Genomic DNA, 144,179 nt, shown 5'->3' on the forward strand with positions numbered 1-144,179 from the left:
AAAAGAATGTAAACAACCCTCTAAGGTTTAGTAAAGCAACTCCACCACTTCAGGAACTGTACTTTCACAAGACTCATGCAGGTGCCTGATACAGCCCTGCTACTCACCACATGCCTATGCAGTATAATCTCTTTACTTCCACAACAGATGTTGATCATTTCAAATTTCCAAAGAGTCAAAAAAAGAAGCAAGGAAGAAGAGGAAGTAACAGAGCCCGATAGGGCAGAGACAATTCGTTCTGGCTTCTTTCAAAAGGAAAATGTCATCAATTGTAAGTTCTTGCTGAAAATCGATATACCCCGAATCAATCCTGAAGTCCCTTCCAAGGATAAAGGCACTGCCCACCAGTTACTGCCCCCTTTGAATTGAGATCCTGAATACAATTTCTGATTGGAACCTTAGCCTCCCTTGTTCAATCTGGTAACTGCAACTTGAGGACATAGGTGATTTATAGCCTGTAGAGGAACCAGGTGTGCATGGGAGGAATGATCGTCAGCTTCTCTAACTATGGGAGTGCTAGCAGAACACCCTGTTTTAGCTGCCAGAGATAGCCTGTCAAGCGATGACCTTATCCTTTAAAATGGATTGTGGGGTTAATAATCCTTTTATAAGTCTACAATTCTACTTTAAAAAAATATTCATGCATGCCGCTATTGTATCAATAGTCTCATTTTGTTGCCGAACATCACCGTATCTTTGCACTGAAAGGAGCTTTGATAGAATATATGGCTAAATGAAATCAAAGCATCTCAGTGCTGGGTCCTCTGGAGGTTTCCAGATTAAAGTAGTGGCTTAAGATCATTATAATTCAACGCACTTTCCTGCTTCAATGCAAATGATATGTTAATACTACAGCTGAGACTACAAGCAAGTGTAAACAAATTCATGCTCTCAGGCATCAGTTTTCTAGGCACTGCTTTTAAATTAATCTATGGGAGTTAAATCTGCAAATCCTTGCAAGTGGGTAAGTATATGCCAGTACATAACGTATATGATATTTAATCAGCAAGACAAGAGATTGTAAGATCCTCAGGATTGTGTCTTTTAGATGTCTGTATAACACCATCCATCCTTGTGGGACTCCATACGTTATTAACAATGGTCCAGATATTCAAATATGCACTGTGCAATTGCATATGTAAAAATACATGTACATAACTTGGGTTTGCAGCTGTTGCTGTCGTACCTGCAGTCCGTCCGGATGTACAAACTACCGTGACTGCAGGTACAACTGCAGCTGTTGAACATCCAAATTATGTGATGTATTAAGAAAATACCTTTCTCTCTGTAGCCCGATGAATTTCTTGGGAGATGCACCAAGAGTGTCATCCTTCTTTAGGAAGCATTGAGCTTCTTAATTATTCCTTTTCTTTCGCTTAAGGAAGGCCCAATCCAGTTCCCATTGGGTCAGGCTATCAGTACTCTATTCCCCTAGATTTTGGCAGATGCTCTAGGGCAGAGATCGGCAACCTTTGGCATGCGGCTCGCCGGGGTAAGCCCCCTGGCAGGCCGGGCCGGTTTCTTTACCTGCCGCATCCGGAGGTTCGGCCAATTACAGTTCCCACTGGCCAGTGGGGGTACGGGCTCCAGGCCAATGGGGACTGCGGGAAGCGGCGCGGGGCGAGGGATGTGCTGGCCGCTCTTCCCGCAGCCCCCATTGGCCTGGAGCGGCGAACCACAGCCAGTGGGAGCTGCGATCGGCCGAACCTGCAGACGCTTTTTATGAGGCATAAATCAGTTCAGTTTTTGTTTGAGAATGCCAGACTACCTGTATCTGAGGCACAGGAACTCCCCTGCTGGAGATTGTGTGTGCAGTTCATTTGAATTAACAGAAAAAAAATCTGTAGCAACTGTGGCCCATTAGAGAACAGTGAATTTAATCAGTCATTTTAAACTCCCAGATAGCTGCTTCCAAATGGCACTCTGTTATACACAAAGAAGGGGGGGGGGGGGAACACCACAACACAAGCAGAGTTTTGTTAATCCTATTTGAATTTCAGCTGTTAGCTGGAGAAAAATATAAAAGGTAATTTTGAAGGAGAAGACCGAATACGTTTTTTATAGTGACAGTGTCTGGGGAACAGATCTTCAGCAAACATTCCCAGCAGTGAGCCACATACACACATGCTAGTTAGCTTTACCTACAGCGTTTTTATCCATGCTTCAAATCCTGGCAACCAGGTGCCATTAATTGAATTTTCAAATTCATTTCCTACCTGACACATCTGAAAGGCATTACATTAAAAAAAATATTCTTCAGGTTGATATAGCGGCTATGGTGTTTTCAAATGATGGACGGGATACAGTCTAGGTTTTTTGTAATAAGTGAGATAGAATAAATGAGACCACAATTGATAATTGCAAAGCTCCCATTGACTTCAGAGAAAACAGGATTTTTCAGCAAAACTGAAATTCGTCAAACAATAAAAACAGCTAGATAAAGATTATTTGTTTGAGTGACTAATCTGGAAAAGAGCCACAGGTGATAATCTCCTCAGAAGGTTTAAAATGCACTTATTTGAGCCAATCCCTGTCCTTTGTGTATCTATCCAGGTTCCTATATTGTAACTCATCACCATGGTATCCGAGCGCCTTCTGCCATAAAGGTGCAATTCCAATTAGTTTGGTAGGGTTGCAGACATGTAACCGAGAGCAGATCGCAAGCCACTGTGCTAGAAAATAATGCTCCAATTAGTTGTTCACTCTCTCTTGTCTAACAATGTATAAAGTCACATTGCGAGGGATTATTTTCAGGAATTTGCTGTCCGCAGTTGTCACTTTATCCTCTTCTTTTATTCTCCCCACTAGAATATTGACATCATGACTTGGCAGCCTCTCATCTGCATCATGCATTGGCACTTAAGCCATTGATGATACTCAGTAAAAATCAAGCACTGCTTATGTGCATTATCCATCACAAAATTGAATTTCTGTGCATCTGTTGTGCTGACCCAAAGTGAGGGAGGGGCACACGCTGTAATTTTCCTATGCATGGCTGTTTAAAATGGAGTATCCATCAGCTCAAACTTCTTGTGGCATGTTCTGCGAGCATAGAGGCCATTGTGAGTTAACAAGTTGCTATGTTGTCGTGAGCTGCAGACAGATTTTTTTTCCCCACTTGGTGCATGCAGTATAAACAAACGCAACTAGATTTCTTTACAGCTGACAAGATGGCTGAGGATCAGAAAGATTGAGGCAACTTTGAAGATAATTCCCATCCTTAGAAAGTCCCTTTATTTTGACAATCAACAAAAATCGGACGTTCCTGATTAAGAATGCCACACTCAACAGTTCAATTCTTTTTCCATTTGGTCCCTCCTATTCCATTAGCGTCATTATAATTATTGGTTAGGTTTAAGAACCTTCTTCCAAACAATACTCAGTACTTGTACTTCTACCTTGCAGACCCATAAACCAAAAAATGAGAAAGACGGGGCAGGAGAGGGGACTAATGTCTCTAGCAATACCTTAAACAACTACTACTCTACAAATTAATCTGAGGAGATAAATGAATGTTATGGATAGAGGTAAACACCACTCCCTTTCTTAACTTGCTCAAACATAAGCCAAGATTTTTCAGAAGAAACTAGTGATTTTGGATGCTTCAAATTTTGGGATGCATAACTTGAGATGCCTTAAAACGTCCCGATTTTCAAAGAGCTCAGCACCTTCTTAAAAAAAAAAAAAAAAAACAGACCCCTTGAATGGCCCTCAACTTAAGCACTCCAAAAGTGAAGGACACAAAATCCTAGTCATTTTTCAAAATCTAGAACACAAGGCATGGAATTTTGTATCTCCTGTTGTCATGTGATGCAATTAAAAAAGAGGCATTAATGCTAGACTCTTCTGGCATTTTTAGCCATGTACAAATCAGTACTCTAGATCTGTCAAAACACAAGAGTCATTGGGATATTTCCAGCCTCATGGGAATGGAGTACATGGTCCTCAAAGCAGGCAGAAAAATGTTTAAGGAGTTATGGCCCAATTCAGTGACCATTGAAGTCAGAGAGTCTCTTTTCATCTCCCTCAGTGTGGTCTCTACAAAGCATCAAAAAGAGAGCTGGTTTGATACCAGAGAAAATCTAAGGGAATAAGTTCTTCTAAAATGTTACCATTACTCGTTAGTTGAATATTGCAGGAGCAGAACCATAGACACTTGAGGGAACAGGTTTGAAATCTCATCTATGGTTTACCGATTTCTAGTAATGGTTCAACATACATTCAGTACCTTGATTTGTTGAGGCAAGGATCCATTTCCCACCAAAAAAGTTTCTCAGACAAAGTTATCTCACAAACCCCTTGATCTGATGGCATGCACATGAAGAACACAGTATGGACTCAGATCCCAAATGAACTCCATAAAATAATGACAGGTTTCAGAGTAGCAGCCGTGTTAGTCTGTATCTGCAAAAAGAACAGGAGTACTTGTGGCACCTTAGAGACTAACAAATTTATTAGAGCATAAACTTTCGTGGGCTACAACCCACTTCTTCGGATGCATATGCTCTAATAAATTTGTTAGTCTCTAAGGTGCCACAAGTACTCCTGTTCTTTTTTCCATAAAATAAAACACACAACTGTACACAGCTTAATTGGTGGGGTCAGTTTCTCTGGCATAAATAATGTGGTCATTATTAATTTTTTAAAAATATTTTATGAAAGTAGTGCCTAGAAACACCAAGGTTGTGTCCCCATTGTGCTCAGTGCTGTACAAATGGATAGCAATAGGCAGTCTCAGTCTGAAAGAGCTTACAATAGAAATAGACAAGAAAAGGGAGGTCTACAGTCACATTGCAGAACCAAAAATAGAACCCTGGTGTGCCAACTCCCCATCCAGTGCCCTTTCCACTAGGCCACGCTACCTACCTTGTTATTCTGCTTCAGCATGTCTGAAGTCGACAGTTTCAATAATGAAATTGAGCTGCCCAATACATTTGTTACATAAAGCCAAATTTGGGACTAAAAGGAGGGACGTGTCATCTCAAGCAACCCTTTACATATAAATTTATCAGCGTCCATATAATTATTGATAATTATTCACCATATGTGAAAGAACGCATAGAATCAAATGAAGTAAAAATCTTAAATGAACCAAACTGTACCATAGAATCTGTATGGATAGTAATTCTATGCTCGAATAATAAGAATATAACAGTATGGCTATATTACCAACCACCTGACCAGGATGGTGATAGTGACTGTGAAATGCTCAGGGAGATTAGAGAGGCTATTAAAATTAAAAACTCAGTAATAATGGGGGACCTCAACTATCCCCATATTGACTGGGTACATGTCACCTCATGACGGGATGCAAAGATAAAGTTAATTGACACCTTACATGCCTTCTTCTTGGAGCAGCTGGTCCTGGAACCCACAAGAGGAGAGGCAATTCCTGATTTAGTCCTAACTGGAGCACAGAATCAGGTCCAAGAGGTGAATATAGCTGGACCACTTGGTAATAGAGACCATAATATAATTAAATTTAACATCCCTGTGGCGGGAAAAAATACCACAGCGGCCCAACACAGAAGCATTTAATTTCAGAAAGGGGAACTACACAAAAATGAGGTTAGTGAAACAGAAATTAAAAGGTACAGCACCAAAAGTAAAATCCCTGCAAGCTGCGTGGAAACTTTTTAAAGACACCATAACAGAGGCTCCACTTAAATGTATACCCCAAATTAAAAAGCACAGTAAGAGAACCGAAAAAGAGCCACTCTGGCTAAACAACAAAGTAAGAGAAGCAGTGAGAGGCAAAAAGGCATCCTTTAAAAAGTGGAAGTTAAATCCTAGTGAGGAAAATAGAAAGGAGCATAAACTCTGGCAAATGAAGTGTAAAAATACAATTAGGAAGACCAAAAAAGAATTTGAAGAACAGCTAGACTCAAGACTCAAAAAGTAATAGCACAAAAAAATTTAAGTACATCAGAAGCAGGAAGCCTGCTAAACAACTGGTGGGGCCACTGGACAATCGAGATGCTGAAGGAGCAGTCAAGGACAATAAGGCCATTGCGGAGAAACTAAATGAATTCTTTGCATCTGTCTTCATGGTTGAGGATGTGAGGAAGATTCCCAAACCTGAGCCATTCTTTTTAGGCAACAAATCTGAGGAACTGTCCCAGATTGAGGTGTCAGAGGAAGTTTTGGAACAAATTGATAAACTAAACAGCAATAAGTCACCAGGACCAGATGGTATTCACCCAAGAGTTCTGAAGGAATTCAAATGTGAAATTGCAGGACGACTAACTGTAGTCTGTAACCTATCATTTAAATCAGCTTCTGTATGCGATGACTGGAGGATAGCTAATGTGACACCAATTTTTAAAAAGGGATCCAGAGGTTATCCCGGCAATTACAGGCCGGTAAAGCCTGACTTCAGTACTGGGCAAACTGGTTGAAACTATAGTAAAGAACAAAATTGTCAGACACGTAGATGAACATAATTTGTGGGGGAAGAGTCAACATGGTTTTTGTAAAGGGAAATCATGCCTCACCAATCTACTAGAATTCTTTGAGGGGTCAACAAGCATGTGGACAAGGGGTATCCAGTGGATATAGTGTATTTAGATTTTCAGAAAGCCTTTGACAAGGTCCCTCACCGAAAGCTCTTAAGCAAAGTAAGCTGTCATGGGATAAGAGGGAAGGTCCTCTCATGGAGGATAGGAAAACAAAAGATAGGAAACAAAGGGGGTTAGGAATAAATGGTCAGTTTTCAGAATGGAGGGAGGTAAATAGTGGTGTCCCCCCAGGGGTCTGTACTTGGCCCAGTCCTATTCAACATATTCATATATAATCTGGAAAAAAAGGGTAAACAATGAGGTGGCAAAATTTGCAGATGATACAAAACTGCGCAAGATAGTTAAGTCCCAGGCAGACTGCAAAGAGCTACAAAAGGATCTCTCAAAACTGGGTGACTGAGCAACAAAATGGCAGATGAAAGTCAGTGTTGATAAATGCAAAATAATGCACATTGGAAAACAATCACAACTATATATTATACACACACACACACACACACACACACACACACACACATTAAAAAAAAAAGATGGAGTCTAAATTAGCTGTTACCACTCAAGAAAGAGATCTTGGAGTCATTGTGGATAGTTCTCTGAAAACATCCACTCAATGTGCAGCGTCAGTCAAAAAAGCTAACAGAATGTTGGGCATCATTAAGAAAGGGAGAGATAATAAGATAGAAAATTGCCTCTAAATAAATCCATGGTACGCCCATATCTTGAATACTGTGTGCAGATGTGGTTGCTCCATCTCAAAAGAGATCTATTGGAATTGGAAAAGGTTCAGAAAAGGGTAAGAAAAATGATTCGTTGTATGGAATGGCTGCCATCTGAGGAGAGATTAGTAAGACTGGGACTTTTCAGCTTGGAAAAAAAGATGACTAAGAGGGGATATGATAGAACAAAATCATGACTGGTGTGGAGAAAGAAATAAAGCAGTGTTATTTACTCCTTCTCATAACACAAGAACTAGGGTCGCCAAATGAAATTAATAGGCAGCAGGTTTAAAACAACCAAAAGTTAATGTTTAAAATTAAATATACACAAGTTAAGAGGGAAGGTACTGTACCTCTGGGGTCAGGCTTGAGTTACGAGGGATTACAGGTATCAGTTACAAGGATCACAAGGTACATACATATCACAACCAGCATGGACCCAGATTGGGGTGCGGGAGTTTTTAAAGCGTCAGTGGATAAGTGGGCTCAGGTACGCCACCCATGGAATGTATTAAGAGTCCAAGTCAGTATCGGTGTAGCGAATAAGTCCATGGGTGGGGTGCATCCCTCGGTTTGTCAGGGAAGGAAGTGGGTTATTTCCCTGGTCGGTGGTCTCGATTACTCAACCTGCACCCTTGCTCTGTTCAAATCCTGCTCCAGACCCACTTTTTAAAATGAGAGATTCGGATCCTTGAACACAGAAGCTGCCTGTGGCAAACTCTGCTGCTGACCGGCGCTCCCCAGCTGCACATGGCTCTGAGGAGCACACTGTAAATCCAAATAACCTTTTACTCTGCTCCGAGAGGTGACCCTTATCCACCAGTGTCAGTGTAAAAAAAAAAAATCAACAGGATGCGGAGTTACAAGCAAGATTATAGTGAAGAAGCTGCGTCTCCAAAAGGCACAAAGGGCAGCTCAATGGAAAGCCCTTGGATTTCCTGAAAAGAGATTAAGGCAGTGGTTCTCAAACTTTTGTACTGGTGACCCCTTTCACATAGCAAGTCCCTGAGTGCAACCCCCCTGATAAATTAAAAACACTTTAAAATATATTGAACACTATTATAAATGCTGGAGGCAAAGCAGGGTTTGGGGTAGAGGCTGACAGCTCGCGACCCCCCATGTAATAACCTCGTGACCCCCTGAGGGGTCCCAACCCCCAGTTCGAGAACCCTTGGATTAAGGACCATGGATTTTTAAATTGGTTCAAAAAAGTGAACTAACAAAGGGCCCATATTGTGCAAATCCCTACTCGCATGAATAGTCCACGAAAGCTTATGCCCAAGTAAATGTGTTAGTCTCTAAGGTGCCACAAGGACTCCTCGTTGCTTTTGCTGATACAGACTAACACGGCTACCACTCTGAATCCAACAGCACTGTGAGGGCGAGTCACATGGGAAAGGACTACTCACGTCCAGCACTGGAAAGACACATTCTTCAATTCAATAATTTCATGAAAAACGGCAAAATCAATTGACTAGTGAATCTGATTAATGGTATTTTCCCAGCTCTGTTCCCAAAAACAAAGGCTTCTCGGGTGAGGCCCACACCATCAACATTGATTGTAAATTCTCCCTCATTTAAAATCCAAAAGCCGTTTAGGGTCAGATTTTCAAAGATGCCTTGGGGAATTGGACACCCAGCGCCCTCAGGTAGTTCTGAAAATCTCAGCCTTCATCTCAATCAGAGGGGCAGACATCAGCACTGGCATTCTTTAGATTCAGCTGTAATTGCCTTCTGATTCAATGAATGTATCCAAACACTTCACAGATCCAAGGGGGAAACCAACCAGTAGCGGAACGGCCGTGAGCTGAAGACAACACAGCAGAAGGCCACAATCATTTTCCATCTGCAGCAGTGAAGGCCGGTGCTACTTTACTTTTACATGTTCGGAGTTAGGCATCACATGGCTGGAACTCGGCTTATGAGCTGTAATGGCAGTCACGTGGCCAACGCTTCACGCAGGGCTTTGGAGCTGTAATGGTTTGACTGAAGTGCTACAAAGTGGGAATGTTTGGTTTGAGAAAGAAATTTATAAACAATCTGAGTGATTGTCAAAATGACATCTCAGTGCTCCGTATTTATTCTCCATCTACCTCCTTCCTTGCTGAGTTCGCCTGGTTTACAATTTCACAGAAAAACTGTGTCTTGCTGCCCACAGCACAGCCAGCGCCGTTTAATGCAGTAGCCGGAAATTAAGCTGTATCCTTTCAGCTTTGTGCAGCATCACCACCAGCAGCAATCAGGATTAGCTGGTAATTGGTTGGTGTGAAGTAGGAGACAGGCTAGAATACAGCTTTTACACGTCAGCAACTAGCCTGCCTCTTTGGGACCAACAATCATACAAATGTTTTTCAACGGACTAAGCAGACACTATTTGGAATGCAGCAGGGCTGAAGTCCGTAGTAAAGCTCCCATTGATTTCAATCAGACCAGGATTTGATGCGCCAGGAACAGATCAGTGAGATGCCGTGATGGTGCTATTTTACTCATCAGTCAATATCACCCCGCTCTTTGTTTATGGGGGAATCCTAACCCTTTGCTGAGAACAGTAAGAGGAGGGGATTTACAAGACCCCTAGGATATTTAAAAGTTAGATTTCACATAAAGGTCGTAGTTTTCTCTGGGTGCCATTCATAGAGAAAAGGCAAGCTAAACAGTCTGTCAAAATTACTCATAATACTGATCACATGGAAGAATAATATATTTTCTATATAGCGGTGAGATGTCTCATTAAACTCTATTGCCCATATTGTATTGCATATAAAGTATCGGGGGGGAGGGGCAAGGGAAGAGAGTTTTGGACTTCCAGAACCACGTTAGTTTTCATGAAATGTCATTAACCTCTCAAGCCTGTTAAGGAAATTGCATATTTTCTGGGACTATGGGCTTTGGTCATTTTACACACACACACACACACACACACACACACACACACACACACACACACGTCAAGACAAATGCTCAGTTTATTGATGGCAGATAGTTTGTCCCTTTAAATGGAGTTGCTACCCGAATAATTTTTACATATAGAAGACATATGTGCCAGAGGAAGCCTTTTTAAAATGACCACATGACATGAAGGATCTCCATAATTACATGATAAAATGTACATGATAAAATGAGACTAAACGTGTGATTTCCACTGAGAATCCTTAAAACAGAAATAAAGAATCAGGAGTGACTCCATTTAAGTCAATGGAATGAGATCAGCGTAAACCAGAGCAACAGAAATGACAATCAGAATTAATGGACAAGCCAGCCACGTTATTAAAAAAGCATCGGTGTCCAGTTTTTGCACTCAGGTTCACTAGTCACGCGTTCGGAAACCTTGGCCCGCAGGCCTGGCATAACACACCTCTTCCCTCTGTACCACAGAAAGAGAATTGCTGATTGGTGAAAGTCAGCTTGGCCACCTCACCCTAACGGGTGAACAAAGCAACAGCATCTAAAGGGGAGGACACCTTGGATGAAATCAGCAAAAGAATGAAGAGGTCAGTATTAGAGTCCATCCCTGGCCATGTGCTCCTAAGAAGCACAAGACCTCGGCAGTTGGGCTAAAATAGGGAACGGAGCTAGCAATAGGGGTTTGCTACCCTGGATAACTAGCAAATGGACAGGCTCACCACATCGCCCACAAGAACCAGGAATGTCCCAGTTTCCAGGGTCTGTCCCAAGGTCTGTCGATGTTACATAAGCCTGGTGTTTTGTCACCGTTTTTGCCCTTACTGCTTCAGGCGCTGGCTAGCTGCAGGGTAGATTGAGACTCAGGCTGTGTCTCCGTGCAATGGAGCGAGAATCCTCCCTTACAGACTACCCAGACCGTAGGTGCAGGTGCACAGGGGTAGGCAGGGCTACTTGTCGGTTTACTTCCTCCTCCGAGCAGGTGGACAGCAGGAAGGGCGGTAATAGCATGGAGACTTGGCTCCCCACTCACTGGCCAGGGTAGATGATGCAGCACAAGGCTGAGAGCCATAATAATTTGCAGCTGGTATAAGCTAGTGGTAAATTACCAACTCCCCACCCCCGCCCATTCTTGAAAGACTCAGAGGGTGTCTCAAGTTAGATTGCCCCTTGAGATGGATCCATAACATTCCCTTGCCTAAAGTCACATAGAGAATACACAAATCGAGCAGTAATGTCTATGACTTGCAAAGCTTTTCATGTCACCACTGACATACACAACACGAAACAGGAAAGAGAACTAGACACACTTCTATTACGAACCGTTCCTTCCCCTTCACTGGGCTCAACCTTGTCCGATTTGGCTGGTCTGAAACGTCCCAATCTTCTTGCTCTTTATTAGCCTTTCCCCCGGTCTCATCCTATATGGTAGTACCACAGATAAAAAAGGGTCAAGCCGGAGAGTGGTGAAGGTTAATCACTGTTGACCCCTGGCCTTAACGTTGTACGTGCTTCACCTCTACTCAGGTTTGATCATTACCTGGGAGATGACAAAAATCAGACATTTCAGCCTGAAAAACGTTGAGTGTCGCCAATGAGAGGTCTGAAGTAGGACACTGTCAGACAAAGGGAAAAATGTGTTTAGCACCACAGTGTCTCACTGACGTCCAGGTCACATCTGATTTTCTCTGTCCACTTAGCCAGGGCTTCCCAGCTAGTCTAGTGCCTTATTCCTCCAGGAGGGACAGCAGGCACTGATTGTGGCTGATTGACAGCAGCCCTGAGCCTTAGTCAGTTGATAATAGCGCTGACTACAGCAAGGCTTACACTCTAACAGCTCAGCCATACTCCTTAGCAACTGGAGCAGTGGCTCTCCACCTTATCAGACTCCTGAAAGGGGCAAGGTAGTCTGGATTGTCTCACGCACCCCCAAGTTTCACCTCACTTAACAACTACTTGCTTACAAAATCAGACAAATACAAAAGTGTCACAGCCTCACTAGTACTGAAAAATGGCTTATGGTCTCATTTCTAGCATGTAATTATAAAATAAATCAGTTGGAATATAAAAATTGTACTTGCATTTCAGTGTATAATATAGATTATAAACAAGTCATTGTATGAAATTTTAGTTTGTACTGACTTTGCTAGTACTTTTTTTTTATGTAGACTGTTGTAAAACTAAACAACTCATCTAGATATTTTGATGTATGCCCTGGAAGACCTTTGCTTACCCCCAGGGGCACCCATACCCCTGGTTGAGAACCACTGAACTAAGGGACTTAATTCCTGAATTTTGCATTCTCTTCTACGGGGCACACTGTGCGACATAAGGCATCCCTAAACACCAATCACATTCACTGATCAACAGAAGTGTTAAACATCATTGTCAGGAGGGAAACAAGGGAGCGAACATGCTGCTAACCCCTGTACCTTGGTTGGGTTATGGCTGTTTTCCTTTAGCTTTCATGCTTGGCATATTTGCAGTGCTTTATGTTGATAAAAATCCAAATATTTTGCATAATTACATGGTTATTAACACTCCCAGTGCCTCTGGCATCAGTTCTAATTTAATAAAGTGAATTTGTTTTTATTCCTAATAATTCCTCAGCATGTTGTACCAAGGCAAATGGCTATGCCATGGTATCCTGGCTGTTCCGATATGTGAACATTAGCAATTCTAATTGTGAAACTCCTTAAAGTGTTACTCTACTGGGAAAAAAAACCCACGTTTTCTCTCTCGCTCTCTCTCTTTTTTTTTTTTTTTAATAATTAGGCAAATGCCCATGTTCTAAATCTCCAGACACAGCCCAGCTGTTCACTTACAAGTTTACAGTGGGAAAAAAATAACACACTCAAGTTATCCAGAAAGTGTCGTGATAACACTTGAAATGAAGTGTTTGAAACAAGCATTTCATTTAGAATTAATAAGATGGCAATTGTTGAATAAATGTACTCAATTTATTGTTAAAACATGCTGTGGCTGTTGTTTTACTACTTCTGTTTGTATCGGATACTCCATGACAGGTTTTTCTGAATGCAGAATCCTTGGGGAAAATCCAATTTCTCCCTCACACCAAGGGTAATTTGGGAATAGTGACTGAAAGCATGCAACCAGAGTGTTCTGCTTAGGATGTTTCTAAATTAGGAGGAAGGTTCATGGACTGGGCACTGTTTGATCTCAATAAAGCTGCCACCTTTTCCTCCTTCACGTGCCTCCTCAAAACACACCTCTGGTGTAATGCTTACAGAAAATTGCCATAATGGCTAGACAGGTAGTGAGAGTTGTGATCAGGGCTCCCTGGTTGGTTAAACAGTGCACACAACCTTTATTTTTGTTACCTTCTCCCCTGCTTCCCGCCCCATTTGTTTGCCTCCTCTATTGAGTAGGAAAGGTTCAATTTATCAAGTGGGACTCCTTGCCTGAGGAGGTTGTGAAGGCTAGGACTAGAACAGGGTTTAAAAGAGAACTGGATAAATTGGTCTGACCCAGTACGGCCATTCTTATGTTACCTAGTCGCCATTTTGGATTGGTAAAAGGACAACCTGTCCTCCATCTTGGCACTCCTTCTCCTTCAGCTCTTTGGCGCTCTTTTTCAAGTTTGGCGCCAAAAGCCAGGAAAAGGCGGGAAAGGTGGTATCTTGTGGCAGTAGAATCTGCCTAGCAACAGAGAACACATATAAGAGAGTGTCACCCTCGGAGGGGCGCTCTGTGTCTCAGGATGCTGTGGAAGCAGGTCATCCCATTATTAAGTATTTGTTCTTCATTTTGGATATTTTCAGACTGTAACCAAGTCACCCCTTAATCTTTTCTTCGGTAAGGAGCTTAATCTATTTATCTTGAGTCTCTCGCTCTAAGGCATGTTTTCTAATCCTTCTCATGGCTCTTCTCTGAACCCTCCCCAATTTATCAACATGCTTCCTGATTTGTGGGAACCAGAACTGAATACAGGATTCCAGCAGCGGCTGCACCAGGGCCAACTAAAGAGGCAAAATAACCTCTAATCCTACTCGAGATCCCCCTGTTTATGCATCCCAGGATCACATAAGGCAGCTGTTTTGGCCACAGCGTCACATTTGGAGCTCACATTCAGCATAACGGCTCTTGTGTTTCTCCTGTCTTCTGAGCTGGAGAATCCACATCTGCTACGCAGAGTTACGTTCTCCCGAACCAGATATTTTAAATGAAATCCCAGCCTTCTGGCAGCTAATCTGAATCATATTTGCTACCTCATGGTGCTAGATACACTTGCACCTTCACTAATACAGTTAAAATTCCCCATCATCATGATGTTGGTCAGTGCTCATTGAAAAAGGGCATTTCTTTTGAATGCCACTGTTACGAGTGTACATTGCTTAGAGATCCTTGAATAAAAGCACCGGTGACGTAAGAGTAAATGTACAGCATGTGGAAAGTACTACCAGAATTACATTAAAGTGTTCTGGGCCTGCCTTCTTCATGGAGATTTTTAAAGTAAAAGCAGGGGGAAGAGTCTGGTTTTGATCCATTTGATCCAAATGCAGATCCAACGTTGAGGTCCATAATAACTTCTAGAAATATACAGTGAGGCTCAGGGTGTCACCAGTTTGTACGTCACAAAATAAAGTTATGTTGCTTATTGAAAAGCTGCTAAACGTTACAAAATACAACTGTCTGAATGTAAACCCCTCTCAGGCCAATGGTGGGATTTGAAGCATGGAACCTACTGAGCTAAAGGCATGAGCTTGTACGGCTTGGGCTAAATCAGGGTTTCCGAGGACCCAAAATTGAGTCACTAGAATATTTCAAAGGGTCGCGTGGCAGCTCCTGTCCCATGGGGCTGGCTGGGGTCGCCTCCCTGCTCCAGACACTGCAACCTCTGGGGGTCCCAGCACCACTCAGGTGTGGCCCAGCCGTCATGACAGCGGGAGCCCGGCAAGGCCACATTTGAGCGAGTGGCACTGTAACCCCATGAGCCAAGTCACACAAATTTGGTCCAGTCAGTGGGGCGGGGCCAAACCTGAGCAGCACTGCAACCCTGGAGGTTGCAATGCCTGGAGCGGCGAGCCAAATACAGCCAGCCCCACACCACAAGAGCTGCAGGAGCCACTACTGTGGGGTGGTTGCCGGGCAGGACTCCTTCCCCAGGGGACAGGATCTGACTGAAACCACCCTAGGGTCTCCACCTCAGACTATTTCCTGGGTCGTGCCAGGCCATAAACAAATCGCTCCTGAGCCCAAAAAGGTTGAGAACCACTGGGCTAACCGACCAAGCCCATCAGCTGGAAGCAGCAGTAGACTCAAACAGCTTCGGTGGGTTGCATAGCATGCCAGGAACGCAATAAAAGACCTAATATTTCATTCTTTGCATGACACAGCCACCCACTGGCTTTGATGGGAGAGTTTCTGGAACACAGGATTGGGTCCAAAATATAGGGGCCCTGTCCTGTAATATGCGGAGCACTCGCAACTCCCGTTTTGAAGGCACTCAGCACCTTGCGGAGTGGGCCTGTGGTGATGGCAAAGGGCATATTCAGGCCCCATTAAAGTCAGTGGGAGTTTTGCCATTGACTTCAAGGCGGCCAGGATCTTTCACCCTAATACGGTATTTGATGGAAACACCTGTTCCTTACAAAGTGGAGTGAGGCCAGCAAACCAGTTTGTTGAGCAACCTCAAGAGGGTGGAAGCATTTACTCATTACCAACTCAGGCTCCACTTGAACCAGCTGCTGAGAGTCTCTGTAGCCCATTGTCAATCCCGCCAAGCTGTCTGGTACCTCAACATTTGTGAGCAGGTAAACTGTTTTTACATGGTGCTAGTGGGGGGATGTGCTCAAGGAAAGAAGACATAAGAGTCATAAGTGTCCAACACATGTACATTTGCCCTGGTTAGATGTCCCCCTACGTACGGCATGTCCTTTGTTGTCTCTTGGTATGACACCTCCAATTTGGAAGCAATCATAGAGGAGTATGTTGGCATCCTTACAATATTATGACAATCAGTGACTGTAAAAATGCGCAGGCACTGATAAAATTCCCTGGAGTCAGAAAGGCATGGAAGAAAATAGCCATCTAGTCTGAGTGAATTGCAACTGCAGCAGACCTTGGATAGATGGTATCTGCAAAACATGTGTTAATTTTCTGCTGTAAAACATAAGGAAGTAAAGCAAAGTCCTGATAAATGGCCATTCGGAGAAGGAGAACATATAGCTGCTTAAGCAGTATTTGTTGGTGCTTAAATGAAATTCATTCAAGACCCCCTTATGGTTGCCCAGGGAGAAGAGCAAAGACCCACTCATCAGAATTTATCCTTGATGGGAGAGTTGGTCCCATTCTTAATGAGGTTTCATTGTATTATGCAGCTAAACCAATTCTAAATAAATAACACCAGCAGACAAGAGTCCTTAGGAAGCCTGGATGAGCATTAGTCTCCAGAGCCGAGTGCAGCCTGAGCACACGGAGATTTACTCTGGGTTGCTGCACAACGGACAAAACTAGCAATTAAACAACAGTGCTGGCAAGTTCCAGGAGGTGCAGAGATTCAGTTCAGTGGCTTTTCTGAACATGGAGAGGGTTCGCCTATCCTTCCCTCCATCTCATTGCCTCACCCAACCCATCCTCTCACTCCCACCTCCCCCCACGCCTCTTCCCCTCACATTTCCCCAGTAGGATTCCCAGGCTTCCTCCGGGCTGCCCTGCTCTGGATGAAGATATTTGCCGGGTCTAGCAAGTTCTCCAACTGCTGCTGCACTGAGGTGCCCTGGTCAGAGATGCACAATAAACTGAGAAATGCTCCTAGCCAGGGAGGCCACAGAGCTCACATTGCCAGGATTGTGGAAGTCTGTGAGGAGCCCCAAAAGTTAGGGGAAACTCAGGGGCAGGGTGTTCTGGTGGAGGTGGTGCACCAGGGGAATCATAGTGGTCACCGAAGAAGGCACGTTGTGAAGAGTACGAGAGAGGAAGGACAGGCTGCCCTGGTGGAGATTCAGACAGCGCAGGGGCCCCTTGCTGAGAGGATACCCAGACAGGGCAGTGTCAGGGAGCAAGTTCACAGCTGCCTCACCTGGGAAGCTAATTGAGGACCCCATGAGGGAGGAAGACAAGAGTAGCTAGAATGGATAGTCTATTCCATGGAGGACTGGGAAGAAAAGCCTCTCCTGGGTGTTCAGAAGGGGTCCTTCTTTGGGGGAAACCATCCTTCTGGTTGATCTGGGCCCCACTTACTAGCCCTGGAGGTGAAGAGCCATTTGGATGCTGAAATGATGGAGTGGGAAGCTGGGAACTCCCTAGAGAAAGAAGAGGGGCCTGCCTGAGGATAGGACCATCATTTCTAAAGGAGCCTTCTAAACGGCACTCACAAACTGTGTCTCTGCCAGCGAACTGTGTGCACAGACAGGACACCACCATCGAGATGGATCACCAATACCAAACCCTCCACCTTCTGAAGGAACTTCGGATTCATATCTCACCCAGCTCCAGGCCGGATGACTCAGGCATCATGGGCCAAACCAGACCAGCAAATCCAAGCAACTCCAAAATCCATGGCTCAGGTACATCTCTCTTAACCGCATCCCAACCCCTGCTCACAAACTCTGATGACCCCTGTTGTTGCAATTCTTTACCTGCTCCAGCAGCAGCTTGAAGCTCTGTCGCAAGCAATTCTAAAATCCAGGGGAAAGAGGCCTAGAAAACAGGTTTTGGCAGATGGGAGTTTACTGCACAGAGCGGATTGACCCCCATGAAGATCTTATTGCCTAAAGAGTATGCTGAAAACATCGTGCTAGCAAAGGCAGCTTTATTCATATCCCAGGCAAGTGCTCTCAGGTCATTCCTTTCTGAAGGGAAGGTATAATTCAGACCAACCTAGCCCTGCAGTGAGATTTCGAATAGAACTTGAAGTCAGCAATACTTGATGTTATCAGTCAAAAGGAGGGTTTTTTGTTTTGTTTTGTTTATACATAACCATAAAGAGAAATGGGTTTTTCAGGGCTGTACTGGCAAAAAGAGAAATGAGCTCAGCATCTCCACTTGGGAAATGCAGCCACCCCATTCTCTGGGCTGGTGGTGGTGGGGTGTGTGTGGCGCCAGCACAGGACCGCAGAGGATGGCACAGATGCCTTCATACCACCTTTACATTCCTGTGCCTCTGAGGCCACACTGAAACTGGTTGGTGCAACTTAGAGCAGCCCTGAGGCTGCCCCAACAGTCCATTCCAGCAATGGGGAATTGTCAGCTCACACTAGCATCCTGGCCACACTGCCTTTTTTCAGCCCTTGCACCTGATATCCGGGTCCGAGGGGAGTGTTGTGTAGAGCCATTACACCAGCTCCTCACCACTGGTGATCCTCCCGACACTAGAGGAATACCTGGGGAACTGGTTAAAACATTTTTACAGTCCCTTTGTAGAGCAACAGGAAAGGGCAAAGATTTTTTCCTTGTATATTTTTTAAGCAAATCTGACAACGGTCACTGAGAAGTCCGTGTATGGAGCACGGGGGGTGGTGACATTAAGTCATTCAGGATGAAGTAGTCCAATGCCCTGTGTTTAAAAAGCATTTATTTTTTACCTACAGTGATGCTGGATACTTACTGTTTCCATGGATACTGTTGGTCATGGCAGCTTTACAGCTTACTTCTCTCCTTCTATACAATATGGGTAGGTTTCCACCACCCAAGGCGGTGTTGTCTAGTGGATGGAGCACTAGATTAGCATTCAGGAGATCTGGGATCTTTGCCACTGACTTGCTATGTGACCTTAGGCAAGTCACTTCTCTCTATGCCTCAGTTTCCCCATCATGAAACGAGGATAATATCTGATCTTTTGTAAAGTGCTTTGAGAGCTACTCGTGAAAAATGCTATACAAGATACAGGCACTATTATGTTTATTACTCATACCTGCAGCCCAATGATATGGGTAGCTCCTATCAAAGCCAATGAGAGCTTCTTGTATCCTGCTACTGGATAACTGAGTTACCGTGGTTTTGTTCCTAGGTTTTATGGTAAGTGATGCACATGACTTTGATGTTATGCTTTCTAATGTGATGTCCTGCCCAGCTGTTTGTTCTGAGTATTTATATACTTGCAATTCATGTGTGGGTATGATAAATAAGCGTTTTATATACATTAATAATTGTTTCATATCCAGCTCTTTTATAGTCAAAAAATTAACAAAAATTGGAAGATTTGCCATCTTATGATGGTAAGAACAATCCATCTGCTTTCCATCACTTGCGCTTCAATCTAAACTAAAACTTCCATCAGCTCAGTCCATGTACTGTATGCAACCACAGTAAGCTGCAGGGGGATTGTTAATGGAAAACTGGCCTTGCACACGTGTTACAGGAATACAGTGCTCTGCACACTGAGTAGGAGGCAGGTCCATTGTATTGACAGCCATCTGTTCTATCAGATAGTTATACCGATACTACTGCGGAGAGTCTTATTTGCCTCCAGTGATATTCTCCAAATAAAAACCAGGAAGCCAGCTCCTGGATATATAGGCTACTCTAGATCCTTCGCTATACATCTTTTATTGTTTATATTGCAGTAGTGCCTACAGTGCAAGGCGCTGTACAGGCATGCCAGAAAGAGACAGCCCATACCCATAGAAGCTCACGCTGGGTGAGGTAGTGGCCTCAAGGTGCAGGGCAAACTGGGCACAAGGCTGCAGGAAGAAAGTCAGAGAGCCAGGGCAGGACTATGAGAAGGTTAAAGAATTCTGGAAGATCCTGCCTTCTGCAATAGGCCACTCACGGTCTCAGAGCTGCACCAACTCCCAGAGTGGGTTATTCAGCCGTGCAATAGCAGGCCAGGAGCGGTGATCTCTCCTCTCCTACTGCACCACGTAACACACATTTTCCCCTGCTTAGCCATCCAAAGATAGCATGCATTCCTTCGGCTACCAATTGGGTTTTTCCGGGACCTTTGCTGAAATAAAGGAAAAACTTCAACTAGATACAGTTACATTTTTAACAATTTGTGTGAACGTCGTCCAACTTGGGTGCCTAAAGTTAGGCCGGGGCAATCTGGCCTTAGCCATTGCAAGGAGCTCATCCAGTGTACAAGTGATCTTCTGGCAGGCACAGGGGCTCTTATGCCATGCACCTTCCAGCTTCAAACCACCTTTGCAAACACCTCTGTCTTGTGGTCTGTACAACTCAGGTACCCGCCAAGATCTGGCCCCAGATACGGAAGTATGTGCCAATGAGCAGTGTCACAGATGCTAGAGCAGTGTCACACGTCAAATGCACGCACAGCATATTTGTACAGATAATCCGGGATTCACGTTCTTTTCCAGACGAGGCTCACAATCTCGGCCTCTGAGACTTTGATTCCCCTCCACATCTACCCCACATCCATTACTTGCCAGTAAGCCACTCACCGCTTGTTCAAAATCCCTTTTGTGCCCTTCTGTTTAGTTAAATTTGGTCAGACTTTTCTGCTGCCCTTTGGACCAGGACAAACCACTCGTGAGATCAGTCTTGGTGTGGTTTAGAGAAAAGGAACTGCAGTGCCATCTCCAGACCAAAAACAATAACGCACATTACCCCCTTCATCTGCCTTTATATCTGCATGTTGTACCTTGTGTGGATGTCTAGACCTGGCATGCATTCGGGCACAGCTTGCATGAGAAGAGACGGTCCCCTGCAGAGAAGCCCCTGCTTCAGTTTCCCCTCACCCAGGGTATAAATTAATCCTATAAAGGTCTTCTTGGACTTAAGTGTGCCCTCTTCAGAGGGTCTCATTTATTTAACAGAAAAGGACATTATAAAGCAACCTCAGGCTGAATTCCCTGCCTGGAACTCAGACCGCTGCTGGGCATTTAGCCAGATGCCACCCTTCCCATGACTGCACATCGTTCTCTGCTGAGCCAGTCCCTAGTAACCCCCAGGAAGTTTGACCCAGTTTGGTCTCCTGGGCCGCTCTGGTCCCTTGCCTGGGAGGATTCTCTCTCTGGACCCTTCTCTGTGAGCCCCTGCTCTCCAGGAGACACCCCTGGGAGCGGCTTCCTAACCAGCTCCCCTGTGGAGTCTCTCTCCTCCAGAGTTTCCTCTGCTCTACTGCTTCCTGACTGAGCCCTCATAAGCCTGTATTAGGCCCAGGTGCTCCTTACTTAATTAACTGCTGCCCAGCTACTTAGGCCATTAACAGGCTGGTTCATCCTCAGAGCCTGTCATAGGTAAGCTGGTTGCCTGATCCCTTCAGGGGCCTGCTACCCTGGGTCACCTGGGGAGTCAGCTATTTCAACTCAGCTGATACACATGCTGGTCTTCTGCCCACAACCTGGCTGCACATAAGCACCATATCTACTGTCACCCAAGTCATAGGAAAATTCCTGTCCTTTGAAATATATTGGTTCATTTTCTACAGCACCCACTAGGATATTTAGTGGCTTTGTGTGAGCTAAACACGGACAAGTGATAAGATGGCAGTGACGACATGCTAGCTTCCAGGGTTCACTCGAGCCCCTTTTAGGGCCTGGGCCTGCCAAGTCCTGGGCTCCCTCTTGCCTGCGAGCTCAAGGAGTCAAGAGCACAAAGAACCGTATCGGATCCAAGCTCCTGCTTCCTTGTTTCTATATAAAGCCCCCTTGCCTTGTATTCACTGCCCAAAACAGGCAGGACACAAGTTCCATCTGAATCCTGCCAGCGCTGATTTGGTGGTTATTTATTTTGAGATATTGCAGCCAATAAAAGCCCCCAGCCACAGCTCCGGCCGGGTACCTTGGATATCCTGTTTCAGACGTACAGTTTTACGGGTCAACAGCCTCCTGGATCACTCCCCGACTCACCACTGCTCAGCAATAAACAACGGCATAAAGGGTTACACCCCCTCCGCCCTCTCCCCTCCCCAATCGCCAGAGAGAAGAGATGGGGTTTGCAGCCTGCCCTGAAGTTTCACCAGATTTAACTGATTTCAGCCTGGGCAGGAAATGAACCTGGTTTTGGCTGGGGGTTCAGCTAGACAGCAGCATGAGATGCTCCATTCCCCCTCCCACAAGGTCTCTGAGCTCCATGCTCTTCCCTGTCCATCTGGAGAGAGACTAAGCTCAAAACACCCAACTCTGATCCTGCCACTACAGCCACATCTTCTCTTGCCTCAAACGCATGGCACAGTCTCTGTAGCATAAGCTCAGAGGAACAATCAAGGGTTAAATTTAGATTTCATAAAGGCATTTACTGCTGTATGTTAAATACCAATTTACTAATGTAGCCATTATTCATTGCAATTTAACAGCTATACAATAGATATATAAATTACATTGTTAAAACATAGCTCAGGATTAACTATCAACTGGCATTTAATGTACAATAACAGCCTTAATAAATCTAAAGCAATGGATAACCGCACAATACATAATGGGCCTGATACAAAGCCCATTGCAGTCAATGGAAAGACTCTCGTTGACTTCAATGGGCTTTGGATGAGGCCTAAGATGGCCATGTGCTACATAAACATACAAATACTATCCAGATGTCTTTGTTCCAGTTTTTCAATGGTGCAGAGCATTTCTAAACTACAGTAGAACCTCACAGTTATGAACTGACTGGTCAAACACACACTTCATTTGGAACCGGAAGTATGCGATCAGGCAGCAGCAGAGACAAAGAAAAGCAAATACAGTACAGTACTGTGTTAAACGTAAACTGCTAAAGAATAAAGGGAAAGCTTTAAAAAGATTTGACAAGGTAAGGAAACTGTTTCTGTGCTTGTTTCATTTAAATTAAGATGGTTAAAAGCAACATTTTTCTTCTGCATAGCAAAGTGTGAACGCTGTATTAAGTCAATGTTCAGTTGTAAACTTTTGAAAGAACAACCATAATGTTTTGTTCAGAGTTATGACCATTTCAGAGTTACGAACAACCTCCATTCCCGAGGGGTTTGTAACTCTGATGTTCTACTGTACCATGTGCTCCAACTATCTCCATGTTTTGGAGCAATGCTTCTGTGGGCAGGGCCGGCTCCAGGCACCAGCCTGGCAAGCAGGTGCTTGGGGCGGCCACTCCGGAGAGGGGCGGCACGTCCAGCTATTCAGTGGCAATTCAGCGGATGGTCCCTCACTCCGGCTCGGAGCAAAGGACCTCCCGCCGAAGTGCTGCCGCAGATCGCGATCGCGGCTTTTTTTGGGGGGGGGCTGCTTGGGGTGGCCAAAACCCTGGAGCCGGCCCTGTCTGTGGGCACTCTTCAGCTAGATCTGGGTAGTGTCACAGAACCCATCTATACCACTCCATGCATATTCCATAAGAAAATGACTCCTGGAATTCCCCTCCTGGTCCTAACATCTGAACTTGGAACCTGTTCTCGGCCAGGCCTCTATTAACATTTATGTTCATGTAGGCCCTGTTTACGCTATAGATACAAATGCACAGTTGTTATAACTGGGTCCTTTGCAACATAGCTATTTCTGAATCAGTGCGTCTTTGGGAAATTTGGACAGCGACTCCATGGTGCCTCAGCAAAGCACAGAGCGTATGGAGGATGTGCATGTAGCAACACTAGAAGCATGTGGGACAATGCCCTTTGGGAGACCACAGTGGACAGAGAGCTGGGAAGAAGGAACACGGACCAAGTCTCACAGGCTTGGTTAGGAGGATACCATCTACTGCACAGAAACAGCATGCTGATCTAATGTAAGAAACCATTAGAGCTAGGGGAAAAGTTTGAGATGGAACATTTTTCCCATCAGAAAATGTTTCATACGAATTGACACTTCCCCACTGGAATGTGTCCATTTTGACAATTTAAAAACAAACACACCCTGCCCCCCAAAAGACACAACACAAAGCATTTGAAAGCATCAATAGTTTGAAAGCATCCATTTTTTTTTTAGTTTGAAACAGCTTGGTTTCAACATTTTATTTTACAGTCTAAAAAATAAAAACGTGTAAAAAGTCAAAATTGAAATGAAACATTGCAATTGATCCAAAACATTTGTTTAAAGTTGAAATTTCACGTTAAATGCTAAAATTATTTGGTTTCATTCCAATATTCTGAAATTTTTGAATTCCCCACTAAACAAATTCTGATTCCCGCACAGCTCTAGCCACCTATGCTATCTGCAGGGAGAAAGCCCTGTTAACAGCCAGAGTGGTAGCAAAGACCACCATGTATGATTCTTCTAAATGTGCTTTGTGGACACACACAGCACATTCATGATCAACCACACCAGTAACTTGTTACAAATTCAGCTGAAGGTTTAGAGCTCGAACCTCAGCTAATATAAGTTATCATAGATCTATTGACTTGGATGGGCCAATCATGGAATTTACACCAACTGAAAGTCTTGGTGGTTGCATACATGGGTCCTGAGATGACCCTTCCGGTCATTATTCATGCACACCTCTCCCCCAATCTTTCAGGTATGTCCACTTTCTTACAGACACCCAAAAGCAATCCACAAAACAAAGGCGACCACTTAAAAAAAAAAAAAAAAAAAAAAACGAAAATAAAAAAAAAAAAAAAAAAAAAAGAGGGGATTCTCCTTTACAAAACAGCTGCAGTACTTCACTTTAAATGTGGAACTTGCAGAGAAGGATGGAAAACACCCACCTAGATTCCTGCCAAAAAAATTAACACGAATGTCCTGATTGTGTGGAAAATCCATAAAAAGTAATAGTATCTTTGCGGCGTTGAATTTCAAAGCTTCAGAAATTCAGAGATGGATGTGTGGGTGTCTTAACACAAGAATGTGGAGCTGTGGTTTCTCTTCTGACTCTGGCTAGGTCTACACTACCCGCCTGAATCGGCGGGTAGAAACCGACCTCTCGGGGATCGATTTATCGCGTCCCGTTGGGACGCGACAATCGATCCCCGAATCGACGCTCTTACTCCACCAGCGAAGGTAGGAGTAAGCGCCATCGACAGGAAGCCGCAGAGGTCGATTTTGCCACCGTCCCTACAGCGGGGTAAGTCGGCTGCGATACGTCGAATTCAGCTACGCTATTCGCGTAGCTGAATTTGCGTATCTTAAATCGACTCCCCCCGTAGTGAAAACGTAGCCTTAATGTGGTTAAATAGTATCACTGACTTATCTTTGATAGAAGGGGCTTGATACTAGAACAGCAGAGAGGCTAGAACTGTTGTGATTCATAAATTCATGGATATTTTCATATGGTCTTTTCTTGAACCTCCCCGCAGAATGAAGGGCGCACTAGGAACCATGTGTAAACATAATCTCCCTTCTCGTGTAACCAATAATATTGACATAAAGCAAAAGTAAAGGGCAGGAGGATTCAGTTTTTCCTCAACAAATAAGCATGTTTATGAATGCCAAGCACATGGCTGACTACTGGAAAGAAATGATAGGATAAGACAGATATATATGAGAGAGAGATTGGTGTGAGCCCAACAATACAGCAGTCTGCCAGTCTTACACACATTGAATAGCACCTTACTGCACGAGCAGGGACTACACACAGAGTAAGTTACACCAGAGTAAGAATGGCAGAATCCAGCCTCAGTTCTGAAAAAGTTGAGAGGAACAGAAAAGCCCTCCCAGCAGAAATTAGATATATATGCCTCAGCTCCGTCGGGTTTAATTATCTTGAAGGTATTAAGAAGAGAGAAACATTGGGATGGGGTCCGACAGCTTCCCACTGGAGTCTGTGGTTAGTTTATCCCTTGTTCGCTTCTTACCGAGTGTAAATTGCTGCAAGAACAATAATGTTCTCACACGTGCTGGACCCCTGACTCTCTGCACCAGGCTCCAACTGCCACACTTCAGCAGTTTGAAATTGATTAAAGCATTGAACTCTGGCTGCTTTCTGAACTAATTGAAGCGGGTTCCTGGGCCCAAAAGAGCTTGTGCATGATTCAAGAAGATAGGTGGGCTTCAAAGTAAACAAATTCAGGAATAAATAAGTGACCTCCAGCAAATGTACTCAGTCAGCAGGGGAGAGGGTCACCACAGGGCGCAGTGTCCTTTAGACATGGATATTAAAAAGGAATGTATAATGTCTTTCCCTCAAGGCTCTCTCACTGCTTATGTTTACAATTTTCTTCCCAGCAAGGTACGATGCAGAAAGATGAGATTTTCCATTTGCTGACTCCAGCAACTAACAAAACCTTAATAAGCATTGACAAAGCTAGGACCCCCCTTCCCCTGCAAATGTGTTTCTTAAAACCTAAAATATATTCTTTAATTAGTGCTAATCTAGTTAATTCCCTGGAACAGAGATGTGAATTTGCTACAAATCTTGTAAATGCTGCAGAAGAATTTAATGCTACTGCCACTTGCATGTAAATCATAATTCTCAATTGTGTGATTACGATGTGGATGTAATCTGAGAAGCTACAGCAGCTCTTTGGTGAAACAGCCGAGCATGTACCATAGTTGTAAGAGAGAAGGTTGAAAACTGGTTGGCGTGTAAGTGGGATGGACACTCAGCTTCCAGAAGGTACAAACTATTCCCTCTCAATTTATAGAGATAAAAAAGAAGGGTTTTGTCCATACATTTCAGAGCAGAAACCCAAAGCCTTCCCAAGAACACTGATCAAAAACCAAAACGAGGACACAAAAGCATGAGCAGATGTCTGCTCAGCAGCAGCTTATGTGAGAAAACTGACTAGTTATTTACCCACTTTTTTATTCTAAGCCAAATGTCAACAGCTCATGTGGAGACAGTTTGGCTCTAAATCATAAGAGGGGACGGATGTAGCAACGGCCATCCGAAAATATGGTGAAGAGATTATCATAGGTGGTCCTATTCTGCCTAATAAAGTCTTCACCCGACAATGGCTATGGAACGTCACAATGTGACCATTTTATTGTTAGGGTGACCAGATGTCCCATTTTTAAGCCCTCATGCAGGTGTCCCAACTTTTTCTTAAAAATGAACAAATTGTCCCATATTTTCTCTGTCTCCTCCCCATCAGTACAGGTGGGTCCTGCTGCTGGCCAGATCCCTGCTCGCCAGCCACCCGCTCACCAACAGTGTGTGTGTGGGGGGGGGTCCAGTGGCCGATGATGGGGGTGGGTGTGCAAGGGGGGAGGGATAGCTCAGTGGTTTGAGCATTGGCCTGCTAAACCCAGGGTTATGAGTTCAATCCTTGAGGGGGCCACTTAGGGCACTGGGGTAAAAATCTGTCTGCGGATTGGTCCTGCTTTGAGCAGGGGGTTGGACTAGATGACCTCCTGAGGTCCCTTCCAACCCTGATATTCTATGATTCTATGGTGGCAGGGCGAAGATGCAGTGCATGGGGCTGTCCGCTCCCCATGCTGGTCACTCAGCGCAGCCCTCGCTGCATGCCAGCTCTTGGCCAGCCAGGCCCCCCCGTCCCATTTCTGGATGGCGCGCGCTGTGGTTGGTGAGTGCAGGCAGGCAGCAGCCAGTTAGTTATATGTCAACTCTGCTGCCCACCCATCAGCCCTTTACACGCTCCCCCTCTCACTAGCCACTCCCTGTCCCCCCACCACTGCTCCTCCATATCCCCGCCAGTGGGACATGGTGCGCTCCCAGTGCTGTGCGGACAACCAGCCCCTGGTCAGAGCACTCAGCTCACCAACAGCCTGGGCCGCAGGCTCCTTCCTTCCCCCACTGCCTCTGGCTGGGCTGGTGCCCCAGGAAAGCCCAAGACCCTCTAGCCTGGGGCGCTGGCCAGGAGGAGCCAAGCCCCTGAAGAAGGGACACATATTCCCGTTGCAAACAAACTGCTTCTTTCTGGGTCTCGGGGTTTTTTTGGATTCCATGGTACTCTACAATTTTTTTATTCCAACTGTTACCTGGAAAAGTTTCCTGGAGACAATGAGCTATGTACATGTACTGCACTGCTGCTACAGCACCTCATTACTGTGATCAAGTCTTTTTTAGAATGCCTCTCTTGGGTGGAACGGAAGGGTGCACATCACAGCTTGCACGGCCCATGGTGGTGCCTGTTTATTACAGTAGCACCAAACTGGAAACCCCACGTGCTAGGCCCTATACACGCACACGTAGCAGGAGAGTCCCTGCTGCAAAGAGCTTACAGATTAAATAGACAAGGCAGATGAAAGGCGGGAGGGGAAACAGAGCCACAGAGAAGTGAAGTAACTTGCCCAAGGTCACAGAACAGGTCAGTGGCAGAATAAGGAGTCTGAATTAAAAGGTGGGTTTTTGTTGTTGTTGTTTTTTTTTTGGAGTGGTGACAATCTTTAGTTACTCATCCAATTTCCTTGTGCTCTTTGAGTTCAAAAATGTAGCCATCCTTTCAAATTAAATCATAACCTTCTAGAACCAGTGACTGAATTATCATGGAATACCTGCGTAAAGAGATCAAAACTGATTGGAATAAATTGGCAGTTGTATTATTTTTAATACAAATTATTTGGTTCATGAGGTTTTGAGCAAATTAACCCATGACAGAATTAAATGGAAGGCTCTTAGTGGTAAATGTCTTGTGAAATCCCAATGTACATAAAAACACAAGGAAGCATTTATCCATGGTTTACTCAAGGTAAACAATGCCGTGTGTGTCTGGTTAGAAAAATATTTTACCATAAGTTCTGTAAATGTTTTTCTCCTCAAAGATACGGAGAAAAGACGGAGTTCATTTTATTGGCATTATCATCTCTACCCACAAAACCACTCTGCTGTGATGAGAACACTCTTGCACCGCAGAAAATTGAGGAAGTGGTAATGAACAAAATGAAGCAACTGCCTCTGATGTTTGAAATATTGGAAAATAGTGGCACCTAATGGTCAAATGAATACTATATTTCCAAGGAACGCCTCTATCTTTCTACGTATTCTTATTAATTTAACACATTGTATTGTAGCTCTGATCAGGGTTAAGGTCCTACTGTGCTAGGCCCTGTACAAACACATACAAGCCACAGCCCTTACCTCGAAGACCCCTAACTTTTCTTTCCCTTGATAAAGATGGTGGCAATGGTTTTCTAACCATCTCATGCATCTCATTCCTGAGAAAAATAAGAATGTATACTGTGTAAATACTGTCTACATGTATTCATAGCATGGGGTTTGCTAATCCTGCCACTAGATATTTTGTTATGTGTGGTTATATGTAGCCTAGTAGTGACATTTCACATAGAACATGGATTCCGTCTTCACACCTCCGACTTCTCTTTGGAGAGCCCCTTTGTGGTGTGACATGGCATTGTAGCAACCCAACCCCACTCTCCTCCTGGGGACTTCAGCGGTCTGGTACTGTGGTGAGGGGGACCTCTGGCCAGATCGCACGATAGTTCGACTCCTTTCGGGGTATCAACATCCCAAACAAAGAACATCCAACAAGATAATGGCAGATACCAGTGTCTTTTGCTCCTCCTCCCCCCCAGTTTCACTCTTCTTCCAGGACAGTGGCTCACAGGGATTCTGCTTAGAGTCCCTCAGCAAAATCCAACCACCTGACAAAAATACAAGTTAAGCAACTTCCACCCATCCCAGGCTAGAACTCTGAGTCCATCTTAAGTTCTCCTCAGTGCTCCGCCCTTCTGCCAAACGCCAACCCACAGGAATACCCACTACAGGAGCTAACTCCCTCCTGTACTTCTCCCATGGTTCCCCCTCCACCAGGTTCCTGTCAGGCCTGCTCCACAGAGGGGGAACTCAAGATCCCCTCTTTCCTAGGTCTCCTTCTCTAAACTGAACTCCTTTTTAACTCCTCCTTGAGCCTGACACCCCCTCCCATTGGAACAAGGTGGGGCTAAAAGTGCTCTCAAACTGTACTTACCCCCTTCTCAGCCAGTGTAGAGTTTGCATATCCCATCAAACCACTTTAGAGTGACAAAAACAAAACAAAAACCCAGGCGAGCATGTAAGTGCCAACGGTGTGAAATGTGTTGCTGGTCTCATTCTGATTTTCTAGTGGTCAAGTGTCAATAGCACCAAAAGGTCCCTAGAGAAAGCTTTCTTGCATTTGTGTGTATAACTGTATGCACACTTTGCATGTGCACCTACAGATGGGCATGTGATTTGTGTGCGTGCACCTCATGTGATAGATACCTGTTGAGTCAGATGCGCTTGCACACGGATCGTTAGTCAATGACTATACATGGGCTTGTGTAACTGAGAACCCCAAATTGCCATTCTTGATCAGACAGTAATCCAGCAACCTCGCTCGGACAGAAGCCAGTACAAGAAACCCTGCAGTAGGCAGTTTTGGGATAATTTTCCTAGGGGCAGGTTGTCTTCCTAACCTCCACTAGTTAGAGGTAGTTTAAGTCCTGAAGCATGAGATCTGGTCCCTTCATATAGGAAAACCACTACAGAAAACCCAATTATATTGCACCATACAACTGTAGTCAAAAGCTAAATGCATCTCCAGAACACTCATTGTAATGCTTATTGCATAATGTAAACTCAGAATAAACTGTTTTTGTTTGCTTTGCATGCCTTAGGCTGAACAATTAAGCTATTCCACAAAAAAACCACCTCTTATTAACATACCCTCAGTATTTAGGGGGAGAGTCTTACTAATGATTATTTTGTCTCGCTCTGTCTCACAAACACACAGGTATGTCTATACTGCAGTGTAAGCCCAGGGTTAATAAAACTTGAGTTAGCAGACCCAGGGTCTGCTCACCTAGGGCTTGAGCATCTACACTCATTTGTAACCGCAGGTTAGGAATTGTTGAACCTTGGGTCCTAACCTGGAGCTTCAGTGCTTGCATTGCATTGTGCGGGCCCAAGTCCAAACCACTCATATCCCAGACTTCCTAGCAGCCTCCCAAAATGTGGTTGCTCTAGGCCTTTGTTCATGGTGCAGTGTGGGAAAACATGACTGTCCAGAGGACAAAGAAAGTTAGTCCATAAGATTGTGGGATACTTTCAACAGACTCCCAGAGCATGAGTCTAGTCGTGCTGTGTCTACATTGCAAAGCAAAAGGATTGAACCCTGAGTGCCAGCTTGACTCAGGCTCAGATCCTCCATCCCTGTTGGATCTGGGTTAGTGCAATTTGTGTGTGGACAGCAGCTTGGGTTAGGCTTGAGCCTGACTTTGAACCCTGGGTTTACATTTCAGCGTAGACATATCCAGACATCTAAATACAGTTAGTTAGTTACCCTTCAGCAGCCCTCCACAAAGGGGGGGGAGGGGGGAAACAGTTCCATAAGGGGCGGAAACATTGATATTTATTGTATAGGTGTTTCCTATCAGAAAGACTTGCAGATGTAAATTCTAACCTTCTGGAAAAAGGGTATAAACAATGTTACTGTAGTGCCCAGAAAAAGTGAATGACTAACTCAAGGGCAGAGCATCTCATTTCCACCGAAAGCTCTTGTTGGTTTTTTTGGGTTTTTTTAAACAACAACAACAACAAAAACCACCCACACACCACACAGCAAGCGGCATTTTTGGCCTTGCTTAGAGGTTGCTTAAAATCATGGGATCCTCTGAGCCACACCAGCAAAACCCAGTCTCCTAAAAGTTAAGGGCTAGGTTGCACTACCTTTACTCATTCACATAAAGCCCTGTTGAGTAAGAGCTCGCTCACATGAATGAGAGTTCGTACAAATGAGTTCCAAATATCTGTCATTTCAGAGAAGCAGATTTACTTAGGTTTTAAGCTCTTGGGCGTAAAGGACCATCTTTTTTGTTACACCTGTGCATACCTGTGTTACACCTGGTACAACAAGGTCCTGATTGTGGCCCTTTGGTCCTAGTGCAATATAAACATCCAAGCTTGCTGGGAGCTGTGAGAGTGGGGAAGTGAAAGAGACCTGGGAGTGGGTTAAAAAATTCAGATATCATTTTGGGTGCAAACCTAATGATCTGCTGTAATTTCCACGAAAGTCCTTCCTGGTAGGGTATTCACAATGTCGCTCTGTTCTCATCCCCAGGACTGTTTAGCGCTACGTCTCAAAAAAACTCTTTAATCAGTTACTTTGGTCCCATTTTCCAGCACAATTATTTCATGAATGATGAACCGCATTTGTAAAGCTGTATATGAAAGGAACCCATTTGCACAGAGTAGGGCTGCCAAGTTGTGGGAGAGTTAAGGTTCTTTTCCTCTACTCCTCAACTCTTCAGAGTCCACGGTCAGACAAGCTTCCCATATAAATTGAAGTGATATGCTCTTCTAAAACTTTAATCAAGTGTATTTCTATGGAATCTCAATTTGATCATAAAAAATGAATGTTTAAAGTAGTTTAATGTTCACCTGCCTTTCTGTGAAGGAGATGGATGAAATAGTTTTGATTAATTTTTCCATTAGTTGCCTGTTAATTTGAATCATGAAGACAGGTGAGAAGGAAACTTACTTAATGTACCCATCCTGAGAAGATGAAGGCTGGATTCTAGTTCCCTTGCTGGTCCCCCTCCCTTCCTCCAGCAAATCTATTTTCTGTTATCAGAAAGTGGGCCAACAATGTAAAAACTTGCTTGTTACTGCTCCCTCAACTACGGATACTCATGAAATGCAACTGGGCATAAACCATCAACATCCTTCTTCCAGAAAACCTGCCTTACAGAGACAGACAGAGACACTAAAGCAGCAAAATCTGTTTAGTTTAACCTTCTCTTGGCTAAGAGGTGGCTCAAGTATCCACAAGGGCAAAAGACTTCTATTAGTTGAGGGCTCTTTAAAATTTAGCAGGGAAAAACAAAAAACAAAGATGACCCAATGGCTGGAAGATGAAGCTAAACAAATTCAGACTAGAGATAAGGTGTGATTTTTTTTTTTAAATAAAGAGGACAATTAACCATTGAAGCAACTTTCTTAGGAAAGGAGTTTCTCTTCATCACTTGAAATCTTTAAATCAAAGAGATGCTCAAGCAGAGCCAGAAGTTATGAGTTTCATTCAAGAGTCGCTGGTTGAAATTCTATGGCCTGTGGTACGCAGTAGGTCAGATTAGACCATCAGAACAGTCCCTTCTGGTTTTACCACTAACTGTATCACACTGACAATTTGTGTCTCCAATACAGCTGCTTTATTCCAAGTGGTATGGTTTTCACACCACATCATCTGGAAATGACATTTAAAATTTGCTATGGACAACCGTCATCAGAAATTCAGGAAACCTATAAATTCCTTGCACTTAAGTTCAGAGGTGCCGGAGTATTCTGGATCCATTTAGTCCAGTATCAGATTCAGATATGCTGCTGGTAATGATGAACTGGGAGGTGTATTGTGATTCTACTTGAACATATTTGCATAGAAAGTGTCACATGGGAAAATTAGTAGTTGGAAAGCTTTATTTTTAAGCAGTCATAAAAGCAATAATTACTAATTACAAGGCAAGGTAGGGAACCACAGTGAAAGCATCACAGCGGAAATGATTGGAAGTCCAGAGTAAGAACAGAGATACCGCAGATGAAAACTGAAATGCAAGAAATTAGTGTGTTAACTTCCAGGACCTTAGAACAGGTGCACAAAACACCCACAGGATATAAGCATGCCATCTGAAATGGTGCTGTCTTTACACCTAGAGTGGAGGCGGCAGAATTCTGAATGGCAAAGTCAGAGGATACTGTTTCAGGACATCATGACCTCATTTCCAGCCCAAATAAGGATAATAAAGACCTGACCAGTATGGTTGATGAGCTGGAAAACAAAAGAATTAAAAACTGGAGGGTTCTTGGTGCTCCTAAAAAGGATAAAGAGGATTATCTGCGAGGCTTTTGTGCTCACTCATTACCAGACTTACAAAGCCCATCAAGGGGTCTAGGGAAAAGACTTATTTACAGCTGCCAGAAGACTCTTTGCTGAACCAAACCAAGATGTCCTTCCACTATTTCACTCTTTTCTGTCCTGTGGCAGGATTCAGGAAGCTGCTGGAGTGGTTGCATTATTAGGATCCTGGGTTTTGATAGAAATATTCTCACAAACTAAACCCGATCCCGCAGTAGTGAAGGCTGGTTTGCCACAGTGTAGAAGGTGCTGTGTAACAGCTCCTTTATTTTTATTGTTAGGTGTACAGAGAAAGGGAGAGGAGCAGTGTGGGAGGAAGAAGGGGTCATTTGGCCCCATCTATGGTTTAAGGAGAGCCAATCAAGAGATGTGGCTACTGTTGCCCAGCGAATCCAGCCATGGAAGGTTTTGATTTAGCGAGCAGGCTTGGTAGATGTCTGAAAGTAGAATGAGAAATGCCAGTGTAGGACAGTCGTTCTGCAGTTTCCTTGCATGTCTAGTCCAGGAAGATGAAATATGAGGAAAGGCATCCTGAAAGGAGATGCACCTGAGACCAGGGAGACAGGCTGGCCAAATGGGTCAGTGCTACTTTGACTTCAAAAGAGCATGTACCCCAGCTGTTCTCTGATGGGAAACCATGCAAAAATAATCCACGTGCTAACGCAACACCATTTTCATGGACCTGAAGTAAGCATTGGCCAGGAAAGATTTTTTCACACTCCGATATGAAAGACACCCCATGTGGAAGGTTCCATAGTCAATAGGAAATCATCCCCAATTAAGGCTAGAAAAAGGAGGAGTGTACCATTATTTATTGGCATTAAAATAATGCCTAAAGACCCCAACCAAGATAAATATGCCCAATGGCCTGTGATGGAACACTAGGTAGGGTGGAATCTGAGTTACTACAGAGAATTTTTTACTGGGTGTCTGGCTGGTGAGTCTTGCTCACATGCTCAGGGTTTAGCTGATTGCCATATTTGGGGTCGGGAAGGAATTTTCCTCCAGGGAAGATTAGCAGAGGCCCTGGGGGGTTTTCACCTTCCTCTGCAGCATGGGGCACGGGTCACTTGCTGGAGGATTCTCTGCACCCTGAAGTCTTTAAACAACAAGTTGAGGACTTCAATAGCTCAGACATAAGTCAGGGGTTTGTTACAGGAGTGGGTGGGTGAGATTCTATGGCCTGCGTTGTGCAGGAGGTCAGACTAGAAGTTCATAATGGTCCCATCTGACCTTAAAGTCTCTGAGTCTATGAAGGCCCTATTGTGCAAGGCACTGTACCAGGTAAGAGATAATCACTGCCCTGAAGAGCTTACAATCAAATGGAGAGCAGTTCATAATGTAGGCCAAGTACTGTACACCTGGAAGTGACTCAGTGTGGTGCCTCCTCTTGAAAATTCCTTAGATGTCACTCAAGTTTGGCTGAGGGTCAGGAAAGGTAGCATAATAAAAGAGGAGCAAAGAGCATTTGTCCTCAACTTTCCCAGATCCAGCCACCTGGGACGGCACTTTTTACCCTGCAAATGTATTTCTTGTGAATGGGAATCCAGAGGAGATAATGGCGTTTGCATTTGATGAGAACAAGACCGAGGGAAAGAGACCTTCTAAAAACGTTACAATGTATGACTGGCACATGAAACCTTAAATCAGAGTGAATAAATGAAGACTCGGCACACCACTTCTGAAAGGTTGCCCGACCCCTGGAGTAATGTATTGTGTTATCAGAAAAGCACAGGTGACCCAACATTGCAGTATAAAATGGAAATGAACAATATGATAATGGGAATTTATAATTTGCATTGGTGAGGACAAAGGCATGTTTCATACACAGGAGTAGTCTCTTCCCCCCCCCCCCCCCCACAAAAAAGGCTACCGTACTCCATAAGAAGTATAAATCTTTAATCAGCTCACCAGAGCTAGCCCTGTCATTCCTGGTATAGATTCACTAGCACAGCCTGCTTCTTGTTTTATGAACTATTTCACTCGTTAAGAGATTTACATCCTATTTCCATGATACAGACTTATTGAAAGAGCAGATCTTATCGGATCAATACAATATTTCTAATCTAGTTCCACATTGATAGTCCCTAGAGTGAAGCAGAAGAGACAGTTACAAATATTTTAATTAGATCTGTCAAGCAATTAAAAAAATTAATCACGATTAATTGCATTGTTAAACAATAGAATATCATTTATTTAAATACTTTTGTATGTTTTCTACATTTTCAAATATATTGATTTCAATTTACAACACAAAATACAAAGTGTACAATGCTCACTTTATATTTTTGATGACAAGTATTTGAAATAGTATTTTTCAGTTCACCTAATACAAGTACTGTAGTGCAATTTCTATCATGAAAGTTTAACTTACAAATGTAGAATTATGTACAAAAATCTGCATTAAAAATAAACCAATGTACAATTTTAGAGCCTGCAAGTCCACTCAGTCCTACTTCTTGTTCAGCCAATCGCTCAGACAAGCAAGTTTCTTTACATTTGCAGGAGATAATGCTGCCTGCTTCTTGTTTACAGTCTCAATTTCAGGTGACAAGAGGCATTCTCATGGGACTATTGGAGCCAGTGTCACAAGATATTTACATGCCAAATTCGCTAAAGATTCATATGTCCCTTCATGCTTCAACCACCATTCCAGGGGACAGGCGTCCATGCTGATGACAGATTCTGCTCGATAACAATCTAAAGCAGTGTGGACCCACGCATGCTCATGTTCATTATCTGAGTCAGATGCCACCAGCAGAAGGTTAATTTTCTTTTTTGGTGGGTTGGGTTCTGTAGTTTCCACATCAGAGTGTTGATCTTTTAAGACATCTGAAAGCATGCTCCACACCTCATCCCTCTCAGATTTTGGAAGGCACTTCAGATTCTTAAACCTTGGGTCTAGTGCTGTAGCTATCTATAGAAATCTCACATTGGTACCTTCTTTGCGTTTTGTCCAAACTGCTGTGAAAGTGTTCTTAAAATGAACAAGATGTGCTGGATCATCATCTGAGACTGCTATAACATGAAACATATCGCAGAATTCAGGTAAAACAGAGCAGGGGACATACAATTATCCCCCCAAGGAGTTCAGTCACAAATTTAATTAACGCATTATTTTTTTTAAATGAGCGTCATCAGCATGGAAGCATGTCCTCTGGAATGGTGGCCAAAGCATGAAGGGGCATACGAATGTTTAGAATATCTGGCACATAAATACCTTGCAATGCTGGCTACAAAAGTGTCATGCAAATGCCTGTTCTCACTTTCTGTTGACATTGTATATAAAAAGAGGGCAGCATTATCTCCTGTAAATGCAAACAAACTTGTTTCTTTTAGCAACTGGCTGAACAAGAAGTAGGACTGAGTGGATTTGTAGGCTCTGAAGTTTTACATTGTTTTGTTTGAGTGAAGTTATGTAACAAAAAAATTCTACATTTGTAAGTTGCACTTTCACAACAAAGATTGCACTACAGTACTTGTATGAGATGAACTGAAAAATACTATTTTTTATCATTTTTACAGTGCAAATATTTGTAATAAAAATATACACTTTTGTAATTGAAATCACAGAATACAAGATATATGAAAATGTAGATAAATATCCAAAATATTTAATAGACTACCAACTGGTATTCTATTGTTTAACAGTGTGATTAAAATCCCGATTAATTTGAGTTAATCGCATGAGTTAACTGCAATTAATCGACAGCCCTAATTTTAATCACTCTGATCAATTTTCAAAAGGAGATCCAATACCACCCAATGTGATCCCAAACTTTCCTTGTGGGGGTGAAAAGAATAGGACCACAGTAATAACTGTCTCTTTATGCACAAAGTCTGTGAAGAAAGGGTGGATTCACACCATACTTTACTATCACAGAGGCTATGATTAATGAGAATTAACAGCTAATTATACAACACTTGGATGTTACCGTTTATAAGAGAAATTAACAGATGTACTGAGTAAGTTTCATAAATATTTGTCCAATAACCATTCGAGGAATGTTGCTACTTACGGAATATATTATTCCGTATGTATAATTATGTATAATTACATACAAATTTTATGTCTGTCTATCGCGGGATGTGAAAGCACTTATAAACCTAAATAGATATCAACTATATAATGAGATCACTAAATCCATCCCCAAAAATGCAGACACCTTTGAGGAGAAGGGCAGCAGCTGTTTAACAGCACTGAGCAACATTGCATAACCGTTAATTCTGTTGTAACCACATAGAGAATTAAAGTAGCAGAAAGTACCTCCTGAAGGTAGAACGTGGTGAGGACTGGAATTAACACCTCTCCTCTCCTCTCCTCATATGAAGAGTGCCAGAGCATCCTTAATGACCACAGGTGGTCAGAACTCCACTTTTACAGGTGACCCCGAAAGATATTACTATCAACACAACACTACTGAAAAGAGGACTGAGAAAGTTATGTGTGAGGTTCTCTGGTCTGTGTTATGCAGGAGGTCAGATGAGATGGATCATAATGGTCCTTTCTGGCCTTAAAAGTCTATGGAGTTATACAAGAGTCTACTGTAGTGTTGACTTTCTAGAATGAATAGCAAATACAGGGCAAAAGAGCATTTAAGTATGCTAGTGCATATTTGGGAAAGATGAAAAATTAGTAATACGTTTAAAGAGCTGCCTCTAATTTCACAGACAACAGGAGAAAAATTATTTTGAGTTGTGTTTGGTAGAGAAGTCCTAGTATGTCCTCTAAAAGTCACTTGTATTCCACCACTCCACCAACCTTTGTATTTTATAAGCTGCTCCATTTATTAACAGGTAACCAGAATCCAACAAACACAACGTAACAATCCTAAATTTCATGATTTGAATCTACATGTAGCCCCTGAGCATGCAAAAGGCAGCATTGATTGCAATGGGAGTTAGGCACCTAAGTACAGTTGAGGATCTGGACCTTTAAACTGTTCCCTTCCAGGTTAACTGACTGCAGGGAGCTTTGAAGTAAGAGTTTCCACATGGGGGAAAAGCAGCAAATCAGTTGGTGCAATCAGCAATAGTGGTCCCAGCCCATTTGGTTGACGGGGAAGGTAGTCCCATCCCTGTGGGCTTTTTGTCAGGCAGCGAGACCAACTTTTGCTTAATATTGGTGTTTGGGTGAATGTGGCTTTCTTCAGGCTAAATTAACTTGGTGGCCAGGGTGGACCTACCACCCTTCTCTCTGTTCTGTTGTAAGCAAGACGATAAAGGAGAGTTTATGTTCAAATGTAGATACCAATGAACAATTTCTCATCTATTATGAGCAGAAGAAAGCTGATCTTCTCTGGGGTATGTAAAGGTGAACTGAAATGCGTTAAAAAAAAATATGGATTAAAAAATCCGACAGAATTCAAGCGTAGCTTGACTATGAGGTGTTTTAAATGAGAGAGTTGAAAGTTAATCTCTCCTAATCTATCAAGATCTGGCCTCGAAGAGCAGTGCCAATAATGAGGTACACCTCTACCCTGATATAACGCTGTCCTCGGGAGCCAAAAGAAAAAAATCTTACTGCGTTATAGGTGAAACCACGTTATATCGAACTTGCTTTGATCTGCCGGAGTGCGCAGCTTCCCCCCCCCCCCCCGGGAGCACTGCTTTACCGCGTTATACCCAAATTCATGTTATCTTGGGTCGTGTTATAACGGGGTAGAGGTGTAGTAGATTGTACACATCCAAGGCTAACGTTTAAGGGTGACCACTGTATTTACAGTTTTTAAATTCTGCTCATGTATTCTGCTAGTGATTGAGGGGAGAAGTGTCAGATAGCTGGTTTTTATTTTACATTTCTTAAAAAGCATTTTATTTCACCTTCATCGGTCTTAAATGGCCCTTCAGAGTGTACCCATGTGATGGAAGTAAAAATTAAACAGCGATCAACGATAGCTGCAGAATCACTTAGCCAGATGAGTTAGTGGGTCACAGAGAGAGAAGAAAGTTAACCAAATAAACCAGCAGTAGGTGCAGCCCCCAAAATTTGCCAAATGAAGCTACCCCTTGGGATGACAATCCCATCTGAAAATAACCAAAAGGAAACCGAGTGGATTGAGTCTTGCATCCTGATCCTTGCTTTTTCATTTATCTTATCTCAGGCAGAAGCTATTTATGCAATGGCTTGGTTCTACTGGAAGTGTTGAAGGCAAAGATTAGTGAGAGGAGGTGGAGGAATAGGGAACAGGTTGCCTGAGATGGATCACTCTGCAAAGCTGTATATGAAAAGTACTGTTCATATCAATAAAGGCTGGGTTTTTCAAAGGGACCAAAAGGAGTTAGGTGCTTAAGTCTAATTGAAAGTCAATGGGAGTTGGGTGCGTCGCTTCCAGTTATACTTTTGAAAAAATCTCCCCCATTAATATTTTCCTCTTTCCCCCCCTTAAAAAAAAAACCACATGGCAATTACCGTCTCTCAGTTGGCCTGGAATCAGCGAAACGTGCAAGTCTGAAGGCTGGAAGTGAGGAGTTTGTGGTTTTAAAGGCTTGTTTTGTAGTCTCAACTACTTCCCTTCCAGAAGAAGGAAAACGACTAGGACATCACCTCGAGAGGGAACAAGCCTCTGTCCAACGTTCCTCAACGCCAAATGGCAACTGCCTCAGGAATAAATGCCCCTCCCCCAGGCAGGCTGACTCCCCTGCATTTAAAGGTGAAAACTAACCCTTTCCATTACAAAGCTTCATCCGCCAAGCACTCCTCTTTAAACCAGGCGTTACATATCGAGCTGCAAAAGGAGACAGAACAAGTAGGATAAACTCCTCTCTACCCATCATATACAGCTCAGGCCATGGAAGGGTGCAGCAGATAGTTTATTTATTTCACTCCTCTGCTTGGCTTTCACCGAGGGCGTGCTTTCCCTTAAAAACCCCCAAACATTCTCCCATGTGCTTCATTCATTCCTGACCGGGTCAGCGTTAGCCTGCCAACACAGTGTGTGGCATTTTATATAAAACTTTACTGTTCCGACTTTCCAACTGGTTAACAGCCCTTACCAGCAAATAAAAGCCTCTGGTGGCAGGTGAGTAAAGCGATTGAGAAAGCCATTAATAAAAAACACCCTGAAAAGGAGGAAGCCACCCGTCATTTAAAATGAGTCTGATCCTCTGTACCCCCAAACAAACTCCCTGAGTAAAGATGGAGAGCTAACCGGTTTATTATCCTCTCTTTGGTTGTATGTCATTATTACAGCATTGTTTTCACACATACCAATTCCATCTTCACTCAGACCTGCCATAAAACAATGTGTGGGGGTGTCTTTTTAAAGAGGACTAGATACAGCTGCCCTCGGATTGGAGACTTGTAAGGTGGCTGAAGATTGCTCTGCCAATTTCAAGTATGTGGCCACGGAATTGGTCTACGATAGTAGGACGGAGCTTTTCTGGGCTGTGAAGCACAACGGGGCAGGGCTTTCATCAATGAGAGGGAGTGGACACAGCCACACCTCCCATGGGTTAGGGATGATGTTGAATAAGGCCACTGTGGCCAGCGACAGAAATATTAAGTGTTAAACTATTGCATGAATGATAGTATTTCTCCAAATTCATGTGTTAAGGTTCAGCGACTTTGGTCCATTGGTAAGGATTGAAGTGACCCTACCTCCAAAGGCTATGGGGCTATAGTCTCACTTGGTGTAAATCAGCATCCCTCCACTGACCAGAACGGGGTGATGCTATTTCACACCAGCTAGGGAGGTGCCCGTTGATTTAGGGACACCACCAGTTTAATTTAAACACCTGCCCCCTCCCTCCATCCCTGTTAATACGGGGCAGCTAGCCCTGTAACGGACAGTAAGGCTCACTCTACACCACTCTGGCAGCCCACAGGGGCTTTAACGTGGGTGGAAATGGCTCTCTAAGTCCCAGAGGAGGGGACCTCCCCCCCCACAGCCAGTGCAGAATTGGCTCCAGGGTTCTCCACTGGCTGTGCTCCCAGTCCCAAGCTTACGGGCAAGCTGAGGACTCATCCACGTGTGCCCAGCGTGTACTACATTACAGCTTTTCTCTGTATCCCGGGGCCCATGGAAACAGAGCATAAATTAGAGCAACCTCAGCGCTGTTCTAACTTGGGTCTAGGCACAGACCCAGAATACAGAGAGCTCAAAAGTGGCTTTGCCTGTTCATTGCCCCATGTGCAAAGATGGGATAGCTGAGAACCAGGCCCACTGGCTGTCCCTAGGAAACCACCACAGACATTCTCTTACGAGCATTACCTTTCTTTTCAGCATGTCTGTTGGCTGCCGTAAATGGAGCAGTCAGTATTTCTTGCCAGCACCATTTTTGGTAGGTTTATCCCAACATGCATTTCACCAAGTCCCATGGAGACTTTCAGGCTGACAAGGAAGAACCAACCCCATTGGGTGAACAGCAGTAGCCAGCGGGGGTTTGTTTGGCAGTTTCCCCCCGACCTGGAGAGCTCTTCATGTTAGCTGTAGTTATTAGGTCTGCATTTAGTATTCATTGCAATCTTCGTGAATCCCTGCACTGTTCATGGGGCTCTCGCATCTTTTTCTATCAGTATCCTATCGCTGTAATTTATTATTAGTTAAGAATTAATAGACACTTGGAAGTATGTTACTTTTTCCTCTTATCTTCTGGCGCTCAAAGGCATTTCCTGCAGGAGATCAGACATTAAATCTGTCATGTAAACACATTATTTTGTCATGTAATGCATTATGATCATACGCTACCAGGAAAATGAACAGCTCTTAACAGCTTGTGTTTGATGTGTACTGTCACCAAAACCCAGGAAGAATTTATAAGGTGTTGCAGTTTAATGTGTACCTGTTTAATAGGGTTCTGTGTATAATTCAAAATATGGTTCTTACAAGAGGTATGAGATACAATGAATTTCAATGTGAATTATAAAGCTTAATCTAAAACTTCATGTTTTCTCGCGCTGCTGATAATAAGATACAGGGAGTTGTTTATATGCAAATAAATCATGACTCTCTCATTTTTGTCTCGGAACGTTCCTCTCTTCATCAAGATTTGTGAAAGTATAGACGTCACACTGAAAAGTGCCACACATCATTACTGCATGAAAGTTCAGTTGTACTGGGGAAATTGATGAAAAACTGGAGTGGGGAAGTTAATTGGAGAATGCTGCCCCTATGGAATAATATTCAGCCAGTCAAGCTTGGCAAAGTGCAGAAGAAAGGAGTTAATTAAGGGCTTGGAGAAGTTGTGGTGAGTGGGTTTTGTGGGGGGGGAATCTCCATGCATTGTATTCACATGTGCTTCCTACAGGATTTATCATACAGCAAGTGATAGATTTTTTTTCATAACAGGGCTTCCTCGGCTGAGTCCAAGAACATCAAATGGTATCTGGGCATCTAACTCCTATTGAAGTCAATGGGAATTAGGAACCCAAATACCTTTGAAGGTCTGGGCCTGAGAGCCAATATGAAATACTAATATGGTCATCATTAGCACCTGAGAGACGCAAAGAAGTAGTGTTTTCTTCCTTTAATATTATATAGACACATCCACAGGAGACATCCAAAGGTGAGCCAGGGATTTTTGCCCTTCATGAGTCTGGAGTCACTGTCACAACCACCATCTTTGCAAGGTCTTATTCGCTAGTCCTTATCCACTTGCAACCCTCACTTGGTAGAAGGTAGAGCAAGATCAAATTTTCTGTTTGCCTTCTCCAGCTAATGGGCCACATGGTTTTATTGACTTAATGAATTCACAGATTTGACACCACTCATAGCTGAAAGTATAACCCGCACAGACTCTGAAAGTGGTCTACTCCTCCCCAGGTTCTACATTCATCACTATGTCCCTCCTTGGGCATCTCTCTCGTGAGAACTGCTCAACAAACCTTATAAACCAGTTCCATTGATATCACTGGCACCGGAGAGTCCAGTCTCCAAAGCGATGGAAGCGTCAATTCCAAGGATCAGAAGTTGCTGCGGTAGGCGCTGTTGTGAGTCACTATAGAACTAATGGCCCAGCACGGTGTAAGATGGGCAGTGGGAACTGGTTGGTTGGCGGTGCTCTCTCTCTCCAACAAATTCCTGACGACATTAAGCTCCCATATCCTTTTTTGTAACAGGATTGAACTGAAGTAATGGCCCAGTCTCTCCTAGCATGCAGTAGCCGTGTGCCCTGCACAAGACCACAAGTAGGGAGTGTTCTCTTCCACCCATGGAGAGAGGGGCAGCTGGAGCTATAAGTTGCCTGGGAAAATAGAAATGAAAACATTGTATCCTGCCAAGGTATATTCCCTTGGCACCTACAAACAAAGAGACTGGGACAACACATGTGATCACTCGCAATTAGTAAGGGAGGAAAACGCCTAAATATAAGAGCAAGAGCCTCTGATAAATACATGCTGTTAAGAGCTGCTTTAAAGATTTGCACACGAGGAACAATTTGCAGTGCACAGAACAAAATGTTTTATTGGTCCTACAAAACCCAGGAACAATGCTGCATGTGTTTGAGCACTATTTCAAGATACACAAATCTCCCTATACATCACTCCTGTGACAAGGGCCAGGCTTCAACACTCGATCAGCACCAATTTGCACCCCCCTCCCCAATGAACACATCTCTGGCCTTCACATTCTCCATTGCCAGAGAGATGGAGAAGTTTAGCAGTACCCCGCTCAATAAATCTCAAGCACTGGAGAGACTCCTCATAATCCTCCCCCACTTTGGGCTTTAAATTAGATACTGGCTGACCTGGAGAAAGGAGAGGAGACATGAAGTAGTGGTCAGGGCTGGATTCCTGGGTTCTCCTGCCGGTTTTACCATTTGTTATTCAGTGATAAACAAGTTGCACAAAGTCAGAGAAGCTAGGATTCTGAGAGATCTGTAAAATACTGAAAGTGCTTTACAATAAGTTTCAGAGTAGCAGCCGTGTTAGTCTGTATCCGCAAAAAGAACAGGAGTACTTGTGGCACCTTAGAGACTAACAAATTTATTAGAGCATAAGTTTTCGTGGGCTACAACCCGCTTATGCTCTAATAAATTTGTTAGTCTCTAAGGTGCCACAAGTACTCCTGTTCTTTTTGCTTTACAATAATTCATTAGTCTCTCAACACTCTTGAGAAACTTTAATGGACGATTGTTAAGCACTTTAAGATACTCAGATGAAAGATACTACCAAGAATACTTGGGAATTCTTCAGCACCTTGGAATAAAGTGTGAATGACCTTAACATGAACATTTGGAGGCCAAGAGAGTGATGCGGATTTACATCAGCTGGGCATCTGGCCCCTGATTGGCAGACTAACCTTTTACCAAAGATAAAGAAACAGTTTAAAAAGGCACAGTGCTATATGATGTACAGTGCAGTCTTACACATATTATTAAAGAGGTTTTATTTTTAAATAGGGTTGCCAGTTTTGGTTGGATGTGTTCCTGGAGGTTTCATCAAATGGCATTCATCTTTAATGAAAGATTAACCTTTAATTCCTGGAGACTCCAGGTCAATCCTTGAAGGTTGGCAACCCTATTTTTAAAGCTAGGATGCCATAACTGATGGAGGACATCTAGTCCAACAGCTAAACCAGGGAGTCCGAGCCCCAAAGAGAACTGCAGAATTACCAACAATGTCCGTGTTAGCGGGATCAGATCTGAGGAGGTAGCTGGAGCACATTGTGTTTCTAACAATGGTTTTAGAAGCTTTATCAGTGGGAACAAGAACCCCAGCAATCAGGGGGGCTGGAACAATTTGTATAGTGGGGGTGCTGAAAGCCATTGAACTCAACTGCAAGCCCGGTATATGATGGAAACCACTTCAAGCCAGGAGGTGCGGCAGCACCCCCAGTTCCAACAAGGGTGTTTTATTTTCAAACCAGTTGATAAATGAAAGGCCTCATACTATTAGCCCTGATTCATATGTAACCCCCCTTTGACCTTTTGGGTTTGAAGAATGGGGTCCTAAAACCCTCTTCCAAGCCCTTGGGTTAGAATTCAGCCCAGCTTGAGGCAATTCTAAGATTTATAACGAAGTTGTTCACATTTAACTGCTCCCCACATTTCAAATGAATTGTGCTTATGTATTCTCAGAACATGGATCACCACGAATCTCTTTGGTATTCAGGAGGTTGGGATTTGTGCATTTCCCTAATTACCTCCTCAGCTTCTACATTAGATAGATAATGGACCAAGGACAAACACTGAGTGGCTGCTGCTTGTATTCCACTCCCAGCTCAGCTGAGAGAGAGATTCCCCATTTCCTGGGACTGGATTTAACAGGGCGAGGGGGCACTAGCTTAGCTTTCGTCTCTGGGCCGATGAGTTCAATGTCAAAAGGGCAAATGGTTGAGAACCTGCCAGTGAGAGTTTTGTACATTTAAGAAGTGGATCCAGTGACCAAGTCCTCAACTGGTGTAAACTGGTACAGTAGTGGAGCTCTGTCAATTCATGTACATTGACAATCTGGCCCAGCAGTCTTTACCCTTCAGATTCTAACAGTTTTAGAAGCAGGTTAAAAACAAACAAACAAACAAAAACCACGAGGCGTAGGCGATTCACAAGTGCTCCTTTAGCACTCGAGCGCTAAGCAAGGTGGATTGCCAGGTCCACCATGCAATAATGTCAGGCACATGGGTTTTGTTTCACTAAATGAAACCTTGACATGATGCAAGGCTAGGTCAGCCTGAACTCCATGAATAATTCAATGGCAGATTAAAAAAAAAAAAAAAAAGGATTTTGTGTACATGAAATCATCTCTATGTATTTAGGAATGAATCTGAACAGATTTAAAATTAAACAGCTTAATTCACTGCCAGGCGAGTGATCCAAAAGTCCAATAAATAATTCATCCTGGCAACAGACGCCGTTACTCAGCCAGGTCTATGACGCAGATCATGTCAGGGGGGGCTTGTTTTGTCTAAGAAAGACAACTTAATTCAGTGCAAAGTGAATAATCCAAAATCCCATAAATGATTCATCACTGGATTAAAAGCTATAGATTTCTCCATAGAAATTCTCTGCCTTGCATTAAATATGCATGTGTGTGTGTGATGGGTATTATCTACTGTACAGCTTGGCTAAGATTGATACCAGCTCCAGAGTTCTTGGGAGTAATTTTGAAGCCATTAATCCTGATTTGATGTATATCAAGGTATGAAAAGGGGTTACCTTCAGGGAGCTGTGCTCCAGTGTTAGCAGCAAATGAGGGGGAAGGGGGACGTGAAGAGAAACACTAGGCTAATTTCAAAGCATACCACGAAAGTTACTCAGTGAAAGAGAGAGAGCTTGATTCTCCTTGCCTTCCAACTCTACACTGGTGTAACGCCGTTGATTTCAATGGAATTACTTCTGGTTTGCACCAACATGTGCAAGAGGAGAATCAGGCCCCCTGAGTTTTAATTTCATAGAACTGACGATACATGATTTTTAACTGGTTCTGCTGTATAGTGCTCTGACTGTGCAGGGTGCTTCAAGTGGCTGGAAGATATGGTTATGTACCTGCCACAAGGGCCTGTTCCAAAGTGGTGCTGAGGTGCTCAGAATTCAAAATCCAGCAGCCTGCTTGTTAAGTAGCATATCTTGCCATGAGTACATTAAAGCGGTGCTCCATGATCTCTTCTGGCTGCCGCTTGCTTTCTAAGCTGACTTTAAGGTGTGGTGGGTTGTTGTTTTTTGGGGGTGGGGGGAGGAGGAGGAGGAAGGGGTGCAGAGAGAAGGGGTTGTTACTGATCATGACCTAACACAGGGGTGGGCAAAGTTTTTGGCCCGAGGGCCACATTGGGGTGGCAAAACTGGATGGAGGGCTGGGTAGGGAAGGCTGTGCCTCCCCAAACAGCCTGGTCCCCCACCACCTATCCGCCCCCTCCTACTTCCCAGCCTCTGACTGCCCCCTCAGAATTCCTCACCCATCCAACCCCCCAACTCCTTGTCCCCTGCCCCTAACCGCCCCCTGGGACCCTGCTCCCTGTCCCCTGACTGCCCCGACCCCATCCACACCCCCGCCCCATGACAGGCCCCCTGGGACCCCACGCCTATCCAATCCCCCATCCCCTGACTGCCTCCCCAGAACCTCCACCCCATTCAACTGCCCCCCAGGACTCCCCACCCTTATACAACCCCCCCCGGCCCACTTTCCACACTGATCGTAGCATGCAGAGCAGCATGTCTGGCAGCCGCGCCGGCCTGCCACTCTGCTCGGCAGGATCATGCAGCTCCACTGCCCAGAGCGCTGCCCGCACGGCGAGCTGAGGCTGTGGGGGGGGTAGGGGGGGCGGACAGCAGGGGAGGGGATGGGGGCTAGCCTCCGCGGCTGGGAGCTCAGGGGCCAGGCAGGACGATCCCACGGGCCGGATGTGGCCCGCGGGCTGTAGTTTGCCCCACCTCTGACCTAACAGGTCCTGAACTAGAGTTGGCCTGACAATGGGAATATTCCCTTTTGGAAATAAAATTAAAAATACCACAGTAAAACCAGTAAGAAAGAAGAAAGAAACCCAAAGGCTTCCCCCCGCCCTTTTGACTGTTTTCCAACTGGAGAGAAAGAGAGACGCTCTTCCTGGGACTAATCTTCCCGAGAGACGTCATCTCTCTGTGGGCCACGCTGATGTAGCTATAATCAGCAAGGACCCTTCAGTTGGAGTGAGAACACTCCTGCCAAGGCACTCCCTGTCCCGCTGGGAGAGGAAACTCCCTCTTGAAGCTCCTCTTCAGTTGAGCACCCTCCTTGGGTTTCTTCTCTGGAGGTCCAGCCCGTTGTCAGGGCTCACCACTGGAGCGTGCTCCACCAGGTAGCTTCTCTGTATCTCTCTGGGCTCTGCAGTACTTAGAGAGACTGCAGCCTTCTTCCCTCTTTCCCTGCAGCACCTTCTATCCTGGGCTTCCTCCCTTTATGGGAGCCACCCAGGTCCTCCCTCAGTTGGGATTCATTTTTGACTTGGGCAAGACTCACCCTCCAGGTGTGTTAACTGGCTGTCAGCTCCCATTAATCTTTTCACCTCCTGTGTGGGGAGTAGACACTCTGTCACAATAAGATGCTGAATCAATCAGACTCTTTTTAATTGGTCCGGGGCAGCCCGAGCCAAGGATAGTGCTGCTCTTCAACGAGGTTAGAAATCAGGAGAAATACAATGAGTAATAAATCATGCAATGCATCGCTCATACCACGGACATAGGCAGGAGCTCCAGGAAGAAGTTGCATCACTGAGATGTGCAGGTGCAGGAACCTATTTCGTTGTAGTATTAGTAGAACTAAGACAGCCATAGGAGCAGGCCCCTGAACCAAAGTCAGTTGAAAGATTCCCAATTAATTCAACGGGCTTTGAATCAGGCTGTGCTTTCTACGACCCATTGAAGGCACCTCATCGACCCTAAGCAGCGTCACACTCTAACTTGGGCAAGTCTGCATGTCTTGTGCTCCGTCACAGTGAATTCCTAATGCACAGTAGCAGCCTCATCCACCCGTGTCATCCTTGCTGCTCCGCCGTGAAGTTTATATGGCTCATTTGTGCCACCTGCTGTCACTTGTGAAAACATCCTCCAACGACTCATTTCAACGAGGGTTGAAATATTCCACTTTCTTGCATGCATTTGTTGGTTCCTTCCCCACCGCCTGGGATGGTGTTTATTTTTACTCCTAATTCCCTATGCCCTCACCCTCAGCAACATTCTTGTGTTATTTCTTAACCTGCAATTATAGACCACGCTTTGAAACTAAGATTTATTTAAGCATCTAGAAGAGAACATTAAAGTCAGGAACCAAGTACAGGGAAGTAATGAAATACACCACTAAGATGGAAAGGGACCATAAGTCTATGACGAGAGGTCTCTTATTAATCTTAAAATAATCTTTTCATTTGTTCCTCTGGTTTCTTCTTGGGGGATTCTTAGTCCTATCTTAAAAATGCAGACAAGCCAGGCAGTGGTTCTTTCCTGTTTTCCGATTACCCAGTCCTATTCCTAAATATACCTCCGTTTTTAATTCCTTTTCTATACCTCCTCCATACTAATTGGAGTAGTTCAGACATTATCTTCTCACTTCAGACTTCCTTTAGCCAACTTAAAAATTGGTCATTTTGATACAGCCAATCATTCAAGTGCTAAATCCATGTAAGATTACTATGGTAAATCCTGGATTAATTAACCACATCACTTCATGGAGCAGCGCCATCCTCCCTTTAGACGTCCCAGATATAAATACTATTTTGTCCAGACATTGAATCTAAACAAATCAAAACCCACTTAGGTCCAGCTGCAGCTTCCCAGCGTAATGCCATCATTATTGCAATAAATTCAGCAATGCAGAGTGGTTGGGGAGCATTAAAGCTGGAGGACATTTTGCTAATTTAAAAAGGTGGTGATGCGGAAAGTCTTGTGGGCTCCGTGGTAGACACATGCCAACGTTGCAGCAAACCGCTTGGCTTGCTGGCAAGCGGAGATGAAGGAGTCTCTTAAAGCTCCTAGGCTTCTACCTTTCCTTCCACTAGGCTCACCCAGGCGTAGGCAGAAAACACAATGAGGGTTGTGCATAATGATGCCTGGAGAGGTGCAGAGACCAAACCACAGTGGCGGTCATCACAGCAGGACTGTTCTTTGTTAAAGCCGGAAGTGGGTGTGTCGGTTGGTTGACTTTTGGGAAGCTGAAAGAGGAGGAAGGGGCGTAGAATGCCTAAGCATCATTGCCACTCCCACTGGCCCTGCAGCAGCAGCAGCGTTGAGTGGTCAAATATTTTTGATAGACCAAGTATCAAAGGGGTAGCCGTGTTAGTCTGGATCTCTAAAAGCAGCAAAGAGTCCTGTGGCACCTTATAGACTAACAAACGTATAGGAGCATGAGCTTTCGTGGGTGAATACATCCGACGAAGTGGGTATTTACCCACGAAAGCTCATGCTCTTATACGTTTGTTAGTCTATAAGGTGCCACTGCTGCTTTGATAGACCGGTTTATTCTAAAGTGAAGCCTCCTGCAGGAGTGGGTTGTTTTTGATGAAAAGAAGCCTAAAATGTTTTCTCTCAACAGGGTTATGTTCCATTTTGTTCTAATATTTAATAGAATAGTTGTTCCAATCTGGAACACGCAGCCCATGTGGTGGTGGTCTGTATATATTTTCATATTAAAAACAAGGCATTGCAAGTGTTTGAGTTCCCATGGAACAGAAATTCCAGTTCCTGAACAGCTCTTCTGCCGAGGATCAACTGGCTGCCCCTCTTCACTGTCTGCCTAGTCAAGGGTGGGAGTTGGGAAGAAGCACTGATCACCAGAGACCCAGCGTTTGAGGAGAGAAAGCTGCCAAGTCTCCTTCACTGCAAGAGTTTTCCCACTGCTGTTAAAGTAGGAAAATGCACCTGGCTGCTCCTTTGAATCTGACAGCTCATCTGCATGTTTTTGGCCCCCAGTTCCTGTGACAGTCCATGGAACAGTTATAGAAGGAAGGTGTTTGGCCAGGCTGGCACATGCATGCCCATGGGAGAAGCAGGGAGCCCCATTTTTGCCAGGCACCAGCAGAAGTAGCAAGTGGGCAGAGACCCTCGAGAATTGGGTGGGGAAAGGCTGAGAGACACCTTAGAAGGAGCAGGAGATTGAAAGGGAGTGACACTATGGACTAGTGGGATCTCTCCAGCAGAATATCACAGGAAGACCCTTATTCAATGAAAAGACATCAGTTTACAGTGTTTCTGGCCTCCTCAGAAATCTGCCTTTTCTAAGTTAACTCCTTAATGGCAATCTCAAATATTGGACAGAGTAAATAGTGTTTCCTACTGCATCACATAGGATTTTAAAGCACCACCTTAAGTTAATTCTGCCAGCAATGCCTTGTATTACCTTCATGCCTAATCCTCCTTCCCTTGATCTGGATTCTTCTCCTAGGCTTTCTAAAAAAAGTTTCCAGATGCTTATGGCTCATTTTTTAAACACTCTTTCCTTTCTGAAAGCTGCTGCTTTGATCTGATTTCCCCCCCCCCCCTATTCTGCTCTGGGATTGAATTCCTCAGGTTTCTGTTTTCTTTAGAGAAAGGCATAACTTCCCTAGTCATCTCTCAAAAGACTCCCTTTAACTTTTCATTAAATGCACAGACAGCTGGTATCAGCTCCTCATGAATTAGTTCAGCACATTTCCATTTAAAACATGTCCCACCTGACTTCATTAAAATTCCAGCCAGGTTCCTTTCTGTCTTGTCATTTCCTTTGTGCCTTCAAATCTGAGTAAATAATGGGGGGGGGTGGGAGGGAGAATTGTTAGAAACCCAAGTTATTTATAGCGTCTCAGTTGCATTTTTGGGATTTGCTTCCACATGGGCAGATTAGATCAAACTGACTTCATTGGCTAAGTCCCTCAATTCTAGTGCTGTGCCCCAAAATGTTATAAATACAACCATCCTCACAGAGAGAGTGCCAGATCCTCAGCTGGCATCACTGGGCTCACGCCACAGAAGACAGTGCTCCACTGACATGAGAGATTCGGATTTAAACCAGCTGAGGACCTGATCAAACCCTTAATGGGTAGACCCTGGTTGAAATGAAACATTGACTGACTTCATCATCAGAGGCGCCTGGATTTTTGTTGTTTAAGGAATTGCTTCAAAACCAGGAGCCCCTCCTTATTCTTTAAACATACGAGAGCGCGTCTTAGGGCTGGTCTACACTTACCCCCCAAATCGAAGTAAGGTACGCAAATTCAGCTACGTGAATAACGTAGCTGAATTCGACATACCTTACTTCGACCTTACCGCGGTTCAGACGCGGTCCACACGCGGCAGGCAGGCTCCCCGTCGACTTCGCGGTACTCCTCTCGCTGAGCTGGAGTACCGCAGTCGACGGGGATCACTTCCTGGTTCGATTTATCGCGTCCAGACCAGACGCGATAAATCGAACTCGTAACTTCGATCCGCAGCCGTCGAACTAACCGGTAAGTGTAGACTAGCCCTTACTCACACCACTTTCTGAAGCCAGGCATATCATCTGCAAACTCCCCATGAACAGCTCAGCCACAATACCCCAGCTATTCTAGTCCAGGGCACAGAAATGGTTTCCATGAGGACGGACTCCGAATTGAGGCTTTTGATCCCGGAGTCAGGACCTAAATAGCTTTGAGACTCATTCCCCACTCTGTTACTACAGTTCTACTTCACTGTCCTGCCCCTGAAGGTGGAACAGCGGAGTAATAAAAATGGCATAAACAACTGTGGGGGGAAAATCAGGCCCTGTCAATTCAAGTAAGCCATTTCTTCCACTCAAATGTCATTTCTAGAAAGTCACTTTCCATTAAAACAGCTGCCACCTGAAGCTTAAAACAAAACGACCCCCCCCCCCACACACACACATTTAACTTTTCACACAACCAAGAACTTCTCACTGTACCAGCCTCAATTCATGATCCTTTCCTTTGAGGCCCAAATGTTTCATTGCCTAATCTATTGTCCTGCACCCGAACTTCCACAGAACCATGCTACTTACATCAATCTACTGCAGGCCTGCTTTCGCTTCCAAACTGAGAGTATAAAATGGATCCCAATTTATCAGCCACCCAGCCAAGTTGATTATGAGAGCAGTACAAACTTAGCTGAAGACAAATGCTAGTTGAAAGACAGACAGGCAAAAGCACCATGTGAACAGAGGTTCTCTCCCTGCTGATTAGTGTCGAAAAATGACGCATTTCATTCTACAGCAACGTATCAGCCAGGTGGCCCTGGAGCTATACAGGGGCTACACTTGCAATAAGTTGACTGGAAGAGAGGTTTAACAGTGCACTGCTTCCATTATAGTCCAGGGAGAGACCGCAGTTTTAGGGATTTACACAAAGGAGAATTTAACCTTATCCCAATACTGACCATGTCATGATACCTTGCAGTGTTGTCCTATTCCTATAATGTAATACCACAGTGAGCTGATAAGACAAGTGTTTGTTTCATTCTGTAGCACTGTAGGTGTCTAGTACTTGTGTTAGGCACGTAATGGCAAACAGTCACCCCCTGGCTTTTCAGACACAGGAGACTGAGTCTGGAAATTAGCCCCCCAGCCTCAATCCTTCAGTAGTGAACAACTTCAGAGAGCAGATCTGAGTTTGAGAGGCATTGAAAGGGCCCAATCGGCATGGCCTATCCCCTGGGAACACCTACAGAAGGCAACAGGGGGATATGCACGGGGGACTTGCAAACGAAGTCTTGCTAGTTGTTTCACCCTGTAGAAGGGTTGACTCACCATGGGTGCGCCCCCTCATGGCAGGGCACGGTGTAGCAGCCCTTTCTGCCCTCATTCCCGCTGCCAACAGTCACTCTGGTGGTCTCTCTTCTTGCCGCTCAGCCCTCCAGCCAGGTCGGGTTTTAATCCGACTCTTTCCAGGGTAACGGAGCATTCAACTAGTAATCCTGTGTCAGGTCTGTGGCCCCTGACTCTGGGCCCAGTGGTCCTTACACCTTTCTCTCCAGGCTCTGAGTTGTCCTTATCCCCTTACATCAGGGGCTCAATATTGCCTTCCCCCAGTGGCTGGTGGGGAAACCCAGGCCCACTCTCTCTGCTGGGTTCTAGACCAGGGACTCTAGGACAAGCAGCCATGGTCTGCTCGGTCAGACACCTTGCCCCTTCCTCCCTGGGCGCCTTCCTACCATTAGTCTTTCCCGAGGCTTTCCCCCCAGCCCCTTCCTGGGCTCTGTGTAACAAGCAACACCTCCTAGGGTCTCTCTCCAGAGGGCCAGTTCCTGCTCCTTCAATCGGGGTCAGCCACAGGAACGGCTCCAATCCTGTGTCTTCTGGATAACTCCACTTATCCAGTGCCCAGAGAGTCACTGCAGAGCTTTTCCCGCTCTTCCCGCAGCCCCAAACTCCAGTCCAAATGCCCCTGAAGCTTTCCCCTCACTGCCTCTGGCTTCCCCCTGGCTCAGAGCTCTCCAGCTCTGGCTTCTCTCTCTGCCTTTAGTCCAGGAGAGGAAACACCCAGCTAGTTGTCTCCTCCCTGCCTTCTTTCACTGCCCCGTGCTGCTTTCTTTATGGAGAGCCAGCTGGGTTCGATCCCCCCTTAAGCCTGGCCCACCCTCCAGGTGCAGCCAGGTTGCATAACGGGCCTCTCAGGCCCAGATTAACCCTTCCATTGCCTCTGTGGGCTACGCACTCATTAAAATGAACCAATAAACAGGGCTTCACTTAGTGACTATTCACTGCCCAACCTTCCCAGAATCAGGGCTGAACGTGTCATTTCTAAAGGGCCCAGGGGCTCCCATCAGTACTTTGGAGGCGATGCTCTGCTCCCCTTACACCACTTGGGCTGTGCAATGGGGAATGGAAACCACCCCCAAGCCCTTGCTTGGGTCCCGCAGTGGGTGTGGTGGGGGTGGGGAATGTTGAACCCCAGTGGGTGTAACTCAGTGGTTCCCAAACTATTCAGGGTCATGCCCCCCTTACCCCTCTCTGTGCCCCTCCTCCCCGGAACCGGGGCCAGGAGCGGGGCGGAGGCTTGGGGGAGGAACATGGATGGGGTAAGGGGGCTGCAGCTGGGGGTGGGGCTGGGAGTAGGGACGGAGCTGGAGCCATAGCCAGGGGCCAAGGCTGAGGGCAGGGCCGGCTCCAGGCACCAGCCGAGGAAGCACATGCCTGGGGTGGCACAGGGGAAGGGGCAGCATTCTGGTTATGCTTGGGGCGGCAAAAATGGTAGAGTCGGCCCTGGCTGGGGGTGGGACCAGCGGCACGTGTGGAGCAGTGGCCAGGACACGGTCATCAGGGGCTGAGGCTGGGGACGGGCCTGGGGGCTGAGCCACAGCCAGGATGTGGTCAGGGGTGGGGCTGGGGGCGGGGCCACAGCCAGGACATGGTCGGGGCAGGGCTGGGGGCGGGGGACACAGTCAGAGGTTGGGGGCGGGGCCAGGCATAGTGCTGGGAGCCAGGGCAGCAGCTGGAGGTGGGGTTGGTGCAGAACTGGCCTCCCTCCTGACCTGCTGTGGGGGCTGGTCCAGGCCCTGTTGTGCCCCCCCAAACGTTCCTCACTGCCCCCCTCAGGGGGTGCGCCCCACAGTTTGGAGACCTCTGGTGTAACTGAGTCACACACTTCAGTTTTAAAGTCTCACGGTGCAGCCCAGGGAACCCAGTTTCAATTTGTAATCAAATACAAATTGTTATTAACCCAGGCACATTTAAGGCCATGATGTCCAGCCCAAGGAACACAAGTAGCCCCGATCCACAATTTGGTCACACCTGATTTAGACCATCAGCAACCTCATCTCTTAATTTTTCTTTGATTCTGCAAAAGGAATAAGAGTTAATGTTTTGGGTTTTTGACATTGTAAAACTATTAATCATCAAGGTTAGTTCTTCTCTTTATTATTGCTCACGCCACAGCATGTATTCAGGCAGTCAGGTTAGGAGAATATAGGGAACGGTAAACTCTATTCCAGCAGTAATACAGCACCCCCTGACTTCAAGTGGTTTCCATCACATACAGGGTTTACAGTTTGGTTCAATGGCTCTCAGCACCCCACTATACAAATTGTTCCAGCGCCCCTGCTGTTATTAGTAAATAAGGCTCAGATCCTAAGCATATGTGTAGTCCAGTTACTTCAGCAAGATTACTCATGTGCTTTGAAGTTACTCATAAGCAAGCAGTTCCAGGGTTGGGGTTTAAGAGACTAAGAATTCTGAGATGCAAGCGATGGGTAAAATATCTTCTAATAGAGGCCACTTTATCCAGCAGTTTTAAAGATGTCTCAAGAGGAAAAGGCCCAGATCCTCAGGGGATCCCCTGGAAGTTAGGTGCCTAAAAACCTTTGAGTAAAATCTGCTTCTAGGTTTTAAAGTCCCCGCAGTTCAGGTGTTTGGATCTGGGTTTTGGTTTGTACCCATCATTATTTCCAGGGTTAGCAAGGAATTAATCCTTATTTTCCAGCCTAGCATGAAAGAGCCTCTTTTAGATGCTGGATTCCACAGGATCGTGACATGTTCCCTGTGATACTGAATGGCCGTCAGGTATCTGCTGCAGTGTCAAAAGGGTATTCTCTTCTTCTACTCCATTGGGAATTTGTTCTCCAGATAAGTCTGAGCTGTAACAAGAAGTGCAGATTATTATTGGGGTAGCAAACAAATACGTGGGCCCATCATGGTGGGCCAAATCCTGAGATCCTAACTTAATCTTTGCCTGGGCAAATTCCTATTGAAGTTTGGGGAAAAGAAAACCATTGGGCCAGATCTTCAGCTAATGCAAATTGGCATCTCTGCATTGTCGTTAATGGAGTAATGCCGATTTACACCTGCTGGACCATTTCCATTTAAAAAAAAAATTAATGACGATATCCTATCTCCTAGAACTGGAAGGGACCTTGAAAGGTCATCGAGTCCAGCCCCCTGCCTTCACTAGCAGGACCAAGTACTGATTTTACCCCCAATCCTTAAGTGGCCCCCTCAAGGACTGAACTCACAACACTGGGTTTAGCAGGCCAATGCTCAAACCACTGAGCTATCCCTCCCCCCACATTAAAGTACAGGTTAAGAGACGCTTCAAGTCTCAGGCTTGTAGGTGTAAACTGATCTCCATAGGAGATCGGAAAAGAATTTCCCCTTCTCCCATGTTCAGCACAGTAGAATTGGTTATGTGCACGATAAGGTGGATGGCTGGGGGCCGTCTTCCACTGAAAATTCAGCTACTGACTACTGGTAAACATCTGCACTTGATGTGCCAGTGGTCAAATTGTTTACAGACCATCCTCTATTCTGACTAAGCAACAAAACATTTCAGAGTATGGTGAAATGATCAGAAATCTCAACTCCTAAAATGCATAGAAAGGAATAAATTATTTGCGTCAGTGGGATCCAAAGAGGATGCTAAACTGTACAGTAGCTGTGAGATAAACCCCTGTTACAAAGAAAGAATTAGAGTTACCTTACTCCTCTACTGAGACCTTCATCACGCATAGTATCCTCTTTTGCCTCTTTGGCATGAACACCTCTTCACTGTGGACTGAACATGAAACTCTTATGTTGTCATGTGTCAGCAGAAGAAACTGTTTTCCTGGTTGGGCACAATAATGGGCCAGATTCTGCCTTCACTTGCTCTGGTGTAAATCATAACTCACCCCATTGAAGTAGATGGAGTTATACTAGTGTAAAAGTTGTGCAAGACAGAGGAGAACCAGGCCAGTTGTGCACACCAGATTCCCTTCTCTCTTGTTTACCCCAGTATAATACCAAAGGGATTATTCCTGATTTACACCCATGTAGCAGGTCAGTCAGGTCCTTATGTGCCATTTCCTCAAGGTGTTTGATCAAATCCTGAAGTGGGTTATTTAGTTCACTGAACTGAAGTCACTACATGACATCACGCACCACCATTAGCAGTTCTTCAGTGTTCTGGTTGTCAATTTGTTACTCCATTATGTGCAATTTATAAGCAGCAATGCTGGATTGTCTGGAGTAAAGTGGTCTGGAGGTCAGTGTTCTAATACAACATGTGCAATCTGTCCTGCTCCCATTGCAATCAATGGCAAATCCCATATTGCCTTCAGTAGGATCAAGCTTGGACCCTTTCTTGGGAAATGACAACACAGATTACCTTTTTATCATATGCAGTTGATACTTCCTCGAGCGTTTATCTAGAAACAAAGCAGTGCTAATTAGAATCTGACGAGGAAAAACAAAGCCATAATTCTTATGAAATTCTAATGCACTCGGACACAAAGACAATGTTGTAAATGTTGCAAAATTTGTAGCAGCTGAGCAGGGACCAGTGCCCTGACCTAAGGGTGTGTCTACACAGCAAATAAAGACCCATGGCGGCAAGTCTCAGAGCTGCGTCAACTGACTCAGGGTCGCCGGGCTTGCACTGTAGGGCTAAAAATAGCAGTATAGACATTCAGGCTTGGGCTGGACCCGCACTCTGAAATCCGGAGGGGATGAGGGTCTTGGAGCCTGGATCCAGCCCCAGCCTGAACATCTACACTGCTATTTTTAGTCCTACAGCGTGAGCCTCATGAGCCTAAGTCAGTTTACCCCAAGCTCTGAGACTCGGTGCTGCTGGTTTTTTTGCTGTGTAGACGTACCCGCAGTTATACCGGCCTGGGTCAGGAGTAACTCCAGTAAACTCAATGTATTTTCACAAGTGCTAAACCTGTGTCAGTCAGATCAGAATCAAGCCATGTGTGATGAACGGGCTTTGGCTCCTTAGAGGTTGCTTCCTACCCATCACGGCCAGCAGTGAATTCCTCCTAAACTCTTCCAGTCCTGCCTGTCAGGAAAGCAAACCTCCACCAAACGAACAGGGTGACATGATCTCCAGGGGAATAAAGTACACTGAAGTGTTTAAAAGTGAACTCACATGGATACGTGTGTAAGCAGTAATGTTCTGGAGTGAAATAGGTTCACTGCACTTGTACAGAAAAACGTCACCAGTGCTGGTTTTACTGGTTGCCAATTCATCAGGATTCTCCTCACTCGAGGAATCAAGGGAACACCGTGATAAGGTTAATTCCCCTAGCCACTTGCACGAGAGATCATCCTTTTGATAAGCAATAAGTGCTGTGAGCCTCATTCTCTTTTCACGTTGCTTTTCCATTACACAGGTGTTACTCCATTAACACCACTGGGAGAAACAGGCTCTGTATAGCCACCAAACGCTGCTTCAATTGAGTCACGCCAGATTTAAACCACTGTAACGGAGAGCACAATTTGCCCATTGTACATATCTATATATCGAACTGCTTCCAAGAACAAATTCTGTAGTTTTGTAGTGCTGTTACTTATGTATTAAGCTTAAGTTTTTAAGCATCCGTTTCCCTGTGTCTGGATTTGCAATTCAACATCAGCCTTCCGTTGTGCAGCTCCAAAATACCTTCAACCTGATTCTCCTCTTTAATGTCAGTGGTGTTACATCCATGTAAAACTAGCATGAGGTTAGAATCAAGTTCCTTCTCCATAGTGGGTTGGTTATGACCAGACCCCACTTTTGGCCCAGTCTTCACTAAATAAGAACAAACTGTTTTCACATATTTGCAGGCAGCAAGAATCAAAAGCACTCAGGCAATGAACAGCAAGATATAATGTATAGTTCACATCTGCCTTGTGTCAGCAATTCAATATTTCAATTCAATATTTGGAGGACAGAAAGATGCAAAAGAGATCCACATCAGACCAGCAGCCAATGCAGAGCATTAAGATGGACACCTACCCTCAAATACTTACATGTCAATAACACTACCAGCAAGAATGTGAAGAGAAGAATGACCGTCACTACCACACTGATGATTACTGTTGGAATTTCATTCTGTAGGTGCTAATGGGGGGGGGGGGGGAAGTAAAGCAGAAAAGACTTTTAAACTATGATTTTTCTCTGGTAAGTTTAATTGAGGTCTGGTTGGTCTAACCGATAAGTACTCTGAAATGTCTGCAATCAGCAGGAGTTTGTAACGTAAATTTCAGGATGGATTTTCTGAGCCTTCCTCATGAATACGGACGAAAAATCAGGAATACTACATGCAACTTTGTGGTATGTTTTGAAAGGTAGTTGGAGTGTGTATTGTGGTAATTCCAAGCTTATTTTTGTTTTCCATAAGTTGGAGATTTGGCAAAACCACAGGTTGCTTTTGCAAAATCTCCTTGGGTGGGTTTTGGTTAAGCAGACCCCAAACCCAAACTAGGCCTCAGTTTATCTGAACCCACAGGGCCAGATCCTGACCCCCATTATGAAATGGTTGTCTCTCCCAACCAACAATATGCTGTGTTGCTGTAGCCATGTCGGTACCAGGATATTAGCTAGACAAGGTGGGTGAGGTAATATCTTTTATGGAACCAACTTCTGTTGGTGAGAGACACAAGCTTTCGAGCTACATAGAGCACTTCTTCAAGTCTGGGAAAGGTATAGATCTGTGTAGCTCGAAAGCTTGTCTCTCTCATCAACAGAAGTTGGTCCCATCAAAGATATTACCTCAACCAACTATAGATTTTTAGACTTCACTAGCCAAGAAGGGAAAAAGTCTGATTCACAGGTTGTAGCACAAAGCCATCAGTGAACACCACTGGCTGAACCTCAAAGATGGGTTACCTGGTGTTTGTCCCTTTCAAACACTGCCCTGTTCCCATGGCAACAGACAGCATGGTTTGAATCTGAGGAATTTTATCTGCAAAGTACATGAATATTTTATACAGTGAGAAAAACTTAATTCTGGAATGGAGGGGAGGCAGCAAAGAATCATGGTGTCCAGCACATCTGGAACCAGGGCCGGCTCCAGCTTTTTTGCCGCCCCAAGCAGCGGCAAAAAAAAAAAATAAATAAAGCCGCGATCGGCAATTCGGTGGCCAGTCCTTCCCTCCGAGAGGGACTGAGGGAGCCGCCGCCGAATTGCCACCAAATACCCGGACGTGCCGCCCCTTTCCATTGGCTGCCCCAAGCTTCCTGTGCTGGTACCTGGAGCCGGCCCTGTCTGGAACAGTTCTGGGGTGCGAGACCGGGGAGGCATAGGAACTTTTCCTTGCCACTCACACAGCCATTGGCATCTGATCTTATAAAAATCTGTATGTTGCAGTTGGTCAGACTCAACATGACACACACTCTAGCCCTCTCCCCTTTCAAGTCAGGTCAGCTGGTACAGGTCATCCACACACAACTGATCTGCAAGGACAAACTAGCCGAAAGGCGGCTGTATGGAACAGTAGAGGACAAACGGTAGGTGACCTGAAAAATGGCACAACACATCAGCCAATGTTTCTTGCACCTTCCTTTGAACCATTTGGTTCTGGTCACTGTCAAAGACAGCATACTGGACGAGACGGACCATAGGTCTGAGCCAGTCTGGGAATTCCTGTGTTCCCACGTAACAATTTTAAACCACCTACCATGCTACTTTGCAGGCAGTGTGAACTTAACATAAAACACTATTTAAAAGACTGACAGGGCAGGCAGGCTGTTAGCTAATCAGACATTTCTGAGCAGGGCTGGGCTAATAGCAGATTTTTGAGTTCTGTGGTTGAACTGAAAAATAACAATCAAAGCGATACTTTTGTTCAACTCAAAATACATTTTGGAAGGTTTTGTTTTGTTTTCCAGGGTTTTAAAACTTTCAGTTTTTTACATTCTGGCACAATATGTCTTTCTGAAACTAAAGGCAAAATGTTTTTGACATTTCCAAAAAATAGATTTTAAACTTTTTTTTCAGCTCAAACGCTTCATCGAATGTGACCTAAATTCACAAATGGTTTCAGTCAAACCAAATTTGCATTTTCTGGTGGAAAAACTGTTTGCATGAAAATTTTTGCCCAGCTCTGCTTCTCAGACTTAGAATAGTTTTTACCTGTGCTGGATTATCTACACTTTCCTCTGACTGGAGTTTTGAATCTTTTGAAGTCTCTGACAACAGAAAAAGCAGAGAATAAAATGAGTATGGGCCAAAGTCTGATACCCTTGTCGAACAGAACCTAACTATATGAAGTCAAATTTGTGAAGGTCCTACTCATTGTGAGTAAGCGTGTCAGAATCTGGCCCCAAATAAAAAAGAAGCTTTAAATTGTAGGATGACTCTCATTCATAGCTTAGGAATGGCAGATATTCATCAGGAAATGTGTCAATATTCATCAGGAAAGGGTGAAGTCACAAGAACTAACAGTGAAGAACAGCAGAAAGAAACTTACCTTCCTGTGACGAAATTTTCACTCCGGTGAGCATGCCAGTAAATCAGATGTGGTGAATAAGGCCTAAGGCCATTCAGTTTAATTTCTGTTAGAATTATGTGTTACCACGGTAACTTGAAGATGCTGATACGATTTAAAATATCACAGGAAAAATCTGTAGTGTCAGGTGTTTTCCCACAAATGCCCCTGCAATTATATTGCAGCTTGATCCGTCTATCTGAGGTGTCTATATGGTTTTCATTACTGGGGTATCGGAGCATCTCACAATCTTTAATGCATTTATGCTTACAAAAGCCCTGTGAGATAGGGATGAGGTATTATCCCCATCTGTAAAACTGAGGCACGGGCAGACTAAGTGACTTGCCCAAGATCCCACAGAAGTTTTTGGAGTATGGAATTGAACCCTGAATTTCTGAGTCATAAGTTAGTATCCTAAGCACTGGGCGGGCTTTCCTCCCTTGCTCTTAAGCAACATATAACCAAACAACGTTAAGCAATGTTAAGAGGGCCTAACATGAAAGTGCAAACTGCTGTAAAATGTAAAAAGCGAACAATGTTAAGAACCATTAAGAAAGGGATAGATAATAAGAGAGAAAATATCATAATGCCTCTATATAAATCCATGGTACCCCCACACCTTGAATACTGTGTGCAGTTCTGGTCACCTCATCTCAAAAAAGACATACTAGAAATGGAAAAGGTACAGAAAAGGGCAATAAAAATGATTAAGGGCATGGAATAGCTTTCATATGAGCAGAGATTAAATAAAGTCTGGGACTGTTCAGCTTAAAAAAGAGACAAATGAGGGGGAATATGACAGAGGTCTATAAATCATGACTGGTGTGGAGAAAGTGAATAAGGAAGTGTTATTTACCCTGCACATAACACAAGAACCAGGGGTCACCCCATGAAGTTAATAGGCAGCAGGTTTAAAAGAAAACAAAAGGAAGTACTTCTTTACACAACACACAATCAGCCTGTGAAACGCATTGCCAGAGGACGTTGTGAAGGCCAAACCTATAACTGGGTGGAAAAAATTAGATAAGTTCCACCAATGGCTATTAGCCAACATGGTCAGGGATGCAACCTTATGCTCTGGGTGTCCCTAAACCTCTGACTGCCAGAAGCCGGGACTGGACAACAGGGGATGGATCACTTGATAATTACCCTGTTCTATTTATTCCCCCGGAAGCATCTGGCACTGGCCACTGTCAGAAAACAGGATTCTGGGTTAGATGGACCATTCGTCTGACCCAATATGGCTGTTCTTATGTATTTTCTTTAACTTGTAAAATAAGGAAACTGTGGTCCCAACACAGTGAAATTCTGATGCATCACAAAGTGCAATGCTCTGCAAAGCTTTGTTTGCTCATTTCTTATTTAAACCATGTTCACAGTGAACTTTAAATCACGCCCTGGTGATATTGTGCTAGCAATGGACTGGCCTTTGTTTATAATGGACCCAGTTCTGCAAGGTGCTGACGTCTTAGAGTTGAGAGCAGTAAGCTCCTCACAGGAGGCACTTAAATGCCTCACAGGATCGAGACCCTTGTGATTAAAGAGCAGCCCACTGAACTCAATGAGTTACTGGGTTGGGCATGTTAATATTCAAACAGACTGCTGCCGTGACATTACAGATCATGCTCGGAAGGCAAATGTGTGATATAAAAAGTAACCACATGATCTATACTGGCAAAAACATGCTGATGCCTGAATGAGTCACATGCACATTCACCCGTACATAGAAAAAGACTTCCTAAGACCACATGTGTGGTAAGTGTTTGAGCGTGGGACTTCACTAAATGGTAACTTAACCGACTACCATTCTAGACTCAAGCCAATCAATGTGGTGAACAAGATATCATCAGTATTTCAATTTATAATGAAGATTTAGATGGATGTGAGGGAAAGTTTGTTATTTAGAGTTTAATTACTGTGCTGAATATAATTAAATTTGTTATATTAAAAAATGAAGCTGTGTTTTTATGTATATTAAATCCCCCATTGTGGACAACAGTTTTCCGTGTACTTCTGATATAATATTCTGTCCTCTTTGCTCCCCCTGAAGCTGTTTCCCTTTTTATTTATCTTGAATGAAACAAAAATAAAATTTTTAAAAAGACATGTGAGTGGAGCAGTGGAAAGGTAGCTAATAAAAAGGGACCCGATTCTGACTTGACTTACAACTCCACTGCTTCCGGACTGGGCCCCTCCTAATACAGAAGGTTTTATCCGTTGGGGCCTGCGTCTAGCATTCTTCTGATCCAACTTCAGGCTACTGCGTTCCACCACCTTGGAGTTCATTAATTCCAGAAGCACATTCCTCCAGGTGCGGCTTTTGCAGGGATATACAACAATGAATGAAATGATGTGTGATGCTTGTCATTAAAATAGTAGGGAGCAGTTTGCCAAACTGGCCTCCTAAATTACACATGCAAATGTAGAGTTCGCCTGCTTACGCGGGAATTTAGGTGCTCGGTTAGATGGGGATATTGGACTTGTGCATGCAGGTCAGCTGGCGAGGTTTGAGCATTTAGCCCACAGAATTTGAAATGTTTGTTTAGACAGAGAGGTCAATTTCAATCCTCGCTTTCACTCCAAGATTTCACTAGCAATGTACTAACCTTAACTTATACCACGCTTAAAGGGCAGTTTGCTTTTAACCAATGTATTGCGTTGAACACATCTGTTCACAAAGGACCTAATGCAATGGCATGATAAATGGAATTAAAGCCAGCGGCAAAAATTGGCCTCTCTTTTTGTATTCGATATCATTCAGCTGCTCTTCTGTGTTTTGTCACTTACCTCTACTTCACTCCGTTCTTGGGAGAAGTAAGTCATAATTCCTTTGAATGGGTGTGTGAGAGTGTGACTCATTTAAACAGTGGTGTGTTGTTTGCTGGTTCAGGCTCTGTGGTTGCTCTTGATACCACACTGTTCCATTTAGAGTTCCAGCTAGAACATCAGCAGGGCAGCCCTTTTGTAAAATAATGTACTCAACACAATAACACATTCACTGCATTTCCTCCTGGGTTGGGTCAGGTCCATCTGTGCTGGATTCCCATCCCGATCAAAAAGCAATATTCATCTGATTTCTGGCATAAATTCCTCCTTAGCTATACTAAAGAGGCTGCTCTAACAAAACATGCCTTCAGCAAAGGACCAATTATCCAAGGACCTGCTAAAGTAAATGAGAACCATCAGGAGACATAGTACTCCAGTAGGCAGAATACTGCAGGTCTCAATCGAGCAGTCCCGCTACGTGATAAATACCAGTAGTGGTCATGAGAATGGCTTGGATCATTGTATTTAATGTCAATAATGTTCTCCCTACCCATAGAGCAATCTTTTTTTAGGGATATAAGAAATGGATGCACTTTTATTCAATCCTTGTGACTAGCAGGTGGAAAAAATGTGGTCACTGAAACAAAACGGATGTTTAAAAAAAATACAAAATGTGCCACCAAAACCTAGAATTAAATTCAAATATTCCATTCTCATAACACCAACAAGACAATTCAAAGAGCGGGCATTATGGGTGTTCACTAAAACAGAGAGATCCAAATTAGCTATCAGGTTGAGTCTCTAAATATTGGACAGGCACTAATTAAGCCTCCATAGTTAAGTTAGGAATAGCCTCATGGTATGAAATAAGAGATTACTGTACTGGCCGAGCGAAGAGGGGAGTGGGGGCACACGGAGCCCCTGGCATGGGAGGGAGGATGGGGATTATGGTATGTGGGGAGGGGGAAATGGAGGGTACATATAGCCCTTGGCATGAGGGGCAGGGGGTACAGAGAGTCCCTGAAATAGGGTTGGGAGTGTGGCACACAGGTAACTTGTGGAGGTGGGCATGGGGGGGTGCAAGGGGCCCCTGGTGTGTGGGCAATGCACAGCCTACAGAAGCAACAATCCCACTTCTCCTTTCTACAGGATGTAGCAACACACTCAGGGACAAACAATGCTTCGCTGGAGTCGTGGGGGGGAGGGGCTTGCCACCGACTTCAGTGCAATCAGGCCTTTGCCCTAAATGAATGGCTTGTGAATTTAAAACTGCAACAATAACATAGACAAAATAAATGTGCTTCTGAACTGCTCAGCAACCACCTGCAGAACCATGCTGTGCTCCACAGATTAGGCTGTGGAGTGCAGAGATGAACTATTTAACCAGAAGATGGGTCAGGCCATGCATATATATTGGATTTCCTGCCCCAACCACAGGCTGTCCTTATGAGGAATAAAGCAGTGTACTTTTCCTAAGGGCAGTAGAAAGATTTGAATTCCATGGGTCATATTCGGCTCTCAGTCAGATAACTTTCAGTGGAGTTACCCCGCATGTACACCTGAGAGGAGGGGCCTCTCCTTATGTCCCTGTTCTCTATTGTTTGTGAGGGATAATATAAAAAAATGGAACTTCTCAGCTTTCTTCCTAAACTGCCTGTCCATCCCACTTAATTACTCTCCACTGACAACTCCACTGTCCTCCGCAAACCCATAGACACCTACAAGGCTACAGCAAATATAAAAATTAATTATACTCTCCAGACCTTCACTGAGTCCCTCTTTCACCGAGTCTCCCGCAGATGTCAAGGGAAATGTAGCGTCAGAAATAGCATTCACTTCACTCGCCTCAGGGACTGTCCGGACCGTAACTGGGGGAACTGTCCCTGGAATTAAAATAAACAGAAACTTCTAACAGAGTCCCAGGACTCCTGGGGTTCACCCCAGATTTCAGAGTTTTCACAATACAGTAGGCCTGTCCTGTTATTTTGCTGAAATAAGCTGTGCTACATTTAATCAGTATGCATGAGTAGCATACTGAAGTCAGAGCCACTGTAACAAAGAGGACCAAATACTGTCAGGTCACTTTCCACAATGTATTATTTCCAGCCACTGATTCCCCCTAGAGCAGACCACACCCAGATCAAATCTAGCCACCTTACAGGATAATTTGGCTCATTCCCTGGAAGGCACTAGCATGTAAACATGGTGACATTCTCTCTACCTGTAGCAAATGGATTGTCTGTGGATGTGTGAACATGATCAGGCCTCACAGTAGATGTTTGGACAGCGGCAGCTGCAGTCACTGAAACAAAGCAGAAGAAGACAACAAGCTAAAATCAGTTCCTCGAGTAAACACTGCTTGGGAATGCAGAAGCTCAGAAGAGGAAGGACGGCAACACGTGATTTCATCAGTCCTGTTACTGTCTTTCTCAGACATGGAATGCAGAAGGAAACAGACAGAGGGTAGGTCTACACTGCATGAAAAGATCCACAGCATTGCATCTCAGAGCCAAGGTCAACTGACTTGGGCTCGCAGGACTCAGGCTGAGGGGCTAAAAATAGCCGTGTAGACTGACCTGGGCTCTGAAACTTGGCGCCACAGGTTTTTATTGCAGTGCAGACATACACTGAGTGATCTGATTATGGAGTTTAAGCTGCAATGTTTTACTATGTTTTTCTACTCCAGCAATGTCCTTTGCAGACCATTTAGAACACGGGTTACCACTTACAGAGTAAGCATTTTCACATGTTCTTTGCACTGGATCAAATAAATCACTTTAGGCTACAGCATGTGAGAAGATATCATTCAGTGGTTCCTCCAAGTAACCTAATAAATGTTTCATCGGTCAGCTTAAAAATGATGTTTTTTACTCCAGTAACGTCCCTGCAGAGCAATGCCCAGCTGATGGAGCATAAGGAAGGAACGTGGAAGGTACAGGATGTAGGCCTGGGCCCAAAGTGCGAACTGTAGAGCTGAATATGGAGCCAGCCCTGGATTTCAGTCTAGCCACAAAATTCAGATCAGAGTTAGATTCAAACACCTCATCCCCTCACCCTGCTACCTCTGAACCTTGAGGGTCCTGCTAGCAAAGGCTGTGCAGAATGCACCTATGGTGCTTTGCCTCCACTTCGGATGCTGAAAGAATGAGGGGCTAAAAGCTCAGTGTAATGTTAGTAACTGTGTGGGCTGACTTTGTGGGTAAGCTGCTCCCACACAGCTCTACCCATCGCTACTCAGTCCTGATTTGCAACACCTCCTGCTGCTCGAGTTCTTAGCCTTTCCCAAACAAAGCCTGCCAATGGGGGCTAACGGGCTAGGAGACTTGAATGAATATCCACAAGGGCCAGCAAACTCCTGTTCACTTGGGTCTTAACCAGGGAGGGAGCTACAAGGCCGGAACAAATGTTGCCCTCAAAAAGTGAGACAGCGTTTTTAGAAAGCCCATGTTCTCCTCACACATCAGCTGTGTCTGAAAAAACAGGAAAGCAAAATGTGCCTACAAGAAGTGAATGAACCAAGAGAATTTCTCAGATCCGTTGTTCTTGGGGCCCTTGGGAGACAGTATGGCGCTAGCAATGGCTTTCCCAAGGTCAGATTTCCTCTTTTTTAAGCCCTTATTTGCTGACATTTCCACAAGTGGGCTATTGACATTGGGGGAAAAAAACACAGGTCACTTTTCTAAGTGTCACTCTTCTAATTTGACCTTTCTGGCAGCTTGTGAATTTTAACTGTTCTGTGAAAAAAAAAATCCAGTGTTTGAATTTCTTTCATCGTTTGTTTCAAATCAGTTTAACTGCGAAACTGTGGTGTTGTAGGACTGAAATCGCAGCCTCTATATTAGGATATGCAGTAGAGGGAAGAGTTGATGGTGCCTCATGAGAAAGTAATGAGCTCATATGCAAATAAACGTAGCAGTGAGAGCGTTGAAGTATGATTGGCCAGGGTGAAGGAAGCATCCTGCGTGGTCAAAGTTAACATGGCCTCGTTTGTTCAATTATGAGACAAAGGATCTATTTTGCATCCCAATTATTTCTACCGTGAAGGAGGACTGGAGGTGACATTATTCGAGGGTTGTTGTAATTCCCTGCTGCTTTCTGTAATCACAAGGAGTTAAATAATTTAGAGAGGAGGGGACTGGTGTTGCCTACATACTGTGTGCCACTGAATGTTCTGTGCTAGATCCAGTGTCAATGGGTGTTTTTCTTTGACTTCAATGGGCTCTGGGTAAGATGCTTCATGAGCCTGCATAACCCGCTGGTGAGCGTGTGGTACAGGTTGCCCCTGGGGCCGATCCACGCAAGCTGTGGCAGCTCCCACTTACAGAGGCTTGGCTCTTTAACTCAGGCTGTAGCAGCTCATGCCTTTAGTTCTGGAAGTCGCTGGTTCAGCCCCTGGTGTGCTGGCCAAGAGGGCGGCTGCCACATTTGAACTGATGTCAGATCAAATCTCAGAAAGCAGTACCTTGGACCAGGACAGGACTCAGGAACAAACAAGGCCCGTTCCAGTTAGTGAAGTGGGGAACTGTTACGGCCTGACAGAGATCGACATGCATTAGAGACTCTACGGTAGTGAACTACTGGCCTCCAATTTCCATTGGGATACTAGAAACTGTGTGTAATGGTGCGTCGTCACCTCAAGAGTGCCCCTTGTGTCAGGATGCGGTGTTGCAGAGGTTTGCATCTCCAGCACCCCCTGCAGGCCTTCTGTCTTTGTGTGTCACTCAGCCCGCTGGCTGAGAAGCAGCTAGTTCAAACCCTTCCAGACTAACAAAATGTGCAAGTGTAGTCCAAAGTCCCAGAGAATCAACCTATCCTCTGGGCCACCTGTTCAACCCTTCCCATGGGTTTCCCCACCTTCCCTGGCTCAGGTATCAAGCACTGTCCCACCCAGCCCAAGTTTTCACAGGAACCAGCCAGCCTTCAGGTTCTCCCTCCATACTGAACTCCCTCAGCCTATCTATAAGGCCCAGGTGTCTGTTGAGTTCATCAGCTGATCGTCCTTTAGCCCCACGCTCTCTGGCTGACAAGTACCGATCTAATTACTGCCTCAGTGGCATGAATGTGCCTAACTGGCCTTTAACCCTTTCTCACCCATGATGTGGATTCACTCATCATACTGTGATTTCCTTATCAGCTGTAGCATTTTGATCTGAGTCAGCATCCACAGGGACACGTGATACAGATTGTTTCCCGATGATTAAATAACTATAAATGAATCTTTGATACACATTCAAGAACAGCCAACACTTCTGGTTATGACGACTTGTCAGAGCTCTGAACCCAGTGATCAAATGTCTTCTGCACCTGTATTATTATCACACATACCTGTACTGAGAACACCTTCTGTAATGAAAGCAGGATCGACATTTTCAGTCCTCTCGGAGATCAGAACTGTAGTTGGTGATTCTGTAGTCATGGAGACAAAATAAGATGCTTAAAAAGACCATTTTTTTTAAAACATGGTGTTCCAAATTGCTGGTGCAATTTTGAGCTGCTAGCTAAATGTGGGTGAAAATTTGTAGACACCATTTATGTCTGTAGTTCAGGTGCCTAACTATGTTAACTTACTTCACTGGCAATTCTGGTGCATAGTCATCTAAATGCATTCAGCTGTGGGCATAATGAATTGTGCCTGCCTTTAACTGTGGGTACAAAGTTATGGGTGCAGTATTGGAGGCCATTTGTGAAAATCTGTCCCAAAATGTTCATGTTACAATGAGTATCAAACAAGATAAAAACTGGAAAGAGTTGCAAGCAGCATTGTGTGCAGAGATCAGTCTGGGGAAATGAAGTCACTGACACAGATAAAATTGGAGATAAACAAGACCAACTTAAGCATTAAGAAAATGAATGAAAGAGCAAGTATTTTATCAGTGCTGCCAACTAATTAATAATAAGGCCCTGATGCAGGAATGCCCTGAAGAATGTGCTTCATTTTAAGTATGTTTGTGAGTCCCATTGACTTCATCAAGCATAGCAGGTGCTTAAGCAACCTTCCTCAACAGGGGTGTTTTCCTGAATTGGGGCCCAAGTTAGTACAAAGACTAGAGTGGATCTGTTGTCCCACCATCACTCACTACCAGCCTCAGAGGCCCTCTAAACAAGAGGATCTAGTCTCCGGAAAGTCTCTAAGTGGCATGGGTGTTCACACTGCAAAGGTGCTTGAGGAAAACAAGAAAGAGCAGAAGGGAAGGGAAGTGGAACTGGACTTTGTCTTGTGGAGCAGGGAAGACAGCACAGAGAGAGATGTATGAATGCAACAGGGATAAGTGTATATGACACAGAAGAGTCAGCACTACTTCTGGGCACAGTGAAACCTACATTAATTCTTAAAGTGCCTTCCAGGAGAGAATTGAAGCTGATGGAGTTACTGTAAATTTATACCAGTATCAGTGAAAGGACATGGCTCAATAGCATCAAAACGAAACAAAGTTACATAAAAGCTTTCAGTCTAAAATAGGTGGCAAAGTAGACTGAAAGCATCCCTCACTTAATAGATAAAAGAACAGGTAATTCATCAGCGTGTGCTGGGGTAACAGGAATGCTCCATATTAAGGTATGTTTTTCTGCCCTTTTTGTGCCAACCTCGCCATGGCACAGTGAGAGAAGTGCTCAGAGCCATCTGTTTTTCATACCTGCAGTAGGGAGAACATGTTCTGTTGTGAAAAAAATGAAATCATCATCTTCAGTGCACGCAGAAGCTGTCTGAAAAATGGTTGTCAGGGAAGGAAAGGTTGTTGGGAGGGCAGTTGTGGTTGTCGTTGGGGGAGCAGTGGGTGTTGGGAGTGCAATAGTGGTTATCAGGGGCAGAGTAGTGGATGTTGGGAGGGCAGTTGTGGTTGTCTTTGCGGGAGTAGTGCGTGCTGAAACGAAATAAAGAGAAGCCGGATCAGAACATCTTCAATAGAACTTAAGTAAAACAAAGCCAAACCATAACTGAATTGAAACAATCTGTTTGCCAAAACTCTGAGAAGAGGCTGATGAACTGGTGCTTTAAAAGGCCAGTTAACTAGGTAAGAAATGAGTCCCAAATAGAGCTGGTTGGAAAACTTTTTTTTTGCATGGCCAACGTTGACTTTTTGGGGTCCAAAAATGGACGATCCAAAAACTGAAAATTTACAGCCAAAATCCCTAAAGCCGAACATTTCTGGGTTTGGAATTTTCAGTTTTTTGATGAAAAATCAGTTTTTTTCAAGGAAAGCAGACACTTTCTGTGAATATTTTTGTTAAGTTAAAAAAAAAAAACCTCAATTTTCTGTCAAAAAAAAAAATGTTGAGAGATAACATTTGACCAGCCATTATCCCAAGTTGTGCTGTGACTTTACTAGTTCCTCCCCATGATTAGAGGCAGCTGTGAATTTTGTAATAGTTTTTTTGTCGAAAAATGCTGATTCATGAAAATCAAGACTGTTCACAAAACAGGATTGGGTTTGATGAATTTCCTGACTCAAAAAAATAAATAAACCCCCCCCCCCAAAAAAAAGTGTTAAGAAAAGAACATTTCAAAAGAGTCAAAAGGAAACATTTTGATTTTTTTTCAAAATGAAAAATTCCAATCTTCCAGTTCAGAATGACTCCTCATTTTGAAATTTAGACTAATTAGACTGAAAAAGGTTTTAAAAGGTCAAAGTCAAAAAGAAACATTTCAAAATTTGCATAGCAAAATGTTTTGATTGACCTGAAATGGAAAAAAAAAGAACAGTTCTTTGGTTTGTGAATTTTTCGGTTTGTGAATATTTTCAAGATTTTGACTTTTTGTCCTGATTCAAGACAAGAAAAAATTTCATTCTTGAAAATATTCATGGGATGAGAATCCGTTTCCCACCCAGCTCTTGCATGATGAGGTAAGATTGTTCGCTCCTGTATGCCTATACGTGTCCGCTCATAGTTTAGAGCACAGCACAGATCACTGGCCTTGAATGTTCAGTAGTCACCAAGCACACCCCTGTTTCTCTATAAAGAGAGACAAAGAGGGTGAAGTAATATATTTTATTGGACCATGAGAGAGACATGCTTCTGAGCTACACAGAGCTCTTTGTCAGGTCTGGGAAAGGCACTCAGAGTGTCACAGTTAGATACAAGGTGGAACAGATTAACATAAGTAGTTAGCACATACTCTAAGGGACCATTCAAGATGAAGTGCCCCATTAACACTTCTGAAGTCATAGGACAAAAAGGGGGGTCAGTGGGTTACAGATTGTTGTAATAAGCCTTAAATCCAGTAAAAAGAACAGGAGTACTTGTGGCACCTTAGAGACTAACAAATTTATTAGAGCATAAGCTTTCGTGGGCTACAACCCACTTCTTAAATCCAGTGTCTTTATGAAGACCATGATTTTTAGTGTCTAGCAAAGTTATAAATTTATTCTCCCAGACTTGTCTTTTGAAAGTGCTGTGCAGGTTTCCTTTGAGGATGAGGACTGAGAGGTCAGACATGGAGTGATCTCTTTGTGAAAAGTTTCAGAGTAGCAGCCGTGTTAGTCTGTATCAGCAAAAACAACGAGGAGTCCTTGTGGCACTTTTGAAGTGGTAATGAGAGTGGCCCATTTCAGACAGTTGACAAGAAGCCATCACCTACAGCCTCCAACTAAAACCTCTTCAGCGCATCATCAAGGATCCACAACCTATCCTGAAGGATGATCCCTCACTCTCACAGACCTTGGGGGACAGGCCAGTCCTCGCTTACAGACAGCCCCCCAACAAGAAGCAAATACTCATTACCAACTACACACCACACAACAAAAACACCAACCCAGGAACCAAACCCTGCAACAAACCCCGGTGCCAACTCTGTCCACATATCTATTCAAGGGACACCATCATAGGACCTAACCACATCAGCCACACTTTCAGGAGCTCGTTCACCTGCACATCTACCAAGGTGATATATGCCATCATGTGCCAGCAATGCCCCTCTGCCATGTACATTGGCCAAACTGGACAGTTTCTATGCAAAAGAATAAATGGACACAAATCTGACATCAGGAATCATAACATTCAAAAACCAGTAGAGAACACTTCAACCTCCCTGGTCACTCAATAACAGACCTAGAAGTGGCAATTCTTCAAGAAAAAAACTTCAAAAACAGACTCCAACGTGAAACTGCAGAACTGGAATTAATTTGCAAACTGGACACCATCGCATTAGGCCTGAATAAAGACTGGGAGTGGTTGGGTCATTATAAAACCTAAACCTAATTTCCCCAATACTAATTTCCCCCTACTGTTACTCACACCTTCTTGTCAACTGTCTGAAATGGGCCATTCTCATTACCACTACAAAAGTTATTTTTCCTCCCTTGGTATCCTGCTGTCAGTTGAATTGTCTCGTTAGACTAACCTCACACTTGGTAAGGCAATTCACATCTTTTCATGTATTTATACCTGCTCCTGTATTTTCCACTCCATGCATCTGATGAAGTGGGTTCTAGCCCACGAAAGCTTATCCCCAAATAAATTTGTTTGTGGAAAGTGGTCACCCACAGGTGACACGGTGTTTTTGTCTTTTATCATTTTTCTGTGTGAGTTCCTTTGAGAGCATAGTGATTGGCTGGTGTCACCCACATAGTTGTTATTGGAGCATTTCTCCATGTTTTTTTCTAGGCTTTGGAACTCTTTTCACTTTGCTACCACTCTCTAAGGTACATAGTCTAAGCCTCAATGGCAGAAGAATGGATTTCTCTCTACAGAGAGAGAAGAGGGTTTTGCTCACCTCTGTAAACCTGCAAATTCAGGTTTCGTTGGATATCATTGAACCATCCAGGGATCTCTATGCGACAGCAGTATGCTCCTCTGTCTTCGGGGTCCACATTTCTTATAGTCAGAGACACATCCCCTTTGGTGATAGGACCCTGGAGTTGGTATCTGCCAGACTGTTTAGATATCACCTTCTGCCCATCAGTGCGAACAATTTCACTGCTGCATTTAGAGGACGGACAGATCCCCCGGCCCCAGCACATGACATTGAGGTCATGCGTTTCTCTAACGCTGTAGGTGCAGGGTAGCCTGACAGACTGCCCCACCTTCGCTCTCACTATCGTGGACACACCGTGTGCTGGGGAGGAAGAGCAGGAAAAGCAAAGTCAAGACCTTTTACTCCATGGATACACAGCCCTACTCCTCAATCTCACACAGTACCGTATCCGGAGAACAGGACAGTCAGGTAAATATTTAAGTAAGAAGGGGAGAACACTCCTTTTGCCTTTCCGCCACGCACCTTGCATTAGTTACTTTGTTTTAATAGTGGAATAGTGACCCCTTTGGGTCATCCCAGTCTGAGCCCTGCCTGAGAGACCTTCTAAGATACCCTGGGAAAGGACATAAGCAAGTGTTATTAGCAAAGAAGATGGCAGCCTTCCCAGTCTTGACCAGAGGCCTGCATCTTGTAGTATATTAGTCTTTGCTCTCATTGTCCTGCAGCTGTGCAGTGCAGTGGGATGAGCAGACTTATGACCACCAGAATGCTCCCTACTCAACCAACAAGGTGAGGAACACTGAGCCAATGGCTCCAGTGTGGGAGGAGAAGGAGTTACAAGGTGATGGGAGGTCAATATTCACTTACCCTGAGGGAAGGGCGGGGGACAAAGACAGGGAATGCTCCCATCTCTCCTGAGCTGTGGAGAGTACTATTATTAATTATTATTATTTATTTTTTTTCCAGGCATCCTGGCAAAGGAGATGCCTGAGGAGGGAGTACACAGCAACCATCTTTTAAAACCTGTGGGCTGACCAATTGGCGTGTCTATTGAAATGGAGATGATTTTACTTGTACTTGAGCACCGCAGATTCCACAGGGAAGCTGAGAAAATGGGACTCTGCCATTGCTTATGCTGTGCCTGTTCTGAGAATAAATAAAGGTAGGTCTTCATTCTGCAGAGCTGGCTCCACACACACACACACACACACACACACACACACCCCCCAGTTATCAAATGGGCCAGCACCTTTCCTGGGCACTGCATTCACCTGAATACCAAGCATACTGAACCGGATGCTCCTCACGTAGCCCACTGTAAACCTGGAGTAACTCCACTGGAGCTACACGGCAAGAGCCGGCTCGGGCTATCAGTGTGTTCAGCTTTACTTTGCATTTATAGACAAACCCGTCTCATTTAGCCCCGGGTTTGTATCCCTGCCACACAGCACCCCCGGCTGGAGGGCTGTGGGTGTAATTCTGAAATCAGAGCTAACAGGGATGGTTCTTTTAGCTAAGGGCACTATAATAAAAAAGAAGAGTTCACATATTGGGGCAAATTCTCTGCTGGCCTAACTCCATTGACTTGAGGGGACATTAGCCAATGGAGGATTTGGCCCCTCCTGTCTATTCCAGGCTGTATGATCTGCCCCATGTCCCCTGAAGTTTTAATTATGATTTCTACCTTCCCTATATTCTGTCCCTGGTCATTTCTAGCATCGTTCTGAACAAGGGCCATAAGGAGGAGCATGTCTCCCTGTGTTTGCCTTGCTCCAGCCCAGACCCTGCCCTGCACCTGGCCTTGTTCCTAGCCTGAGTACTAACCCGCCTGAACCCCGAGTATGCATTCAGGAGGGTAGCCTGAGCAACCGCCCATGCTACCCCCAGCTTCACGGCTATTTTGAGCAGACTACTGGAGCTGGGAAGTACCTCCCCGCGGCAATGTAGATGTACCTTTAGTTCAGTTAAACAAAATCACACTATTGGCTGTATCTAGGGCCCTACCAAATTCACAGCCATGAAAAACGCGTCACAGACCATGAAATCTGGTCTTTTGTGTGCTTTTACCCTGCACTATACCGATCTCCTGGGGGAGACCAGGGTTTCTCCAAGGAGTTGCGGGGGGGTGGATCACAAGGTTATTTTATATCAGAGGGGTAACCGTGTTAGTCTGAATCTTTAAAAAGCAACAGAGGGTCCTGTGGCACCTTTAAGTCTAACAGTCTTCTGTTTAAGACTACTTCTGTTAGTCTTAAAGGTTATTTTAGGAGGTCACAGTACTGCCACCCTTACTTCTGTGCTGACTTCAGAACTGGCCGCCGGAAAGCGGTGGCTGTAGGCCAGGCACCCAGCTCTGAAGGCAGTGCCGTGCAGGCAGCAGTGCAGAAGTAAGAGTTGCGATACCATGCCATGCCATCCTTACTTCTGCGCTGCTGCTGGGGGGGGCTCTGCCTTCAGAGCAGGGTTCCCAGCCAGCAGCTACTGCTCTCCAGCTGCCCAGCTCTGAAGGCAGCGCCGTCGCCAGCAGCAGCAGCACAGAAATAAGGGTAGCAGTACCACAACTCCCCCTACAAAAACCTTGTGACCCCCCCCAACTCCTTTTTGGGTCAGGACCCCTACAATTACAACACTGTCACATTTCAGATTTAAATAGCTGAAATCATTACATTTATTATTTTTAAAATCCTATGACCGTGAAATTGACCAAAATGGACTGTGAATTTGGTAGGGCCCTAGCTATATCTATACACAAATACTTCCATTACGGGCCTGATTCTTGGCCCAATACTCACATTAAGTAGCAACTGCTCATATGAGTCCCACTGAGGTCAGTGTGCCCACCCAGTAAGTCTACTCAGTGTAATTGTTGATGAATTGCCCCCCTATGTTTAAAGTCATATAAACGTCAAAACACAACTGAGCTCATAATTGGCCGCTTACACCATATTTATCACTGTCTCTTTTGGATCATCAGCAGTGTTAGAACCTGTGGCCTCCAGTGCTAAAAGCACACACCTCTGCTACTTGATATAAGGGAGTAACTCCATTAGGGGGTAACTGTAATAGACTCTTTTCTTCTTATGTAGACTAGCTACTAAAGGGGATGCAAAAATGCATATGCTTCTAGTGTGGGTTGTACGTTAGAGCTGGTTGAAAAAGGAATAATTTTTGCAAAAAAATCTTTACTTTTTTTGTTGAAAAAATATTGATTTTTTTCCCTTCCAGCTCTATTGTTCATATTTGCTTAGAGCAAGTTAGATATAGCATGAGTACCAGGTTCTCCAGGGGCTGAGTTGATAAAAGGATAAATATTGTTTGACTTCTCACTCTGTTGTGTCGAAACCTGGCAGTTCCAAGATTTAGCAATGCTGAGCTGGGTTAAGATGGGTGAGAAGTGACTAATGGTCATTTTGACCCCTATGTTTCCATATAAAGATACTATTGACGAAACCACAAATGAAGGCCTAAAAACTGACTTTCTTTCAGGCTGAAGGAGTAGTGGGTAAAGGGTCCTCAGGGGCCTCCTAGTTAGGTCAATAATGGACATGGTAATGGGTTAGAAATATTTTGGATTCCCTGTGGCTGTGGCAATCCCAGTGTGATTCTGGCTCAACAGAAAGCATCAGATACCCTGGAGCTAGGTTAGCTTGCCTGCTGAATCTCAATGGGACTGGTGAAGGGGCAAAATCAATTCTTGTCTCTCACTGTTTTCTACCAATACCCCAATCTTTCCCTGGTTGTCAGATAGTGGTTTAAGAATATTGCAGTTACTGTAAGTATTAGAATGGCTACTTCATCCTGTTTGGCATTTTAACAGCTCTATACACCATGGACAAAATTTCCAAACCTGGGTGACTAAGGTTAGGCTACTCAGTCCATATTTAGGCACGTAGGACAGAATTTTTAGAAGTGCCTAAGTGATTTAGGAGCACAAGGCCCACTGAAAGTTAGACTTGTGCTCTTAAGACACATAGGCTCTTCTGAAAATTCCCCCTAGATGCCTAAATATGGATTTAGGAGCCTAACTCAAGGCACCCAGGTTTGGAAATTGTGGCCAGTATACTACCCAGTCTCTCGAGTTTTTCTAATTCTCCTTGTAACATGCATCTCTTGTAGTCCTTCTGCACCAGATTTTACATGGAAGATAATTAAACATTTTGGGTGGGATTTCTGAAAGTGTTCTGTGTTGCTATAACTCTGCTCCCACTTTACTTCCCTTGGGAGTTTTACCGTTGACGTTAATCTGAACAGAGTGCAGCCAAGGCAGAGAGCTTTGTCTCATTTTATAAAAGCATTACTCCATTAATATTTAAACCTGGGGCTGGCAGCTCAGCTCAGGGCAGGCAGGAAAAGTTAGATTTACAAAAAAAAAAATTACTTCTGTGTTGTTGTTATAGTTATACAAAGCTATCTTAATAACCAACAGAACCTACACACAACTTTTGCATATAAAGGGGAACCAATTAGAACATCTGAATAATTAATAAACTGTTTAACTAATACATTCTTCTGCACTGGCACTAATTCAAATAATTTTTACAATCTTCTAAGAGGTCACGTATATATTTACAATCTTATACGTGTATAGGGATATACTGTATATACACATACAGAAACAATGAATGTGAGTCACGTACATGTTTACAACCTTATACATGGATAGGGGTGTATATACAAATAGAAACAATGAATACCATTTGCTCTGTAACTTTCCAAAAATAAAATGAATCTCACTTTGTCTTCTGAAGACATACACTGGTAAAGCAAGCAAACACTCACCTATATACAGCTGTAGCACGATCCAGCGAAGCAACAGGGAATGGGCCATTTAGGCTGATTAGAAACTCCAGGAATGTACCAGAACTGACAGAGGACCAGCCTGTACACTTTTCAGAAATGCTGAGTGAGCCTGGCTGTAGTATAATTTCTCTTTTTTTAGGCTCTACATACTGCAGCCGCCTCTTCTCCAGTAGGAAGTAACCCTCCTCTTCAAGTCCTTCCACTAGCTCCTCTTTGCACAGGGTATGAAGAACAAAGTTCCCTGTCCTTGCATTCACAACTCCTCAACCCAGTCTATGCCTCTGACCTTATCTCTTTCTGAGTTTCCTGGTCCCCTACATTGTGCCAATGCTGCCTTCTGCTTGATGACCCCCGCATTTCCTCCTTCTGCCTCCAAGCTTTCTTCCCTGGCATTCTCCATGCCTGGAGGGCCTCTCAAAACCTGTTCAGCCAGGCACTTCCTCACCTGATTCAAATCCCTCCTCAAAACTCTTGCCAGGTCACATATGAAAAGAAACATTTTTGCTCTTTTTTTGACTAGGTGACAGAGCTCTGGTTTTTGGGCCTTGTTCTCAGAGATTCACTTACCTCAGAACTTGTCTCACAAGAGGATGTATGGCGTGGCCTTCCAGTTTAATACTACAGGTTTGGATTTTCAAAGCCTCCAAAGTTCCATAGCCCCCCAGCTCCCATTAACTTTCAATGGGATGTGGGTGCCTAAATCCCTTAAGCTCTTTTGCAAATCTGAACCGCAGACTATTAAAAGCATAGCAGACATATTTCTGTCAACACTGGTGTGGTGGAAATTATTGCTCTGCCACGGCTTGGGTGAAACCTCGTTGTGACTAGTGGGCATAGTAGCCGCTCCTCATTCAGGATAAATGTAAAAAAAGCAATTAAGCTCCTTTCTGGAATACAGAGCTGCCACAATAGGACCCACCACCCAAAATACTGGCTGCAGGAAAGACCTGTCAGGAATCTTAGCTATGTGGGTGGAGGGCTGAATGCAAATGCAGGGGACGGGGTGTCGTTTGAGGGAGTTGTGTGAGACAGCGCAGCAGATAGGTGACAGAAGCAGACAGAGAAGGCAGCAAGGAAGCCCCAGACAGCCAGAGAAGCACTTGTAGGATGACCCTGAGAAACCAGCTGAGGCCATGTTTACACTATGAGGGAGGCATGTGATGCCTTGCTTGGGGACACACAGTCATGCTAGCCCTCACTGACAGTGTAGCTATGGTAGCACATGTAGCAGCTGCAAGTACAAACCTGCCTCAAACAAGCGGGTCTGTACCCAGCACAGCCCCACCATGTCTCTGCTGCCACAACCCATTCTACCATGGCTACCCAATGAGAGTCAGCGTGTGTACACAACCAGGGGAATCACACACCTAGCTCGTAATGTAGATGGAGCCAAAGAGAGAGCTTCTGGGTAGAGTGCTGGCTGAAGAGCGACTTGGAACTGTGAGCAAACTGCCTCCTGTTGTTTGATTCATGCTGTAGCGGAAAGAGAGAGCATGAGACATCAGGCCTTGTATAAGAGGCCTGGTATGAGGCCTAAGGCAGTGGTCTGCTAATATAAAGCAAAGTTAGCAAAAGTCAGGCTGTAGGCAGAAGTCAGAGCGCAAGCTCACAGAAACTGGCAAGAACAGGGCTGATATTGCAAAATAACACACATTCCTGAGAAGTGCTAAGCGCAGGACACTCATGCAAGCACATTCCAGAAGGGTGGTACCAGAACACCCTGCTACTAAGTATGATACAAACACACTCTCCGAAGATGATACAAGGGCACACTGACCCCACCCCCCCTTAAAGATAAGGTCAGATGACAGCGTGATGGATAGAGATGTTTTGATTAGGGTGACTAGACAGCAAATGTGAAAAATCAGGACAGGGGGCTGGGGGGTAATAGGAGCCTATATAAGAAAAAGACCCATAAATCGGGACTGTCCCTATAAAATCGGGACATCTGGTCACCCTAGTTTTGATCAAACCAACATGTACAAGGTAAAGGGTGGTAACTAACCACATCAGAGGGGCAATACGTAACTTGTTTGTATCGGTGTATAAAATGGAGCCTCAGAGGGGGTGTCTTTGGCCAGCCGAGGTGGGAATGAAAAGTCCTGCCATTCACTGAGCTGTGTCCATTGCAATGGACATATACGTGCTAGTGTAACTGTAGACATTGATCCGGAGAGCTAGGACTGTGCTTCGTCAACAATAAAGCTGGCCAGGTGGCTTTGCTACTAAACCATGTCTTGTGGTCTTGTTGGGCAATTCAATCAAGCTGCTGTACGGGCTACCTGGCCAGAACCAATGCAGCACCCAGAGACGACACCCCCGGAGCCAACGACTAACTGCACATGCTGTGTTCAGGGAAACAGGACCTTTATGTACATTCTTTGCAAACAAACCAGATTACATCAAAGAATACCTGACTCCATCATCAATTTCTCCCCCCAAGAGAAAGAACCCACACGATCCTGAATACTGGTTAATGGCTTGGGTCAAAGGGGGTAACATTATTTTACTAATTTGTAGTCAAATCCCTAGGGAAATAACTGGCTTCATCATTCTCTCATCTCGCTTTCCTGGTACAGTGGGATACTTTGTAAATTGTTCTCTTTTGGTCCTAAGGTAAGAGCTCTTTGTCCAGCTGAAATGAGAATTGTGTCTAGCCAAGTATGTGGTTTGAGATCAAAAAAGGCCTCTGAAAAAAAAAGCATTTAATCAGTCTGTCAGTTCCTGATCTGCTCATTCACATTTCATTTCAAGTGAGTTGCTTTGTAGCTGGTCATTACAGACAGACCCAGGGTGGGGGAAGGGGTAAGACACCGAAGCAGAGCGAACAATATGAGCACAGCACACGTCACGTTAGTCCCTGGGTTGTTTTGGCAGGTGGTTTGAGTTGGGGGGGGGGCAGCTAAAGGGAAAGAAAAGGGGGATGAAAGGGACAGGGCAGGGGAGAAAAGGAAAAGAAGGGCAGGAGTGTAGTGAAACATAGGTGACGGGACTGTGAAGGAGGAGAGGAGAGTTGGAGCAAACAGCCAGTCAGTGGAAGTCCAGTCAAAACCATTGGATCCTTCTCCAAGTATTCAAAGGATCCTGCTTTGGCTACCAGCTGGAGTCTCAGATCTTTAACGCACTGCAGGACAGAGTCAATAGGAATTTGCAGACTGCACTCGGTTACTGTCTGCCTTATAGCGAACGGCATACAGTCAGTCACTCATCAATAACTGTATATAGTGGGATCGGGCAAAACAAATACAGGACACAGTTCAGCACAGTGTTTTGTTCCAGCCCCGAGAAACTGTGGGAATGAGGGAGAGCAGCTGTGCAGACTGGAAACTGACACTCTGTCAGAGCACTCTGAAGAGCTAACCCTACACTGCTGCATAGTGGGGGCTTCTCACAGCTGGACAAGGAAAGGCCAGCTTCCCTGAGGATCAGTTCCCAATGCCTCTTGCTCACTGCCACCGTGCTAACTAACGTATCCGTTTTTTAGAGCACGCAGTAAATGAAGAGGAAGACAGCTTCCTACTGAGATTTGGACATCTCTGTTGTTGATCACTAGGGGTACATCTACACCACAAAAAACCTGCTTGGCAGAGAGCCTCAGAGCCTACGCTCGGAGACCCATCCCCCTCACCCAAACATATACTGCTATTTGTAGTCCTGCCGTTTGAGCCCCGCAATCCTGAGCCAGCTGACTGGGGCTCCGAGACTCAGCACGGTGGGGTTTGGGGTGTTTTTGCTGTGATGGAGACATACCCTAAGGGCCAGATCCAGAGGCCACAGAAATCAGTTGAAAGATTTGCAATGACTACAGGGGGGTTGGAATCAGGGCCTTCCTTTATGTATATTTATAATGTTTTATTATTCCAAATACAAATATATCCAAATACCAGATTCATCATAATACCCAGAGTAAGCAAAGAGGGGTAGGATAAAAAGAGGAGAGGGGAATGCCAGTCTTTTGTTAGCTGTGAGTTCCAGCTGTATCACAGAGCCACACATCAATGTTTGATGGGGAGCGATTTAAGTTTTTGCAGCATTAATTGTTTACTGACCAATGTTGGAATCACCCTGTCTTGTTACCAGGTAACTTCCAGGTATTGGGGGGTTCAGAGACTTCCTGCAGTTGGCATGCAAAGGCAGAAGGAACTGTGAACTCTTTGAACATTTTTATAAGCATACTAGACAATCTCAGACTGTTTCCTCACATTAACAGAGATCCATTTTAGAGATAAAGGTGTGGAGCAGACAAACAGGAAGGATGCTCTGACCATCACTTTTATCTTCATATAACCTAGACATAATTTTGTACAAAGATCCTCGAAGGTGCTTCTCAGAGAAAATTTTGTAATTTTGATTTAAAACAAACAAACACAAAGATTTTCAGGTAGTCCGGATGATTTCTGGTAAGAGATGAGCAGACTCGATTGTTAAAGTATTGGAAGAGCGACGGGTTAGGACTCGGTCTGGTGCAACACGCAGCTGATCCAAAGAACAGTCTGTGCTACAATGGACATTCAGCATGGGGTTTTAAAAATCCTTCATTGTTGGCCTAACTGCTCCTACTGAAGTCAACAGCAAGTGCTACTGTAAGTCCTGCTGTCAGACTACGGATAGGATCTCACTTTTTTGACTTTCGAAGACAGATTCTGACTTCACTCGCACAAGTGTAATGCAGGAGTAATGCAGGTGTGAGACCAGACGCTCATTCTAATGTATCAGTAAAATACAGACTGGTTTTCTGACAATCCCAGTGATAGAGCAAAATAATTAGGCTATTACAATTATAATGGCCAGGAAGGTGAAGTTTCTCTAAATCTCAATCTCATCCTGTGTTTTGTTTCTCATTGACAGATACTGCTGCTCTCTTAACCCAGAGTTTAGGGAGAGGAACTCCAGACCCAATTTCCTTTTTATTCTAAACACTTTCTCTGAGCCAGTGAATCTCACATACAGGATGTGATTAAAATCAACACTGTCACCATAATATTTATTGCTCAGCATTATTGTCTCTCTACTGGCTTGGTGGACAATAAGAGTGAATGAAGGTCATGCCTAGTGTAACTCCACTGAAAGCAATGACTGACGATGGAAAGTTTGCTTACTTTAATTTTCCTAATCATTCCTTTAAAAGTACCCCCCGACATTGGCTTTCCTGGATTAATTCTAATAAGTTTATCTTGACTGATATCAGGAGATATTTGGCTCTCTCTTGTACATATTAGGTCTTTTCATTCTCAGGAAATCTGCTCTGGTTTCCTAGATATAGCTTGTTAGGATATAGATATTTAGGCCTGTCTGTAAAGGCCAAGACTTTAAGAATTTAGGTGTATTCTTATCACGTAGCTAGTTATAGAGGTATAAAAGAAAGAATCAAAATCACTGTCTGTCTGTGTAAGGGCCTTCTCGTACTGTGACAGTCTGAGGCTCTGTTCTTAGGCTAAGTAAGGCTTTTGGCTAAGCAGCAGAGGCAGCCATAAACTGAGAAGTGAACGGTCACATCCTCACATTCCAAACTAGTCACATTAAAATAAGGTGCTATTGGGCTGTTAGGAATCCAATCCTGTCCTGATATTCCCGTCACCTCCAGAGAAAGGGAAGAGCCTAGAAGATGTAAAAGGAAACTTAGTGTGATAGCATCCTGTCTGGCAAGAACTCACTTATCAATAGCTGGGATGTGAAATCCTCGCTTCTGTATTGTTTTGTATGTTTATTTGCATGGTCTCTGTCTGGTTCTGTAATTGTTTCTGTCTGCTGTATAATTAATTTTGTTAGGTGTAAACCAATTAAGGTGGTGAAATATAATTGGTTAAATAACCATGTTACAGTATGTTAGAATTGGTTAGTTAAATTTCAGTAAAATGCTTGGTTAAGGTATAGCTAAGCAGAACTCAAGTTTTACTATATAGTCTGCAGTCAATCAGGAAGTGGGGGGGGGAATGGGAACAGGGACTGGGGGTGGGGGAATTGGGATCATGTTTTGTTAAGGGGGGGAATGGGAACAGGGAGTGGGAACAGGACCAGGGACATAGGCAAGGCTCTGTGGTGTCAGAGCTGGGAAGGGGGACACTAAGGAAGGAAACTGGAATCATGCTTGCTGGAAGTTCACCCCAATAAACATCGAATTGTTTGCGCTTTGGACTTCGGGTATTGTTGCTCTCTGTTCATGCGAGAAGGACCAGGGAAGTGAGAGGGTGAAGGAATAAGCCCCCTAACATAGCTGGTGAAAAAGTGGGTTTTAAAAAACAGCTGAGCAAAACTGTTCTTCCCACCAGAACAGCCTGAATTTGTATCAGTTAGGTTGTGTTCTATTGCATGACTGTACAAAATGAAATATGCTGGCTCATCCCAATCCAGTTCATTATGGGACATCCTATTGTTTCCAAAGTAAAACGTGCTTAGTCATAATTAACTGAGACAACAAAATGGACGTATTCTATGTATTAAGAGCCTGACCTGCCAAGGTGCTGAGTGCCTTCTGGGAAGTGCTGAGTACTCTCCATTCGAATTGACTTCTTAGAAGTTGAGGAGTTTCAGCATCTTCCTGGAAGCACTTAGGACCTAGCAGGATTGAACCCTCTCTGGTAACCAAGAATGAATATATTTTGCCTTAGCAAAAACGCAGTTAAACTTTTGTTGCTTGAAACGTTCACATAAACAAATCCCTCTTTACATCTACATCATCACAACTGCCACAGCCTGCTCATCCCTGCAGATGTCTTCAACACTGGGACCCATGACCAGCCTTATTTAGGAGACATCACGTTTAGTCCATTTTTACTCTCCAGGAAAATTCAGTAACTATTATGCACGAATTGCTTGTCAAAGCCCCATCCACTATCTGTTATGCTCTTATTCACCTTAGTTACCTGTAAATAGGACCATTACGGTCCATTCCAAGATGAAATAAGGAGCCATGGTGATAACTGAAGAGAAGGCAGAGAACGGTCTTCTTTAAACTTCTCAAGGGCTTCAGGGGGGAAAAAAAGTTCTTTTCCGACACAATCTTTTATTTTCACTTCCCTAATGTCACAAATGTCGTCACACTTAACACACTGAATATTGCTCATAGGCCTAATCGGGGTTGACTTTTCCTGTGGTTAGCCTTTTGCTCTCTTTCTCCGTGTCCACACGAATAATTAGCTGTTGCTGCCAGTGGGTGCACATGGTGTAACTGCAAGAGCAAACCGCTCAGAAGCATTTCAGAAGCCCCGGTTACAACCTGCTTGACCACAGTTTCTGAATTAGCATTGAGCTCAGATTGTCCTTATTGCCACTTGCAGTTAAACTCTGTTCAGCTGCACCTGTTTCTTACACCCGAACTGTGGTGACATCTAGAATATTTTTGATGTTTCTCCCTGTCCCCCATTGTCCCTGTTTAGCCACATTGCATAGATATAGCAAAAGAGTTCACATGAATATGTACTGCAGAGAGATGGATGAAAAGGAGATACAGAGGAGGGAGCTCCTAGGAGAAACATTGGTATTAATGAATTCCCAAGTATACCTTAGGGTATACTTCATTCTACCCTAAGGCCTGGTCCACACTAACCCCCCACTTCGGACTAAGGTACGCAAATTCAGCTACGTTAATAACGTAGTTATTATTATTCAGTTATTAACGTAGCTGAATTCGAAGTACCTTAGTCCGAACTTACCGCGGGTCCAGACGCTGCAGGCAGGCTCCCCCGTCGATGCCGCGTACTCCTCTCACCGAGCTGGAGTACCGGCGTCGACGGCGAGCACTTCTGGGATCGATCCGGGATCGATTTATCGCATCTAGACAAGACACGATAAATTGATCCCAGAAGATCGATTGCCTGCCGTCGGACCAGGAAGTAAGTGTAGACGTACCCTAACACTTAGGCATTGTGGCGTTGCTCTCTTTCACTATCAGAAGTGGCAATTTGCATCTGATAACAAATGTAATATACTTATATCGCTCCCATTCAGTGAATGGATTCTGAGAATGGCACTAAACAGTGGGAGCCTTGTGTCTGCAATAGACTGGCAAAGTCTTAGCCTCGAATTTGTAGACCAGGGGTAGGCAACCTATGGCACGCGTGCCGAAGGCAGCACGCGAGCTGATTTTCAGTGGCACTCATACTGCCTGGGTCCTGGCCACCGGTCCGGGGGGCTCTGCATTTTAATTTAATTTTAAATGAAGCTTCTTAAACATTTTAAAAACCTTATTTACTTTACATACAACAATAGTTTAGTTATATATTATAGACTTATAGAAAGAGACCTTCTAAAAACGTTAAAATGTATTACTGGCATGCAAAACTTTAAATTAGAGTGAATAAATGAAGGCTCGGCACACCACTTCTGAAAGGTTGCCTACCCCTGTTGTAGACACTTCTTGCTTAACTGGAGTGATGCAAGTAACAGTTTGTCAGTCCATGTGCTCTCCACCAGGAGCACCCCTCTTCAGTATTCTCAGTTGTATCAAACAAGGGTTAAAAGTGGTCAGTAGAACATATCGTTTAGAGTGCTGTATAAACTGTGCTCGTTTTGTAGTAACTGGCTAAAGCCACAGTGTTGATACGGGCAAGCATCCAATCATTCCTTAGTCCATCGTATAAATGTTCTCTTCTGCATGGACCCCAGCTTCCAACGTGCTCTGGAAGCCTCCATGTTCTGCGTTGGAAAATGAGACTGAGCTGCAGAGAGAGTAACAGACCCTGACCAGTAAAACATAAATAACAAAACAGAAACACAAGAAACCCGATCTCCAAAGCAGCCGGTGTATTGGAAAAATATGAACCATAGTAGCATTTACTATTAGACGCCGGTAATAATTAATCATTATGTATTTATAAGGCACCGCAGGCCTGAAGATCTCCTGCTGCTTAATGTAATATCAAGATATCAAGATATCCAACCCACGAGCCAGATCAACTGACTCATTTTCGTTTACTAAGCAATGAAGAATAGCAATGATAATGAATTTCTCGTTTTGCATTGTTGTGTCTGATTATCTGTCCTGATATGATAAAGCCAATGAAAGGAAAAGCGTGGAGCTCTGGAAATGTCAGCATGTGTCCAGGAGTGTCTGATTGGCACATTTTCTTCTGTCCTACCAAAGGTGCAGACATTTGGGGACCTAGTTTTTGATTACGGCTACAGCAGAAATAGCATAGTGAATAGCATTTACCTTGCCAAAGTCTTCAGCTTCTGTCTGTTGGGGAAATACCCTGAGGATCATCCAAAATAGCAAAGTGGGGGAGAGAGGGGGGAGAGGAGGAGAAGAAATGAGTTTGAAAATCATTTTTTTTAAAAAGCAGCAGGTTTAATGAGAAAAAGTCAAGTGCAAAAACTGAAATAAGGGAGCTTTAAAGTGGGTCCTTTAAATATGTGAAACACCCATTATTCACATGAGGCCAAACTCAGGCAGGGGCTACCCACGTGTATACCCTGACCGAGAGCCTCCATGGGAGAAAGTCTGCAAAAGGGAACATCATGGCTGTAGTCGCACAAAGCAGCTGCAGCTTCCCTTGGGATCAGGTAAGGCCAGGAGAGCACAGTGTACAAACCGGGCAGCACGGACTGGGGTGTTGGCAGGGCCAGTGCAGCATGGAGATGGGTCGATATTAGGGCAGGGGGGGGCCAAACGTACTGACCCTCTGATACGATCATCTTCACAAGTTCGAGAGCCGGGCACGACTGCTGGGGCTCGGGGCTTCAGCCCTGTGGGACACGCCTGCCAGCGCTCCTGCCCTGCAGCGGGGTGGTGGGCTGGGAAATCCTGCCCCAGGGGAAGCGCCTGCCGTGGCTTGGGGCTGAAGCCCCAACAGGCACCTCCAGTGGGGCAGAAGTCCTGAGACCCCCATCCCCGTTGGACAGAAGCCCCCAGCCCCTCCACCCCACCACAGGGCAGAAGCCCCAAGTTCCCCCTCCAGTCTGGTAGTCGGAGAATGGGGGGGCTCTGAGAGCCACATTTTAACTGTAAAAGAGCCGCATGCGGCTAAGGAGCTGCAGTTTGGCCACCCCGATATAGGGCATCCTCTGAGTAGCCATCATCGTCTGAGTCCTAGGGAAGCAGAGAAATAAAACTATCCATGTCCTTGGATTATCGTCTCTCTCAAATCACTTACTTTTGGATAGAATTAGGGCCAAAACCAGGATGACTAGAAGTACCACAAAAATGCTGATTCCAACCTGCATCCCTGCCCCCGTGGATTCTGGCTCCGTTAGCTGACGGATTGATGTGGACGCAGTCTGCTGAAACACAAAACACGAGGGCATGAGGGGCAGGAATAGAAATCATATACAGGACTTGAAAAATCATTTGGCTGCAAGGTAAATGGTAAACACACCCTTGAGATAATGCACCCAACTTGAGACCGTGTGTGATTTCCACAGACACACTGCCAAGATTCCATACAGCCGGACACTGATTACGGTTGGGATTTTCAAAGGTGCCTAAAGGGAGCGAGGTGTCCAAATCCCATTCATTTACGTAAAATGGGTGTACATTATATTTTATTTATAGTTTAAAGCATCAGCTCTTCATTGCAAGAGCCTGCATTTAGTGCCAAAAACTGCAGTCCTTATTCAAGCCTTGATCCTGAGAAGTGACGCGTGCCTTCAATTCCTATTGACTTCCGTCTTTAATTAGACAAAACTCCCTTTCAGCTCAGTAAGGAGTGAATAAGGACTCCAGGATTAGCCCTTTCTACATGTCACTGGAGGTTGTTTGCATTTTAGTAACAAACGCATCAGCTCTATTTCCCAGGCACCAAATGGACAGACTCTATTTCTCTTTTCCAACCAAAAGAGAGAATGGAAAGTGATCTGTAGAGACAATACAGTCACCGTTCCGATCTGACCACTTACTATTGAAACATCCTCCGGGGCTTCTGAAGTGAAAACCAATGGCCATTGTGGGGCGATGGTGGAAGATGTGTCACTGGCATTCGCAGCGGCTGAGCAACGATAAGATAAACCAACATATCACTTAGCACAGCTAATAATTCTTTCCTTCTTCATAGCTACACAACGCCCACTTCTCTATCTAAAGTAAACGGATATCTCCTGAGAATCGATGGGCTTTCGATGGCACTGTAAAGGGCAAGTGGTGTTGCATACAAGACTTCACAAAGCCGGGAACACATTTATGTAGCACTGAGGCTGGCCACAGCGTGACAAACTTGCAAAAGGCACAGCTAGAGCATCTTGTTGTGGTGCCTATTTCCTGGCTTAAGGCACCGTACAATGTTTAAAACACAGGGTTACAAAATGCAATATCTTTACTACAATGGTTCAATGCATTTGTCATTTGATTACTGAATAACCCCACGAGCAATAAAACCAACCCACCAATCCCAAGACTGAAAAGGTGCTACCTGAGGATCTACAATTAGCGAAAATGGAGTCCCCTCCTGTTTAAATTAAGGGGACCCCAGAGTCAAGTGCCTCCTCTGTTGCAATTGAAATCCAAAGTAACACAACAGTCTTTCTCTCTGCAGCTAGAGACACATCACATGCTGAGAAAGGTTTCCACTTCCTCTTCTGAGAGGGCAACAGAACTATCTGGAAACATGTTAAAGTTGCTGAACTCACAAAATCCAGATAAATGAAGCTGGCATTTCTGGTTTGAAGTTCAAGCTGAGCTCAGAAGGCTCAAAAGCAAAATATAAAGAATAAATATTAAAACATAAAACAGTTTTAGTGGGCTGCAAATTGTTTAAAAGACCCCTGCAGATCTCCCCATCTTTGCTTGGGGCTTATTGTTAGATCACAGGGGATCAGATTTTATAAGATACAAGTCCAAGGGAATAATATTTTCAACACCAATGAGAATAGATCTTTAATATTAAAACAAAGTTTTGGAACTTGTGAGCAAGGTGATATATATGTCTGTGTCTGTGTGTGTCTGTGTGTGTGTGTGTGTGTGTGCAGAATGGGACCTTATTTTATAATTTTCAGTTAGTATTTACAGGCCCAGTTCTGATCTCAGTAGCATACCAGTTCAGCTACTATTTGTTATTTAGTTCCCCTTCTGGGATCCCATTACAAAGGGACTCACACACAGAGAGGTTGAATCCTTGGCTAACCATTACCTGAGGTGTGTTCAGGTGTGTAAGCATGAGGGCCTGCAGTGGAGGTCCTAGCTGGTGTTAAAAACAAAACAAAAAACACACATATTACAACAGTCAGCAAGATGCGTCCAACAAACTGAAAGAAATAAAATGTTTTAACAACATATCACCAGCAATAAAACCATATCCCATTATCCATCTGATCTATTGCAAGAAGAAAATTACTTTGTAACTTTTATTTGCAGGACAATACAGTGCAGGAAAAGGAGAGAGAAGGAAAATCACAGTTACACTATCGATGTATCTGTCTTGGGGTTTATCCTGCCACCTGTCACCATAGCCTCTGAGCACCTTCCATGTAAAATCAATAATGACGTTCCTGGTGGACTTCCTGGAGCGTCTGGACTTCTGCCTTTTCCAGGTAAAATAAATCAGCTTGGGGTAAGGTTTGAGGTTTTGATTTTACTTGTTGCCACAACTGGAGTTTTATATTTTAAATGTTGTTATTTGCCAGACAACGGAGCTGTAGGGGACCCCGTGTTGAGATTAAACTTCCATGTATAAAAATCAGTCATTACTTAAGGCCGAGTTGTACAAACTTGACTCATGTTGATGATCGCTGGCTCCAACAGAAGTATTTTCATGAGTGCTCCCCAAGGGCTGAAATTCACCTATATGTGGAGAGCCAGCACCAGGCCCTGGCACTATTTAACTCCTCCTCAGCCAAGAGAGACGGCTAGATTCATACCTGGTGCAAGAGTACAACTCTGAGTTCAACAGAGCTGCACTTGCTGATGCCAGGTCTGAATTTGGCCCCACAAGTTTGAAAGGAAACGTGGCTTGGTAGGGGAAGATATAGAGGTTCTGTGGTATGGCGAACAGATTAGATTAGGTTTCTAGGGGCAGGAACAAAAGTCAGGCAGGGTCTGCACCAGGCAGGTTTCCCAGTACCAGGGTGAGGATTTGTAATATTGGAATCCCAGAAATCAGAGAGAGGGCCAGGCTTTCCAAGGAGAACATGTCACCAAGGGCTCAGGAGCCCTGCAGAACTGTGTGATGTCTCATCACATCAGGCACAATAGTATCCTTTTTATTTTCATGAATTAGGGTGTGACCCAGAGCCCATTAAGGTTGATGGGAACCTTCTATTCATGTTCATGGGCGCTGGATCTGCCCGAGAAGGGGGAACATGAACACATCTACCCACCAGAGGAGATTATTGTCCCTAACTAATGAGAGGAGCGTACAGTGCTGTCCACTCTCCTGGATGCTACATGCCATATAGCTAAGACTGCTAGTAAGAGTGGTATGCCATGGCACAAGGGAACAAAACCACCATTCCCGGGCACTGGCTCTGCTGGGGTGACAGAGATGGCAGAGGCTCCTTTCAGCAGTGGTAAGGGTACAGCTTCAATGCCATAATGGTTAACACTGCAGGACATTATTACATTGTTTCTCTCACAAGCTATGCAAGTCAGCCAGATGGCAGGAGTTTTACCCTTCAAGGACACTATACAAAAGCTCTGCTCACCTGTCTCAATCACAACTTCCAGATTGTTCCGCTGATCATTGAACCAACCAGAGATCTCCACACGGCAGCAGTACACACCTCCGTCTGCTTCTGCCGCATTCGCTATGGTGAGGGACACGTCCCCCTGAGCGAGATTCCCTTCTAACCGGTATCTGCTGGACTGACGCTCTGTTACCCTCCATCCATCTGTCCGGAGAATTGTCTGAGAACATTGGAAAGAAGGACAGCTGCCCCGGCCCCAGCACATTGTGGTGATGTCATTTTGGTGATTAACTCGGTATTTACAGGGCAAAGTGACGTTCTGACCCACCACTCCTCTCACTGGAGAGCCTGACACTGTGAGACCTGCAGACAAAGATACAACAGTAATTGAAACGGGGCTAGGATACAATGCACAGGCTAATGGGACCTGCCTGGCATCTCCGTCACAACACAGCACCGACTCTGTAAGCTCTCCACGTACCTCCACTGCAGGTGGGTCCACTGAGGTGTGTGTTTCCCCCCCTCCCCCCAATAGGGGAGGATGACAGCAGGACACACAGTGCGGCCATGGTGCGTTTGCCCACAGCGTGGTTCTGTCCAAGCCCAGGAAGCACTGATGTGCCCAGCTGCTGCCTCACCCTCCTGACCATGGCTAGGAAGATGCAGGAAGAACAGCTCTTGGATTCGCCCCACCTACGTATGGGCAATTCTCTCAGCAGCTGTGTGTGCGGCTCCCTGACCTAACGGGAGTTCAGTTGTCAGGACCCAGAACAGTTTGGGAACCGTGCAAAGGCACACAAATCCATCTTCATGTGGGTGTCACTTGTTTGTGAGGGAAGCTATCCTGGCTAATCCTCCTGACAGTGGCTCACGACCCCTACTGTGTCCCTGGATGGTTCCCACAGGCAACTGTTACAGATCCCCTGACAGCGGTGACTATAACCACCTCAGCTATAATACGGCTTTTGTGCATATGCAGTTCTCCAGACCCCCTCTTGACGCCTCACTCACAGGGGTTCAGGAGAGTATGGGCCTCCCCAGGACCTGTGCAAGACTTGTTCCTGCAGTACCTGGAACTGATAACTCAGACCTGGTAGTTCTTAATGGGAGGATCTGGTTGGGTTTTACTCAGTCCATGATCCTCTCCTTCCTTTCCCTGTCCTTTCTGAGCCAGAGCCCAGACACAGTTAGAGGTGGAAGCATGTTGCTGCTGCAGGGTCACAAGCCAGATTACTGTCTGTCTCTGGCTGCGGTGGGTAACGAGTTTGGTCTAACAAGCGAGCACAGGGCAGCTGGCATGGGCTGGTCTCCTGGTGAAGGCAATACTAGGAGAAACTGGCAAGACAGACTTCGACGGCTGAATTCCACTTGCAAGAAGACGCTGTTGTTTCAAAATTCCCTAGTGGGCACATATTCTGGGCTAGACTCTCAAGATAGCCCTTAAGGCATGTGAAATTCACCCCAATGCACAGATCCAGCACAAAGTATATGCACCACGTACATCCTGCTCACTTTGAATCGCATCTCTCATGGAAGAGCAGACTTGTGCTGGTCCTCAGCACAAGGCCGATCTTCACCCTGGATCTGCAGCTCCACCTTCCTTGAAAAATGCTGGGCCGGTGAACTTGCATGTGCACCTGATCTGGTGTTTGCAAGTAGCCAGTTAAGTGGCAGAAACCCTTGGAAAATATCCTTTTAGTGAGCTAGCTTTCGCTCTTTTTCCTCAATAGTGAGTGTGCTCATGCACATGCTCAATGGCTCAATAGAACGATGGATAAAATACAGACCTAACTTTAAAAATGCTCTGGAAATCCCCCATGCACCTTATAACCGGTCTTCCTCTTTGGACACATGGCATCGGGCTGCATTTCCTTTTAGAATTACCATAAATCTAACATCCTCCACTCCCACCAGATTACAAACTTCCCCATTGCTATGAATAGGGATTTCAAAACATTTTCTGCCCTGCTTTTCAACTTCTGTATTTAATTCACATACTCTGTGTATGAGAAGTTTTGTCTAGTCACGTAATTCAGTACTAAAAATCCCTTTGGTTTCCCTATAAATCGAATGTACTCAAAACCAGCACACAAGAGCTGTAGGAAGCAGCAGTATTTCTGTGCCAGCTGTACTGTTTCTCTCTGTAACAGTTCCAGGATACTGTGTATTTACTCCTCCCTCCAATGCATTAAATCTTCTGTGTTAAGGGTGTTAATCAAAGTCATTCCTGGTCAGTTGATCCAGATGTCAATCAAAGCCAGCCCTTAACTGAGCACACAAAAGGAGAACTCTGAATACTTATTCTAACTCCTCACATTTCAAAGGAAGCTCTGCTTTTGGTAGAACAGGTTTTATAAACTTCCTATCCAATGGAATAGTAAGGTATCAATAGCCTTAATTCCTCAATCAAGTAACTCCTAATGCTACCGGGGTAGAATGCTCTGCAATGGGTGTTAATACTTTCCAATGCAATTTTTCCAAATGGGTCCAATATAAATGAGGGTTTGTATGTTAAATGAGATCAATATTAGGAAGGGGTTAATAAAGCTAATCCTGACCTTTTCCCAGTGAAAACAGTCAAACACCTTTAAAGCTTGATTTAGATGGGCAAGTTTGATAACATTAGCTAATCAACCTCTTGTCTGAAAAAAGACAGACCTTTTCAGTAATAACTCTGCTTCCTACTGCAACTTTGCCACAGTAACCTGTGAGAAACTCAGCTCTGACAACAGACTGTATTAGTACTTAATAAAGAAACATTTTTGAATCCCACCTCTTATTTTAAAATAAATATTTTAAAATAAAAAACAGAAGGAGACAGAACGTGTAATCTCACTTTACCGCATATGGACCATATCCTGCCATTTTTTATTTTTTAATTTAAAGCAGATCTCCCTGTACTGACGGCATTACTTGGCCCATTATCTTCACAACTTTTCCATCACGGTCCTCCAGCAGCACACCCTCTCACTCTCAGCTCCTTGCACCTCTTGCTCCCAGCTCCTCACACTTGCACCACAAACTGAAGTGAGCTCCTTTTAAAACCCAGGTGCCCTGATTAGCCTGCCTTAATTGATTCTAGCAGCTTCTTCTTAATTGGCTCCGGGTGTCCCAATTAGCCTGCCTGCCGTAACTGGTTCTAGCAGGTTCCTGATTACTCTAGTGCAGCCCCTGCTCTGGTCACTCAGGGAACAGAAAACTACTCATCCAGTGACCAGTATATTTGCCCTCTACCAGACTCCTGTACCCCACTGGTCTGGGTCTGTCACATCACTAACTGCTTGTCAAAGCCCCATCCACTATCTGTTAATCTCTTATTCACCTTAGTTACCTGTAAAGAGGACCATTAGGATCCACTGCAAGATGAAATAAGGAGCCATGGTGATAACTGAAGAGAAGGCAGAGAACGGTCTTCTTTAAACTTCTCCAGCGCTTGAGGGGGGAAAAAAAGTTCATTTCCGACACAATCTTTTATTTTCACTTCCCTAATGTCACAAATGTCGTCACACTTAACACACTGAATATTGCTCATAGGCCTAATCAGGGTTGACTTTTCCTGTGGTTAGCCTTTTGCTCTCTTCCTCCGTGTCCACACGAACAATTAGCTGTTGCTGCCACTGGGTGCACATGGTGTAACTGCAAGAGCAAACGGCTCAGAAGCATTTCAGAAGCCCCGGTTACAACCTGCTTGACCACAGTTTCTGAATTAGCATTGAGCTCAGATTGTCCTTATTGCCACTTGCAGTTAAACTCTGTTCAGCTGCACCTGTTTCTTACACCCAAACTGTGGTGACAAATAGAATATTTTTGATGTTTCTTCCTGCCCCCCATTATCCCCGTTTGTTTAGCCACATTGCTCAGATATAGCAAAAGAGTTCACATGAATGTGTAGTGCAGAGAGACAGATGAAAAGGAGACACAGAGGAGGGAGCTCCTAGGAGACACATTGGTATTAATGGATTCCCAAGTGTTTAGAATTCATACTACCCTAACACTTGTTCATTCTTTGGAATAATGTATTTCTGACTATTTCCATCTGGCTGGCTGGTGTTGCAAAAATGCTTTGACCATCCAGATTATTAACCACCCAGATAAGACTGTGGGTCCCACCACCAAAAAATATTGGCAGACCCACACTGTCCCACTGCTGTAGCCTACAGGGAATTGCAGCATGTTGTCATTACAAACACTCAAGTGATGGGAAAGATGACTGGCCTATTGGACGACTTCTCAGGACCACTGCTTGCCGACTTCCCCCTTCGACAGGATACAGGGAGTGCACGATTCCCAGAAAACATCTTTAAAAATGTCTTTGAAGCCAAATCTTTAACAGATTTCCTTTTCTCATTCTTCGGGGGGGATCTTGGAGGCAGATGCTGCGTTTTTCTCATCTCTCTCCTCACAGGGTCAGTAATGACATATAGAGTTGCTGTTACCAGATAATCACTAGAGAAAAATATCGACATCTAGCACCTATTAGCCGCCCCCAATTTTCCAGTAATCGGTTGGATGATTCTGCAACAAATTGCGAATAATTAAATTAAACCTCGACCATGGATTTAAATTAACAAAACATATTTCTGAACCATCCCCCTCAACATTTCCGTAGTAGAGGTGTGAGAGTAGTACAAATTTCTGCTATTTACAACTCACTAGAAACCACTATGCAGAGAGGGGCTGTGAATCCCATCACTGGTATCAGGCAGTGTGATAAATGAGCCAGTCTGATTAAACACGCGCCATTTGGTTTTGAAGCTTAAATGTCAAAGATCAGGCTCTGGTTATTCTTGTTAGCTGTGACCACAAACCGTTCAAGATCTCAGTAATGAGGGTTAAAATCAGGGGTGAAAGTAATTTAAATGACTTACCGGTACGCAGGGCGGCTGGGGTCCTGGGCAAGGTAAGGGGGGGCGTGGCTCTGGGGCCCCAGAAGGGGCGTGGCCTTGGGCAGAAGGGGCGGGGCTGGGGCCAGATTCCTGCAGCCAGCCCTTCAGCGCTGCCCGGCCCGCCTCGCCCGGGACTCCGGTGGTGATTTAAAGGGTCCGGGGCTCTGGCCACTGCCGGGAGCCCCGAGCCCTTTTAAATCGCCGGGCCCCGGGGCAGCTGCCTTTCCACCTCCCCCACCCCCCACTCCCAACAGCAGCCCTGCCAGTACCGTCGGCTGTGTACCGGCAGCCACTTCCCTACCGGTATACTGGATCAGACCAGCTTACTTTCACCTCTGGTTAAAAACCAAATAAAGGGCTTATCCAGACATTCATTTTATATCAAAAGCACAAGTTAATAGATTCCCCAGTTAAGAGACCTTTATTTAATTCTGTTTGCTACCAGAAATTGGCAAAACACCAATTAAAACCTTTGTTTCACTTCAGCAGCTATTCACCACATAAAGATCACTATGACGACTGACCACTCTACCGGCAGTGGCAGCAGAGGTGGGCACCGGCCTAGAAAGACTTAATTCTACAGCAGTCTGTCAACCCGGAAGTTTTCTGCACCCACTAGAATTCTCTTTCATATTTTAAATTCTATACAATGTCATTGAAATGATCCAAGTCCTTCATTCAGCCCAAGATACAGTTGGTGACATTTTTAAAAATTAAACATTGTTAGATTTTTCACAAGAATTAAGTATTTAATCAGAGACAGGTCTCAAGGAGTCTTGGAGTCTGACATGTCTTTTCATCTGCTTGCAAATGTAAATTGTTGGATTTTGGAACCTTCCTGCTTCTCTTGGGTGCCTGGTAATGGAGGATAAATCGTTATGAGGCGGGTGGAGCACAGAGCAGAACCACTGATGCTGGATGCTTCTCTAGTCTCAGCTGGGTAATAGCCCCCAGAGCTGTTTCATTGAGAAGGGCCATAGGGATATTGAATTGACGTTAATCCCTGAAAAATCTATGATGCCTCAGAGATGTGAGAAAACTCATAGGGACACATACAGGTGCACAGGCAGAGCCTAGTGGGTGAGTGGGAGAAAGGGACCCTGGGACATTCTGGGAAATAGCTGCAGAAAGGGTCTGTATGTTTTGCTCAACAATTGTCACTGTCTGACAGGGTCTGATCCAACTCCCATTTACTTTGACAGGAATTAGATCAGACCCTTAGTCAAGAGAGCATAAAAATCTTTTTGCACAAGTGTATTTGTTTTTTGTTGGCATTGGGACTATTTAGTCAAAGTTCACATGATGAAAAAGCGCTGTGTAAATACTAGGTATTATTGCATTAAATCCTGCTGTCCTTGCACACAGCTTGATTCTGTAGATAGGGAAAGAGCCATGTCGCCATCTGGAGGGATGCTGGAAACCCAGAGTCACTATGGAGATACAGAGCTTCGGTGCAGATTGTCTTGACTTCTAACGGGATCCCTATGGTTCTCTGTGGGGATACATGAGCATTGTGGCTTCTTCTTCTCAGCTGCTCAGTCACTGTGGCACTTGCTCTCAGTCAAAGAAAAGAAGGAACAATTTGCATCTGATAATAATAAATATACTCTCGTGTTCCATGATTGAATGAACGAATTCTGAGAAAGGTGGTTTGGTTTCTTACACTCAGGCTGGGTCTACACTACAGCGGGGGTCCGACCTAAGATACGCAACTTCAGCTACGTGAATACCGTAGCTGAAGTTGCGTATTTTAGGTCGGCTTACCTGGCGGTGAGGACGTGGGAAAGTCGACTGCTGCCGCGCTGCCGCCGACTCCGCTGCCGCCTCTTGCCGAGGTGGATTTCCGGAGTCGACGGCAGAGCAATCAGGGATCGATTTTACTGCGTCTTCACTAGACGCAGTAAGTCGATCCCCGATAGACCGATTGCTACCCGCCGGATCGGCGGGTAGTGAAGACATGCCCTCAGAGACTGGAGCTTGGGCTAGACTGGTGAAGTTTTAGCCTAGAAATCATAGAAGTTTGTAGCTTGACTGGAGGTGATACCTGTAACTATTTGACAGTCAGTCAATTTCCCCAACACAGGGAGCATTCCTCTTAATTTCGCTGCTTGATAGAACTAAGAATATGTATAAACAATGATTAACAGTGGTCAGTGGAACATACAGTTCAGGGAGCAGCATAAAATGTGCTCTCTTTGTTTTTAGTGGCTAATAGTAGAGTTTTTCAGCCAGGATGGCTCTCTAACCTCACACCCTCTCTGTGGACAGTCTTCAGACTGCTGTGTTGGCCTCAACCTTTGGATCCTGCATGCGTCCATGCCTACTGGGTCTGAGCAGAGTCAAGGCACAGTCTCTGGGTTTGGCCTGTCAGGCACCCCCATCTGGGGATGTTGGATGCAGCTGTCGTAGGCCCCATGACCTCTGCTGAAGCTCCCAAGTGTCCCTAGTAATTTATGCACACTACCGCAAATTCCAGCCTTGTGGCACTCCAGTTTATGGTTTAACCCTTCAGAGACCATGTGACAGTTAAATCAAGGAACAATTTGCAAAGGAATTTCACACGCGCGCCTCTTAGACTGCACAAGAGATTTACAGAGCTACAGAAAAAACAAACACCTGAATGCAATGGCCCCACCCCGCAGATGATCTCTTCCTTCCCTTTGGGTCTGAGGTCTGCCTGGTCAGGTGAGGCGGAGACTCCCTTGTCCCTCTTGCTGCTGGCGATGGGTGGCTCCCTCTACACAGAAGCCCCCGTTTATATACACGAATTTGGTCTTGAACCCCAGTGTGACACCTCATGTCCCAGCCATGGTTCGGAGGGGCTGAGGCTCATAAGAGTCATAAGCAAGTCAATAATTCTTTGCAGCCATCCGGGTGACCCATCCTGTATTAGTTCTGCATAAGGTGAGAAACACCATCTCCTCGCTGATCACCACCTCAGGCTATGCACACCCCAGTCCAAACCTGCACTCTGCCCAGGACACACTGTAGGATGATTCACAAAATAGAGGTTATAACCCAGAATGCAGTTTACAACCACAAACGATAGTCACAAAACAAAATGAGGAGCATAAACTGACACATTCCCAGAACAGTCACACGCAGTATCTATCTATCCATCCTATACTCATTTTGCTCTGCACTGATCCCAGCTTCCAGTGTGCTTCAGATCCCCCCATGTTTGGTGCCAGAAAAGGAGACTGGGCTGGAGCGAGAGTAATAAACCCAGACCTTTAAATAACAATGTCTTGAGAGTAACACAACAGGCTGGGTAGCAGAATCAACCAGCTCACTAGGAAAATGGGAATCAGAGCCGAACTTATTAAACAATACTTATAATTAATACACGAGTATTTGTAAAGAACTCCAAGCCTAAAGCTCTGCTTCTTAATACAATGCAAGCAAAAAGAGTTCTGCTCATATTTTGTTTACTGGTTAACAACACATAGCAATGATCATGCCTCGTTGAATGAAATTTCAGATAACAATGCAAGAAATCTTATCTATCCTGATATGAAAAAGCCACTCAAATTAAAAGAATGCACACGTGAGAAGCCATTGTTTTATTTTTCAATGCAGTTATTTTTCCTACATAATTCTACATTTGTAAATTCAACTTTCATGATAAAGAGTTTGTACTACAGTACTTGTATGAGGTGAATAGAAAAATACTGTTTATTTTCTTTTTTACAGTGCAAATATTTGTAATCAAAAATAAATATGAAGTGAGCACTGTACACTTTGTATTCTGTGTTGTAATTGAAATCAATATATTTGAGAATGTAGAAAAACATCCAAAAATATTTAAATAAATAGTATTCTATGACTGTTTAGCAACGCAATTAATCGTGCAATTAATTTTTTTATTCGCGCAATTAATCACAATTAACTTTTAATCACTTGACAGCCCTTTTAACAACAAATAGCAATGATTATGCCTCATTGAATGAAATTGCAGATAACAATGCAAGAAAGCGTATCTATCCTGATATGAAAAAGCCACTCAAATTCAAAGAATGCACGTGTGAGAAGCCAGCGTGCGTGTGGGACTATCTGTTCTGAACAACCGCGTCCTAACAAAGGTATAGCAATACTGGCTTCTTCTTATAGCTACAGAAGAGACAAAGTGAATAGCACTTACCTGGCCAAATTCTCCAGCTTCTATGTATTGTGCAAATACCCTGCGGATTATCCAAAATAAGGGGGAAAACGCACATGGTTATTAGAACAAAAGTTTTAAGAAAGCAGAAGGGACAAGGAGAAGAGCCAAGTGAGAGAAATTCAATAAGAGAGATTTAAACCCAGGTCCTCAAAGCATAAGGGGACAAGTTCACCCAAGAGTGACTCCACTGTACACCCTGATGGGGAGCGTCCCAGGGATGGTCGTGTCCGTGGCTGCAGAAAGCAGCTGCAGCTCCCCTTGTGATAGGATACGGCCACGCAGCATGGTGTGAAAAGTGGGCAGCAATGACGGGGGAAGGGCCATTTCCGGGGCACCATGGGGAAGAGTTGATTCGATGCATCCCCCGACAAGTCGCTGTTGGTCGAGTTAGAGAAATAAAACGATTAATGCCCTTGAGTTGTACTTTCTCGGATTTACTTACATGTGAAGATTAACAGGGACAAAATTAGGAGGACTAGAAGTGACAGAACGACACCAATTTTAATATACATCCCCGTCCCCCTGGATTCAGCCTCCAGTGGATGGACTGATGGAGACACATTCAACTGAAACACAGACATGAGGGTATTAGTGGGTATTCATTATATACATGATTCAAAAGCCATTTGGGCATCTTGGAAAAATCTGGTAGAGACACACTTGAGGTGATGCACCCAACTGGAGATAATACTCTATTTCCATTGAGTTGCTCTATTAGGTTACATGAACCATGAGTCAGAGTTAAATATTTATTTAATTTTAGACTTGAAATCTGAGATTTTTGCCTTTGTCAGGATGGAATAAGAAATCCCTTAGATTGTTATTGGAGTTGGTTTGTTTTCTGACAATTAAACCATCAGGACTATTTCCCAGGCAGCAAATGGACAGACTAAATATGTGGTTTGCAGCGTGTTGTGCCTGTGCGGGTCCCAGGATATTAGAGAGACAAGGTGGGTGAGATAATATTGTTCATTGGACCAAGAGACAAGCTTTCAAGGTCCGGTGACTTAAAGAATAGCTCTGTGTAGCTCGAAAGCCTGTTTCTTTCCCCAACAGAAGTTGATCCAATGAACTACTTATGAACATTTCTCTGTTCCAATCAAAATAGAGCACTGCAGATGGTGGCCCGTAGGGAAGATATATGCACTATTTAATTGACAATAGAGATACTTACAGCCCAAGGGGCTTCTGAACTGGAAATAGATAGCCATCTTGGTGTGACAGAAGAGGATACCTGGGTGGCTCTTGCAGCAACTACACAAATAAAAAATAAACATCACTCAATACAGATGACAGTTCTTCCTTTGTTTGCAGCTAGTCATCCTCTACTTCCCTGAGCATCTAAAGCAAATGAACATCTCTTGACGATAAACAAATAGATGGACAACACAATTTAAATAGATTTGAGCCTTAGCCAACATCCATCTAAGTCAAAGGGGAGTCTGCCCAATGCTTTCAATGTGTTTTGGGTCAGACCCTTTAAACAGTAAGCGATGCGGTACTGTCCAGGGCAAGGGAGCTGCATAATTTATGCAAGCAGGACGTCATACAGCCCAGAGCACATTTATGTAACATTTAGGCAGGGCTCAGTGTGAAAAAACTTGCAAAAGTCACAGCTGCAGCATCTTGATCCAGTGCCTATCCCTGGCTCAAGGCACCTCACAACATTTAATCTCTGGGGCTACAAAATGCAGTATCTTTACTACAATGGTTCCATGGATCTGCTATTTGATAATTGAATAACCCCACAAGAAATGAAACTAACCCACTAATCTCAAGACTCTAAATGTGCTGCCCAAAGATCTACAACTAATGAAAATGGAGCCTCCCCCTGTATAAATTAAGGGGATTCCAGGATCAGGTGCCTCCTCTGTTGCAACTGCACCAATTTTCACTTCCTCTTCAGAAAGGGAAAGGTGTAAGTTGTGTGGTTACACTTTAAAGTTACTGAGCTGATGAAATTGAGAGCAATTACAAACTGTAAATGGCATTTCTGGTATTAAGATAAAACCGACAAAGCATCATAAATCTCCTAAGCTAAATATCAAGAATTAGATTTTATTAAAACATAATCATGTAATTTTTTTTGAGCGTTGGAAATTGTTTGCAGAGAGGCCTGGGAGAACCCTACAGACCTCCCCTCTGTTGCCAGGAGCTTCTTCTCAGGTCAGAGGAGATAATTTTCTACACCGTTTAAAATAAGTTGCCTTGACTTGAACACCAATAAAATAGATTTTAATCCTGCAATGTGTGAGTGAAGTTACTCATGTGTATGTGTTTGCAATGTTTATGCTAGGCATAAATTTGACCCAGAAGGTTTAAAAGGAAAATCTGCTTTAGTGCGCAAGATGCGGAGATTCTGTGACACAGATCTGAGACTAGTCTAGGTTTCTATGTGCAGGCAAGAAAGTCAGGTAGGGGTTGGATGAGGCAGGTTTCCAGATAGCAGGGAGAAGATTTTGTAAAAGGCACGTTTGGGAAAGTTTAGCTACTGCATTTGTCCCATATGTAATTTTGTTCCCTTTCCGTTACAAAGAGGCTCACACACACCAGAGAGGTTGGATAAACATTACCTGAGGTTATGTTCAAATGTAGACGTGTGAGGGGCTGTGGTGGAGATCCTAGCTGGTGTTAAAAACAAAACAAAACCCACATATCCTACAACAGTCTGCAAGATACGCCCCACAAACTGAAGGAAATAAAATGTTTTATTAACAATAGAAATGTATAAAAAGCAGCAAAAAAAGTGTCCTGTTAACCACCTGGAATATTTTCAAGTAAAACAAAAATTATAACATCTGTATTTTCAGGAAAATACAATGCAAAGGCACAGAATGAAAATCGCAGCTACAATATCTATCCACCCATCCATATTGGGGTTTTATCCTGCCATAGCATCTGAGCAGCTTCCACAGAAAATCAGGAGTGATACAAAGTCCCTACTGGGCTTCCTGGAGTCTCTGGATTGCTGCCTCTTTGGGATAAAGAACCCGGGTGGGGTAGGGTTTTACTTTTAGATTTTACTGATTTCCATACCTGGGGTTGTGCCTTTTAGATCTGCAGCTTGTCAAAGAGAATTTTAAGGGATCCCCGGCTGAGATTAAACTTCCAGCATGAAAATGTGTCATTACTTAAGGCCAGGTTGTGCAACTGTAGCTCCTATTGATGAGCCATGGCTCCAGCCGGACTATTTGCACGAGTAAGCAGTCACCATGGGGCGGAATTCACCCCTGTGAAGAACCAGCTCCAGGCCCATGCACCACTTAAGTGCTCAGCCAAGACAGGGCTAAATTCATACGAGGTGAAAGTGAGTGACACCCATCTGAGTTCAATGGGGCTGCACCTATTTATGCTAGGTCTGAATTTGGCGCAGGGAGTTTGAAAGGAAATGCTGCTCGATAGGAGATGATACAGAGGTTCAGTGGAATGGAGTAGAGACCAAGTGAGGTTTCTAGGTGCCAGCAGGTAAGTCAAGCAGGTTTCCCAGGACCAGGGTGAGGATTTATATTATCTTTGATCCCTGGGATTCCAAGATGTGCAGATTTTGCAAGGAGGATCTCTCTCTCAAACGGCTTAGGCGGCCAGGAGTCCTACAGAACTTTGTCACGTCTTGTGACACCAGGCAGCATCTTTTTCATTTGTATGAATTAGGACCTGATCCAGAACCATTAAAGCCCACGGGAATCCTTCCATTGTCTTTAATGGAGACTGGATCAGCCCCAGTGGTGTTACCTGGGATTCCCTAAACCCGAAGCTCGTGCTAACTTTACTCTCTGCGAGGCGGTATCAGGAAATAAACCCAGGAGATGCAGCACCTCCATCTGCTACATGGTTGGCACAAACTAATCAAGATCAAGTGCTTTTTCTTAAAACCTTCACTTTACTATTCTCCAGCACTCTCACCAGAATGCCTCTTCCCAGAGTCTCTGCTTTAGTTAGTCACAAGCACATACAAACACAACAGATTATAGATCACCCCCAAACAATAGTTACCCACGGTCTGGAAGGGTCTCGAGTGGTCAAACGACACTGTTCAATTGGCCAGCTATCCGCCTGTCCCTAGGGATTCCAAGAGATGTCCAGAAGGTCAAATCCAAATTCCTCAGACCTGTCTACCCCTTTTATGTTAGTAACTGCTACAATTGCCTCAACAACATGTCAATCATAGAAAAACCATTAAGGAAGCACTTTTTAATCCATTAGGTAGACAGATGTGTTTTTGCAGAGTCTGCAGTCTCATGGGCCCCAACACACGCACACTAAAAGTCAAATATAGACAGACTTCCAGTTTTTCCACAGACACTTACCCCAGCGTATCAGAGAGGAGACAGAGTCAGGTTTACTCCATGGGATTGCTGCTTACCCCCGCCCGGCTTGCCTTAGTTAAGTTCTTGCAAAGGCCGACTACAGAGCTACTCTTGGCAATAAGCAAAATAATCGATATTCCAGAACTGGCAGTTGGCAGTGGTTTGGACACCTGGCTGGTTGCTAAAAATGCCTCTTGTCAATGGAAAGATTACTGTGCATAAGCCGTGAAAGAAACATACTCCATGACCCACTTTTTGGATGCTACATGTGGAGCAGCTAAGGGTATGTCTACACTACGAAATTAGGTCGATTTTATAGAAGTCGATTTTTAGACATCGATTTTTACAGTCGATTGCATATGTCCACACTAAGTGCATTAAGTCGGCGGAGTGCGTCCTCACTACCGTGGCTAGCATTGACTTACAGAGCGGTGCACTGTGGGTAGCTATCCCACAGTTCCCGCAATCTCCGCCGCCCATTGGAATTCTGGGTTAAGCTCCCAATGCCTGATGGGGCAAAAACATTGTTGCGGGTGGTTTTGGGTACATGTCGTCAGTCGTCCCTCCCTCCGTGAAAGCAATGGCAGACAGTCGTTTCGTGCCAGACACCAGGGCGATTAGAAGAGCACAGCAAGGCGCGCTGCGCATCAGAGAGGCTTTGAAAAACAGTTTTATGACTGGCCAGGCTTCGGTGTGACAGTTGTGTGTGTTTCTCCTTGATGCAAACCTGCCCCCTTTGTTGATTTTAATTCCCTGTAAGCCAACCACCCTTCCCCCTTCGAAATAAAGTAACTATTGTTTTGAAACCATAGATTCTTTCTTTATTAATTAAAAAAAAAAAAGAGATAACGGACAAGGTAGCCCGGGTGGGGTGAGGGAGGAGGGAAGAACAAGGCCACATTGCTTATTGTAGCCACACTAAAAATCAAACTGTTTGACTGACCGCCTTCTGTTGCTTGGGCCATCCTCTGGAGTGGAGTCACTGGGTGCCCGGAGCCTCCCCCACCCCGGGTTCTTGGGCGTCTGGGTGAGGAGGCTATGGAACATGGGGAGGAGGGTAGGCAGTTATACAGTGGATCCAGGCGGGGTCTGTGCTCTTGTTGGCTTTCCTGCAGCTCCAACAGATGCTTCATCATGTCCGTTTGCTCCCCCATTAGCCTCAGCATCGCGTCCTGCCTCCACTCTTCGCGCTCACTTAATTCTTTCCTGGCCTCTGCCACTGAATGCCTCCATGCATTGAGCTGTGCCCTATCAGTGCAGGAGGACTGCATGAGCTCGGAAAACATGTCATCGTGAGTGCGTTTTTTTTTGCCTTCTAATCTGCGATAACCTCAGGGACGGAGCCGATAGGGGGAGCGTAGAAACAGTCTACGCTCTACGATTCTGGGGGGACTGCATGGTCACCTGTGCTGCTGAGTGCGCCACGCTGACCAAACAGGAAATGGAATTCAAAAGTTCCCGGGGCTTTTCCTGTGTACCTGGCTAGTGCATTGGAGTTCAAAGTGCTGTCCAGAGCGGTCACAATGGAGCACTCTGGGATAGCTCCTGGAGGCCAATACCGTCAATTTGCGCCTGCACTACCCCAAATTCGACCCAGCAAAGTCGATTTTAGCGCTACTCCCCTCACCGGGGAGGAGTACAGAAGTTGATTTTAAGAGCCCTTTAGGTCGACGGAACGGGGTTGGTTGTGTGGATGCAGTCATTTTTAAATCGACGTAACGCGGCTAAATTCAACCTAACTCCGTGGTGTAGACCTGGCTAAGAATGCTGATGAGTCATGTGCCATGGCTCAAAGGCCCAAAGTCTCCATTCCCGTGCACTGGCTCTGCTGGGGTTACCCCGATGGCAGAGGTAACGATACAGCTTCAATGCCATAATGAGTAACACCACAGGACATTATTACATTGTTTCTCTCACAAGCTGTGAAAGTCAGCCAGATGGCAGAAGTTTTACCCTTCACGGACACTATACAAAAGCTCTGCTCACCTGTCTCAATCACAACTTCCAGATTGTTCTTCTGATCATTGAACCAACCAGGGATCTCCACACGGCAGCAGTACACACCTCCGTCTGCTTCTGCCGCATTCACTATGGTGAGGGACACGTCCCCCTGAGCGAGATTCCCTTCTAACCGGTACCTGCTGGAATGATGCTCTGTTACCCTCCATCCATCTGTCCGGAGAATTGTCTGAGAACATTGGGAAGAAGGACAGCTGCCCCGGCCCCAGCACATTGTGGTGATGTCCTTTTGGTGATTAACTCGGTATTTACAGGGCAAAGTGACGTTCTGACCCACCACTCCTCTCACTGGAAAGCCTGACACTGTGAGACCTGCAGACAAAGATACAACAGTAATTGAAACAGGGCTAGGATACAATGCACAGGCTAATGGGACTTGCCTGGCATCTCCGTCACAACACAACACCGACTCTGTAAGCTCACCACATATCTCCACTGCAGGTGGGTCCACTGAGATGTGTGTTTCCCCTCCTCCCCTATCTCCTCTCTACAGAGGAGGATGACAGCAGGACACACAGCGCAGCCATGGTGCTTTTGCCCATGACGTGGTTCTGTCCATGCACAGGAAGCACTCATGTATGCTGCAGTTTCACAGCTTCACCCTCCTGATCCTAACCAGGACGATGCAGGTAGAACATTTCTTTGATCTTCCCAGCCTACAGGTGGGTGATTCTCTCAGCAGCTTTGTGTGCGGCTGCTCGACCCAACGGGAGTCCCAATGTCAGGACCCAGGACAGTTTGGGTACCACACAGGTCTGTGTTGATGTTGGTGTTGCTTGTTTGTGAGGGAAGCTATACTGACTAATCTTCCTGACAGTGGCTCTCAAACTGTGCCATGCTAATGGAAGAGAGGAGGCACAGCGGCTTACAATACCTGTGGTGTCCCTGGATGGTTCCCACAGGCAACTGTTACAGATCCCCTGACAGCTGTGACTATAACCACCACAGCTATGATATGGCTTTTGTGCATATGCAGTTCTCCAGACCCCCTTGTCTCTCCTCACTCACTGGGGTTCAGTGTAGTAACATGGGCCTCACCGGTACCTTTAGAAGACTTGTTCCTGCAGTACCTGGAACTGCAAACTCATACCTTGTAGTTCTTGCCGAGTGGATCTGGTTGGCTTTTACTCAGTCCATGATCCTCCCCTCCCTTTCCCTGTCCTTTCTGAGCCAGAGTCTGGACCCAGTGTGAGGTGGGAGCATGTTACTGCTGCAGGGTCACAAACCAGATTACTGCCTGTCTGTCTCTGGCTGCAGAAGGTAACACGGCTGGTCTAAGGAGCCAGCATAGGGCAGCTGGCATGGGCTGGTCTCCTGGTGAAGGCAATACTAGGAGAAACTGGAGAGACAGACTTCTACTGAGTGATTCCACTTGCATGAAGATGCTGTGGTTTGAAAATTCCCTAGTGGGCACTTATTCTGGGCTAGACTCTCAAGATAGCCCTCAGGGCATATGAAATTCACCCCTATGCAGAGATCCAGCACAAAGTATATGCACCACTTACATCCTGCTCAGTTGGAATCTCATCTCTCATTTAAGAGCCGACTTGTGCTGAATCTAAGAAGCACTGAAGGAAGCAGAGAAGCTAAATGAATTCTTTGCATTGGTGTTCACTAAAGAGGATGTGCCACCGATTCCCACACCTGAGCCATTCTTTTTAGGTGACAAATCTGAGGAACTGTCCCAGGTTGAGTTGTAAATAGAGGTGGTTTTGGAACAAATTGGTAAAACTAAACTCTAATAAGTCACTAGGATCAGGTGGTATTCACCCAAGAGTTCTGAAGGAACTCAAATATGAAATTGCAGAACTACTAACTGTGGTATGCAACCTATCATTTAAATCAGCTTCTCTGCCAGATGACTGGAGGGTAGATAATGTAACACCAATTTTTACACAAAGGCTCCAGAGGCAATTCTGGCCATTACAGGCTGGTAAGAAGAGAGAAAATAAATATAATGCCACTATATGAATCCATGGTACTCCCACACCTTGAATACTGTGTGCAGTTCTGGTCACACCATCTCAAAAAGGCATATTGGAATTGGAAAAGGTACAGAGAAGGGCAGCAAAAATGATTAGGGGTATGGAACAGCTTCCGTATGAGGAGAGATTAAAAAGACTGGGACTGTTCAGCTTGGAAAAAAGACGACTAAGAGGGGATATGATAGAGGTCTATAAAACCATGACTGATGTGGAGAAAGTGACTAAGGAAGTGTTATTTACTCCTTCACCCAAAGAAATTAATAGGCAGCAGGTTTAAAAGGAAGTACTTCTTCACACAATGCACAGCCAACCTGTGGAACTTGTTGCCAGGGGATGTTGTGCAGGCCAAAACTATAACTGGGTTCAAAAAAGAATTAGATACGTTCATGGAGGACAGGTCCATCAATGGCTATTAACCAAGATGGTCAGGGATGCAACTCCATGCTCTGGGTGTCCCTAGCCTCTGCCAGAAGCTGGAATTGGGAGACAGGGGATGGATCACTTGATGATTACGTGTTCCGTTCATTCCCTCTGGGGCACCTGGCATTGGCCACTGCTGGACGACAGGATACTGAGCTAGATGGACCATTGGTCCGACCCAGCATGGTCATTCTTATGTTCTGTGTACAGGCAACAGATTCATCCTAGATGTTCAGTTTCAGTTCCACCTTCCTTGAAAAATGCTGGGCAGGTAAACTTGCATGTTAGACTGGATATTGTGTTTGCAAGTGGCCAGTTAAGTGGCGTAAACCCTTTGAAAATGTAACAGACCTTTTAGTGAACTAGCTCTCTCTTGCTTTCTTGATTGAGCATGTGCATGAGCATACCCACCATGAGACAATAGAACAGTGGATAAAATACAGAACTCACTTTAAAAATGCTGTGGAAATCCCCAGTGCTCCTTATAACCCTGTCTTCCTCTTTGAATACATGGCATCAGGCTGCATTTCCTTTTAGAATTACCATGAATATCATTCTGCACTCCCACCAGATTACACAACTTCCCCATTCACTTCTATATTTAATTCACATTCTGTGTATAAGAAGTTTTGTCTAATCGCCTAATTTAGTAGTAAACATCCCTTCGGTTTCCCTGCAAGTCTAGTGTACTCACAGATAAAACCAGCACACAAGAGCTGTAGGAAGCAGCAGTATTTCTGTGCCAGCTAGACTGTTTCTCTCTGTAACAGTTACAGAATATTGTGTATTTACTGCACCTCCAATGCATTAAATCTTTTGTGCTAAGGGTGTTAATCAAAGTCATTCCTGGTCACATGATCTAGATGTCAATCAAAGCCAGCCCTTAACTGGGCACATAAAAGGGGAGCTTTGAATGTTCATTCTAACTCCTCACATTTCAAAGGAAGCTTCCTATCAAATAAAATAGAAGGCTATTGATAATGCTACCAGGGTAGAATGCTCTGCACTAGGTGTTAATACTTTCCAATGCAATGTTTCCAAACTGGTCCAATATAAATCAGGGTTTGTATGGGAAAGGAGATCAATATTAGGTAGGGGTTAGTTAAGCTAATCCTGACCTTTTCTCAGTGAAAACACAGTCGAACACCTTTAACCTTGATTTAGCTGGGCAGGACTGATGTGTTAGCTAATCAATCTCTTCTCTTTTTTTCAGGAAAAGACCTTTTCAGTAATGAATCTGTTTCCTACTACAACTTTGCCACAGTAACCTGTGAGAAACTCAGCTCTGACAACAGACTGTGTTAGTAGTTAATAAAGAAACATTTTTGAATCCAATCTCTTATTTAGCAAAAAAAAAAAAAGTTTTGAAACAAAATCTCACTTTACAGCATATGGACCACATCTTGCCATTTTTTATTTTTAAATTTAAAGCAGATCTCCCTGGACTGATGGCATTATGTGGCTCATTATCTTCACACTGTTTCCCTACGACTAAGACAAGATGGCTGAGGCAGCATCTTTTATTGGACCAACTTCTGTTGGTGAGAAAGACAAGCTTTTCATCTACAGAGAGCTCGTCCGCCAGGACTCCACCACCACTTATGTCGGCGAAACTTATATCACTCAGGGGTGTGAAAAAACCAGCCCGCTGAGCAACGTAAGTTTCACCGACATAAGTGCTCGTGCGCACAGCGCTATGTTGGCAGGAGAGCTTCTCCCGCTGACACAGCTACCGTTGCTCGTTGAGGTGGGTTTACTATGTCAATAGGAAAGCTCTCTCCCATTGGCACAGAGTGGCTACACGAGCCATTTTATAGTGGTGGAATTGCTTTGCTACAGCTGTGCTGCTTACGTTCGCTAGTGTAGACCTGGCCAGGCGACATTTTTGTCCGCTGACTATTCGGGTGTTAACAGGACACTTCACCTTGAATAGTCCCCTAGAATATGTGCTAACTACTTATGCTAAATTGTAAGCATCTTTCCCAGATCTGAGGAAGAGCGCTGTGTAGCTCAAAAACTTGTCTCTCACATGAACAGAAGCTGGTCTAATAAAAGATATTTCCTCAGCCACCTCGTCTCTCTAATATCCTGGGACCAACACCAGCATCCCCCTGAGTAAGGCTCATTGTTTATAGTGTAGAATTGCAGAAATCAAGGCTTTGTCATGACAGACACAGAAAAAGTCACTATTTTGGCTCCCCAAAGTTGCAGTGCACATTTTTCCCCTAACATATTAACTGTACATTTTTAAAAGGCACTCAAACATTAAAGTCATTCAAATAGGAATAATGCATAATGCGGACAGAATATTGATGAAACCTTTACAAAAGTGAAATTAGGTCTTTAAATACATTTCTAAATGCCATGGCTATATAGATCTCAGAACCCAGCCTAAACAGTATATAAAGAAAGAAGTTCTGTGCAGATGCAGTTTGTCAGTAGGACTTTCAGCCCCTGCTGCTGGTGGTTCACATTTGGATGATTATTTCTGCAACCATAATGCCCAGAAATTTATGTTTTATAAAATAAAATGAACGCTAGAGGAGCTCCACAGAAGGCTATTGAGCAGCTCCGGCTTATTATTAACGTTGCAGAAGATTGCAGACACTGTGGCAAACTACAACACTGTGACACATGACCAGCCTTCTTTAGAAGACATCAAGTTTAGTCCAGATTTAGTTCTCTACAGGAAAATTCAGTAACTATTATGCAGTAGTTACCTATCGAAGCCCCATCCACTATCAGTTATTCTCTTATTCACCTTAGTTACCTGTAAATAGGACCATTAGGATCCTCTTCAGGATGAAGCAAGGAGCCATGGTGATAGCTGAAAAGGTGGCAGAGAACACTCTACTTCAAACTTTGCAAGGGCTTGAAGAAAAAATGTTCATTTCCAAAAAAAAAAAACTCATGATTTTCACTTCCCAAATGATGTCACTTACACTTACCATACTGAAAACTTTCACATAGTCCTAATGAGGGTTGGCTTTTCCTGTAGTTAGCCCTTTGCTCATTTCTCCTTGTCCACATTAGCAATGGCTGCAGCTGAAATGAGTTAGCTTCAAAAGCAAACTGTTCAGCAGTATTTCAGAAACCCTAGTTAAAACCTGCTTGACCACAGGAGATTTTAATCCAGGTCCTCAAAGCCTCAGGGGACAAATTCACCCAAGAGTTACTAAAGCATATACCTTGATGGGGAACGTTCAACCGAAAGTAGCATCTGCAACTGCAGAAGGCAACTGTAGCTTCCCTTATGATTGGGTAAGTACATTGTTGTGATGTTATTTTTGTTATCAACGTAGTATTTACAGGGCAAAGTGACGTTCTGACCCACCACTCCTCTCAGTGGAGAGCCTGATACTGCAGGACCTGCAGACAAAGATACAACCGTAATTGAAACGAGGATAGGCTACAATTCAGTGTAATGGGGCCTGCCTTACATCTCAGTCACAACACCATCCCAATAAGCTTGCCACATATTTCCATTTCAGGTGGGTCTACTGATGTGTGTGCTCCCCCCGAGCCCCCAAATCAGGGTGAAGGTGACAGCAGGACACACACCAAAGCCATGGTGCGTTTGCCCATGATGTGGTTCTGTCCAAGCACAGGAAGCACTCATGTGCCCAGCCTCACCCTCCTGACCATGGCCAGGACAATGCAGGGAGAGAGAGAACAGTTATTTGATCTGTCCAGCTTACATATGGTTGATTCTCTCGGCAGCTGTGTGCAGCTCCCTGACCTAACCAGAGTTCAGTTGTCAGGGCCCAGAACAGTTTGGGAGGCATGCAAAGACACACAAGTCTGCATTGATGTTGGTGTCGCTTGTTTCTGGGGGAAGCTATCCTGACTAATCCTCCTGACAGTGGCTCTCAAACTTCTCCATGCTAATGGAAGAGGCACAGTGTGTTATGACCCCGAAGGGTCCATTGATGGTTCTCACAGGCACTTTCTGCAGGACATCCTAAGACAGCGATGACAATCACCACCACAGCTATTATATGATTTTTGTCTGTATGCAGCTCTCCAGACCAGACCCCCTCATAACTGATTACTCACAGTATGAGCCTCACCTGTATCTTTGCAAGACTTGTTCCTGCAGTACCTGGAACTGTTAATTCATGCCCTGTAGTTCTTGTTGTGGGGATCTGGCTAGGTTCTACTTAGTCCATGACCGTCATCCATTTTTCTGTCCTTGCTGGGCATTATAGATGCTGTGAAATCCCCCACTGACCCAGTAGCCCGGTCGTATTCTTTGGAAAAAATGCCCTTAGGCAGCAATTCCTTTTAGAATGACTACTATTCTAGCACTCCACCTCCTTGTAGATCACACAGCTGCCCTATTCATATCAATGCAGGTTTAGAAAACTTTATTTTGTATTATTATGCTGGAGGATGGTGTTCGCTGCCAGCAGGCATCTCTGATCTATGCACAACCACAGACCTCATTGCAGAGGACGGGTCTGCTAGCCACCTTTCATTCAGCCTAACTTGGGGAGCAATTGAATGCCTCTTAGTTTAGTGACAGCTAAAACCATAGAAGTCAACACGCAACGCACGGAGCAGCGTGGGAAGGCTAGCGCAGAGGTTTCCCTGAGACTGACAGCAAAATTCAGGGGACAGGACATTGATTTGATTGCACCTGTGGCTACGTCTACACTACCGGGGGGGGATCGATTTCAGATTCGCAAATTCAGCTACGGGAATAGCATAGCTGAATTCGACGTATCTGATCTGACTCACCCTGCTGTGAGGACGGCGGCAAATCGACCGCCGCGGCTCCCCCGTCGACGGCGCTTACTCCTACCTGGGCTGGTGGAGTACACGCGTCGATTCAGGTATCGATTATTGCGTCCCGCCGAGACGCGATAAATAGATCCCCGAGAGATCGATTTTCTACCGCCGAGCCGGGGGGGTAGTGAAGACCAGCCCTGTGTGTGTCTGCACACGAAAGGTACAACAAAGCAGGGAGAAACCCAGAGCAGCATTGTAATAGGGTAGTGGGGCTCTAGGAAGAAGCCAAGAGAACTTCTTTTGGGAATAGGAATAGCAAGAGGCAGACTTGGATTTCTGAACAAGGACATTGCCTCTCGTTTATTCGTACTGTGTTCAGGTTAACAGGACTTTGTACACTTTTCATTAACAGGGATTCACCATAGAAATACCTATCATTTTCTCCTCCTAACAACTAATCCCAGTAAGGCCCTGAATATTGGCTTGGTGCAATGGTACTTTGCTTTGGAACTTCTTCCTTTAATTCACATATTCGGAGTAAAAGAAACATTCTGTAGCCATCTAATCCCGTAGTAACGAACACTTGGGTTTTCCTGTAAGTCTAGCATATTCACAGGTACATCCAGAGCACAGGGTTCTAGAAAGCAGTGACATAGCCAGGCCAGACAGACTCTTTGTCTATAACTGCTATAGGAGACTTCACTTCAAACTTACTACCATTTTTTATACAGAAGATTTAATAAGTCATTGGTAGTCAGATGATCCAAAGCCACCCTTCACTGGACACTATCAGCATACGGGGAGCTTTGGATACTCATTCTAACCCCTTATATTTCAAAGGAAACTACCTTTGGGCACAATTAGTACTATAAACATCCTATGAAATGAAAGAATATGTTTCAATTGCTTAAACTCCTCACTCAAGCACCTTCTGACGCTACAGAGGCAGAATGCTCTGTAGTGCACTTTCCAATGCCATTTTTTTCCAACCATTTTCAGTATAAATTAGGGTTTGTCTAAACTGGAAAAGGAGATCAAGGTTAAGTAGAAGGCTAACATAGATTGGGTAATCCTGACCGAACCATGACCTCTCTTCCTAAAATAGACAAACCTTACACCCAATAACAACAATGGACAATTTTGCAAAATTAAAAAAAGGCAGTTTGTTAAATTAAGTGAGGAAATGAAAATGTTGTCCAGCAGGAGAAACTCCTTTTTCCAACTCTGTCATCCCAACAAATGACTATTTTTAATTTCCCAGTCTGACAAATAAAAAGGAAACTGAATTCACAAGAAAACATAACTCCATTACATCAAATAATATGAAGGAGACCGGCCCTGGCTCCAAAACAATGGTGGATGGTAGAATATTTTTGATAGTTCTCTGCCCATTTCCCCCTTTTGCTTAGCTGCATTGCATAGATATCAAAAAAGTGATTATCCTAATATGTACTGCAGAATGGAAGAGGAAAAGGAGACAGGGCTAGAGAGTTCTTAGGAGAAAAATCAGTATTTATTAATCGATTCCCTAGTTTTTATCATTTAAATTACCCCAAAACATACCTCAAATTATTAATTTTTTGATTAAATATAATTTTGGCTACTTCCATGTGGTGGAACATAGATTGATCACAGTATTTTTGCAGCAGATTATTAATCATCCAGGTAAGTCTATAGGTCACCAAAAAATTTTGGAAAACTCCACCTGCTAAACTGCTGTAGCCTAAAGGGAGATGCAGTATGTTATTAAACAAACACTCAAGTAATGGGTAAGGTGACTGGCCTACTGGACAACTTCACAGGACCAGTGCATCTTTCCCTTCAACAGGGTACAAGGAGTGCAGTATTTCCAGAATGCATTTTTAAATGTGTTTGAGCCCAAGACTTTAAAAGGTATTTATCAAGAATGGGCAGGGGGCAGTAAACAAGGCAAACCATCCCATAAATCTGTTGACCCTAACCATCAATACTGTTTGATGCCCATATAAAGATCTGATAGCGTATTATGTGATCCTAGGAGTGGTGTTATATTTTTAGAAACGTTAGGACTCAGGTAGAGTAACTGCAAATGTTTCCAATTAGCACTTTAGAAGGCATATCATTAAAAAGGTTAAATTACACAGCATAAGCTGAAAGCCATCTTGACCTCAGATAAGAACAGTAGTTTTCAGTTATTGCTCAATTGTTTCATTTTGTACAGCCAAATGTGGCTAGGGGGCCAGATTTTTCGATAGGACTTAAACATGTATCCTGCTTAGGAGGTGCTTTTGAAATTCCTACTAGCTGCCTGTCTGGATCTTTATGCACCTGAATACCTTTGTAAAGCTGGCCCAAGGTTTACTTTTTTCATTTTTCTGGTGGAATCTTGATGGGAAATGCTGCTTTCTTCTCATCTCTCCTCAAAGGGTCAGTAGTGACTATATAAAATGTCTGTTACTAGATGAGAAGCTTTATTGTATGATCTTAAAATTACACACATCACTTTTTATCCCTCAAAAATTTCAGTAATCATGTTACATGACTGCGTACTAGATTTCTTAGAATTAAATTAAATCTTGACCATAGATTTAAATTAACAAAACATATTTCTGAACCACCCATCTTAACGTTTTCTTAGCTAAGGAGTTAGAGTAGTGCAAAATTGTTATTTACAGCTTCCTTGAAACCACTAAGCATAGACAACCTTTGAAACCCAAAAGAGATATTGGGCACTTTAATAAATGAGCAAGTATGGTTAGACATACGCCATCTGGTTTTGAACCTTAAATGTCAAAGTTCAGGATCTAGTCATTCTTGTTAGCTATGACCAAACACTTCCAGACCTCTCTAATCAGGGTTAAGAACTAAATAAAGAGCTTATCTTTTATAGCTTACCTATAAAAAGATTTTCATTTTATACAGAAAGCACAGGTTAATTGATTCTTCAGTTGAATGACCTTTATTTCAACACTATCTGCTACAAACTTATTAAAAGCATTGTTTAATTTCAGCGACTGTCCACAAGATAAAGATCGCCATGGTGACTGGTGACTCTACTGGCAGAGGCAGCAGAGGTGGCCATGGGCCTCAACTCACTACAGCAATTGAGGCACTTCATCACGGCTAGCAGTGTACTTTTGTGATTGAAGTGTGTGATCCTGCTCCTACTGAACTTAGTGTCAACATTTCTCATTGACTCCAATGGGAGGAGAATCATGGTTGAAGGTCTTCATTTTACAACAGTGTCAACCTAGGAAGTTTTTGCATCCACTAGAATTTGCACCAAAAAAATATATTATGTACAACGCCATTGAAATGACTTGAATCCATCATTAAGCGCAAGATACAGTAGGTGAAATTTTTAAAAACAAAGCATTTAATCAGAGACAAGTCTCAAGGGGTTTTGAAGTCTGAAAAGTCTTTTCATCTGTTTGCAAAGGTAAGTTTTGATTTTAAAACCTTCCTGTTTTTCCTGCCTGCATGCTATTAGAGGATAAGTGGGTAGGAGTAACATGTATGCTTCTCTAGTTTCAGTTGGGAAATAGTACTCAATGATGTTTCATTTCAAAGGGCATGGATATTGCACTGACATTACACTCCCTGAAAGTCTATGATGTTTCAAAAAGAAAAAAAAAAAAAAAAAAAAAAAAGAGGTCATGGATATATACTAGTGCACACACGGAATCTAGCATGTGAGAAGGATAAGGGGAGGCTGCAACACTCTGAAAAATAGATGCACAAAAAAGTTTTTTTGTTGTTGAACAATTGTACTGTACCAGGGCCTGACTCACCTCTCAGTCACTGAAAGGAATTAGATTAGGTTTCATTCAAAACAGGCTGTAAAGTCTTTGTACAAATTGCTGGGATTAATTTGTTAGTGCTCTCAAGATGAAAATAATGAATACTAAAAAAATATTGGTTAAATCCTCCTGTCTTTACACGGGGCTTGATTCTGTGTCTTGATCCTGGCTAAGAGGGAAGTGGTGAGTGCTCTCACTTCAGGTATTTTCAGTGAACGTGCACATTTAATAAAGAGTTAGCATGTAAAGAATATTCCTTGTTATGTTTAAAGGAGTGAGTATCTAGGAATCTCCTGTTTTAAAAGAATTACTGCTCATTAGTCCTTGGAAAATTTAAATCTATTTTGTTACCAGGACTGTCTCCTGCACAGAGTTTATTGTAGAGTTACTTATGAGTGTTAGGCTACCAACACTAAATTTTTAAGCCACTAAAGTGAGCACTCTTTTAGACAATTATATTGACTTTACAAAACTAAAAAGGAGAGAATTAAATTTTGACCTACCAACATTGTCAGTAATAATAATAAACCCATCTTTTATACCAGAATATAGTTTTATAGTTATTTACCATAACATTTTTACAAGGTACCTTTAACTTATTTGAAATTGTCAACTCCAGATTCCCTGCAGAGACTGATCTTTTCTCAATCCCATATTTCATGGAAATTCATAAAATAAGTGCATCTATAAAACCAGCAAATGAGTGATTGAAAATATAATAAAGCCACGGAATAAAGCTTACTTCAACTGACGCGATGCACTTGTTTCAACAAAATAGTATAAGACTTATTCTTTTCTGTTCTGAACAGCACACCATACAAATTGCATCTACAAAATATCAAGCAATGCTTCTGTTTGTTTGGTCACCTGCAAAATCCTTACCTAGGACTACAAAAATAAGACTTCTGGGTTATTTTATATACACTAAATTCCGTGATTGTTTATTTACATAGACACCAAAAGCAGAAGAAAAATAAATCGAAAAACCCCACACCATATGACCTCTAGCATCAAGTCCACTTCTTGCCTCCAAGAACTTTATACAATTACAAGTGTCTTTTCATGTCATTTCATCAATAATGCTACACATAGCAGCATCTTTGTCTAAAACCTGATCTTTCTTGCAGCCAGCGCTCTCTCTCTGCTGTTCATTCTGTCCAATACAACTGTTGCGGTCATCAATTTCCATGGGCTCAGTTTTTAACCTCATCCCTCCCTCTGAATGAGGCAAATCATCAGGTAAGGAGGCCAGGCAGTTCTGGATCATTTCTACAACTCGCTCTAAATGCTTCTGAAACCTCTCAGCAGTCTCCAAACGCTGACGTTTCTGCACCTCCATCATAACCCTTAGCGTCTCCCTGGCTTGGTGGGGTCGATATTCATTTATAAGATGATGGACATGGACAAAAAGCAGTTTTAAGTCTTCCAGTTTCTCCTCCCGTTTTATGCTGCCTGGGCTCCTTATCAAGATATCCAAGAGGTCCAAAAAGTTTATCAGGATAGACATATTGAGTTTCCTTAGTTCCTTTTTGTGGTCAAACTGCATGGGATGCAATCGTTCAATGCCTTGGCTTTCCAAGGGTCGAATAATGAGATCATCACACTGGAATTGGTTACCAAACATCATGTAGCTGTCTTTCACAGGTGGTGGAGGCTTAGGGGCTAGACCTTTCCGAATATTTTCATCTGTATATTCCTTTATATACTGCATTGGAGGTGGAGGGAGAGCACTCACTTGCTGAGGTTCCCCCATTGTGGCGGATGAAAGTACCTGTGGAATAACCCATAAAAATGTAGGATTAGGCTAGTTATAAATTAGTTTTACAGCATATCTAAATATAGTGCAGCTACCCCTTTCAGCAAATGTGATGTGAGGTCACTGCTAGAAAGCTACCACCTGTCCCATCAAGATCTCTTGGCTTTCAATATTAACAGTGATTTCTTTAATAACTTCTTATGCTGGCAACTACAGGAAAATGGACTACTATAAATGCTACAAGATAAATTTTTACAACCAGCATTGTTCTTTAGATCCAAATTTAGTATTTACCAACCATGGTAGGGACTGGTCTATCAAAATTACAATCTGAAGTTCTCTGTTTATCCACAGAACAGGTATAGCAACATTAGAAACAGAGCAAGCTTTTCTCCCACTAGTTAATGTACCCTGGTCTCAAAGGGCTTCTTGAGGTGAAAGTAGGGTTCAGGCTTGACACTCATTCAGCGCTTGGTATCTCTGCTCGGCCTGTAGAGGAGGGTGCTATGTTTGGTGTTTTTTGAGAGTCAGACACTTGTCCACTACAAACGAGGCAGAAAACTTCCTAAATTTCACACAGGCCAGTAAGCAGCCGTCAGATGTAGGCACTTTCCATTCCTGCCACCTTAAGCCACATCAAAGATAAAAGGCTCCATCATGTCCATTACCAGCCCCCTGACCACACAGCCCCCAGCTTTGGAGGAGTCACTCCAAGGAACAATTTAAAAACAGACACAATAACTCCCCTTAAAAAGACAAACTTTAAACCCTCCCCTTTATAAGGATCCCAAATGAGGGAGTATCCCCAACTCTCATCCTTGCGAGTGAGGCTGGGGCACTGAGTCGACAACACGCCACCCTGAAATGGTCTCCCCTGGGCAGTGACAGGCCGCCCCCATCCCCAGAGAGCATCCCCAAGCCCTTGTCAGCAGGGAGCAAAGCCCCAGCCCAGGGAAGGGTGGTACAGGGGTTAGGGCATTCGCCTGGCACCAAGGACACCCGGGTGTAATCGCCCACCTCTCCACTCATTTCCTGCCTGACCTGAGGCAAGTCACTGCACCCCTCTCTGTGCCCCCGGCTGCACGCGGGGGAGTGAGGAGGAACCACTAGAGGTTACGAGCTGCACAGTGCTTCAGGCGCCAGGCCCTGTACATCTTAGGCGGGCCCCAGACACAGCTGCCAGGTACCTGCCTGGGGCCATGGGTGCGTGTGTGGGGAGGGCGGCTGGGCTCTGTGGTGCTGAGGGGAGGGGGCGGGCTCTAGGGTGCCCGGAGGGAGCCATTGGGGGAGGGTGTGGGGGAGAGAGAGAGAGAGAGAGAGAGAAAGGTGGCTGGGCTCTGTGGTGCAAGGCGGAGGGAGGGGCGGGCTCTGTGGTGCCCCAAGGGATGGGGGGAGGGGGTGGGCTCTAGGGTGCCCGGGGGGGCAGGCTCTAGGGTGTCCAGGGGAAACGGGGGGCAAGCTCTAGGGGGCCCGGAGGGAGCCAGGGGGGCGGGCTCTAGGGTGCCCGGGGGGGGGGGAGCTCTGTGGGGCGTGGGGGGGGCCGGGGCCTGGGGGGGTGGGGGGGGGGGGGGCTCTCCACGTGCGGGCCCCTCGGACGCGGCGCTCACCTGGTGCCTCGGCGGCTGCTCCCCTGCCCGGCCCGGCCGCAGAGATGAGCGCAGCCTCCCGCCGGCCCCCACCGCGCCGTCCCGCGCTCACTTCCGGCGACCGCTGCGCCCTCCCTTCTCCCATTGGCTCGCAGGGACCGCCGTGGGGCGGAGACGTCGCCGTTTGACTGGCTCTTCCCAACGCCAGGAACAGACCTGCCCCGCCCCTTTGCCGAGGCAGCGCGGAGCATGCTGGGAGTGGATGCCAACGGGGGAGTGAGGGCGCTGTGCTTGGCGCGCATGCGCACGGGGTGTATGGCTCAGTATCCCTCTCTGGGGCCATCTCCACAGGGCAAAGGGCAAAGTCACAAAGGGGGGGGGGGATTTGTGTGACTAGCCCTCCCTCCAACCCTGCCCCCCATTGCACCCCCAAAGCCCCCCCCTTAGTTGCACTTGCACCTCAGGAGCCCTGGCAGTTTCCTACAGCTGGGCACCCCCCTGCTCCTGGCCGGTGGGGGGTGAATGCGTGTGGCCCCCCAGTGCTGGGGGGCCGGGAGCTCCCACCTCAGGCCAAAGCAGGTCCCCCCACTTGTTTTCATCTCTGCTCCAGAGTGCGTTGGAGGAGCAGCTGCGACTCCCCCTGCTCCAGACTGCTGCTTGCCCGGAGTCCCAGAGGCCAGGGCCAGCAGGGATAGGGTGACCAGACAGCAAATGTGAAAAATTGGGACAGGGGGTGGGGGGTAATAGGAGCCTATATAAGAAAAAGACCCAAAAATCGGGACTGTCCCTATAAAATCGGGACATCTGGTCACCCTAAGCAGCGACCAGATCATTTGGTCTGACCCCCGTGTGAGAACTGCCCCCAAAGAATTCCTAAGCCAGATCTTGTAGGAAAAACATCCAGTTTTGATTGTAAAATGGTCAGTGATGGAGAACCCACCTCGACCCCCAGTAAATGGTTCCACTGGTTCATTATTTTCACCTAGGGTTGCCAATTTTGGTTGGATGAAACCTGGAGGTTTCATCACATGACATAATCTTTAATTAAAGGTTAATCTTTAGTTCCTGGAGAGCCCGGGACAATCCTGAAGGCTTGGCAACCCTACTCTCGCCGTTAAAAATGTACACCTTATTTCCAGTCTGAATTTGGCTAGCTTCAACTCCCAGCCATTGGATTGTGTTAGACCTTTCTCTGCCAGATGGAAGAGCCCATTATTAAATATTTGTTCCCCATGCAGATACTTATAGACTGTAATCGAGCCACCCCTAAACCTTCATGGATTCCATTCCATTGTGGTAGAATCTGTTCTGCAGGAGCGCTATGGGTATGTCTACACTACAATGAAATATCCCTGGCTGGCTCGTGTTGGGCTCACAGGGCTCAGGCCGCAGGGCGATAAAATTGTAATACAGACATTTGGGCCCAGGCTCTGGGACCCTCCCCCCTCATGGTGTTCCAGAGCTCAGGCTCCAGCCCAAGCCTGAACATCTACTGTGCAGTTTTATTGCCCCGCAGCCCTAGCCCCAGGACCCTGAATCAGCTGATGTGATCAGCCATGGGTCAGCTGTTTTATTGTGGTGTAGACATACCCTATGAAATGATTTTTGGTGCACTGATATTCATGCTATGTTCCCTTCGTGGCAGCAGAGGGCAGCAATGTTACTGGAATGACCGGAGTGAACCCGTCCTATGTTTGTGGCTTGCAGTTTTGTAGCCGTGATATTAGAGAGACAAGGTGGGTGAGGTAATAGCTTTTACTGGACCAACTTTTGCTGGTGAAAGAGAAGTTGGTCCTATAAAATATATTACCTCATCCGCCTCTAATACATTTGTGGCATCATTTAGTGACAGTCCCTTTTCAGGATTAGTCATATTGAAAAAAATTCAGTAAGAAGACAAATTTCTTTTGTTAATGTAGCAGCGCCACCATCTCCAGAGCACCCCTTCATAGCATGGGGTTACCCTACAGCAACCCCTTCAATTCCCTCCTGCGTGTTCCACTAAATTTCCACTATCCGAAGTATTTAGAACAAGATTCCCTTTCTGGGGTATAATTTATTCGGTCTCAGGCTCCAGCCCAAGCCTGAACATCTACTGTGCAGTTTTATTGCCCCGCAGCCCAAGCCCCTTTGCTAAGGGGATTTCATACCCTTCCTTACAGGCTTGTGCTGTGCTTCTCCCTCACCCCTTTAAATTACCCTCCATCCGTTCCACCCCTCCCCACTTGGTAACAAAGGGTAGGTATACGCTCCAATAAAAGACCTGCGGCATGGCGGTGGCTGGCCTGGGTCAGCTAAGTCAGGCTCTCAGGGGTGATGCTGAGGGGCTAAAAATTGCCGTGTAGATGTTCAGCTCAGGTGGAGCCCAAGCTCTGAAAACCCGTGAGGGTGACTACACTGCTGTTTTTAGCTCTGCCGCCTGAGTCAACTGACCCTGGGCTCTGAGGTTTGGTGACATGTATTTTTTATTGCACTGTAGACGTACCCAAAGGTCTAACAATAGTCCTTCCTCTGAGGTATCTGTGGTGAGGGGCAGTCTGCCAGCATTTTTATTATGGCTTGGAGACCAGGTCCCACCAACAAGCAAACAGACTTCCCTGCTAGAGTCTCCCCTGCCATCTCAGGGGCTTCTGCAGACCCCATTCCCATTCCTCTGACTCAGGGCTTGTCTACACTTACAAAGCTGTAATGCTTCAGTGAAGACAGCAGTTCTCCCGTTGGCACAGGTAATCCACCTCCCCAAGAGGCAGCAACTAGGTCAATGGGAGAATTTTCCTGTCAACCTAGCGCTGTTTACACCCGGGGTTTAGTTGGTTTAACTGCGTCACTCAGGGGTGTGGATTTTTCACACCTCTGAGCCATGTAGTTATACTGACCTAATTTCCTACTGTAAATCAGGCCTTAGATTTCTGATTAATCCCCCACCCCCCCATGCATCTCCCTTATCTACCCCAGAAGCATGACTTGGTCACATGAGCCACCTGTCAAACGACCTTAATTTTCCCCACCTAGGGAGGAGAGTTGGCTGTGTCACAGGTGGGGCTGAGACCCATCTTCCCTTAAAGGGCCAGCCACCCTGCGGCAGTTAATTATTTCAATTATATTGTTATTGCCCAGAAATAATGCAGTATTTGTGACATCAGTCTCAATGGCTAGACAAATTCATTTGAATGGAAACCTGCAGAAAATTTGTTTTACACATGAAATTGCATTATGTTTAATGCTTATATACACCAGATCGAACAATTGATATTTGAGACAAGGTCAGTGGTGACTGTGACTCTGTGGCAGCACCATCAACTTTGACCTTTTTCCATTGGTATGGTGGGAACATTTAAAAATCTTATTTTGATGCCCTCCATGACTTCAGGTGCTCAGTTAATACAACAGGCACAATAAAATAACCAAAGTAGGTCCCCAGTAAGAGGGTTATAGCCCTTAACTTTAGGAAAGTTGCCAAGGAGTTGATTCATCATGCTTTTTAAAGAAGCACGGTCACACTTAAACATTTCAAACAATGTCACCGACGGCTTAATATACAACTGTAATGGGAATAATTTTCTGTAGTTCCTGTCCCATCAATGCTTGTTTCAAGACTTTTATTGTCAAAACAGAGGCTTGTGCTGCCAGCGCTACCTTTTCGTGCTGCTTGATTTTGTCGATTAGAAGCTCTTTTTGTTCTGTGTTTGTACCACACCTAGCACAATGGCGCCTGATCCATGACTCGGGATTCTAGGAACTGCAATAATACAAATAAAATAAAATAAAATAATAATAATAAATAATAATAGATGCTATTGTAACCCACACACCTCCTGGGTGTGGTGTTCTGTCCCATCTAGTGGCACCGAGACCGCTTAGAGAGAGAGTTAAATGAGTCTGCTCTACAGCCTTAGCTAAGAGGCAGTTGGCTTTTAGCTCATGCGGTAGAGGCTCATGCACTAAGCTCCAGATGTCCCCTGTTCGATCCCGCCCGCTGACGACCAGGGTCTGTCGGCATTACACTATCAAATGTAGACTACAGGGTTTCCTTTTCTGGTACGATACCAAGCACCAGTTTGCACATTATTTTCTCTCAAAGCAGGTTTCTTTGCCATTTGGTAGTGATTGGTTACTTCGGATTCAAGGGCTGCTGGTGGGCAGTTTACTTCAGCACAGTCTTTCTATGGTCATTTTCACATTTTCTTCTTCTGGTGCCAATACCTCTATGGACAAAACTGGACAAAGGACCTGACATTCTGGATCTGGTAAGTCCAGAAGTATGAATTAATCCAGTGTTTCTGACATCAGAAACACTTCCATGGCAATACTGATGTCACAAACACGGGATTGTATAATTACTGAATGGATTATTCAGGCAAATGAGGGTGGGTGTAGAAAGTTCCTATTCTTTGCACACAGATAGCTTGATGAGCAGCCAAGGTGGGCAAGGCAGTGCAGAAAAAGCACATGACAGGATAATGGTGGTTTGGTGATGGTTTTGTAAGCATTTCCCCACCCCCACCTTCCCTTGGTTGCGTGTATGAATGTTGTTAACTATTTACCATGGCTTGGGGCAAATAGTCACACTGTGTTGATGTGGAGGAGTAAGTTTTAACTTTAAGAAGTCTGAGACATTAAAAATAGTTTTCAGATGTGTTAATTTTGATAGGATTAGAAGACACAAGGAGTAAGTGAACTCCTTTAACTTGCCTAACAATCAAAATGTTTTTAAAAATTAAAAGAAATAACAACAGTATTTAAAAGTTTCTGACGTTTCCCCCATCCTACATTTGTATACCAAAAGCTTTGGGACTTCAGTTCATTTGAGGATGATCTTGGAGTTGTGGCACTGGGCTAGACACAGGACATCTGGGTTCAATGTCCAGCTCTTCCACAGACTCACTGCCTGACCTTGTGCAAATAATTTAATCTCTCTGGATTCAATTCAAGGACCAATGGGGTCAGTGAAGAGATTCCCATGGCTTTTGTGTCTCAGTTCCCCATCTGTAAAATGGGCATAATAATACTTCCTTTCTTCAACCAGAGTTGGATTGTAAACTTTTGTGACAGGAGTAGCTGTTTGCTATGTTCATATAATGATGGTGTCCCAGGTGGCCTATCACAATGGTTCCCTGATTGCTGCAGAGGGTGTGGGCGGTCTCTACACTACAAATAAACACCCACAGCTGGCCAGGGTTAGGTGACTGAGGCTCATGGGGTTCAGGCTGTGGGGCTAAAAATTGCAGTTTAGACATTCAGGCTTGGTCTAGAGCCTGAGCTCTGGAACCCCGCAAGTGGGGAGGGTCCAAGAGCCCAGACTCAAGCCCGAGCATAAACATCTATACAGCTTTTTTAGCCCAGCCCAAGCCCCTGAGAACGGAGTCAGCTGATCCAGGCCAGCCACGGCCATCCTGTGGGTCTTTTTTTCCAGTGTAGAGGTATCCTAAATGCTACTGTAATACAAATAAATAATAATTTCAGAAAGGAAATCATTGGTCTACTGTAACATACTCCTCCATAGAAGAACACATCCCATCAGCACATACAGGAATAAGAAGACAATTTGTAAGTCACAAACTGAAAGAAAGATGGAAAATGGAATTAAAAATACCCCTTGGCATGATGAATGGGAAAACATCTGTCAGGAAATGCTAACTGTATCAGGCAACCTATTTGGATTTAGTGGTTTTATATTCCTGTAACAAAAACTGGGCTTAATTATCACGGCCTTGTATTCTGTATTGTCATTTACAAAGAGGAAGCAAACTGCAAAATGTAGAAGTCGGTGGAAAATCAAGCCCTTTTCTCCTTTTGAATGCTCACCGTGGTCTTCTTGAGTCACTCCCCCAGTTTGTGTGTATTGGTCAAGATAGATGAGATAAAGCTGTCAAGTAATGAGTTAAAAAGTGTTTCAGTCTCATTCCTGGAAGCAAGATGGTGATTTTCGTAAGGTAGGAAGGGGAATCCACTCAGCATATACTGAATGGCCAATGATGGTTCTAAAGGAGAAACTAACATCAGCTAAAAGCAATGGGGTAAACTAGGGCTGTCAAGCGATCAAAAAAATTAATCACGATTAATCACACTGTTAAACGATAATAGAATACCATTTATTTAAATATTTTGGATGTTTTCTACATTTTCAAATATATTGATTTCAAATACAGCACAGAGTACAAAGTGTACAGTGCTCACTTTCTATTTATTTTTGAATACAAATATTTGCACTGTAAAAACCAAAAGAAATAGTATATTTCAATTCACCTCATACAAGTACTGTAGTGCAATCTCTTTAACATGAAAGTTGAACTTACAAATGTCGAATTATATACAAAAAAAACTGCATTCAAAAATAAAACATTGTAAAACTTTAGAGCCTTCAAGTCCACTCAGTCCTACTTCAGCCAATTGCTCAGACAAACAAGTTTGGTTACATTTGCAGGAGATAATGGTGCCCGCTTCTTGTTTACGTCACCAGAAAGTGAGAATGGGCGTTCGCATGGCACTGTTGTAGCCGGCATTGCAAGATATTTACGTGCCAGATAAGATACCACTTGGCATTTACGTGCCAGATAAGATAAACGTTCATATGTCCTCTCATGCTTCAACCACCATTCCAGGGGACATGCGTCCATGCTGATGACGGGTTCTGCTCAATAACAATCCAAAGCAGTGCAGACCGACGCATGTTCTTTTTCATCATCTGAGTCAGATATCACCAGCAGAAGGCTGATTTTTTTTTTTGTGGTGGTTCGGGTTCTGTAGTTTCCACATCTGAGTGTTGCTCTTTTAAGACTTCTGAAAGCCTGCTCCACACCTCGTCCCTCTCAGATTTTGGACGACACTTCAGATTCTTAAAGCTTGGGTCATGTACTGTAGCTATCTTTAGAAATCTCGCATTGGTACCTTCTTTGCATTTTGTCAAATCTGCAGTGACAGTGTTTGTAAATCAAACAACATGTGCTGGATCATCATCTGAGACTGCTATAACATGAAATATATGGCAGAATGTGAGTAAAACAGAGCAGGGGACATACAGTTCTCCCCCAAGGAGTTCACTCACAAATTTAATTAACACACTTTTTTTAACGGACATCATCAGCATGGAGGCATGTCCTCTGGAATGATGGCTGAAGCATGAAGGGGCATACGAATATTTAGCATATCTGGCACGTAAATACTTTGCAATGCTGGCTACAAAAGTGCCTTGCGAACACCTGTTCTCCCTTTCAGGTGACATTTTAAATAAGAAGCAGGCTGCAATATGTCTCGTAAATGTAAACAAACTTGTTTGTCTTAGGGTATGTCTATACTACCCGCCGGATTGGCGGGCAGCGATTGATCCAGCGGGGATTGATTTAGCGCGTCTAGTCTAGATGCAATAAATCGACCTCTGAGTGCTCTCCTGTCAACTCCAGGCAGATTAAAGACACCGCAGTGAGTAGATCTAAGTACATAGACTTCAGCTATGTTATTCATGTAGCTGAAGTTGCGTTACTTAGATTGAACCCCCCCTCTCCCAGTGTAGACCAGGCCTTAGTGATTGGTTGAACAAGAAGTAGGACTGAGTGGACTTGTACACTCTAAGTTTTACATTGTTTTGGTTTTGAGTACAGTTATGTAACAAACAAAAATCTACATTTGTAAGTTACACTTTCACGATAGAGATCGCACTACAGTACTTGTATGAGGTGAATTGAAAAATACTATTTCTTTTGTTTATAATTTTTACAGTGCAAATATTTGTAATAAAAAATAATATAAAGTGAGCACTGTACACTTTGTATTCTGTGTTGTAATAGAAATCAATATATTTGAAAATGTAGAAAAACCTCCAAAAATATTTAATAAATTTCAATTGGTATTCTATTGTTTAACAGTGTGATTAATCACGATTAATTTTTTTAATTGCTGTTAATTTTTTTGAGTTAATTGCGTGAGTTAACTGCAATTAATCGACAGCCCTAGGGTAAACATAATATTTGAGGCCAGATGAAGAAACTTCACTCTCCCCTACATTCTAGCCCCCTTGTTTTCCAGATTCTCTGAGTTCCCCTCAGAAATATGCATTGTGTGGGTTGCTTGCAAGAGGTCCCTTGAAGCCAGGTCCTTAATTTACCTCTTTGGTTACACTTGTTCAGTTATTCTACATCACTGGATGCCTGTACAGTTTTGTATATTTCACTGTCTTGCACTTGAACAGGATCAGGTTGTCTATTTTTATTAATCCCATATATACAGTACACTTATTATATCTATTGCAGTAGTCCATAGGGACCCCAATTCAGGATCGGGTCCCCATTGTGCTAGTCACAGTACAAACACATGTGCGTATCCCATTTTTTTCCAGCTATGGCGACAACTGTGCCATCCTCCATTTTGGAACATACTTCTCACATTTTGAGTGCTGCCACAATCTAAATAATAAAGAATCGTAAGAAGCTTCTACTCAAGCTGTCTGAAGAACAACAAAAATACGAAGCCCAAGCCAAGTCTCTTGGAAGAGTTTGCCCAAAGTGGTATGTATTTGCAGCTTAAGTTTTGGTGATCACTAAAGCCTAGATTCTCAGAAGGTGTTAAGCTGCCTACATACTTTTTTGAGGATCTGGGTTTGTGCCATAAGTTTTTCCATAAGGCCCATAAGCACTTCCAACTCACAACATACACTTTTAACATTATTGTGCCACAAAGGTGGTTTGTTTTCCCCCCCATTTGGTCGTGCGCTGACACGGCTTGGATTCACAGGCAATTATTGGTAGAATTCTTCAGCTTAGTTTCCCCATGCTGATGGTTTTAAGGCTGCTTCTGGACCCAACAGCCCTTCTTTAGCAGCAAGCAGGAGGTCAATGTTGATATTTACATGATAATGACTGGAGGGTAAATTACTCACTCTAACTTTCCAATAAAAAAATTATTTGGAAAAGAATGATAAAGATAAACCTTAAGCACTCGCATTTTTTCCACGGCACTGAAGTCTTAACAGAATTACATTAAGGAGGAATGCTAATCCGCTTTACCTCTTTACCTCGGATTTGTCTGCACTATGCGTTTGCTTTAAATTCAGCCACTGATAGCCAGCAACCAGCCAGAGCTGCACAGGCATAAACCCCTACTGTAGTCAGGGTAAACTACCATAAGTTATGGTTTGCAGCAGTTCAATGTACCTGGGTTGCTCCACCAGTGCAAATAGTGGCTTTGCCTGTCTACATTAAGGGTTTGTACTGGTGCAGCTATCCTGGTGACTGGGATTGAGGCAAATCCCCAGTTTAGATAGGACCTCAAAAAGCTGCGTTTTCCTTTCGGTATTTTTGTTGCAGAGGAAATCATCATAAACAGAATAGGTGCTCTTGCAAGCTATTGAGGAAGGTCCTGTTTGTTCCTACGGCACTGAAGAATCTGTACTGTTCAAGTGCAGTTAAGCCATGTGAAAATCTGTGCTCTGTAATACTGCCAAGGTCAGTGAGCCCTGGCGTGATCTGCTCCAGGCTTACAAAGCATGGATAATTTACTGTACCTAGCCGATGCCTTGATCCATGCATCCAATTTTTCCAAGATTCCCAAAATATTCAGGGTCAAATCCTGCCTTTAGACCCATGAGATCAACTTCCACTGCCAGCGAGAGGAGCTGGGCAAGTGCATTGACTTGGGAGTTGTGAGCCCTAGAGAGAAGAGGAGGTGTAACCAGTTCATTTGGACCAGCCTAATTGCTTACTGTTTTTACTTTTTTAAATAGTCCTTTGGTCTCTTTCCCTGTCTCTTCCTCTTTCCATGAGTGTACAGTAGGAGGCACATTGTCTGAGGTGACCATAAATTGCAGAAGAAGGAAGAAACTGAGGCTACATCTTCACTACAGGGGGGGGGGTCGATTTAAGATACGCAAATTCAGCTACGCGAATAGCGTAGCTGAATTCGACGTATCGCAGCCGACTTACCCCGCTGTGAGGACGGCGGCAAAATCGACCTCTGCGACTTCCCGTCGACGGCTCTTACTCCCACCTTCCCTGGTGGAGTAAGAGCGTCGATTCGGGGATCGATTGTCGCGTCCTGACGGGACGCGATAAATCGATCCCCGAGAGGTTGATTTCTACCCGCCGATTCAGGCGGGTAGTGTAGACCTAGCCTGAGTGACTTAAACAGAGCCTTTGCCATGCCCTTTAAGAAAAATGGCATGAAAATGCTTGACTGAGACGGGAAAGCAAGAAGATAAGGCACTGACGTTAAGTGGCTACCAAATGACAAGTGGGTACTAAAAGAGCTGTCTGTACTGTAACACTACAGATGTTTTAAACCACTATCAATATTAGCTTTCTGTAAATTGTCCAATGACATTAAAATTGAGGGTCTTTCATTCATTTCAGGGAATCAATCCCAATGACACACAAAAGTTACTAAGATGACTGTAAATGGAACAGTAATAGAGAGATAACACATTGCCTTCTACGTACAAGATTCTTCTGATACCCTTCCTCCAGCTTAGTAGCACCTCACTCCATGAGTAGTCTCACTAGTCACCAGTCCTGGAGGAAGGTACTAGTCCATGTATGTAAGGACAGCAAAATTTGGATCCAAGATTATATAAGGTGAAAGCCTGCACGTATTTTATCGAGATCATAAAGGTATTTGCTGCCTTGTTGTCTGTTTTTTTAAAACCTCCAAACTAGCTATATTTAACTTTTAAATTTCTCTGCCGCCTTCAGGACACCAGCACGGGTACCTGAGCAGGATGTGCGGGTGGGGAGTTTTCCACTGAGCCTACAGTAATAACGTGTGAACTGCCGACCCTGGGAAAATCCCCTGACAAAAATCCAATTTGCAAAATGCCACTTTTCAAAGCAGAAATGGGGCAGTCTATAAAAGGGAGAAAGAAAGGGATGAAAGTGAAAAAAGAATCAGTGTGATTGGGGCTGTAAGTTGTAAAATAAACTGATCTGAGACCTGGGCTTGCCAACCAGAAATGAATGTCCTGTGCATACACAGCCCAATCCCTTCCCTGTGAGAGTTATTCTTTCCTTTTTCAAAGATATTTTAATTTGCATTCAAGTTTATATGAAAATGTACAACAGTGTTAAAGAGACACAGGGTAAAATTTTCAAAAGCACTGGAGAGTTAGATAAGATATTAGGAAAAACTTTCTAACTCTAAGGGTAGTTAAGCCCTGGAACAGGCTTCCAAGGCGGGTTGTGGATTTCCTGTCATTGGTGGTTTTTAAGACCAGGTTGGACAAACACCTGCCAGGGATAGTCTAGGTTTGCTTGGTCCTGCCTTGACACAAGGGGATGAACTTGATGACTCTCCAGCCTCTCCTTTCAGTGATTCTATAAATTACTTACACCCAGATCTTCAGAGGTATCAGGCACCTAATTCCCACTGAAAAGAATGTTAGACACTTAGATACCTTTAAGAATCTGGCCCTTCGGAGTCTAAGTCCCATTGACTTTCAGTGACACTTGCGCTCCTAAGTGCCTTAGCCATTTTTCAACACGGGACTTTGGCTCACAGTCACTTAGGTGTTTAGCCGGTGCCATATAAGTTTAGATTTGGTTAGAAAACAAATTTACAAAGATGAATATTTAATAGAGATATTCATGATCCCTGTAGGTTCTTTCCCAGCAGTTTAGGAAGCCTAGACAACTAGAGCATGGAAACCAGAAACGGAAATTCTGAAAGTGACCAGCCTAATTTCACTACCTGGACTAAATGAAGTGAAAACAAAAAATAAAGTGCAACCAACAAATTAGATTTTTTTATATTCAGTTTTAAATCAAAGGTGTCGTTACTCCACGTGTAAGAATAGGGTTAAATACATATATGTGGGTCAAGATGGTCAAAAATAGGTGCCTAAATTTAGGCTCCAAATTCCATATTAAAGCCCCTAAACAAGTGACCTAAATCTGGCATGTCTTCGCCCTCAGCATTTCCAAGTACCATCTTTTCCCTTCCATCCCCCTAGCCCCATCGCTAGTTCAGGCCCCACCTTGACTATTGCAACATCTCCCTCTTTGGCCTCCCAAACACAGGCATCGCACCCTATTTACACTGTGAAAATAGCAGCTGCTAAACTCCCTGCCTGTCGATCTGATCAAATCGCTCCTTTCTTCGAATCTCTCTGCCGACGCCCCATCTCTTATCGCATGAAAATCACGCTTCATATCACCACTTTCTAAGCTCAAAATAATTCTGCCCTCCCTATCTAGTACCCTTGTCAAGCTTCTCTTCTCCCCCCACATCCTCTCTGCTCCACCAGTGTTACTACCCTCAGCCACGTTTTTTCCAGCTTCTCACTTCTTTGCCTCATCTCATGCCATCCCTTATGCATGACCTTATCTGCCAGGCCTCTACTCTGTCCACATTTAAGTCCCTCTTGAAGACCCATTTTGACCATGCTGTCAACAGTGAATCTAGCTGTCCCATATAGTCATTTTTAAAAGGATATATGATTTCTGTGTCCCACTAATCTCTCTCTGCTGTTAGATTATGGAGTTCCTCATGGCATAGGCTGTTCCTACTTGCCTTTTCGGACAACATCTAGCACATAGTGGGCATGACCATAAACAAATTAGAAACAACACTAATAAGTAAGTAATCATAGCTAGCCATGTTATGTCATATGAAGATATGAGGCCTGATTCTGATCTCGTTTACACCAGTGTCAATCAGGAGACATTCCAGTGAGGTTATTGGAGCTAAAACTCACAAGAGATCAGAACCAGGCTCAAAGTCAGTAACGGTTAACAAGTGGTCATATCCTCCAATCCTAATTCTTTTAATTGTCCTTTTTTTTTTTATTCCCTAGCAACAGACTTCTATAGAGCTTATTATAGTACCGTAATGTCTACATTTTCCCCTCCTGCCTGCATGACCAATAATCCTTGGGGGTACATTTCAGACTCTACACTTCACATGTGTGTATGATAAATTATGTGCACCCATATATGTGCATATACTCTGCAGGCACAAACACCAAAATAAGTAAATAGTTCGAACCCTTGCCTTTGCACAAGTGTTACAACTCTGTAACACTCATGCAGGTATTTGCACCTATAAAGCATGTGTGCATGTATGTGAGATGCACTACTTTGCAGATCAAGCTAAAAATTTGGCCCTTGATTTCTGTTTTCGTCTCCTGACATGGAATTCCCCTTTACATCAACGATGATTCTGTGCATACATTAAATAGCATTGCCTCTGGAGTTTGCAGACAGCCTAAAAGAATAGATCAAAGAGAGCTATGAACTGTCCCCATTCAGCTCAATTTGGCGTTAACTCTGGAATCTAGTGGTGCCATTTAAAAAGTCAGCATTGCTAAAATGATCAGCCATGGAATAATGATCACAAACACCCAGCAAAGTGCTTATCCCACAGCCCTAATTCAGAGACTGAGTAAAATTCAGGGGCAGAGTAAAATTAATTGCAATTAATATCAAATAAAACAATGAATGCTATGCTGATTGTATTAGTCACTTTCAGATTAATGTAATAAAACCCTCCACTTTTTTTTAAAATTCACCTGAAATTGCCACAGATTTTCCAGTCCAGCCCCAGTGGAGTGTTGCAGTAATGAGCAGCTCTTGGTACAGTATTTAGGTTTACCTGGCCACAGATTACATGGGCCTTGATTGCACCTAGAGCATGCAGCATGTATATTCTGCCTAAACTTTCTTGGAACATTCAGCATCAGATTAACTGCCTCCCACCAGGTCACATCTGGAACATTCAGCAATCGGTAAGCGGTTAAGTCATTTCAACTCCCCGTGCCTCAGTTTCTCCCAAAGCGCTTTGAGTTCTACAGATGAAAAGCGCTCGGTGTTATTGTTATCAGTAATCATCCATGACAATATTTAAAAGGTACAAACACATTTCCTTTTTACAGCAGCTCAACATATAGAATGAGTGGAACTTCATTTATACAGCATGGTTTAATTGCTGGGATCGGCAAGTCCCTTCTGCTCACATGCCAGAGGCTTTGTAGTTACATACGGAATGTCTTTGAAATACTTCAAACGTGTGGCACCAACACCAAGTACAGTGCATGAGGTAACAGACAGGCTGTAGGCAGGGCAGTCCCGAGGGGGGCGGGGCCTGAACAACTCCGCCCCTCTGACCCAGGCCCCGCCCCCTTCCTCCAAGGCCCCGCCCCTCCCCATCCCACCAAGCCCCCGCCCCCGCCTGCCTCTTGCCGGCTTCTGCCTCCTCCCGGGGCGGGGGCGGGTCGCTCGCTTGCTGCTGCCGGCACCAGCCCCCGCCCCTGGTAACCCCTCCCCCAGGCCGCCCTGGACCCCGCGTCCCGAAGCATGTGGCCCCCCCCGAGCGCGGGGACCGGAGCAGTTGCCCCGGTCGGTCCATTGGACCGGACGGCTCTGACTATAGGTAGCACAGACCGCTCCATCCATCTGGATCAGGGGCGTGGATGTGTGAAATACTCCCAAGGGCACAGAGAAGATGCTGTTTCAGTCTAGCCCATTATACCCTAAGCAGGTATCACTGTCTTTACTAAGTGGGCGCCGATTAGACCAGGTATCTAATCACGCCCCATCTTTTTATTGATCCCTGATCCTTAAAGATCCCATTTGTCAAGCGTGCCCATCAAATATTTATTTTTTTCCACAACATTCACTGTAGAGTATCTTTCAGCATGTGCTGCTCACTTGATGACTTTGGAGAGGATGTGGTTGTGGCTTGGACAGAAAGGAAGCTTTACAGCGCTGCCTAGATGACAGATGGAACGATAAGACCCCAAGCACCTACGCTGCCTTTCGAACACCTTTTTTTGTGAAAAAAATCAACTACCCTCCTTCTTGTTACTCTTTCCTGGACTTGTGCGGGGTGTGCAGCGGGTCTGGGACCGGCGTACTGGGTCCTGGAAAAGAACTGTGCCCTGCCGAACAATGAATAATTGCGTTCTCCTGGAAGAGCAGCTGATCAAAAAATCCCAGCAGAAGAGAAGGACCTCTCCCTCCAACTTTAAAATGCGCTTCTTTGTTTTAACCAAATCCAAGCTGGCTTACTTTGAGCATCGCCACGGGGTACGTGAGCCATTTTCTCTCTCATTTTAGTATTGAAAGGAAGGGGGAAACTGCATATGTTGTTAAATCCCATTAACCCAGTACTTCTGGTCCTGTTACAGCAATGTCTACAGCAATGTCTACTCAAACTGAGGGCCCAACACTGCATTCCTTGCCTACCCAAAACTTCCACATGGGTCAGTGGTGGTTTGGTGTGTAGAAGGAATTGAGGCTCAAACCTGGCTTTATCAAAGAAATTTACAGAAATCTGACCTAACTGCCATCATACAAGATGTCTAACAGATGCTATACGGGGCAATTCAGATAGATACTGTTGTTGGTGGGTGGCGTATTCTGATCAAGGTTATAAAATCGGATAAAAGTGATTCCTGCTATACATTTCAATTCCATTTGGAAAATAAGACAAACACATTTTTTCACTGGCTATTCATATACAGCAAAAGGTTGATTCTCTACGAGGAGACCATTCCAATGCTTGTTAATGAAAACTCCCACTGTCAGGTTCTAACAGGTTCTTTTGTTTTAGGGAGTAGGCTTTAAGAAGGGATATGATATGCTCGAACTAAGCACACTTCTCTATGTCTCTCTAGACCTGATTTGTTAAATATAACTATGAAAAGAATTAGAAGCTAATGTGCATTAGTAACCTTTATGAGTGCTTTTATCAAAGCAAAAATCCCACCCCTTCTCCTTTAGTACATACAGAGGTATACGATAGGCTCCTTCATCCGCTATTTGTAACCTTATTCAGTTTGTTTGCCGGGGTCATCAAACATGGATACCAATACGTTACTTTACATTAAGGTTAACATTTATTGCTGTTTATAAGTGCGTTTCTCTCCAGTTTGCGCGGCCATATTTCTTTTGCATTTGTAAGAATACGTTAAGGCAACATATTATGCATGTGTTTTTAAAAATACAATATTTAAATTATAAAAAACATTATTGCTGTCTAAGATATATATTTCAGTTTGACTGAGACTATCTGTGCTGTGGTCCAAATGTTGTCATTTGAGAGTTAGGATGTTATTACAACTACTTAGCATGGTGAGACCAGATACAATTTTCTTATGTGCCTAAGTGATTTAGGAGCATTAGTCTCTCTGGGTCTGGTTTTCAAAAACATTTAATTCCCTAAAGATGCAGATAGGTGTTTTTCAAAATCCTCCTGCATGCCTAAATTAGTTAGGTACCTAACTTCCATTAAAAGGCACCTAACCTGGTTTGACACTTTTGAAAATTCCATTAGGCATCTATCTGCATCTTTAGACACCTAAATGCCTTTGAAAATCAGACCCATTGACTTTCAGTAGGACAAAAGCGTAGTCACTTAAGTGCTTTTGAAAATTTTACCCACTAGCATCCGAAACTCTGATGAGGCAAAAACGGGACAACGTATAGGGTCCCTTACAATAAACATATTGAAGCAAAATTTTCAAAAATATGTCTGTTTACAAAAATCGGAGTCTACCAAGATAATTACAGCATATTTGGCATGAAGAGCTGAGGTGCTTACCTGACCTCAAATTTAAATATACTGAACCTGAGCTTCACTGGGTGTAACTTGACATAGCTCCATTTAAGTCAAGAAGCTATGCTGAGTTAGACCAGCTGAGGCGTTGGCCCTGTCTATCACTAGGTTTATCTGCTGGAGGCATGTATATACAATGTGCACACGGCTATTCGTATATACATCTATGTAGATATCGATAAATGTAGGGCCTGATACTCCACTGTGTTACATTGTATCAGGGGGTAGCCGTGTTAGTCTGTATCTACAAAAACCACAAGGAGTCTGGTGGCACCTTGAAGACTAACAGATTTATTTGGGCGTAAGCTTTCGTGGGTAAAAACCTCACTTCTTCAGATGCATAGAGTGAAAGTTACAGATGCAGGCATTATATACTGACACATGGAGAGCAGGGAGTTACTTCGCAAGTGGAGAACCAGTGTTGACAGGGCCAATTCCTCTACGTTTACATTGGTTTTGTGCCAGTGTAAACCATCGTATCAGGTCCATTCTGTTAATAAAACCCCCTGGTGCAAAATGGAGAAGACATTAGTGCAGATAAGGACCCATAGCTCTGAAGATTGTAATCCTGTACAGCCTTCAGCATTGCCCTGCGGTCTCCATTCCAGAGAGACTAGTTCTAGGCCTGAAGCCTATGCTACACACCCTTTCAGTCTTCGCTTGTCTGCTCAGTCTTCCAAGGACTAGACTGACACCACCAATTCTTTTCACAGGCGGTGGGCCAGTTTAGAATTAAAATACCTGCCTGACACAATGGCTTACCAAACGTCTGAAATCAATGAATACATGCCTCAATGTGAGGGTCTCTTCAGATGTTCATTGTAATCCTTTGGCAATGAATATGAACAGAGATTTTTCTAGAACATCTCTACAAGCGTGGTACAAAGATTGACTGTGTGTGTTTATTCCTCTCTTTGGGCTCAACGCTGCAAGGTACTGTGCATCCTGGCCCCATCCAGCCAGGAATAAGCACATGCTTAACCTCAAGCAAAGCACTTAAACACAGGTTTAACTTTAAGTGCATAAGTAGTCCCACAGATTTCAACGGGACTGCATACACTTACCGTTAAGCATGCCCTTAAATGTTTTGCTGAGCTGAGACCAAACCAACCAGCCCCTAGCAGTATCAAGCCCTTTTTGTGTATTACAATGCTCACAAGTATAAAAGGACATTGAGCAAAGCTGTGACAGTTAAAGGGACGAAAGTAACTACATCAAGGAAGTATTCAGGGAGAAGTCCGTCAGCAGTATCCAATGTTATGGGCGCCATAAAGGCAAATTTTTCAAATAATCGTAATGACTTTTTCTATTATAAGACAACATTCCAGAGACAGAAAGCTCTATTCTCCCGTTGCTCTGAGTGCGCAATTGCCATCAATGCTAATGGAAGATATTTACATACATCAGTCAGAGAATGAACCCCAAAATAACTAGCAACAATAAGAGGCTGTGTTTTCTGAAATTCATTATACAGTGCACAATGCACGGCTGTCTTAGCATAAAGCAGAGTGGTGATAATAGACGCATGAAGTCCATCACAAGCTTCCTTATTACAGTACGCAAATCACTTCTAAAAGCAAAATTTTTTGTTGCTAAGGGCCGATCCTACAACTACTTATGCACGTCAGTAGCTGTACAGATGGGAGTAGTCCTATTGCGTGCATTGTAACAACTTCCGTGAGTTAGGTTACTCGTGTTAGGGACCAATCCTGCGAACACATGTAAGTAACTTTATTCCTAACAAGTCTGATGAGACTACGCCCATGGTTAAAGTTACTCATGTGAGCAAACGTTTGCATGGCTGGGCCCTAGGTTTGCATTATTGAGAGGGAAGCAAACAAGTGAATCCCTTGAGAAATGTTCCCTTAAGGTCAAATTTTCAAAGTTATTTAGGGGCTTGTAGACACGGACTACGGTGGGATTTTCAAAAGCACCTAAGCAGATTAGGCATCTGTCTAGAGCATAGGTGCTGGAACTAGGGGTGCTGCTGCACCCCCTGGCTTGAAGTGATTACCATTAGACACAGGGTTTACAGTTTGGTTTAATGGCTTTCAGCACCCCCACTATGCAAATTGTTCCAGCGCCCCTGGTCTCGAGGCAGATATAGCAGAAGGATGGTGCAGTAGTTAGGGCACAAGCCTGGGACCCAGTAGACATGGACTTAAGTCCCTGCTCTGCCACAGACTCCCTAGGTGACCTCGGATGAGTTGCTCTGTGCCTCAGTTTCCCAGATGTAAAAATGGGGACACTAGCACTGCCTCCCAGGGATGTTCTGACAACCAGTGTCCATGTAGCAAGCACTCATGGAAGAGTCTGGATCTCTGCCTCATTTGCTGATACCTTGCTGGTAGAATCGTAGGACTGGAAGAGACCTCAGGAGGTCATCTTGGCCAGTCGCCTGCATTTATCTAGATCATCCCTGACACGTGTTTGTCTAACCTGTTCTTAAAAACCTCCCATGATGGAGATTCCACAGCCTCCCTAGGCAATTTATTCCAGTGCTTAACCACCCCGACAGTTAGGAAGTTTTTCCTAATGTCCAACCTAAACCGCCCTTGGTGCAATTTAAGCCCATTGCTTCTTGTCCTATTCTCAGAGGTTAAAGAGAACAATTTTCTCCCTCCTCCTTATAACAACCTTTTCTGTACTTGAACTCTGGTATCATCACGTTCCCTCTCAGTCTTCTCTTTTCCAGACTAAACAAACCCAGTTTTTTCCATCTTCCCTCATATGTCATGTTTTCTAGACCTTTAATAAATGTTGTTGCTCTTCTCTGAACTTTCTCCAATTTCTCCACCTCTTTCTTCAAATGTGGTGCCCAGAACTGGACGAATACTCCAGTTGAGACCTTATAAGCACGAAGTCAAGTGGAAGAATTACTTCTCACGTTTTGCTTACAACACTCCTGCTAATGCATCCCAGAATGGTGATTCATATTTAGCTTGTGATCCACTATGACCCCCAGATCCCTTTCTGCAGTATTCCTTCCTAGGCAGTCATTTCCCATTTTGTATGTGTGCAACTGATTGTTCCTCCCTAAGTGGAGTACTTTGCATTTGTCCTTTATTGAATTTCATCCTAGAATCATAGAATCATAGGACTGAAAGGGACCTCAAGATGTCATCTAGTCCAGTCCCGGCATTCAAGGCAGGATTACATAATACAGGGGTTCCCAAACTTGGTTCGCGGCTTGTTCAGGGTATGCCCCTGGCGGGCTGTGAGACACTTTGTTTACCTGAGCATCCGCAGATACGGCTGCTCGCAGCTCCCAGTGGCCGCGGTTCACCATTCCCGGCCAATGGGAGCTGCAGAAAGCGGTGCGGCCCGCCAGGGGCTTACCCTGAACAAGCCGCGAACCAAGTTTGGGAACCCCTGAACTAGACCATTCCTGACAGATTTGTCTAACCTGTTCTTAAAAACCTTCAATGACAGGAGATTCCACAATCTCCTATTCTACCACCTATTCCCAGTCAACAAATCTCCATGTATTTACAGGACCTTGTGCTTTCATAACAGTTTGTATTTGCCATGGACGTGATCAGAGATAATGTGGACATCAGTAAGAGGAGCTGAACAATGTTTTATCAGGCGTTAGATAGAAACATGAATGCATACCAGGTCATCAGTTTTTAAGAAGAGGGCATGATCTGGCCCAGGCAAAAATGTGAAGATGAATGGTTATTTTATGAAGCAGCTATCAAATGGACAAAACACCCTTATATTAGTAGCAAAAGTATGAGAAAGGGGAAAGAGGCTGTTTCTATGGTATAAAGCCGGCCTTTGCATTGGATTGCTTACTTTCAATGTCAAAAAGCCAACCTACCTTTGCAAGGAAGGTTATGGGCCTGGTTCACCACTGTTTTAGGCCTGTGTAACTCCAACTCCGATCGAGAGCATTGCAAAGCTGGAGTGACGCCGTGGTGAACCAGCCCATTGTTTGCTAAGTGCGTCGAGTTGCAGGCGCAGATCTGGTGTAAATCAGCAGAGCTCTGTTGACTTCCCTGTAGTTCCTCCTGATTTATAGTCCTTCAGTGGAGCTGTGCTAGTTTGTGCCAGCCGAGGGTCTGGCGCACAGGATTTAAAGTAAGTAAACCCACCTATTCTATAATGGGGATGCCAGCCAGCAAGCCGACCACATTAATCCTCAGTGAAAATTTCAGCAAGTAACTTCACAACAGTGGGAGATTTTTGGATGGAATTTGTTTTGATCAAAGACTTCGTTGTCCCCTGAGAGATGACATTTAACACTGGAAGGAAAACTGCACAAAGGTCTAGTTTATAGAGACGAGACCAATGAAACATACATCATACGGCGCGTAGCACAACCGGGCTCTGATCCTGTGGGGGCCTGAAGGTGCTGCTGTAACTTGTTCTTGTTATTTATTATTATTCCGATGTTTTCTAATCTGCATTCAGATGAAACGTTTCAATTCCGATAGAGGACGCTGCCCTGATTCAGTGTCTTCACTGAGCTCAGCAAACAGCATGTGTGCATCTTTCCTAACGGAGAACTGCCCCTGTTCCCTCCACTTCTGGGGTGGGTGTTTCACGGTGTGGTGCACTAAAGTAATTCTCTGCAGATTCCTGGAGGGACAACCTAGCAAAGGGCGGCTAGTCTCCAGCCACCCTGCTCCACAGCTGCAGAGCCGAGTGCCTGCTGGGGCTTCCAATTGTCTGTGGGGAGTGGAGATAGAGCAGCAGAGGCAATGCTCCCCTTTTCTGCCCCAATTGCCCAGATCCGTGTCCCCAGCCCTGCCGCTTACACCAATGGAGGAGATCTGGTGCCAAGGGATGTTGATACACTGGCACGCACTGTACGGTTTGAAGCACTCCGCGTACAGAATACCTCCAAGTCCCACACACGTCAGAATACAAAACAGAACAGTAAAGCAAAAATGAAGGATGCTGTCGCTCAAGCAGGAAAGCAGCGGACAACATAGCAGCTAAGACAATTATTGATCCCAATGTAAGTAGAACT

At 44.4% G+C, this 144,179-nt stretch overlaps 4 protein-coding genes across 6 annotated transcripts in view; 1 reads left to right on the top strand and 3 right to left on the bottom strand.

The window, feature by feature from the left end:
- Positions 1–55,936: 55,936 nt before the first annotated feature.
- Positions 55,937–79,572, bottom strand: LOC112116595 (T-cell immunoglobulin and mucin domain-containing protein 4-like). The gene is made up of 10 exons (XM_026659468.1): positions 79,463–79,572; positions 74,702–75,043; positions 71,625–71,852; positions 70,315–70,395; positions 67,211–67,291; positions 66,753–66,872; positions 61,869–61,924; positions 59,764–59,854; positions 58,139–58,178; positions 55,937–56,633 (listed from the first exon to the last, which is right to left on the bottom strand). The coding sequence occupies exons 1-10, from the start codon at positions 79,509–79,511 to the stop codon at positions 56,501–56,503; spliced, it is 1,221 nt and encodes a 406-aa protein (XP_026515253.1). The 5' UTR covers positions 79,512–79,572; the 3' UTR covers positions 55,937–56,500.
- Positions 79,573–87,764: 8,192 nt separating this feature from the next.
- HAVCR2 (hepatitis A virus cellular receptor 2) lies at positions 87,765–96,633 on the bottom strand. 2 transcript variants are annotated; one of them, XM_026659470.1, is made up of 7 exons: positions 96,366–96,633; positions 93,053–93,397; positions 91,543–91,593; positions 90,317–90,405; positions 89,575–89,698; positions 88,635–88,674; positions 87,765–88,140 (listed from the first exon to the last, which is right to left on the bottom strand). In XM_026659470.1, the coding sequence occupies exons 1-7, from the start codon at positions 96,412–96,414 to the stop codon at positions 88,047–88,049; spliced, it is 792 nt and encodes a 263-aa protein (XP_026515255.1). In that variant the 5' UTR covers positions 96,415–96,633; the 3' UTR covers positions 87,765–88,046. The 2 variants fall into 2 exon arrangements, with proteins under 2 accessions (XP_026515255.1, XP_026515254.1); XM_026659469.1 differs by having other exon boundaries at positions 89,575–89,701.
- A 21,338-nt stretch (positions 96,634–117,971) lies between these two features.
- Positions 117,972–122,760, bottom strand: MED7 (mediator complex subunit 7). Its single transcript, XM_024214226.3, has 2 exons — positions 122,687–122,760; positions 117,972–121,094 (listed from the first exon to the last, which is right to left on the bottom strand). Exon 2 carries the CDS (start codon positions 121,074–121,076, stop codon positions 120,384–120,386), a length of 693 nt encoding a protein of 230 aa, XP_024069994.1. The 5' UTR covers positions 121,077–121,094; positions 122,687–122,760; the 3' UTR covers positions 117,972–120,383.
- Positions 122,761–137,532: 14,772 nt separating this feature from the next.
- The window catches only part of ITK (IL2 inducible T cell kinase), a 40,678-nt gene continuing 34,031 nt past the window's right edge, over positions 137,533–144,179 (top strand). For both annotated transcript variants that reach the window (XM_024214192.1, XM_024214191.1), the window contains exon 1: positions 137,533–137,670. In XM_024214192.1, the coding sequence (XP_024069960.1) occupies positions 137,533–137,670 (138 nt within the window). The remainder of the gene's footprint in view (positions 137,671–144,179) is intronic.

Source organism: Terrapene carolina, unplaced genomic scaffold (genome assembly GCF_002925995.2).
Source record: "Terrapene carolina triunguis isolate 2854851 unplaced genomic scaffold, T_m_triunguis-2.0 Scaffold629, whole genome shotgun sequence".
In the NCBI taxonomy this organism is placed as follows: Eukaryota; Metazoa; Chordata; order Testudines; family Emydidae; genus Terrapene; species Terrapene triunguis.

Coding starts and splice junctions, on each gene's coding strand:
- LOC112116595 (XM_026659468.1), bottom strand. CDS start 79,511: ATGGCCCATTCCCTGTTGCTTCGCTGGATCGTGCTACAGCTGTATATA. Junction 71,853..74,701: donor GAATTTGCAGGTTTACAGAG/GTGAGCAAAACC, acceptor ATTTCGTTTCAG/CACGCACTACTCCCGCAAAG. Junction 58,179..59,763: donor GCTGGTAGTGTTATTGACAT/GTAAGTATTTGA, acceptor CTTTGTTTCTAG/ATAAACGCTCGAGGAAGTAT.
- HAVCR2 (XM_026659469.1), bottom strand. CDS start 96,414: ATGGCTCCTTATTTCATCTTGCAGTGGATCCTAATGGTCCTCTTTACA. Junction 90,406..91,542: donor CACACCTGAACACACCTCAG/GTAATGGTTAGC, acceptor ATCGTTGCTCAG/CCGCTGCGAATGCCAGTGAC. Junction 88,141..88,634: donor AAGCTGAAGACTTTGGCAAG/GTAAATGCTATT, acceptor CTCTCTCTGCAG/CTCAGTCTCATTTTCCAACG.
- MED7 (XM_024214226.3), bottom strand. CDS start 121,076: ATGGGGGAACCTCAGCAAGTGAGTGCTCTCCCTCCACCTCCAATGCAG.